The sequence below is a fragment of the Schistocerca cancellata genome, chromosome 3 (genome assembly GCF_023864275.1).
Source record: "Schistocerca cancellata isolate TAMUIC-IGC-003103 chromosome 3, iqSchCanc2.1, whole genome shotgun sequence".
Classification (NCBI taxonomy): domain Eukaryota; kingdom Metazoa; phylum Arthropoda; class Insecta; order Orthoptera; family Acrididae; genus Schistocerca; species Schistocerca cancellata.
Window position 1 is genome coordinate 415,475,816 of NC_064628.1, and position 144,179 is coordinate 415,619,994.

At 43.2% G+C, this 144,179-nt stretch overlaps 2 non-coding genes across 2 annotated transcripts; both read left to right on the forward strand.

Moving 5' to 3' along the window:
* Positions 1 to 78,342: 78,342 nt before the first annotated feature.
* Positions 78,343 to 78,417, forward strand: Trnal-caa (transfer RNA leucine (anticodon CAA)). The gene has a single exon. It is a non-coding gene; the product is annotated as a tRNA-Leu (tRNA).
* A 1,429-nt stretch (positions 78,418 to 79,846) lies between these two features.
* On the forward strand, positions 79,847 to 79,921 carry Trnal-caa (transfer RNA leucine (anticodon CAA)). The gene has a single exon. It is a non-coding gene; the product is annotated as a tRNA-Leu (tRNA).
* The last annotated feature ends 64,258 nt before the right edge of the window (positions 79,922 to 144,179 follow it).

Below are 144,179 nucleotides of genomic sequence, written 5' to 3' on the forward strand. Positions count from 1 at the left end.
TTCTCAGGAGGTTTCCAGGTTCCCATACAACTTTGGACTTGTTGGTAAGTCCGCAACGAATGATGTGCAGCATCTTGTGTAGGTGGCAACCGTGCAAGATTCAGTTTGCTTTTTGTGGCAGACTTGGCGAATAGCTTGTACCGCAAATGGTCTAGTGTGTGGGAACTGCTGACACCTCCACTATACGATGCGATAGTAACCTGTTCTCCTGCTGTTATTATTTCTACACGGGTGGCATGTGGTTTATTGAACGTGCAAAGGGCTGAGGTTAGGTGTTCATTTTTCGTAATAATATTGCAGCACTTAATTTTTCCTTGACCAAAAAAAGCGGATGTTGTATCACATCCGCTAAAGGCGTAAGTGAACAGAATATATTCACTGCCAAACTTGTAAGCTGCGGTGGAAAACCACTTCTGCATTTCTTCTTCCTGGATTTAAGAAAAATAAGTTTTCAATGCTTTGCCCCAAACCGTCCATGAGCACAAGCAGGTCAACATCTTCTCCTACAATGACAACACTTCCAAAATCTTTGGCTCTTGAAATGGCAGATGTTACAATTATAACGTCAGCATCTTCTTGTGCCTGGAGCAATTCAATGCTACACTCCAGAAATTCCTTTTTAAGAAGTGTCATCAAACGCATCTTGTTTCGTTCGTTGTACAAGAACTTGTCCTGAGGAACTTGGTTCACCATCTCTGATTCAACCATAACGTCAACTGAAGAATATTTTTTGGACCTACGAATCCTTTCAGCAGTCTTTGTGCTACATTTGTCTCCCTCACATGGATACCCATCAAATACAATAGCAAATTGAGATCCAAAATGACGCTGCAGGTAAGAAACATAGCTTTAGGCTATTGACTTGAAGCAAAAATTTCGAGTCCAAGTCAGTTTGTGGATAAGGTACCCTTCATCAATGACAAAAAACTTACTCGGTCCACCTGACTTCACATCTTCCACTGGAACGAAGGCCAAAGAGTAAATACGCTTTTGTCCGCTAAAGAACAATTCCTACATTCTTTTTCTTATAACTGATCATTAACGTCAATCAACTGTAGAAAATGTACGGCACCTGCATTCAATCGTATTACAAATTGTAACACAAATAAACTTCACGCAATCCGACGTGAATTTGTTCGTAGTTACTGAATATGATGCTGTTTGTCCTGGCCCTGCAGCAGAGTGAGATGGTAAATTCCAATGAATAACATGATGAGTAATATCTTTATACTACACAAATAGAAACTGAAATAACAGTGTTCAAAAATGAGGTATTTTGCCACTTTGCTCGAAATTTTAAAAAATGGTATTTTTTGACGTGCTTTAGCGCCTTAGATACTGGCAGTAGAAAAAAAGGTAAGAATCAAATTTCTAGAGAATTTTGTGCTCTTTAAAACAGAAAATAGACGTCAAAGCGATAGGAGCAAATGAAACTGGGATATTTTGAAAAGAAACTGAAAAAAGTCCGAAATTTTCGAAGTTTTTTGACTACAGAAAGTTTTCCCAAGAGAAATTTTGTTGGCAAAACTTCGTTTTCTAACCTTTCCAACAACATGAACGAGTTAAAAAAATAAAATCTTCTACCCCACCTTTTGCAAGGTACAGGATTTTTTTCTGATAGTTTCACTGGACTAACGAGAACAGTGTGGCAAAACTGTGCTCATTTGACGTCCATATTCTGCTGCAAATAGGCACAGAATGAAATTTTGTTAGACATTTCTCTACCATTATTATGTAAGGAATCGCGCTGTTGCTTCCGAGAGCGTCATTTTGGTGGAACGTGCTATTTGCGTTCAATAATAACACAGGAAGGAGCAGGGCCATAATTATCAAACGTACACAGCTTGTGTTAAACGATGTCTATTGCCTTGGACAATTTAATAAAATAAAACAGATAAATTTAACAACCTCACTGGATCACAACAAAATTTTTTGTTAAACTCCAGTTAAAATCTGCATAATAAATGCATAAAACATTAACAAAATTTCTGTTGGTATTAGTACTTAATAAAATCAAAACTTTCCAAACTCTGAACCTGCATGACTGTCCTATACAATGACTTCTCTTTTGAAATATAAATTCATACCAAGGTATAACATTAAGACAAGATATAACATAAGGCACACAAGTAATAATAACAGTAACTTCTAAATTCTCAACGCTCGGCAATGAAGACGCTGGGCACATTAACTTCTAACTCAGGAATAATCCATTTGATTCCAGTACAGGGAAGCACTAATTAAAATAAGAAACAATTAGTGTAAAACAGCACCTCAGCGTCTCAACATACCCTGAGAACAAACCCACATGAAATCCTCCTTTATAAAAATTAGATTTCACGACTATTACACAAGGTATAAGTATAATATACAAATGGCTAATAAGAGAATATAGAATTAATAAGGTGGAGAATCCAGCAATCTGATCGGGCAATAGTTACAGAGAGATACCCAGTTTTACAGGATTAAATTCATATTTCGAATGAAAGGTGCATTCGCCAAGGCGGCGAAGGAACGAGCTACAAAGCTTAACGACCTAGCACGGCCAGGAACAAAGAGAACAGCAATACTCAGCTTAATGATGAGATCGAGACGGAAGGCCAGGAACATGGAGCCCGGTCTCACGAATTACAGTTCCATTGGCAACGGCCAAGTCGTCAAGCCCCGGTGCCACGTCTCACCGTACCGGAGGAAACACACTGCGCTCCGCCCAACTGAAACATAAATCAACTACAACAGCACACTTGCAATTGCACATTCACATTACATAATAGAATAAAATATAACATTGAAACAGCAAAGCTCGCTATTTTTTTAACTCAACGCTTAAGAATTCATTTAAACATTACAAGCCGGCCGTGGTGGCCAAGCAGTTAAAGGCGCTACAGTCTGGAACCGCGCGACCGCTACGGTCGCAGGCTCCAATCCTGCCTCGGGCATGGATGTGTGTGATGTCCTTAGGTTAGTTAGGTTTAAGTAGTTCTAAGTTCTAGGGGACTGATGACCTTAGAAGTTAAGTCCCATAATGCTCAGAGCCATTTTTTTGAACATTACAATACACTCGTAGATAAATTGTTCCGTGAAACGTGATAGTAACAGCTGAGTATAATTTGAAGCGGGCAAAAGCCCATCAGTACTGCACTTTCGTGGAATCTGATGTAATTATACGAGACAGCATAGTATTTCGTTGCCCGTAAATTAAGGTGCAAATTTTGGTACTTAATCAGCAAGGTTACAACAACTTTAGATATATAATCACTCAATAATTAGCAGCTCACCGGGCTTCCTTACAAATATCTGCAGATCCTTCATCAAGTGGTAGGAAACTAAGATGGTAAGCCCAAGCCCCGTTATCATACCAAGTGTGACATAACTTTGACATACCAGCCTCGTCACCACATTCATCCTGAAGACAACCTTAGTTAATGACTAACATATAAAGATGAGCACACAACTGCACCTGTTTAAGTCCAACACAAACCACTTACCCAGGCGAACGATTAGTGCCAGGCGACGTTCCAGCTTCTTCTCAACATGTACTGCGTGGCGAGAAAAGCCATACACCACGCCTCGTGCCGGAACCCAAACCTTTCCGCCATCTCTGGCCGCAGCATTCCAGTACATCTACATCTACATACATACTCCGAAATCCACCATACGGTGCGTGGCGGAGGGTACCTCGTACCACAACTAGCATCTTCTCTCCCTGTTCCACTCCCAAACAGAACGAGGGAAAAATGACTGCCTATATGCCTCTGTACGAGCCCTAATCTCTCTTATCTTTGTGGTCTTTCCGCGAAATGTAAGTTGGTGGCAGTAAAATTGTACTTGTCAGCCTCAAATGCTGGATCTCTCAATTTCCTCAGTAGCGATTCACGAAAATAATGCCTCCTTTCCTCTAGAGACTCCCACCCGGGTTCCTGAGGCATTTCCGTAACACTCGCGTGATGATCAAACCTACCAGTAACAAATCTAGCAGCCCGCCTCTGAATTGCTTCTATGTCCTCCCTTAATCCGACCTGATAGGGATCCCAAACGCTCGAGCAGTGCTCAAGAATAGGTCGTATTAGTGTTTTATAAGCGGTCTCCTTTACAGATGAACCACATCTTCCCAAAATTCTACCAATGAACCGAAGACGACTATCCGTCTTCCCCACAACTGCCATTACATGCCTGTCCCACTTCATATCGCTGTGCAGTGTTACGTCCAAATATTTAAACGACGTGACTGTGTGAAGCGCTACACTACTAATGGAGTATTCAAACATTACGGGATTCTTTTTCCAATTCATCTGCATTAATTTACATACCACGCACAGTGAGCATGCGCACCAAGTAAGGGCCAACCTCACGACCTCGTTGTAACCAGAACCGACAGATCACACAGTCAGGATTGCTGCCTCGACGCTGCAGACTTAAATAGCCGAACCCGCGAAGAACAACTGACTCGCGGACGGCCAAAGTGAAATCGACGGCAAAGATGACACTACAAGAAAGAGGTAATGGCGCCAGCCGCCCGGCGTATCTTTTTTTCACGATATACAATGAGGTGAAAAAATTCATGGGGCTCCTCCTAATTTGGTGTCGGATCTCCATTTGTCCGGCGTAGTGCAGCAGCTCCGCGTGGCATGTACTCAGCAGGTCGTTGGAAGTCCCCAGCAGAGATATTGATGAATGATGCCTCTAGAGACCTCCATAATTGCGAAAATGTTGTCGTTGTAGTAATTGTGCATCAACTGTCCTCTCGCTTATGTACCGTACATTTTCGATATCTGGGTGGCCTAATAATTCGCTCAACATGTCTAGATTGCTATTCAAACCAGTCAGGAACCACTGTGGCCTAGTGGAGAGGCGCACAGTCATCCAGAAGAATTCATCGTTGTTTGGGAACATGACTTCCATGAACAGCTGAAAATGTTCAAAAATGGCTCTGAGCACTATGCGACTTAACTTCTGAGGTCATCAGTCGCCTAGAACTTAGAACTAATTAAACCTAACTAACCTAAGGACATCACACACATCCATTCACGAGGCAGGATTCAAACCTGCGACCGTAGCGGTCGCTCGGTTCCAGACTAAAGCGCCTAGAACCGCACGGCCACTCCGGCCGGCCTGAAAATGTTCTCCAAGTAGCCGAACATCGACAGGACTCAGTGCATTCCATGTAAACACAGCCCACCATCAGCTTCACATCTCGGGTCCATGGCTTCGTGGTGTCTGGACCACACTGTAACCCTACCATCAGTTCTTACTAACTGAAATCGGGAGTCATTTGACCAGGCCACGGTTTTGCAGTTGTCTAGGGTAGAACCGACACAATCACGAGCCCAGGAGAGGAGCTGCAGGCGATGTCATACTGTTAGCAAAGGTAGTTGCGTCGGTAGTTTGCTGGTCTATCTGAAAGAGACCACGATCACACAAACGCCCTAAAAGGACTTGAAATGTTGTGGTATTTGATTCTTGTCTGTGAGGCTACTTGCTTTGGTATAACTCTGCTGCCTCTCGATAGTTTCCATCCACTTGGTCGTACACAAACACCATCTCGGCTTTTTCCCGATGAATGCCGAACCACTCTGCTGCTTACAGTACCCTGCGACAGTCACACAGACTGCAACAGACAAGGAACAAGGCACGTGGTCAGAGAAACTGCCATTCGTCAGCGCTATCTAATGTGGCAACGATGCATCTCCGGACACATGTTAATAGGACTTTTCTTCCTCCATTTGCAGTCACGAATCCGTCCCTGCAGTTTGTCGCTATTAACGTTCTCCCTGTTTATGTACTAGCTGAGTACTCAGAAGAAGTCAAAAAAGAAACGACTCTTAATAGGAATGAGAAAGCATGAAGTAAAGTCAGAACAACTTCCCTTGAAAATAAAAGCAAGGGCGTTAGCATTAAGAGTGCAAAGGAAATTCACCTTTTAAATGCAGAGGAGAGGGCGGACAGGTGTAAGGGTTACACTTAAGGCAACTGGAGGGAGAAGGACTTTCCTGGCGACCTGACAGAAGAAACAGGAGTCGGTGGAAAAGATGGGGTATCCAGTGTTGGAATCAGAATGTAGAAGAGCTTTGGAAGACTTAAAATCAAGTAAGGCAGAAGGAATGGATAAAATTCCATCGGAATTTTCATAATCACTGGCGCATGAGGCAAGAAAACGATTATTCACGTCATTGTGTAGAATGTATGAGATTGTTAACTTACCAATAGACTTTCCGAAAAAGATCATCCACACTCAATTCCTAAGACTCGAAGAGCCCACAAGCTCAAGACTCACCGCACAATCAGCTTACGGTAACAGCTTATTATTCAAGCTGTTCTCAAGAATCGTAGACATAATAGTGGAAAAGAAAACTGAGATTCTGTTCGATGACGATGAGTTTGAATTTAGGGAGGTAAGGGTATCATAGAGGCAGTTCCGATGTTGCGATTGAGGATGGAAGCAAGACTGAAGAAAAATCAAAATACGTTCATAGGATTTGTCGATCTGGAAAAAGCGTTCGACAATGTAAAATGGTGCACGATGTTCTACATTATGAGAAAAATAGGGGTAAGCTATATGGTAAGGCGGGTGATATACTTCTGTACAAGAGCCAAAAGGGAGCAGTAAGAATGGAAGACCAAGAACTAGGTGCTCGGATTAAACAAGGCTGTAAGACAGGGATGTAATCTTTCGCTCCACCTAGTCAGTCTGTACATCAAAGGAACAACGAAAGAAATAAGAGAAAGGTTCAAGAAGGGGATTAAAATTCAAGGTGAAGGAATATCCACGACATTGCTATTCCTAGTGTTAGCGAAGAAGAATTTGTTGAATGGAAGGAAAAGGATGATGAGTACAGAATATGGATTGAGAATAAATCGAGGATAAATGTAAATAGTGGGAAGTATCTCGAAATGGAAACAGTGAGAACCTTACCATTAGAATTGGCGATCAGAAGTAGATGAAGTTAAGGAATTCTGCTACCAAAGCAGCGTAATACCCTATGATGGACGGAACAATACGGATGGATATAAGATGCAGTCTAGCATAGACAGAAAGGGGCATTCCTGGAGAAGAGAAGTCTACTAATATCAAACATAGGCCATAATTTGAAGACGAAATTTCCGAGAATGTACGTTTTGAGCAGAGAATTGACTTGGACTGTGGAAAAATCAGAACAGAAGAGAATCTAAGAGTTTGAGATATGGTGCTACAGAAGAATGTTGAAAATTACGTGGACTGATATGATAAGGAATGAGATGGTGGTCTATAGAATCGCCGAGGAAATGAATATATGGAAAAGGGTGACAAGAAGAAGAGAGACAACGACAGGACATCTGTTAAGACATTGCAGAATAATTTCCATGGTAATAGACAGAGTAATAGAGAGTAAAAACTATAGAGGAAGGTAGAGATTTGGATACGTCCCGCTAATAATTGAGGATGTTGGTTGCAAATGCTATTCTGAGATGAAAAAGTTAACACAGGAAAGGAATTCGTGGCGGGCTGCATCAAACCAGTCAGAAGACTGATGACACAGAAGCAAAACTTATTCCTGATGATGGGATAAACTCGAACACAGTCATATGTTAAATAATTTCTTCGTAGTTGGAATGACTTGGTCTGGTAGTTGTAATACTTCGTCTTCAAATTTCTTATCTGTTAGAATTCACATGATCTTCTTCTCAAATGGTTCAAATGGCTCTAAGCACTATGGGACTTAACAGCTGTCATCAGTCCCGTAAACTTAGAACTACTTAATCCTAACTAACCTAAGGACATCACACACATCCATGCCCGAGGCAGGATTTGAACCTACGACCGTAGTAGCCGCGTGGTTCCGGACTGAAGCGCCTAGAACCGCTTGGTCACCACGGCCGGCGGTTTTCTTCTCAGGTTAGGTCGTAAAAATCGGGCGAGTTGTCTTGTCTAGGTTTGTGTCCATTCTTCACTAGTCCTAGTGATCACATCACAATAATTGTTCGAGATACCCTATATTTGTGCCACGGTTTATAGTGTACATTTCCGACATTTTGAAGCGGGATTTGATTTTCCCGAATAAAGTGTATTTTGTTCAATATGTTGCTGTCATTCTCTTCTATCTTGTGCATTATATATGTTTCGCTGGCTTAATTGCGAACATGTCCGGTTAGGGTGCTCGCAGCGATCTTTGCAGGTATGTGTTCTGTAAGGTTTGAAGTGACTTAATGTGTATTCCATACATAGTGTTCCACGCACGGATCCATCTAGAATACTTGGCATTACTGCGGCTTTGTATACACTGTCGTATATCTAAATTATTAATCATGAGGTTCTAGTCCGATATTTATCAGTTTTTATGAAGTTTGTTACGTAAGTATTAAACGTCCCAGTCCATGGTCAGCGTTAATATGAAGTGAGACCTCCACGGGCTCCAATATACAGTTGTAATGTCAATATCAGGAACTTCTTACTGGTATGAAAGCATATAAATTTTACCATCCCACTGCAGATTTACTAAACTAGTTGGAGAATTTGGCTCTCTAAAACCCTCACCTTTCTGTGATCGTATTCGCCACAAACAGAAGCGGGACTTACCGCTGCCACTTAATGTATGTGTGGCATGTGGTATGGTGGCAGCAGTAAACGAGTCGTGGCATTTCGCGGTCTCAACCCAGCTCCAAGAAATCTGTTCCCGGCAGTTAGTGGTGTCACTCTTCCTGCAGCCTCATTCAGGACTTCAAAAGATATCCTCAATATGTGTCACTGTTTGTATTGCGATGCCCTTTATACTGTAAAAATCAGTACCCACTTTTTCTCCAGTGGTTCATGAGTACATATCAGTCCAGCTATTCAGTAATTACTTACCATTTTAGTGACAAAATGTACGTATGGTGGTATTGTCGTACGAAAGGTAGATAGACTGTTGATAAAAAAAAATGCTCATTAAAAGTTAGTTGACAATGTAGAAGACTGTGCCAGGTCTGAAAAAGTACATCTTACCGATACTCAAAGGGGAAGTTTAATGATAACGAGACAGATGCAAAAAGGTAAGAAAATTTGTTACTTCAAATCTTATCGACATAAGTGTGAATACGTACGTTGCCCTATGAGACAAGAAGTCCTTCGTGGAAAAATGTTTGCGGTTGACTACGAAACCATGATTGTGAGCAAACGCGCGCCCACGTCTTAGACCGAACCAAATCGAAGGGCACAAACGTTTGTCTTCAGAGATCCAAAAATATGTAAATCACATATGGAAAGATGGGGCCACTATGGAGAATGTGCAAGGGCTTACCGATGAAATTTCTTTCACGCAGTCGAAAACACTTTCGCAACATGTAGGCGGCCATTATCCTGCGACATAATGATGCCGTGCGTCAACAACTGTGGACGATTGCAGTTGACGTCGAACTTCAGTTTTTACGAAGTGTCCACGTATCGCTGTACGTTAATTGCGGCGCAGCAAATCAGTAAGCAGTGGTCCCTCGCAGTCAGTCATCATGACTTTCGCGGAGATGGCGTACACGTTGTTTCGACTTCGCTGCAGAAGTTTCGCTGTGAAGTCCTCATGCATCCTCCATTCAGTCACGGTGTCTCCCTACGCGATTTTAATGTTTTGAAGTCCAGGAGAGAGGCATTCGCGTCCGTAGATTTGCTTCGGACCAAGAGAGGCACATCTGGGTACAACCTTGATTCCGTAGGCAACCGAAAATATTTTTCCATGAAAGCATTGGCTGTCTTGTCTCACAGGTGGATAAATATATTAATAATTATGTCGACTACTGTTGAAATGACAAGCAATTTACTTATTTGTTTGCCGCGCGGGATTAGCCGAGCGGTCTGAGGCGCTGCAGTCATGGACTGTGCGGCTGGTCCGGGCGGAGGTTCGATTCCTCCCTCGGGCATGGGTGTGTGTGTTTGTCCTTTGGATAATTTAGGTTAAGTAGTGTATAAGCTTAGGGACTGATGACCTTAGCAGTTAAGTCCCATAAGATTTCACACACATTTGAACATTTTTTGAACACTTATTTGTTTGTGCTACCGGAAAATTTTCAACGCACGAAAATAGTGTTGCGATGATGAAATTAGTTGGGCACAAGCGTGTTGCTGCCTCACGCTGGTAATTAGATGCGCAGGATCGCTGGCCGCGTCACCGCCTGTTTGCTCCTCCCTCCTTTCCAGACGCCCCTAGGCTGCAACCGCCGCCTCACGTACGATACTGCGACGGCGCTCTAAACTCGTTACCACGTGTTTGACGTCACTACGTGGCGACGCCATACCCGCAGGAAGAATACCACAGCGATGTATTCACGCTCGTAGCCTTCCTTAAAGCAAATAGGTTTCCACCATTTCCATTTAGTATTGCAGTGGTTCTGCAATTTCACCACTGAAAAACTCCAAAATGTCCCATGCAACTACACGGAACTGACGTAAAAAAGAAAAAAAATCAATAGTTAAATGCACAGAAAAAAACTGCTTGTGACGAGGCCATTACGATCTTCATATGAAAGGTCATGGTAGTTTAGAAGTTGGTCACTGGGTTTTCTAGTCTAATGAAACTAAGTAATGCTCATAGGTTTATACGCACACATCAAATTGGATGAAAAGAAGATGAAAACATTAAAGTACGTACAGGAGGAGGAAAGCAGGATTCTTTTGGGTTCAAAATGGTTCAAATGGCTCTGAGCACTATGGGACTTAAATTCTGAGGTCAGCAGTCCCCTAGAACTACTTAAACCTAACTAATCTAAGGACATCACCCACATCCATGCCCGAGGCAGGATTCGAACCTGCGACCGTAGCGGTCGTGCGGTTCCAGACGGTAGCGCCTAGAACCGCTCGGCCACCCCGGACGGCCGATACTTTTGGGGGGAACTGCATTATAGTGGACAGGCATGAAAAGATAGAATAGTTGCAAAATATTGGTGGGACGAAAGAAACGAAAATTTGAACTGGTTGTATCCAACTCACTGGAAAGGAAAAGAGTTTATCGTTTAAACGTTCACTACAGAATATGCTTAGGCGAAGGTCAAAACCAAACTGCATCGAGTACTACACAGAAGTTCAAGGAAGTCAAGAAAAGGTACAATACGAGGAAGTGAAATTACCCATTGGGTGGAGCATTTAACAGAATAATGATACAAACTATCATTGCATCATTGGTATAGAAAAGACTGGATCTAAATAGCCTTGGATAACTCCATAGCTGTCACTGAAAAAAAAAGTGTACGAATTTAAGTAATAAGGTGGGACATTGTAAGAACATAAAGATGGCATCGGTATATAAAATCAACGAACTGTGAGAAGATACAACTTCTGCATCAATGGGATGGAGACGTAAATAAACTGAAAACTATACTGTCGGAAGATCAATAGGTCTGCTCATTCAATTTTATTTCTACAGAATATGTATATAACATCTTTAAGCTATATTTTAGAACACCTCAGCAGTGAGTCTGACATTTTATTTCCATTAGTAGAGTTCAAACCGTTTTGTAGCTGCATGTTTGACCCTTTTTTTGTGCCAAAGTTAGATATTTAAAGGGTAATGCAAATAATTTTTCCTTCTAGTGCTGTACTGAATATTTCTGTTACTCTCAGACTCAGATAAATTGTTGACAAAAAATTTCATAACTGAATAAATGGACTGTTTGCCTCCGGATAATATTCCCAGCTGCTCAGACAGACGACTGGAAGAATTACGGAGTGAAACTCATGCACATAATTGTAATTACTTTCTCTTTGTACAATGGATAATTTTTGCCTAATTGTGAAGTTACCCCAGATTATTAATCCATAAAATATCAGAGAATGCAAATATGCAAAATATATTAACATGACCTCCACATCACCATACTCAGGAACTATTCAGATGGCAAAAGTAACTGAACCTGAACGTTTAAGGAGGTCTGCTATATGCTTTCTCCATTTTAAGATATCATCAGTATTTGCACTAAGAACTTAAACATTTTCTATCCTGTTTCTTATATCTTGTTGGTGTACTATTTTAATTAGACATAGGATAATTTTGACGTTACAAAACTGTATAATCTGTGTTTTTCTCAGTTTGAACCATGACCATTTATGCGAAACCAATCAATAAGGTTTTCGCCGGCCGTGGTGGCCGAGCGGTTCTAGGCGTTTCAGTCTGGAACCGCGCGACCGTTACGGTCGCAGGTTCGAATCCCGCCTCGGGCATGGGTGTGTGTGATGTCCTTAGGTTAGTTAGGTTTAAGTAGTTCTAAGTTCTAGGAGACTGATGACCTCAGATGTTAAGTCCCATAGTGCTCAGAGCCATTTGAACCAATAAGGTTTTCAAAAACATCATTAATAATTTTTTTGTCGATACTTCTTTGTTCAGCCTTACAACAACGCTTCCATCGTCTACAGACGGGACTCATTCTGCCTCAAGATTCAAATTAAATGGTATATCATTAAGATAAGGCAAGAAGAGTAGAGGTTCCAAGGACGGACCCTAACGGGACTCCAGTCGTAATTTCTCCCCGTACTGATGACGTCGCGTCTCTTACTGTGTTAGACATTCAGCTTAGCGTATTTTTCTGCATTATGTTTACTAAATAAGAACTTACCTAGACATGCGCTGAATTACATACTCTACAAAAACTTAAGTTCTCTAATTGGACATTGTGACTGAGTCAAATTCCTTCGCTAAGTCACAGAAGAATCCAACTCGTGAGACTTTATGATTTAATGATTTTATATGTGCTCGGCAAATGTGAGAACAGTGATCCATTTGAAATCTAAACTGTGATTGGTTAAGTATCCCGTTATTCCTCTTATTACACGTATGGACGACAACCTTGAACTACATGATCCCCTTAAAAATTTTAGAAAACGACGTAAGGGGTGACATTGTATGGTAGTTATTGACCTTACAGAGTAGCTTAACAACGGCATATTTTTATAAATCTATCAGAACACCACAAACTAAATATAGATGAAGGTAGTATCTGTTCCCGAAGGAATAGATACCATTGATGACGTGCAGCTTCTCTAGAATGAAATGATTAAATCGACACCCTAGCTGCCAACAGGCGTTGATAATACATCATTGGAGACATGTTGAAAATGTGTGCACCGATCGGAACTCGAACCTGGGATCTTCTGCTTATATGGTAGACGCTCCATCCATCTGAGCCACCGAGGGCACAAAGGATAATGCGACTGCAGGGACGTATCCCTTGCACGGTCCCCGTGAGACCCACATTCACAACATGTCCACACCATTAAATTTGTAGTGCGCCTAATAGATGTTTGCCCATCAAACTCATTACTCGTGGCAGATTAATCTACCAAGCCTCGTATGAGTTGGGGCATAGCGTGTGCGTTCGCACAAGAAGGCCAATGGCCGGGTAACTATATTTTAACTATATATGAAGGTAGTATATGTTCCCGCAAGAACAGATGCACATTTTCAACATGCCCTCAATGATGTATATCAACGCCTGTTTGCAGCTAGGGTGTCGATTTAATCATTTCATTCTAGAGAAGCTGCTCGGTCATCAATGGTATCTGTCGATTTAATCATCACTGCAGATTAATTATGTATTAGATAAATAACTAATATCGTTACAGATTATAGGTCCAGAACGTTCCAGTGACTTGATGAAGTGAAATTAATTTTTATTTCAGTATATGTCCTCTGTATTGCTACTTCGGTGTTCTGTTTAGCTTCCTGTTTTGCAATATTTGCACCAACTTTCTCACGTGTTTTAAGAAAATAGTTACTAAAAATATCTAGTAAACGTGAACTGTATTTACATTGCTACCGCTCTCTTTAGCAGAAATTATTTCATGTTCTATGAGCTCGTCTCTTATCCATCTCTTAACAATATTCCATAATTATTTGCTTTTACTGTCTGATCTCTCAGTTTCAGACATGATGCGTACATTCCTAGATATTTTCCCAACTTATCTCATATGTTGTAGTGCTGTTTATGATATGAAAATATTTCTGGATCATTACTAGTTTTGGCCGTTTTACACAAGTACATTTGTCGTTGTGAAGAGACTCTGATATTTGTAGTTATCAATGGTTTTTTCACGACTTCTAACTAAAACAATTAATACTTTCAGAAAAGGAGACATACTCGTTAATAAATATATTAAATTGAGAGCTAGCATTGTACTCATTGTAAACGTCACTCCAGTCAACGATTTTAAGATTTCTTTAATATCTGCATTAGTTTTGTCATTGAGTAGTCTCACTGTTTTCTTAGAGTGTGTATGAACTTTGCATGAAGCTAAGTGACATAATGAAAGAAAATGTGCATCGTGATCTGACAGTCTGTTAGCAAATAACAGGCAGGCGTCTTTTTAACTTCCACTTGTTCTATCCATTATCTGTACGGGTACTGCTGCATTACCTGATCAAAAGTATCCGATGATCCCTACTACTAGACGTAACGAGAGGCGGACCCGCTAGTACAAAGGAATCAGGGAGAACAGTGCTGTCATGGGTGAAAGAGTAACACTCGAAAAGATTGATCAGGAGAGGTGAATGAATTCGAAAGAGGTCTAGTCACTGCGTGCTACCTGAGTAACAAATTCAACCCTTCTAAAGTTGCCCAAGTCGAATGCTGGTGATGTGATTGTGAACTAGAAACTTGAAGGAGCAACCTCACCTAAACAAACATCCTGAAAACCTCATGTTCGTACAGAGATGGACCGTCGAGTATGACATAGCGTGGTTGTTAGAAATCGCATGAAATCAGCGGAAGGAATGGCTCGCCAGTTCCAAAGTACTACCAACAGTCTACTGAGCACATGACTTAACAAATGGTTCAAATGGCTCTAAGCACTATGGGACTTAACATCTGAGGTAATTCGAACCTGCGACCGCAGCGCCTAGTACCGCTTGGTCACAGTGACCGGCTTGAGTTAACAATTCACAGATTTTGAGGGTGAACGTGAGCGCCTGCCCACGCTCATACTGGCGAGCAGAGCAGCTGTGGCGTGGCTGGGAGTGAGGGAAACGCGTACGTACGGTGCGGTCGCGACAATACGGGAGAAGCATCTGCTGTGGACTACGAGGGATCAGTTTTCACAGCGGCGCCGTCTAATAGCAGTAGTGGCGTGTCAGCATTGCTTAACATCGCCTATGCCATCGCGCCTCACTCCCCTGTGCGAGGAATCTTCCGTTTTCACGCAAAACGACAGGAACCCAAAATGACAGCTGGTAAAAGGAACTCCAGCTGATTTTCACAAATTATCATCCGCGCAAGATGCTGTTGTTGACAAAAACCTTCAACATTATTCACATATTTTAGTATCCCTTAATGAAGAATTTGAGCAACGTTTTCAAGATTTGACGGCACTGGAAGCTGATCTTTCTCTGTTCTCCTCTCCATATTCAGCGAATATTAAAGACATTCGTCATGAACTACAGCTAGAAATTGTTGACCTGCAGTGTGACAAAGAATACAACGATCAAAGCCACTAACACAAATAAATCTTGCAATTATACAGGCATGTCCCTCAGGGCAGATTTCCTCGCTTCCGCAAACAGATGGCTAAAATAATAATCAATGTTCGGTTTAACATATATGCTTGTGAACAACTGTTCTCTCCAATGAAAAGGATGAAGACGCGCCTGAAAAACTCGCTGTCTAGTCGCAGTTTCAACCACATGCTGTGTCCCTAATGTACAAGAAGAAATGCACAGGACCCGGAAGCTATTGTTAAGGGGAAAAAAAGGGCAAGATAACTGAGAACTTCACAATTCAATTACGTCATTTTTGCATAACAGCCGGTCGGTGTGGCCGAGCGGTTCAGTTTGGAACCGCGCGACCGCTACGGTCGCAGGTTCGAATCCTGCCTCGGAAATGGATGTGTGTGATGTCCTTAGGTTGGTTAGGTTTAAGTAGTTCTAAGTTCTAGGAGACTTGTGACCTCAGATGTTAAGTCCCATAGTGCTCAGAACATTTGAACCTTTTTTTTTTTTTGCATAACAGCTTACAAAGAAAATTAAGAAAAATGTAAAAGTAAACAAATAAAATAGTTTCTGCTTCAGTCACTTGTTTATTTTGCGACTATGCGTTTCGATGGTTCACACCATCATCTTCATGTAGAGAATATTTTATTTACGTGGCTGGTGTTGGTGACGAGTAGAGATGTCTTTTCAGGGCCGCAGACTATGGGCAGCGTAGCTTATTTAGCGTGTTTTTCTAATAACAAAAATGCGCTTTAGACGTCAAAATATACAAATTTATGAACTGAATTGTACTTACATGGATGGTAGAGCTCAAAAAAGTCTGCATACTGTAGTCTGATTTATGTCTTCTGCGCTGCACATTACATGTAAAAGGAATGGGATAGAATGGTCGACCAGCATCTACTGAGACACCCATTTCTGTAGTCAATGCTACGCGACGCTTGAGGTGGTGTAAAGAGCGAAGCCGCTGGACCGTGAATGACTGGAAACGATTGATGTGGGGAGATGAATCAATAATGGTAAGAGTAATTGGGTGTCCTCCTGGTGGAGATCGTGCCAGATCTTATCCAACTGGCGCGTTAGATAGCCGAAATACTGAGGTGGTTCTAGAACCCTGCGAATAATGCTCCAAACGCTCTCAGTTGGGGACAGATCTGTGATCTTGCTGGCCAAGGTTGGATTAAGCAAGCACGAAGACAAGCCGTAGCAGCTCTCGCCGAGTGTGGGCGAGTATTATCCCGCTGAAATGTGAGCCCAGTCATTGCTTGCCATGAATAACAGACCTGTCCTCGATGTGGAATCTCATTGACTGGAGTAGAATTGTCTTCAATGGGAGTTCCGCATCGAACTGAGCCCGTTGGCCAGCGAAGATGTATCTGGGGTTGCCAAGGTTAACAGCATTACTATTCCATGCCATATTGCCTGAAATTCAAAAGCGACGGTCGGGGCTGTAATTTCTTTTCATAGCATGCTCTCTTTAGGTGTCATCCGCGGCACCCTTACAGCGTTAAGTCGACCATATTCCACGTTCCGTGTTATTGCCCTTCATGGCCAGGTATCCTGGTTTCACATTTCAGCAACGTAAAGCCCATGCGCTCACTACGGGAGTTTCTACTGCTAGTCTTCACGCGTGGCGAACCCAACTTTGGTCAGCAAGTATGCCAGATCTCTCCGCAAATGAAAAAGTTTAGAGCTCAAGTCCAGGGCCCTCCAACCACCTTGGGATTCAGACGATCTAAGAGGCCGGTTGGACAGAATTTTGCACTATATCTTCCAGGACGACGTCCAAAAACTCTGTCAATCAGTGATATGCCGAACAACTGCTTGCAAAAGGACCAGAGGTGGACCAACGTGTTGTTAAGTACTGGGTTTGTGAAGATCTTTGTCTTGAATACATCATCCATTTTTCTGAAAGTTTCATTTTGTCTTAGAGCGTATGTCCTTAACTCTTGTAGTCATGTGTAGTCCACGAGAAATAGAGCTCCATCTTCCTGTAGTAACTACGCGAACAATATTAAAATGAGATTTGGCATCCGTCTGAAGTAGAACACTAAGCTTCATCTTTACTTGCTTAGTAGCAGAGATAATTCAAAGCTGGTTATGGCCAGAGACTCTTGACAAAACCCACATTTATGTGTTCAGTTGCTCCTCTTATTTTGTCCAGTTGACCCATAATGTTGTACTTTTTGTTTTGAGCCAGATCGTTTCCATTTCCCCCAATGATCTACACCTGAGCTTCTTCGCTGAACTCTTCAAACTTTTGTCCAAAGTTTCCTGTTAGCTAGGACTATCTCTTGGTTTCACAAAAAAAAGGCGAGACTCCTGACTGCCTGCATAAATGTGGGTTTTGTTACGAGTCTATGGCCATGACCAGCTTTGAGTTAGCTATACTATTAAGCGAGTAAAGATTAAGCTTAGTGGGCTACTTCAGATGGATAACAAATCTCATTTTAATACTGTTCTAGTAGTTGCTATAGGAAGATGGAGATCTAGTTCTCGTGGACTACACATGACTACAAGAGTTAAGGACATACGCACTTAGACAAAAAAGAAACTTTCAGACTCCTGACTTGTAGGAGGTGGGACTCTGCACCTAATTTTTCCTATCTCCTATGTCTGCTACGTAGCGGGAGAATTCTTTTACTGTGATGTTTTTCAGTCGACTTACGTGTAAGATTTCTAGCAATGTTCTGTTGCACTCTACATTCATCAGTATGATGCTTTTCGTTATCTAGTTCTGGCAAATGGTGAAATACAATGCTTAACTTAATTCCGATTTTTCTGATAACATCTTTTTCGTGTTCTGATTTAGCTCACCACCTTCTCCTATCACTCCCTGTGGTTTCCCCTTCAAACGTTGTACTCCTAGGTTTCATCTTTTCTAACTCTGTCTGATGGGCACAAATCTTAACCCCCTGTTTCTCAATTTACCGGTCTTTTTGCCGTAATCTACAATGTCATGGAAGAGCCTCATCGAGCAACCCATTCTCTATCTCCCTGCAATCGTCCCAGTGAAATCATAGCCTACAATTTTTCCGAAATATTCCCTATTTATGGCAACATCGACATCTGTCACACATCACTTATCGATTTTCAGTTGGTTCAGATGCCTCTAAGCACTATGGGACTTAACCTTAACACATCGATGCCCGAGGCAGGATTCGATCCTGCGACCGTAGCAGCGGCGCGCTTCCGGACTGAAGCGCCTAGAACCGCTCGGCCACAGCAGCCGGTTGATCGATTTTATGAAGCTTTGGATTAAGTGTTATAGAAACAAAATGCTGTTATAAAACAGTACATTTCGACTGAATTTTTGTTTTTTTATCAAATGAATGTTTTTGTCAGAAGTTTGTGCATGCTGAGAGAAATTAAAGTACCGTAATCTGCAAGCATACAAAGCCGCGGGACTAAGCACATCGATACGGACAGTAATACGCGGTAGGCACGGATGAGCCCCGTATTAATTTTCGTCATCGCGCTGAATGCGTTTTCAGTCTTCGCAAATGGTCACATAATAGCGAGGTCGCTGGGCATAATGACTGGAGCAGAGCGGTTAACAGGTTCGTGGCGCCGGTTTTGTGGAAGCGCGGTGGTAGGCCTGCCGGGTTTAGTTGGCTGAACCGCCGGCTGAACTTTGCCCGCGCTCAGCAGCCGGCGGTTTCATTAGCCGCAGCCACTCATATGCGAACAACTGGCGCAGCAAATGCACTGTCCGGAAAAGAGGGGGAGAGAGCGGCCCACCGCGTAATCGTAGTTTTACCGCTGAGCGGTGCGATGCGCCACTCGACATGTTACCGGTGTTTCCAGCGGCTAATAACGGTTAACGGCATGCTAACCGTGCATTTATTTCTTCCACAGCCTTCCACATTATTTCGTACTGTCTCACTTGGCTGCAAAACATTGAGAGGGGAGAATCACAAGAAAAAAGTACAACGCCAAACTTCACCACTCCTCACATTACCCATTACTGCGATAGACACTAAAACTATGCTATTTTGAATGTACGCTACTTTGTAGAAGGGACAGAAAGTTCTGTTTGTTTTCTATACTGTATTGATACTGTCTTCACTGAATTTGTATCAATGTACTTTTGCCTGATACTGAGATTGCTCTCTACACAACCCAACGACCACAACACTATTTTAGCTAAACTTTAGCTAAACAGGGCTACGGCCTCTTCAGAATTCATGTGAACGCTGACAGCACGTCTTAACAACTTTGCTCAAGTGATTCTAATCGGTAACTGCATACAGTGCTAACATAACTTCTGTGATACTGCCTCACCCAGCCTCACACTTTCCACATAGGCAACACAAGTATTTTGTGAGGAGTGTCTGAATATAATGTATTAATTTTACATAAGAAATTCTCTTATGTACAGTACATATTTGTTACCATTTCGTACCGGTCATCGGCACGAATCCATCCGGTGGATTAGTGTTGAGGTCCGGTGTGCCGGCTAGCCTGTGTATGGTTTTTAAGGCGGTTTTCCATCTGCCTCTGCGAATGCTGGCTGGTTCCCCTTCTTGCGCCTCAGTTACTATGTCTACCGATGACTGCTGCGCAAACACTGTCTCCACGTACGCGTACACCATAATTTACCATGCAAACATTTGGTTTACATTTGTTCTTGGGGGGCAGGGGGGGGGTCTACTGGTGGCCGAACCGCACAGTAACTCTAGGTTCGGTGTGGAACGGTGGTGGGGTGATTTGACTGCTGTAGCCTTCTGTGGGGTTGTGTACCACTGCGGGCTACAGCGGGAACCAAGCCTTTACGTCGTTTTTAGGTCCTCAGTTCAATACATACATACATTAATAGCCTGATGTCAAAGTTAACAGTAGCATTTCTACTTGTAGTCTAACATAAAGTTCTTTCAAAACTTCGTACAATGAACGTGAATGAAACTGATTCTACATAAACGATATTTTTGTGGTAATAGCCTGCAAGAGAAATTACGGCGACTGCTTACGCTAATGAAGTGGGGTTGGCTACTCTTCAGTACGTTTTCAACGTTTTACACTGCAAGTTTAATTTATTTCTATAGTTTTGTTTCCTACTGCATGTAAATGTTTTGATGTTCAGTCAGTTCACTTGTCCAACATGATTTAGTGACGATCGCGACGTTGGGAGTCATAGCTTGGCCATTGCAAACATGCCTTTGTCGTTGTTTCCCAGCTGCAGTCGAAGATCTGTTTCCGGATTTCTCCTACCTCTGGCTGTAGACTGTCGTCTGTCTCAGAGGTGTATCGCTGGACCGCTCTGCCGACCCTGAGTAGAAGTACGAGCAAGAGTGACGGCCTCTCCAGTTCATATTAAGAAAATTACGCTGAAATTAATTAGACCAAAACCACGCTCCAAGTCATAGTTGGGTTTACAGTAAACGTCTTGAATAAACTTGGCAGAACTTCGGAATTGATTTAGATGTGGTAGGTCGTAAAAAACACAACAATGAACACCCACACTACTATTATGTTTACTCATGCGTAGTTTCCACTTGTTTAAAACTTCCATTTTTCACGCACAATTTAAATGCTATGCCCTCACAAATGCCAAAACAGCAGTAAATTCTCCGTCAGTGACTGAGATAAGCAAATTCCATTATTTGACACATTCCGTCTGTATTACAGTCAACGTAAATCTTCCACTATGCTGACAAATATAAACATTCTAAGTTGGTTCTGACGTTACAATTTTTATCACATCTTCTGTCAACACGTCTTCAATAGTACTGCAAGCAATTAGTACTCTTCTTTACCTATATGCAGTTATCGTACGCCATTAAACAATTCTCGACCTTTTTTTGTTCGTCTCCTCATTTTTGAAGTCTTCTACATCAAATTAACTCATCTTCCTTTGCCATACAACCACCCGCGTCTTTTATTTCTTGATCGGCCTCCACAGTCTTTGAATAAAATTATATTGTAATATTAAAAGAAAAACTACTCCAGCACGTTCTACAACGACTTCATTACCAGTCTCCGATAACACTCTTCGTTACACTGACAAATTCTCCGCAACAGCGTCACTTCACCACATTATAGCTGCATTATTTTCTTCCGTATTCTCACAGTCCAAACAGTGCTTCAAAATGTTTCTCCTTTGCGTAAACCGTTCCTGCAGTAACATACTTCCATCATCACATTCCAACTCTCCTCTCTCAACCGTTTCCCCTTTCCGTAACTCGATTACAAAATACAAGTATTAACTTTGAACGGGAACAGCTCTGACCTGCATACATTCAATCAACACCACATAGAGACATGGCCGAAGAACCGTATCGTTACGTCGTAGCCCATCTTAATACAAAACAGCCAATGCCAAAACTGTGGGGCTCGTAAAATAGCAATTTTTGAGTTGGTTCTAGCATGAGGTTAGTGAACAGGGAAAACTCACGTATTTCTTTAAGTTGAAATGCGACAAAAACAATTAAGAGCATATAACTGCTATGGTTATCGATCACAATATATGTAAAGCCATGGGACTGCACAGCTAGAACGATATACGCCGGGCGGAGTGACCGAGCGGTACTAGTCGCTACAGTCCGGAACCGCACGACCGCTACGCTCGCAGGTTCGAATCCTGCCTCGGGCATGGATGTGTGTGATGTCCTTAGGTTGGTTAGGTTTAAGTAGTTCTAAATTCTAGGGGACTGATGACCTCAGAAGTTAAGTCCCATAGTGCTCAGAGCCATTTGAACCATTTTTAGAACGATATACACAAAAATAATGAACTCTTATTTCACTATTTTCACCCATTTATTCTATAAAGATGTTTACATTTAATTCATCTTTCTGTTCCTATTGCTTGGCACTCTTGTTAATTATTCATTACGGCTGGCTACAATAACCTTGATGCTTTCGTCCAGAGCTGCTGCCTCCAACGTGCTCCTTTTTATTCCGGCACCTCTCAGCATGGTTATGCAGCTGAAGACAGGAAGCTTGACAAGATCAGAAAAATGCTTGTCCTGGCATTTAAATCCAGAAGTAAGTTTTACAAGTGGAGCAGTTATAGTTTTTCGTCGATAGCAGTCACGTAGCAGAAAATGTATTTAGCTTTGAAATAGCTGTGACACATACAAAAAATTAGTAGTTAAGTATTGCAGTCATAATACATTCATGCCAAGCGTTCTGACCAACAATATACCACAATATAAGAAGTGCATTATTAAATTACATTCCAAACGAGGGTACATGTTAAGCTTATTGCTGAGGAATTAGTAACTGTGAAATCTTACCGTGGAACTGAATGGAGCCATTTCTATCTCATTACATCGTCTTTAGGAAACCTGATTAACATGAATTATGTTTTGTGTTGTGTAATTTCCATTACCCTTCGGTACGCAACACTTCCTAAAGCTAATAAAAATGAAAGTGAATACATGTATATTCTGTTCTGTTAAACTCACACGAGTACAACTTAGGAAAATATAACAGAATTTCTGTGTACTTGAATAACAATTTCTTAACGATCACATAGCATAACATTTTTTAAATACCCCGTATGTTGTTGATACTGCCCAAGAAATTTATCTTCGCCGCTTCTCGCTTACGTCGCAAATTCGAGTTCTCTGACTTGTAATGCTTTCCCATCCAATTCGTGTTTATCCAGTACATGGACATTACACAAAAGCACGATAAAGCGAATACATTTACAAATAAGGATTCCTACATTCGAATAAATTCACTCAGATTTTACTTTCGCATTAACAAAAACCGGTAAACAGATATGCATTTACTCTAAATTAGAACCCAAGACAACTACCAAAATAGACTACCGGCAAATTAACACGAAGAAATTAGATAAGACGCAAAAACTCTGCCACAATACCCCTTGGCAAATTCTTCCGTGAGAAGTTTTCGTGTGATACGCGCTGTTGATGGCCTACGTCCGAACTCGTTAAAATCATACGAGTAACTCGTTGCTACTGGCGCCCGAAAACGAGTTTAATTAAGTATTCAGCTACTTACGTAATGGTCACAGGCCTCCAGCCTTACTTTTTCACAAATTAAACGTCCCTCTCTGTCAACGCTGGATCTAGTGACGCTATGCAGTTTTCCTTCAAGGGGACATCGGTTCAAATCCTCAAATGACAATAAAAATCGTGTTCTCCTTGTATTACCTGAATCACTTAGGGCAAACACTGGTATTCCTTCCAGAACGCATTTGTATTGCATGTCCCTCGTCGATGACGGTACGTTAAGCACTAAACTTCCTTATTCTGCTCTGCGTTATCATTAACTGATTGACGCGTTGTTATGTTTAGCAGTACTCAATTGAGGCCGTCAAGTAAAAGAAGTGCATTATTTAAGAAAGGGCTCAAGGAGAGAAAGGAAGCAGCTGTTATGGATGAGCTACGATGTCCAGTGCTTACAGAGAAATTCTCACGTTTTAAAGGTGGATTACAAACAGTTTTGACCAAAATAAAATATTTATTTGCGATGGTTACCGGTTTCAATCATAATGTGATACCATGTGTTACCATGATGATAGGCGGTGGCGGTGAACGGAGCAGGTGATGTTGACACGGGTTCCCAGGTAGATGCCGTGTTTCTTGACTTTCGCAAGGCGTTCGATACAGTTCGCCAAAGTCGTTTAATGAACAAAGTAAGAGCATATGGACTATCAGATCAATTGTGTGATAGGATTGAAGAGTTCCTAGATAACAGAACGCAGCAGGTCATTCTCAATGGAGAGAAGTCTTCCGAAGTAAGAGTGATTTCAGGTGTGCCGCAGGGGAGTGTCGTAGGACCGTTGCTATTCATAATATACATAAATGACCTTGTGGATGACATCGGAAGTTCACTGAGGCTTTTTGCGGATGATGCTGTGGTATATCGAGAGGTTGTAACAACGGAAAATTGCACTGAAATGCAGGAGGATCTGCAGCGAATTGACGCAGGGTGCAGGGAATGGAAATTGAATCCGATTGTAGACAAGTGTAATGTGCTGCGAATACATAGAAAGAAAGATCACTTATCATTTAGCAACGATATAGCAGGTCAGCATCTGGAAGCAGTTAATTCCATAAATTATCTGGGAGGACGCATTAGGAGTGATTTAAAATGGAATGATCACATAAAGTTGTTCATCGGTAAAGCAGATCCCAGACTGAGATTCATTGGAAGAATCCTAAGGAAGTGAAATCCGAAAACAAAGGAAGTAGGCTACAGTACGCTTGTTCGCCCATTGCTTGATTACTGCTCAGCAGTGTGGGATCCGTATCAGATAGTGTTGATAGAAGAGATAGAGAAGATCCAACGGTGAGCAGCGCGCTTCGTTACAGGATCATTTAGTAATCGCGAAAGCGTTACGGAGATGATAGATAAACGCCAGTGGAAGACTCTGCAGGAGAGACGCTCAGTAGCTCGGTACGGGCTTCTGTTGAAGTTTCGAGAACATACCTTCGCCGAGGAGTCAAGCAGTATATTGCTCCCTCCTACGTATATCTCGCGAAGAGACCATGAGGATAAAATCAGAGAGATTAGAGCCCACACAGAGGCATACCGACAATCCTTCTTTCCACGAACAATACGAGACTGGAATAGAAGGTACTCAAGGTACCCTCCGCCACACACCGTTAGGTGGCTTGCGGAGTATGGATGTAGATGTAGATGTACTTAATTGGAATTAAGGAAAACGTGGAAGGGAGGACCCACCAATGTAACTTTATTTTCACACAACCTGTTTATTTAACAATGTATAACCATAAAAGTTTCTTTAACAAAATGAAGAAGTTTGCATAATTCTTTTGACCTTAAGCCCTAAGTTAAATAAGCTTTCGCAAAAGAAATCTGAAGTGCTGTATTGCAAAATAGCACACAATATGACAATGACTACAAGATGGCCGGACCTGCAGCCCGCCCGTTATCGGGTGAAGCAGCGGTGTTTACTACCGCGCTGGACGCAGTCTGTCTTATTAATTGCCCTTCTGCAACACATGAGTACTGTATATGCACCATTGACAACAAGAGTGATTCAGTTGCTCAAAACAGCTGTATGTCGAAATGTTCAGGGTTAAGATGCTCACCTGTGCTTAAAGGTTAAACAGATTAGGAATCAATTTGACAATGATAAGGCTTACTTCAGAACAACCAACCTCTCAGTTTCAATCGGCAAGCAAGGTGCGACTGGATCCCAGGTCGTCCCTTCTGACAATTTTATTTTGACTAAAGCACTTGTGACAGTTGGCTGTTAATATTTTCAAAGTTAAACTGACTGTGAATTATTAAGACTACTCTAAATGAACGTCTTAAAACATTACTTGTGAACAGTTATTACAAGAGAACTGGCTCGGTGGAACCACAAGCTCCAGCTAAAATACACCAGTAATGACCCGGTCTTTCAAACACAGCCACGAACAGCTTAGTACAACAGGTTGTTCAGATTATAACTAATGACTGAGAAATGCAATTACAATCAAATAAATGAACCGGTTAACATCGGGTGAAAATCAGAAAATAATAAGGAGGGGAGATAGACAATGACACAAATCACCACGAGGATCCCAGAATGTTACTCCCCTTTATCAGCAAGCAGTTCCATGGATCCACGGTGGATCGCAGCGGTTACTGAGTGGAGGCGATGAAATCCAGGTAGGTGAGGGCAGCCAGGCCACGATACGGTCGTGCGAAACGAATGTTGCCAACCAACCTACGGGATGTCCACGCTGACCCCGGTGAGGTACTTCGGTATCTTCGCTCTGCGCAGGCCCTCCTTGCGCAGCTCGTGGCTTCGGCCGCTCGGACCTCGTGAACACCTCTTGTCGCGACGCTACCGCCAATCCCCAAACTTCGTGCCTCTCTCTCAGCCCAGTGAACCCCGTATATACAGTATATCGGCAAGCAAAAAGACCTTCTAAGGGACTTGTACACGTCAAGTGAACATTCACGCGCCGGAGATCATCCCCATCTTGTGTGTGCCGTCGTGTTAGTGCTTTAGTGTTTTCACCGCCCACGCTCCATCGTTCACGTGTGTCGTTTCAGTCACCGGTGTCTGTGTACAAGTGCTGAACGTTATTTTTTACTACACCTGTGAACGGATCCATGTTTTTTACTCAAGTGTCTACTGTTTCTGTCCACCATTGTGTTTTGTTTTTCTGTATCTTCGTTGTGTCTATTTGTACTATCTGTGGCCGAAGTGCGGCGTAATATTGCCGCTGCCGGGCACCTTTTGTATAAGGTGTTCAAATAACAATAAAGAAAAAAAAGACCCTCTAAGGGCACAACCCGCCAATACCAAATCTTCCTCACAGATATTGGCAATGGGGCCGCAAGAGGGATAGTCGATACTACACCCGAGCCAGTGGTGCCAGACAGAGCAGTCTACGGACTCAATGGCGCCACGCCACAGCTGTGGTTACGCGAACGTCAACTGCTAAAATATTGGTGCATAGCATATACACTTGTAACCAAAGCTTCTCACGACTTCGAACTGAAGGAGCAGCTTATGTTCCTGGAATCAAAGGCTCTGCTCTGTTCACCGCCACTACCTATCATCATTGTATAAATTGTGTGAAAATGGTGACGCTCCCACCGAAACGGGTGACTATTGAAAATAGACATTTTATTGTGCTCAAGACTGTTTGTAATCAATGTTTAAGTACTTTAGACAGACCGTTGTTTATCTCCATGAGAAGTGTTCTCAAAAATTACTAATTCTGGCATTGCTCAGCATTCTAGCTAATGTTAAAGGGTTTATTGCATAATGTTGACTAAGATCCTCAAAACACACCTATGAGCCAAAACATCATGACCACAGCCAACCGACATAGTGATCGGCATCTGGTGATGATTCAGGCGTGTGAAGCGGCAACATATTTTTTTTTTTTTTTTTTTTTTTTTTTTTTTTTTGTGTCGTCAATCTTCTGACTCGTTTGATGCGGCCCGCCACGAAATACTCTTCAGTGCCAGTCTCTTCTTCTCAGAGTCGTATTTGCAGCCGAGTTCCTGAGCTAGTTGCTAGATGTATTCCAATCTCTGTTTTCCTCTACAATTTTGACTCTTTACAGCTCCCTCTAGTACCATAGAAATTATTCTCTAATGTCATAACAGGTGTCTACCATCCCGTTCCTTCTTCTTTTCAGTGTTTTCCATGTATTCCTTTCCTCATCGATTCTGCAGAAGACTTCCTCATTCCTTTTCTTACCAGCCCACCTTTTTTCAATATTCATCCGTAGCATCATATCTCAAATACTTCGATTCTCTCTTGTTCCGATTATTCCTCAGTCCATGTTCCATTAGTATACAATGCTGTGCTCCAAACGTACATTCTCAGAAATTTCTTCCTCAAATTAAGGCCTATGTCTGAGACTAAAAGACTTCTATTGGCCCTTTTTGCCTGTGATATTCTGCTCTTTATGTCCTTCCTGCTCCGTCCGTCATGGGTTATTTTCTGCGTAGGTAGCAGTATTTCTTAGCTTCGCCTACTTCGTGATCACCAATCCTGATGTTAATTTCCACGGTGTTCTCATTTCTGTTGCTTCTCATTACTTTTGTCTTTCTTCGATTTACTGTAAATTAACATTGTTCTAGGCGCTTCAGTCCGGAACCACGCTGCTGCTACGGTCGCAGGTTCGAATCCTGCATCTGGCATGGATGTGTGTGGTGTTCTTAGGTTAGTTAGGTTTAAGTATTTCTAAGTCTAGGGGAAAGATGACCTCAGACATTACGTCCCATAGTGCTTAGAGCCTTTTGAACTATTTAATTTTTAAATTAATATTCTGTACTCATGAGACTGTTCATTCCATTCTGTAGATACACTCTTCAATCTTCTTTTATTTCCGTCACTGCTTGTTCGATGATTGGATTAAAGGGACGAAACACTACCGTCTTACACCCTTTTTAATACTTCGTCTTTCACAGGTATTGTTCCCTATTGGTTGTTGTAGATATTGTTTACTAGCCGTCTTTCCCAATAGTTTAACCCTATTTTTCTCATAATTTCTCAGAAATTCGAACATCGCACACGATTTGAACTTGTCAAACGTTTTTCCCAGGTCAACGAATTTTGTGAACGTTTCTCGATTTTTCTTCACTCTTGCTTCCATTATCCACTGCAACGTCAGAATTGCCTCTCTCGAGCCTTTCTCTTTTCTAAAGTCAGACTGATAGTCAGCGAGCATATCGTCAATTTTCTTTTCCATTCTTCCGTATATTATTCTTGTCAGCAACTTGGAGTTGTTAAGCTGATAATTCGCGCACTTGTTGGCTCTTTCAGTCTGCGGAATTGTGTGGATGATGTTTTTCCAAAAGTCAAATGGTATATCGCCAGACTCACACATTTCACACACCAATGTGAATAGACGTTTCATTGCACTTTCCTCCAATGATTTTTAGAAATTCTGATGGAGTGTTCCGCCTTATTTGATCTTAAGTCTTCCAAGCTCTTTTAAACTCTCATTCTAATACTGGATCCCTATCACTTCTATATCGAGTCCTGCTTCTTATTCTACCACATTATAAGACGTCTTCGCCCTCATAGAGACTTCGATGTAGTCCACTTACCTGCTGTCTCCTCTGCGTTTAACAGTAGAATTCCCGTTGTACTCTTAATGTTACCAAACTTGCTTTCCTTTTAATTTCACGGTCGGATGATTCGACTCTACTACAGGCTGAGGCAGTCCTTTGTACAATCATTTATTTCTCGATATCTTCACATTTTTCATGCTGCCATTTCGCCTTAGCTTCCTGCCATTTCTTATTAATCTCATTCCTAAGTGACTTGCGGCTGTGTATTGCTGAATTTAGCGATACATTTTTGATTTCTGTACTTTCTTCTTGATCGGTCACCTGAAGTATTTATTGTGTTATCCAAGGTTTCTTCGCAGTTACCTTCTCTGTACCTATGTTCTTCGTTCCAGCTTCAGTGCTGTCGTGACTTAAAGTACGTAGAAGGATCGGAGACGAATGGAGAGTCATTCTAGTGATGACATGGCCAATAAATTGGGAAATCTACTGACAACTGAGAAAGGAGAGGTATTGACAAAGTACAGATCGTTATGGTCTGGCGCTTGGGAGCGAGCATCTGGAAAATGACGAAGCTAGCTACGTCTACCTATATATCTACATACCTACCCCGCAAGCCACCGTGCCGAGGGGAGGGGGGGGGGCAGGGGACGGAGAGAGGGAGAAACGACTGTCAGTATGTCACAGGACGAGCCCTAATTTCTCGTACTTTATGTTCGTAGTCCTTACGCAAAATGTACGTTGGTGACAGTGTATCGTTCTGCGATTAGCTTCAAATACCGGTTCTCTAAATGTATTCAGCACCGTTCCTCGAAGAGAACGTCATCCTCTCTGCAGGGGACCTGGGTTGCCGAAGCATCCCCATAATACTTGCAAGATAAGTGAACCTACCGATAACAAATCTGCCTGCCTCTGAACTTCTTTGATAAACCGACTTGGTGCGGATCCCGAACACTCGAGCAGTACTGAAGAGTGGGTCGCACTAGTGCTCTACATGAGATCTCCTTCACAGATGCTCTACACTTTCGTAAATCTCTCCCAATAAACCGAAGTCCACCATTCAACTTCCACACTGGAGTCCTCTCTCGTTCCATTTCATATCGCTTTGCACCGTCACGGCCAAATATTAACCGACGCGACTGTGTCAAGCAGCACATTACTTACATTTAGAACTAGCTACCATTCATCACACTAACTAGAAACTTTGTCTGAATCAACTTGTATCCTACTACAGTCATTCAATGACGACACAGATTCCTGCTCACCCCGTCAGTCAGAACTTTTATGTGTCTTGGGAATAACAGCGGTCCTATCACACTTCAGTGGGGCTCTCCTAACGATATCCTCGTCGTTGAAGAACACTCGGGGTCGAGGGCAACATATTGTGCCATATTTCTTAAGAAGTGTTGGAACCGCTCAAATATTTGGGAATCTATTCCGTACGATCGCACCTTCGTTAACACTCTGCAATGGGACACGATGTGAAACGCTTTCTGGAAATATAGTAATAAGGAATCTGCTTATTACCCTTCATGCATAGTTCGCAGGATACCATGTGAAAAAAAGGCAATCTGAGTTTCGCGAGAAGGATCCTTTCGCCACTCGCTTGGAACTTAGCGCTAGGCGGGAGATTCGTGATAAACGCATGCTAAGTAAGGGGCCAAAGCCTTAGAGTACTCTTAGTGAAATCAAATTGGGATTCTAAACCGGACATGGGGACTTATGTGTTTTCAGCTCTTCCAGATGCTTCACTGCGCCACAGATACCTATTACTATATTCTCCATACGAGATCCTGTGCGACGGTCAAACGTCGGTATGTTTGTACGATGCTCCTGCGGCAACGCTTTTTTAAAAGCAGAATTTACATGTTCATCTTTCCTTTTGCTAACTTCTGTTGCCATGCCAGATTGGTCAATGAGTGGCTGGATAGGAGCCTTCGACCCGCTTAGCGATTTGACGTAGGACGAGAATTGTTTCGGGTTCTCAATTATCTCCTTTGCTAAGATATGTCGGTGGCAGTTCTTGTATGTGTCGGGCAACGATTTTTTTTTCTCAGATGCATGAATCCCTACTAACCTGTATTTGTCGTCGTAAGTGAGTTTTTTTTTTGAACCGAGACTGCACAGTTCTTTACTTCCTCAGAATTTTCCGAATGTTTTATTACACCACGGTGTGCTGTTAAACCAACCTGCTCGGTTGTTCGCGTGCTGCTTTCGTGAGCATATGTGTAAATTATTTGGAGTATGGTGTAAGCACGAGCGTGCGACTAAGTGTTGTCCAGGTCTCATCAGAGTATGTCTTGGTTGTGCATTTGCCTGCTCTGTAAAACATTCGGCTATCTGTGGCAGAAGTCGCAACTAGGTACAATAGTATGTAACTAATATTTTAAGCCGGCCGGTGTGGCCGTGCGGTTCTAAGCGCGTCAGTTTGGAGCCGCGTGACCGCTACGGTCGCAGGTTCGAATCCTGCCTCGGGCATGGATGTGTGTGATGTCCTTAGGTTAGTTAGGTTTAAGTAGTTCTAAGTTCTAGGGGACTGATGACCTCAGTAGTTAAGTCCCATAGTGCTCAGAGCCATTTTTTAATATTTTAATGAAAATGGAAATTCAAACATGCGATTAGGACTCGCGCTCTGAGGTTCCGTACTAACTTTGTTATGTATATACATAGCTGATCGATATATTTTTATGAGTGAATTTCCGGGTAGTAATATGTGACATAAATGGTCGTACCTTTGTTTTGGGTTGACTTAGAAGCGTAAATTTTCCACACCGCCAAGCCACCGGAGACCTTAGTATTTGATACAAATTTCAACTGTCCAACCCTGAGAAAAAGGGTCTTTACAAAGGGACGGACACACGAACAACAAAATATTCCGATGCAGAACGCAATAAATGCATTTTTTTTTTTTTTTTACATTTTGGTAACCGGTTTCGGTCTATAAATCCCTCCTCAAATGAAAGTTGCAGAAGGCATGAGGTCTGCTAACCGAAACCGATTACCGGAGTTATATGCAAAAACTTTTATTGAAAACTGGACTCTTTTTTATGAATAATGGGAAATATTAATATAAAGCTCAAATACCTAGTATTGGGACCAAAACCTTGAGGTAACCTAGAGAGTGTGGTTCAGTAAGACATTACCTATGTTTTGCAGAACTATTTCAAACGGCTTTCCTCAACCGAGACAGAGTTAATTGGCACAACTAACAAACAAATGAATGCTATTCGTGGAAAAAAATTAATATAAAGGAAATATACAGCCAGGACACATCGAAAATTCATAAATTTTCCTTGGTCTTTGTTCATAAATTTTTGCACTTTTGTCATGAATTTCCTCTCATATTTACAAAATGTGATGTGAAGCCTCACGTCCTCTCACTTTTCTGGTTAATTCAAACATTCTACATGGTTTTATTAGCTTAGGTCGTCAAGTCTATGCTAATTTTGCAATATCAGTAACTAAATGTTACAACCAGAGATTTAGAAACCGTGAATTATCTAAAATTTCGGCAACACAACTTGAAAGCCAAACACGCTGTTACTAATTCGAACTTAATCGGAATATGACAAAAGTTACTGTCCATGCAGAGGAGCGGAATTAGCAGATACTGTGACTTTACTGTACTTCGTATTAACTGTCTTCGCTTTTAGGTTGCAGTTTTGAAAACCCTGTATCACTCTTTCGGATCTTACATCATCCGGTTCGCAACTACACAGAGTTTTCATCTATTCTGTGACCATAATACTGCAACACTGTAGACGGAACGAGCGGTCATAGATATCGCAACGAGCAGAAAGCGAACGTTGGAGCTGTGGTGGAAACACCGGGCAGCCATTAACGACCACCACAGCGGCCGCACCCAACCGCCGCTGCCTTCATCCATCACCGGCAAAGCGCCGCTTCACCGCACTCCACGTTCCGCCTGGCGCCGGCGTCCGCGCACTATCTCACGCCCCACACACACACACACACACACACACACACACAGTAGACACAGACTGGAACGCGGACAGCGCATCGCGAGCACTTTGCGCGTGGCCGGCGGCGGTGTTGCAGTGCTGGCGACTCCTAACAAAGGACAGCGGACTCCAGGTCGAGCGCGCCGCCCAGTGCTACAGCCCCTTTGTGACGGAGTATGAAGCCGACAACGACCCTCCATTCACTCCGGAGACAGCTGTCTCATTAGGCGACAGGAGCGCCACACTCAGGTGCCGCGGTGGAGAGAAAACTGCTGACGTGAGCTGCGCCAGGTAGCAACGCGATTTAGACAGCGGACAAGTTTTTCTGTGCTCCAGTCATTCCTTTTGAAATCAGTAAGATGTGCTCTGTGATTTTTTTCTTTGTTGCTGCCCAAGATATCAGACAGACTTGTAGCAAAGTCTAGAATGGGATGTAAGATTTGTGGAGTAGGTTATAGTGTAAAGGTGACTGAGAGATGTAATCCAGAATGAGATTTTCACTCTGCAGCGGAGTGTGCGCTGATATGAAACTTCCTGGTAGATTAAAACTATGTGGCGGATCGAGACTCGAAATCGGGACCTTTGCCCTTCGCGGGCAAGTGCTCTACCAACTGAGTTACCAAAGCACGACTAACGCCCCGTCCTCACAGCTTTACTTCCGCCAGTACCTCGTCTCCTACTTTCACAGGATAGCTTCTGTAAAGTTTGGAAGGTAGGAGACGAGGTACTGGCGGAAGTAAAGCAGTGAGGACGGGGCGTGAGTCGTGCTTGGGTAACTCAGTTGGTAGAGCACCTGCCCGCGAAAGGCAGAGGTCCCGAATTCGAGTCTCGGTACGGCACACAGAGAGATGTAATGTTTAATGCTTTTATGGTCTTCAGTCTGAATATTTGTTTCAAACTGTACTCCACGCTAGTCTGTCCTGTGTAAATCTCTTCATTAATTACTGTAACCTAAGAGGGTAGGCTGCAAAGCTATGCACACATGCTTGCAGAACACGAAGAAAAACAATTAGGAAGATCGTGCAAAAGGCACACTTTCAAAATAATGTATTTATTTTTCAACATTGTTACTGTTAAGTCTAACATATTTCTCCCATCTGTCACATGTTTTTATCATTACGTCAGTGAAAAATTCTTTTGACTTTTCTCGAATATGGAACGTGAACGGTGACTTCGCCTCGTCATTTGTGGTGTAATAATTACCCTTCAGGTCTTTCTTAAGTAGAGAGAACCAATTAAAAAACGGAAGACGCGAGGTCGGGAGAGGAAGGAGGGTGTAGAATCGGTTGAAACGTCAGGTTTCGCAGCGATTCTTCAGTTCCGTACGATGTGTGTGGACAAGCGTTGTTATGTTGCAAGATTACTGTTAAATAATTAAGCCAACACTTTCCTTGGATATTTCAGTAAGGTTAGCGATGCACTTTATAGTGATTCACCGTCATTCTAAACCAAATCGTTAACAAATTTGCAATATTTATCATCTGTGGTAGAGATCGGGCGCCAGCTGCTTCTTTCATCAGCAGTTACGACTTATTCCGGCTCGAAACAACAAAATCTTATTACTCATTGATTTACAGTAGACCTATCAAAAGCATCGTAGCCATAAACAGCCTTTAAACAATGCTGAATCTGACTAGCAGTGTAGAGGGAGAAGTTACGTTCCACATGATGCCTGTCGCGTTTCTCAAGGTCATTTCGTTCACTTTCTATAAGCATGTGTTGCATTACTTTAAATAGTTAATAATGGATGACTGATTATCTGGAAAGTGATTTTTCACACAAAAAAAGGAGGGGGGGGGGGGCGTTATCAGTTAGCCCTTGTGGAACTCTGCAGTCTACTGTACGTTTCGTGTCCTACAAAATTTTTCTGGATCACCACCCAATTTAATTAAAAATGGAAAATATGTTTTAAGAACTGAATTAATCGCTGAATTGTTAAGCATAACTGAAGTGTTACCCGGCCAACGACGCCATACGCTTATTTCCATTAATAAAAAGATCCAAGTGAATCTATGGAATGAGCATATGGGAACAGTTTAAGTACAAACGTTAAATCAAGTAATTCAGAGTAAATAGGAGCTTAAACCTCAACAAAAAGAATAAGATAATCACACAAAAGTCTACATATATGAGGCCTGCCTTTTGCAAACGCCAGGTGGGATCTATCAGAAACAATCTTACAAAAAGCGAGGGTTTAGTCTGAGACACAGTCATCACAGTTTAACATCGTAACATCGTCTATTAAAATAAATTATATTAAAAATTCAGAAAGTAACTCTGAACTATGATCTGTGGTTGTCCGTTACGTAATTAGTTAATTCACTTATACTACTATTATACTGAGTACTGCGGTAGTTTGCGGTCATATATGAGAAGGAAATCTGACGCGCACATGAGCATAGTTCATAGAAACATCACGATTTAGAAACAAGAACAGAGATAAAAACGAATTTTACCCATTACGGTAAGTCAGAGGCTCTGATGTTCTTCCCTGTTCTTACGATGTAATAATTGTGAATAAAAATACTATGAAACACTTTCTGACAAAGAAATTTATCTGCATCACCTTTCACATCAAATTAAGCTGCGCTGGCATGAAACGCCCACAAATGCCTTGAATATTCAAGAACAAAACAAAATTATTAAGAGTTGTGAAAATTTTAATAACACAAATGTAAACCGTACAAACACAAACAGCAATAAAATATCACGTGAAATTAAGAATAAAACTTACTCAAGATGGTACTGAAATTACACGCTGTGAAATTACCACCACGTGGTATGAAAAAAGCTACAGAATCTTAAAACTGAAACGAAATGAAAAGTAGAAGAAATAAAGTACATACCAACGAGAAAAGTTCACACATACAATTGAATTTTAAACCCATGCTGAAGTAACCACATGTTCTGCTTGCATAAAGTGAGATCCCTAAAGACTTACTACATACGGAAAAATATACTGCTGGCTACACTCTGGAAAATATTAGAATTCCACTACCCAACTTGAAAATGAACTAGCAGATTAAATGTGTACATCAGCTGGAGTAGCTACACACCATCACACAGTAACACACTCACCAGCGCCAAGTCGTTTTTAAGAGTACCGTCTCCACTCATCGAAGGTCCATTCCCGAGTGCCGATAACATGCTCTCCCTGCAACGAACTTCCCCGAAGGTAGCCGGAAGAGACGAGAGGGGTCTTTCCCACCACGAACTTAACTACTATCGAGTGACTACCGAAAGGGTAGAAGCTTCATTAACTACATTGTTGCCACCACAGAAGACACTCAGACGCTGTATTGATACTTTGTGAAAGACAAGTTCAACATACACACTCCCTCATTCATAGAAAGAGAGAAAGGACATTTGGAAGCACAAATGCAGGTAATATACATAGGATTAGATGTTTAATGGAAAAATTGAGACGTTAATGTATTTGTGTACCACTGAATGGGAACAAATACGAAGTACTAAACTAAATTACAAATGACAGTAAAAAATACAAATTAAATAATATGAAAGAAATCGAAGAGAGACATTTCAAATTTTGAGCCTGCCCTAGTATATCTACTCGGACCTGCTTACAACTGCCAAGTTTTGGTCTCCCACTACAGCTCGAAACTCCCCGCTCTAGCCTCCGTTCCCAAATAAACTTGTCCTCGATTTCCAGAGATGTATTATATCAACCTACCCTTTCTTTTACTCAAATTGACTCATCAGGTTCTTTCCTCCCAGATCTGATAAAGTGCTTCTGCGTTAGTTACTGGATGTACCCATCTATTCTTCAAACATTTCCACAGCGTCTATTGATTTCTTGTCTGAACGTCTTACCATCCTCGTTTCTCTTTCGTCAAACTGCGAACCGCGGGCTGGATGCGGTTCCAATCAAGTGTTCTTGCGGCCTGCGGTTCTCCTCAGTGGTTTATAATAAAACACATCTAACCATCAACAGTCCAGTGCAAAATATGCCTTCAACATTAGGAGTTTCCTAAGGGTGTAACTTTCCTTTTCAGCAACAAACAAAAATGTTTACACAGAAAGGAATAATTTGACACGTGCTTGACATTAAATAACGTTGCTAAACTCAGTTCGGAGCAAGAAAGTCAGCCGCTTGCCTTAGGGGCAGACAGATAAATATTGAAGTCACTGCTGCGTTAGAGGATGTTAGAGAGGAACTGTTTTGTAGTTGCCTACGGGTGCTGACAACTCATTGGCGTATTTGCCTCGTAACCATCAGCTACTATGGTATAAATTTCAAACTAAAGTTATATGCATTCGTAAATGCGCATAATAAAGACGATCATCTTGTATCACGGCATATGAAATCAAATTAAGGTTTTGTAATACGAAGCAATGTGTACAAGAAAAATGACATTCAAAATATTTAATAAACATTGATTATCGCATCTCATATCCTATAACACATTTAAATATAAGTATAATTACTGTCGTGAACACTTTGGTTGCCAATCGTGTCAGACTGCCGATCCTGACAAGTGACAGGGAACATTTTTCCCGCATTTAAATGTGAAACGCGTATATTGACGGATTTCATCGATCGTCATTGTGTTGTGAGGGACACGTAATTTCTATTAAGGGATGATTGTAGCATGAAGTCAAGCTGCTGGAGGGCCTAAAGAAACGAAACACACGGCTTCACGTGTTATTGCGGACGACGAAATTTTGCCTGAGTGAAAGTAAGATTTTGTGGACAGGGACGACTCAGATGAAGGTCCCGACTTTTTGCAAGAAGAATTGTGTCGAAATTCATGTGAGTTTTACTTATTTTGATTTCGCGAAATTTTGGTTGAAACGTTGCATTCTTTTCTTATGTTGCATCAGTTTCTGAACCTTAAAACCCTTTTTCTATTTATTATAGGCAAACAAGAAAGGCTGTAAAAGAGACACTACATACGAGTGGAGCAGGTGCGAAATAGTTGTGTGCAAAATGTATCTTACAGAAGATTACACAAAGTGGAAAAAACCTAGCGATTTATGTATTTAATGCAGAATTCTAAGTTTCAGGCTTTCATAAAAGGTTAGAATCACAGTTAAATGTTGACTAGTGTTCTTAATAAAAAATATTTACAACCCATAACAACGGCTGGCAGTCTATGAAACGGCAGAATTTACTTGGTCGACAGTCAAAGTTTGTCTGAAAGTTAGTGCTGTAATATCATAAAGTGCTTCACGGCATCAGTGTCTTGCTTCTCAAACGCTCTTTGAAAGTCTCTGTACGTTTATAATTATGGAGGATGGTGGCGTGACTCGGCTGTTCAGTATAAAATGTCAAATCAAAATTCGTTCAGCCATCTAAATTTCCAGTTTATTTTATTTGTGCTACCAGTTTCAGCGTTACATTGCACCATCTTCAGGCCCCCTGATCGACACGTATCGAGAATCCCACCTCTTGTTAAATCGAAACAGGAATCAGACTACTTCTTAGCACATCGATCCCTTCGATCACCACTTTCAGGTTGTTCAAAAACGGAAAAAAAGCCTGCAAGTGGCGATGGAAGGGATCTCTGTGTTAGAAAGTAGTCCACGGATACCAGTGACTGTATACTGATCCTTATTTCGATTGTACAAAAGATGGGATTCTTCCTACACGTCCTTTAGTGGGCCTGAAGGAGCGTAATGTAACACTGAAACTGGTAGTAAAAATAAAATGAAATGGAAATTTAAGCGGCGGAAGTGTTTTTATTTGACATTTTCTGTTTGGCACTTTGAAAGTGTCAAATGGGAAACGACTTGGGCCTTGAACCACAGACGATTATTGCATGTCCTGGCTCCTTTAAGATGATGTTGGAAACTGTCTGGAAATTTTTATTCCAAGCCTCTACATAATGACAAGTTAATAATGATGCCGCACCCCGAACCGACTTTCTTGTGAAAAGACGATTTGTTGCCACTCTTGGGTCCAGTGTTATCGCTGGCTGCAGCGCTGTCGACGTTCCTTTTTCTGTCTCTGCACCAAGGAATGCAGCAACAATGGCAGCCAACGTCATCGCACTGTCCGTGTGGATACTTGTCTTCCTGCAAACTAGGTAGTCCATTTCCTGACCCAAACCACATGAGAGGCTAGACGGCCGAGTGTTCAATATATTCATCCTCTCTGGCGCTAGTCACATGACTTAGCTTGTGGACATCGAGAACTTATCAATTCCGTATTCGCATGAAAATCGCTGTGTGTCAGACAACGCAATCAGCAGTATCGCGAAACTATAAACCGCTGTATGATAAGCCACGGTCTTGCCTCTGGAAATTTCGACACATGATGGTGGACGATTTCCTTCGTACGCCAGATATAACACAATCTTCTTAAAAACAACAAACACTTCTGCGACACATGAAAGGAAAGCCCAAGGGGTAACCTTTCCGGGTTTATATAGTGGCACTGAAATGCTTACCATTTAGATATCCAAGTTACTCAGTTTGACTTTTGTTGAACGCCATCTTCATGTTGTTGCAAATTTGATAGCCAGAGACAATGGAATGGTGAACTTGCGAAAAACGTGCTATCCATCTGTTACTGAAAATCGTCAGTCGGAACTCGTCTTTCATCTGTAATTATATGATGCTGAGGGGCTGTCAAAATATTGCTTTATTTTATTCTTGCCGCTATAGGATGGGAATGCAACAAGAAGAAATGCAACCCCGTTCTAACTTTTACACTGCATGCCAAGCTGGCGCCACTTGGTCCGGTGCTAAACCTGCATGGTAGAAAAAAATGTCGAGCAACAGTAAGACGTGCGGTAGCGCGCAATTCGTGAAGTCGTGATCGAGTGATATTGATCTTAGTTAAATCTTGAGCCTTTCCTCACTGCCTCATCGTATGATGTCATGTGATGGTGGTGCTAACCCATTCTTCTGACGGAAGTGCTGTCTTCGGCAGCCACCTAGTTACTATTTGACTAGGGAAGGGTAAGTGACGTGCACCTCACGCTTACCATTTTTCCTCTTGTCATTATTATCAAAGAAGTAGAAATTCTTACAGGTTCAGATGGTTCAAATGGCTCTGACCACTATGGGACTTAACTTCTGAGGTCACCAGTCACCTAGAACTTAGAACTACTTAAACCTAATTAACCTAAGGACATTACACACATCCATGCCCGAGGGAGGATTCGAACCTGCGACCGTAGCGGTCGCGCGGTTCCAGACTGTAGCGCCTAGAACCGCTCGGCCACTCCGGCCGGCAAATTCTTACAGGGGCCGTATAATTATTTGCGGGTAAGGCCACATACACTGAGGTGACAAGAGTCATTGGATACCTCCCAATATCGTGTCGAACCTCCTTTGGCCCGGTGTAGTGCATGGTCTCAACAAATCGTGGGAGGTCCCTGAGAAAATTTTGAGCTATGCTGTCTCTACAGCCTTCCATGACTGCAGAAGATTGTGGGTGCAGGATATCGTGCACGAACTGAACTATCGATTATGTCCCGTAAATGGCTGATTTATTACTTGTCGTGCGATCTGGGTGGCCAAATTGTCCAGAAAGGTCTTCAAGCTAATCGCGAACTACTGTGGCCAGGCGACATGCTGCATTGTCATCCCTACAAATTCCATCATTGTTTGTGATCATGAAGTCCATGAATGGCAGCGAATGGTCTCCAAGTACCCGAACATGACCATTTCCAATCAACGAACAGCTTAGCTTGCGTAGTGTCTTCTTGACAACCTGCGTCCATGCCTTCGTGGGTCCGCGCCACGCTCGAAGCATAACACCATCTCTTACTAACTGAAATCGGGACTCATATGGCCATGCCTCTGTTTTGCAGTCGTCCATGATGTAGCCGATATGGTCACAACCCAGGAGATGCGCTGCGGGCGATGCCGCGCTGCTAGCGAAGGCACTCGCGTCGGTCGTCTGCTGTCATAAGCCATTAACGGCAAATTTTGTGACACTGTTATAACGGATATGATCGTCGTAGTCACACATTGAATTCTAGTGTTACTTCACGCAGGTAATGCCAGAAATTTGGTAGTTTTCGCACACTCTTGACACTGTGGACCTCGGAATATGGAATATACTAAGGATTTCCCAAATGGTATAATTCATGCGCCTAGCTCCAACTATCATTTCGCGTTGAAACTCTGGTAATTCCGGTCGCGCTGCAATAATCACATCGGGAAACTTTTCACGTGAATCACCTGAGTACAAATGGCATCTACGCTAATGCACCATCATTTTATACCTAGCGTACGCGATGCTGCCGCCGGTATATGGCCATACCGCTATCGCCTGACATCTGTCACCTCAGTGTGCAAATATCGACCAAACCAGAGCCCTGTAAAAGTGTTTTGGTGTAGTAAATTTTAAATCACTTTCCGATTCTACTGATTTATCTTATTCTCGGTTTTCCAACATTTTCCTGTCCATATCCACCTTGCTCCAACTCCTACGCAACATTCACGAAATCGAGAACACTGGGATTCACAATTCAGTTATGCCTAATGAACTGAATGATGAAAGTGCTAGTGGTAGTAAAGATCACGATGATAATTTTACTCTCTCGCTGGTCATCCAACGCTTGGCAAGGATTCACAGTAGGGCACGGCAAACTTCTGAAGGTGAAGAACACAAAATATTTTCACGCTGAAGTTCTAATTCGCGTGTCTGTTCCTAACGCAGGAGCACGAATTCATTATTGCGTTCCAGTTATATGATGCTCTCTTCAGTTTTTAATCGAATTATTAAGTCTCTGGAGCGGGTGCAGTCTTCGCCTTTACAACAGCTTGAACTGTACTGGGAGCGTTTTCAGTGAACTATCCAAATGTATCTCGATGAATGGCAGCCCATTGTTTAGCAAGAAGTTAACCCGGTGCGGGTAATGATGTTAGAAGCTGAGATCTGGAGCTAAGCTGAGGTTCTAAGTCATTCCAAAGATACTCCTCTGGGTTCAATTCGGGGCTCTATGCAGGCGAGTCTATTTCAGGAATGTCACTGTCCATTAACCATTCCGTAACAGATGCTGCTGTACGACAGGGTACATTATCATGCTGATACGAACAGTCATCGTCTACGTACTGTTCCTCTACTATACACAGTGCACTATCCCGCGAAATTTGTTTATATCTTTTAGCGTTTTCTTAAGCATTCTAGTGACGTCGCTCTTCTCACCACCAAAGCGTTGCTTCGCAGTGACTACAGAAATGTTTATGATGAGCTGCTCGACCATTGTACGCCATTTGTTTTAACTCCTTACTCATAGCCATCGTGTTAGGGGTAGCTTTCATCTCGCCTAGATGAGGAGAACCCTACGTCATAGTGACGTAAATAAACCTAAATCGACTACCTGAGTACGTGTACCGATCTTTGCAGTTATACCACACAGGTAAATGTAAATTGAAACGAAGTGACAGCAGTTGTGTGGTATACTCATCCCAGCTGAATTACTTATTAAGCTGTAAGCTCAACAATTTTGGATGTTACTGTGTGTTTCTTGATGTAATGAATGTCTGAACGAAGGAACCATAACAATAACGAAAGTCAAAATGGCGTCTAGTCATTTAAAAAAAATCTCATTAATTGTGCCTAAATCATGTGGATAGAAAGTTTAAATAGAGAGAAGTTGAAGTGTTTCGTATTTTTATGAAAGCCAATGGATTGTACTTAATTGTTCTGGGCAGAAACGTTAAACTGAGAAATTAATGTGGTTCCAAATATAATTCAGAATGTTGCTGGAGTTCATGCTGGAGATCAGCACAGAAACGTTTGCTCTTCAGAAATAAATAACTGCTGATGATTATAATGTATTGACCTGTTATAACACATTTTTGGTAAACCGCCCCAGTCTGTGCCGCCTGGCCACCAAGAGCTGTTGCAGGACGATTTGATTCACGGATCCAGTTGTATGGTTCCTTCCGTGTATAGCGATTTTACGGCTATGACGTGTGGGGCCTGAAGATGGCACCAATCCAATGCCGAAACTGGTAGCACATACAAGTTCATAAAGTAATATAAATTTCTACGATAGATATGGCTGTTGGTAAATTATTGCATCAAGAAATTCAAGCCACCCGTCGTCCCACGATCCATAATGGATCTACGGAGATGTTATAACACATGTCATTATTTTTCTTCATACGTTGTATACTGTGAAAAAACATGCAAGTCACATGTACCAGCATTTTAAGCAACTGAAACCAGTGAGTGCTATTGCCATTGTCAGCTACTTTTTGTATGACTCTTAGGCAATATGGAAATAGCTATAGTAATCATGCCAGACACCCCAAAAAATTATACCATGTCTATTGAGAGAATAAACACAGTATTCCACCATCGCATATGAAACGTCACTTAGTCCTGCTAAAACTGTGGGCTGTTGAGGTTATTTTGTCAAGTAGCTCACCCATTGAGACAGTCAATATTCAATGTTATTTGGCAACTACTAGGAATCTTCCTTTTTTATAGTTGATACTGCTTACTATTAAAATGTGATTAACAATTATAGACGAAATATCATAGTTTTTTCGGAGTATACAGCGTATAAAGAAAAATAATGACATGTATTACAAACAGGTTACATTTAACATTATAATCATCACCAATAATTTTTTCTGAAGAGCAAAATTTTCTAAGTTGATCTGTAATGAAAATCTTATTAACACCAGACGCGTCTGCAGATGTTGAACGGCTGGTGCTGTATTTTCCCGGTATTTTGTTTTCCTTGTAACTTATTTCAACAGTTCTGCCTGTCTGTCCTAGTTATAGATCATCACATTCGCTACACCGGAGTTGGTAAATGCCAGATATTTTGTACATGTCAGCGTGATCTTCATTTTTCAGCCATTTCTGTATAGAGTTATTAGTTTGGTATGCTATTTTTATTTCTTGCTTCTTATGAATATTCCCAAATCTCCGTGTCAGTTTGTTTCCGTTTGTAAGTGTGTATCGGCTTGTCTGTTGAGTTGCTGTGTAGTGCCCTTATTGTGTAGTGGTGGTGATGTTGGGGTGTTTGTGGAGAGTGTTGTGGATCTGTGTGTTGTTTCATTTTCATGATTTTCTGAATTTCGTTGTCCGGTTTTGTTACTAGGAATTCTTGGTATCTGCTGCTTTTTGCTATCTGAACAATTACGTACAGCTCCTTATTATAATTATGCTTATCGAGTAGTACTGTATTTAATATGTGGGTCGTATGTCTGAGGGCAGATTATTTTTTTGGGCCTGTGGGTGAATAGATGTTTGATGTACTATAGTGTCTGTTATTGTGTTTTCCCTGTAAATACCGAATATCTGTTGGTTATTTTTCTTTATGATAGGTATATCTAGGAAGTTTATTAGGCCTGCTTGTTGTGACCCTAACACGAATTTCGTGTTTTTGTTTAATGGGTCTATCTCTGCATGTAGTAGTTCTATTTTAATTTCTTGTTCCTCTGCCAACAGTGGATGACATCCATGTATCTTCAGCATTACGGTATGTTGTATTATCATAGTACTATTTTCTCGAAAATTCCAGAAACAATTATATTGATCTCATTTGATGCAGAAAACATGTACTCCACAATCACAGTCAAAGAAACAATCAAGATAGAAGAACAACAGATAGACACTTACAGCCGTTTACCACTGGAACACATAACAGAGATAAGCACACTCCTACACCTTATTAGTGACCAAAATTATTTTTAACTGAACAAAGAGTTCTACCTTATTTCGAGCTGAAAAAAGTTTTAACTGCAAGAAGAACGATTGATAATGAGGTCCCAATTTAGGAAAGTTAGCAAATACATTCATGAACAAAATAGAAGAAAGAGTTTTTAAGCAATTAGCCGTTCAACATTTGTAGACACGTTTGGTCTTAATAAGACTTCCATCACAGCTGCGAAAGACGGTATTAAACCTACAGAACTTGATTCTTTTCGCTGATTTCATGCAATTTCATACAACCACCCTCTGCAATGCTCGAAATCCACTGTCCGTCAGTAAATGAGGTCTTCCGATTGTTCCTTCGCGTTTCCACTGCACCAAGAGTCGACTTGGCTGGCTTTACGAGCGTTGGATGTCCTTGAAGGATTTGGTATGCTGGTGGCATGCAATGACTAGTCCGAGCTCAAAGTTACTGAGCACCGTTTACCGACTTCATCGGTTGTTAGCGCTTCTCTACTTACAACGCAATACACTCTGCTTCTGTTTACACTAACGATCCACTTTCAACATTTCATTAGATAGAGATATCTTGATACTTTACAACAGATAGTTTCATTTTTGTTCTTTCAATAGCTCGATATTACTTGACCTGCTATTGGGTACCTCCCACCGATAGCCAGCCTGACTATATATGAAATAATAAGTAATTGTCCCTTGGAACATCGCTTCCGTGCGTGCCTCAGAGCTGTTTCATTGTCACTCTCAGTTGCACCGCCAGACGCCGCGAGAATCTCCGCACTGCCATGTGTGGCGTGCGTGAAAAGTTACGCTTACTACTGCTCCGTTGGTTTCATTGGAAACATCTATTGACGGACCCGTTTTAATGCACGGCACCGCTACGTATGCACTGGGCGGTTATAATTAAACTTTCCCTATTTAACTCGTTATAACACTGAAACTATTTACCGTGCGAGGATCAAACTTGGTAGCATTACTGTCAAGGACACGAGAAAGAGAAATAATGCAGAATTAAGTCAGTTGGAACAATGTGCTGCTACGGTACATCATACCTTAGGTAGCGCCACAACCAGAAATGATAGGGAGAGCGATCAGGAGATTGTGCCACCCAAGCATTTGGAAACTATTGGCTGATGATTCGGTCGTTTCAAAGATGTTTCGGAGAAGCAGGTGAACTTCACTACCGACGTGCGGTGGCTCTATATCTTGCATGAAAACTGTTGACCTCAGTGTGTGTGTGTCTCTCCTGTAGGACGGGTATGACATGCTGGCGAAGCATATCGCAGTAACGCTGGCCAGTCACACCACACGTCTTTGGTCCTTGAGGGCGAACCTGTTCAGAAACCAATGGGCCAGTGATGAACGTAGCCGTGAAGCCACACCGTACGGTGACACGTTCACCACACAGACGAGCTTCATGCACAGTGACTGGAGGTGAAGAACCCCACACTCGGTAATTCTGTGTGTTCATCTCACCCGTCAGAGAGAAATGAGCTTCGTCTGTATATAGGATAGTCCAGGCCCAGTCGTCAACTTCAACCCTTGCAAGAAACCGTAGAGCGAAGTCAACACATCGTTGTGCGTGCTGTGCTGCTAGCTGCTGTACGATATAGATGTTGTAAGAATACTGTGGTATCGATAACTACGATGCCACAACGTAGGTGCACTCTGCTGAGTTGGCACTACAACACCACGACAGCGCCCTCTAACCGGCGCTGCGCAGCTCTACGAGCGCCGCTCCAGACTCAGCCCATTCGATGCCGAGCAGACGACCAACCAACATTGTTTCTATTTCATAGTGGGCGAGCCACTATTTGTAACTTTGTAACTTGATGCACAGCTTTGCACCTACGTGCTCATCTCAGCCAAAGTTAAGTACATAGTAAAACCACTTTTAATTGCAGTACCAAGTGTTGTACCTCATCTGCTCCTCCTAGATTCCTACTTTCGGCCTAGCCTTCAGTCCCATGCGCCGCCTTCCAGGCGGGATACAAAAGATACCATTTGAGGATGGTTCGAAGCACCATCCGCACAGTGGACCACGGAATGTTCAGCTGTTGTGACACAGCATGTGCACTGCCTGACGATTGCGTTGTCTGCCATAGCAACAGCAATTTCATCAACCACCTGTGGTGCAACCGGTAGACGGCATTTTCCCAGAGAAATTCCCAGTTCTCCAGTTGATTCAAACTTCTTAATCATGCTCTACACAACAGGTGGAGAAAGAGGACCCTTCCATAGTCCTTTCAGCCGGCGATATTCTCTAAGTGCAGCTCCAGCATTACTCTTATTTTGACAATACAGATTCACCAATAATGCCCTGCCCCTTTTGTCCAAGCTCATGTTGACACGTCAACAATGCACTGCGACTGGTCAGGTGTGGGCATTTTGAATAACGATGAGTGACCACAGCACCTTGTGAACATAATTGGAACTGGACGGTGGCTTTGTGACGTGTGGAAATCATGTACCTCATACTCTGGACATTAATGCTACCGAATTGATACTATTACAAAGGTTATTTTCCGTGGTATAACGAGTTAACTATGACGAGTTAAATGTTGTTGTTGTGGTCTTCATTCTTGAGACTGATTTGATGCAGCTCTCCATGCTACCCTATCCTGTGCAATCTTCTTCATCTCCCAGTACTTACTGCAACCCACATCCTTCTGAATCTGCTAAGTGTATTCATCTCTTGGTCTCCTTCTACGATTTTTACCCTCCACGCTGCCCTCCAATGCTAAATTTGTGATCCCTTGATGCCTCAGAACATGTACTACTAACCGGTCCCTTCTTTTTGTCAAGTTGTGCCACATATTCCTCTTCCCCCCAATTCTATTCAATACCTCCTCATTAGTTATGTGATCTACCCATCTAATCTTAAGCATTCTTCTGTAGCACCACATTTCGAAAGCTTCTATTCTCGTATTGTCCAAACTATTTATTGTCCATGTTTCACTTCCATACATGCCTACACTCCATACACATACTTTCAGAAACGACTTCCTGACACTTAAATCTACACTCGATGTTAACAAATTTCTCTTCTTCAGAAACGCTTTCCTTGCCTTTGCCAGTCTACATTTTATATCTTCTCTACTTCGCTCATCATCTGTTATTTTGCTCCCCAAATTGTAAAACTCCTTTACTACTTTAAGTGTGTCATTTCCTAATCTAATTCCCTCAGCATCATCCGACTGAATTCGATTACATTCCATTATCCTCGTTTTGCTTTTGTTGTTTTTCATCTTATACCCTCCTTTCAAGACACTGTCGATTCCATTCAACTGCTCTTCCAAGTCCTTTGCTGTCTCTGATAGAATTACAATGTCATCGGCGAAACTCAAAGTTTTTTATTTCTTTTCCATGGATCTTAATACCTACTCCGAATTTTTCTTTTGTTTCCTTTACTGCTTGCTCAATATACAGATTAAATAACATCAGGGAGAAGCTACAACCATGTCTCACTCCCTTACCAACCACTGCTTCCCTTTCATGCCCCTCGACTCTTATAACTGCCATCTGGTTTCTGTACAAATCGTAAATAGCCTTTCGCTCCCTGTATTTTACCCCTGTCACCTTTAGAATTTGAAAGAGAGTATTCCAGTCAATATAGTCAAAAGCTTTCTCTAAGTCTACAAATGCTAGAAACGAAGATTTGCCTTTCCTTAATCTTTCTTCTAAGATAAATCGTAAGGTTTGTATTGCCTCACGTGTTCCAATATTTCTACGGAATCCAAACTGATCTTCCCCGAGGTCGGATTCTACCAGTTTTTCCATTCGTCTGTAAAGAATTCGCGTTAGTATTTTGCAGCTGTGACTTCTTAAACTGATTGTTCGGTAATTTTCACATCTGTCAACACCTGCTTTCTTTGGGATTGGAATTATTATATTCTTCTTGAAGTCTTAGGGTATTTCGCCTGTCTCATACACCTTGCTCACCAGATGGTAGAATTTTGTCAGGACTGGCTCTCCCAAGGCCATCAGTAGTTCTAATGGAATGTCGTCTACTCCCGGGGCCTTGTTTCGACTCAGGTCTTTCAGTTCTCTGTGAAACTCTTCACGCAGTATCATATCTCCCATTTCATCTTCATCTACATCCTCTTCCATTTCCATAATTTTGTCCTCAAGCACATCGCCCTTGTATAGACCCTCTATATGCTCGTTCCAGCTTTCTGCTTTCCCTTCTTTGCTTAGAACTGGGTTTCCATCTGAGCTCTTGATATTCATACAAGTGGTCCTCTTTTCTCTAAAGGTCTCTTTAATTTTCCTGTAGGCAGTATCTTTCTTACCCCTAGTGAGATAAGCCTCTACATCTTTACATTTGTCCTCTAGCCATCCCTGCTTAGCCATTTTGCACTTCTGTCGATCTTATTTTTGAGACGACCGTATTCCTTTTTGCCTGCTTCATTTACTGCATTTTTCTATTTTCTCCTTTCGTCAATTAGGTTCAATATATCTTCTGTTACCCAAGGAGTTCTACTAGCCCTCGTCTTTTTACCTACTTGATCCTCTGCTGCCTTCACTACTTCATCCCTCAGAGCTACCCATTCTTCTTCTACTGTACTTCTTTCCCCCATTCCTGTCAATTGTTCCCTTTTGCTCTCCCTGAAAATCTGTGCAACATCTGGTGCTTTCAGTTTATCCAGGTCAAATGTCCTTAAATACCCACCTCTCTGCAGTTTCTTCAGTTTTAATCTACAGTTCATAACCAATAGATTGTGGTCAGAGTCCACTTCTGCCCCTGGAAATGTCTTACAATTTAAAACCTGGTTCCTAAATCTCTATCTTACCATTACGTAATCTATCTTGATCCCTTCTAGGATTCTTCCATGTATACAACCTTCTTTCATGGTTCTTGAACCAAGTGTTAGCTATGATTAAGTTATGTTCTGTGCTAAACTCTACCAGGCGGCTTCCTCTTTCATTTCTTAGCCCCAATCCATATTCACCTACTATGTTTCCTTCTCTCCCTTTTCCTACTCTCGAATTCCAGTCACCCATGATTATTAAATTTTCGTGTCCCTTCACTACCTGAATAATTTCTTTTATCTCATCATACACTTCTTCAATTTCTTCATCATCTGCAGAGCTAGTTGGCATATAAACTTGTACTACCGTAGTAGGCGTGGGCTTGGTGTCTATCTTGGCCACAATAATGCGTTCACTATGCTGTTTGTAGTAGCTTACCCGCACTCCTATTTTCTTATTCATTATTAAACCTACTCCTGCATTACCCCTATTTGATTTTATGTTTATAGCCCTGTATACACCTGGCCAAAAGTCTTATTCCTCCTGCTACCGAACTTCACTAATTCCCACTATATCTAACTTCAACCTACCCATTTCCCTTTTTAAATTTTCTAATCTACCTGCCCGGTTAAGGGATCTGACATTCCACGCTCCGATCCGTAGAACGCCAGTTTTCTTTTTCCTGATAACGACGTCCTCTTGAGTAGTCCCCGCCCAGAGATCCGAATGGGGGACTATTTTACCTCCGGAATATTTTACCCAAGAGGACGCCATCATCATTTATCCATACAGTAAAGCTGCATGCCCTAGGGAAAAATTACGGCCGTAGTTTCCCCTTGCTTTCAGCCGTTCGCAGTACCAGGACAGCAAGGCCGTTTTGGTTAATGCTGCAAGGCCAGGTCAGTCAACCATCCAGACTGTTGCCCCTGCAACTACTGAAAAGGCTGCTGCCCCTCTTTAGGAACCTCACGTTTGTCTGGCCTCTCAACAGATACCCCTCCGTTCTGGTTGCACCTACGGTACGGCCATCTGTACCGCTGAGGCACTCAAGCCCCCACACCAACGGCAAGGTCCATGGTTCATGAGGAAGGATGCTTTAAATAGGGTAAGTTTAATTATAATCACCCGGTACTATAACGGGCTATCAAAAAGTTTCCTTTTGAACGTCGTACAGTCCAGACTCGGTACGCCAATCAGGCAAAAGCGCCGTGAGCATAGAGGCCATCATCCCATAGACCCAACAGGTTGAAAATACCCATTTGTTATAACACCATGTCCTGCCGAGCGAAGTTGCCCATAAGTGCCTGCTGTACTTTCTCGTCCGACTGGAATCGTCGACAGTTCTAAGCTTTTTTAAGGGATCACAGGCGTGATATTCGCATGGGGAGGGATTAGGACTATAAAGCGGGTGCACGAGTGTCTCTCCCATGAATTTGAGTAACTTCTGCGTTTGGACACTTGCGATTTTTGGACGTGCATTATCGTGAAACTGCAGTACCCCTGATCGTGGGGCTTTAGATACACATGCTGCCCTTCCCTATACACATTCTTGACTCTACGATATGTGTGTGTCTGAATACTGTCAACAAAAAAATAACGGCACGTTGGACTGTTTGGACGCATTTGATAATAATGTCACTATAGTTTAAGATTTTAAACATGGCTGAAACGGCAACTGTTAAAAATCTTCACTGCAAATGATAACAGCCAAACAGTTGCAGGATAAAGATTTATTGAAATCCTTGACCACGGTTTCGGTATCTCTAAATATACCTTCATCAGAAGAAAAACTACACTAAAGTCACACCCAGCAATTTCAATAAATCTTTATCCGGCAACTGTTTGGCAGTTATCATTTACAGTGAAAATGTCACCATAGTTCACGTTTCCATATTTGCCGCACATACGTCGGAAAGACACGAACACTCCATTAATCGCTTGCCTACATGTCGGTGCTTATATACCTGCATCGGAGTCGTACTAGGTTGCATACACGCCGCAGCAACGCTATCGAAGGGAAACTTTTTGATCGTCCCTTGTATGTCTAAAGAAGATTCACCTTGCCCTCTTTGATTTCCACTACGTACTTAAAATAAGCATTACTCTTGTGTCACTAATCAGTGACCTGTGGTGATACAAATTATTTAAAAATTCCTCGGATCCGATGACTGGATAGGAAAACGGTCTCCAACTGCCTAACAGCAACTCTCTCTCCTCCGTAAATTGAACAAAGTAACAGTCTTAACTCAAGAACGAGAAGGACGCACATAAAAAAAAACACACTTCAATTTTACACCGGAACAAGAGGACATTATTGTCTCCTGGTGGATTCGGTGAAGTCCATCCCTTCCGTTAAGCGCACAAGTTAGCTAATGACTCCACGCTCGGCTAGGCGACGTGTTATTAAAGAGTACTTGAAGGCCCTGTGGGCTGTAGCACTGGCCTACAAATACAGCTAATAACCAAGCCAACATTGTCCCTCCGGCGCACGGGAACTCACTTGCGAACTCTTTCAAAGCTTTCTACACTGGCAGACCAACCTAATCGAAAGCTGAGGACCAATGTTTGCTGACTCCCGAAGTACACCACCACGTCCGCCACAGAGGACACAAAACTTGCCTCCTGCACCACACTAAGACTGCCGACAGACGTTATCCACTTCGAAATCCCCAAAACTTCCCCACATAGTTCTAACAACATTCATGTAAACAGCCATCCTCAAGGACAGAACTGAAACGTGCCTCATAAATTTTGTATTATGGGCTATGAGACACACACAGCATTGTCAGACTTAACAAGTGCAGCTATCTGGGTGTCTATAGACTTGGCTGACGTCTTCAACGTTAGGTGAAGAAACTTTAGGCACAAAATCAGGCTTGAACCAAAACATAATGCCCATCTATATTGGTAAGTGGCTAACTCTGTCGATGGTTCATGGTCACAGTTCCAGTGTGCCTATCTAACGGCTTCCACGAACAACAAAAATTTCATTTTCAGTATTTACAACAATTATTGACTGAATTGAAAAATTTTAAATGCTGTCATAATCTATTGATTAATAGGTTTCACGCAATAAGACAAGTATCAAAGCCAGGAATTGTGTGCTCGTTTCGAGGCTGTGTAGCTCACGCGCGTAAAGTACCCACACTAAATTCATCCAGTTGAAACAGGTCTATTGGGAGTTCATTATTTGCATTTCTGGAATTCGTATCTGCTACGGACGACTCAGTCGCTAAGCAACAATTCTGACTGGCTTACTATTCGCACGCAGCCTTTGGCCATAGTAGCTGTGTCGCTCGGAGATGTATTTGTTTTTCTCATCACTGTTGGGCAGCGAGGAACGTGCGAGTTCTATGGTTAGGGTAGTAGTGTGACAGACTCCGAGCAGAGGATTCGTGGCAATATAGACGTAAAGTTAAGTGCATCTGTGTTTAAGTAAAATGATTTGTACATGAATACTGTGAAGCAGACGAGAAGGATTTGATTAGTGATTCAGAAACAAAATAGTACTAAGGGGAATGAAAATAATATTTTACTGGCAATGCAGCCGCCTAGTTACTGAATGAGACACTAGTATCAGGGAACTTTAGAATTATCATTACAGACTGAGTTATTTTTACTGTAAGCCATTTTTCGTGTTTATTAAAATTCAAAATGCAAATAAAAATCTTCCAATAGACCAGTTCCACAGTGTTTGAGAATGAGAGCACTTATCGACTTCCAATGAACTTTAAACATTCATACATCAAAAAAAGTTTTGCGTCACCTCGGTTCCGAGAGTTCCGGAATATGTACAGAAAAATCAAGATATACATCATTTCCGTCCTTTTTATTGCTCATAAAAATCAAAATTGCATCTTGTACCACCATACAGCGAGACCTTCAGAAGTTGTGATCCAGATTGCTGTACACACCGGTACCTCTAATACCCAGTAGCACGTCCTCTTGCATTGATGCATTCCTGTATTCGTCGTGGAATACAGCTCACAAGTTCATCAAGGCAATGTTGGTCAAGGCTGTTACACTCCTCAACGGCGATTAAGCGTAGATCCCTCAGAGTGGTTGGTGGGTCACGTCGTCCATACACAGCCCTTTTCAATCTATCCCATGCATGTTCGATAGGGCTCAAGTCTGGAGAACATGCTGGCCACTCAAGTCGAGCGATGTCTTTTCTTGAAGGAAGTCATTCACAAGATGTGCGCGATGGGGGCGCGAATTGTCGTCCATGAAGGCGAATGCCTCGCCAATTTGCGGCCGATATTGTTACACTATCGGTCGGAGGATGGCATTCACGTGTCTTACAGCCGTTATGGCGCCTTCTATGACCACCAGCGGCGTACGTCGGCCCCGCATAATGCCACCACAAAACAGCAGGGTACCTCCACCTTGCTGCACTCCCTTGGCAGTGTGTCTAAGGCGTTCAGCCCGATCGGGTTGCCTCCAAACACGTCTCCGACGATTGTCTGGTTAAAGGCATATGCGTCACTCATCGATGAAGAGAACGTGATGCCAGCCCTCAGCGGTCCATTCGGCATGTTGTTGCACCCATCAGTACCGCGTTGCGTGGTGTCGTGGTTGCAAAGATGGACTTCGCCATGGACGTCGGGAGTGAAGTAGCGCATCATGCAGCCTATTGCGCACAGTTTGAATCGTAACACTACGCCTCGTGGCTGCACGAAAAGCATTATTCAACATGGTGTCGTTGCTGTCAGGGTTCTTCCGAGCTATGATCGGTAGGTAGCGGTCATTCACTGCAGTAGTAACCCTTGGGCGGCATGAGCGAGGCATGTCATCGACAGTTCCCGTGTCCCTGTATCTGCTCCACGTCGGAACAACATCGCTTTGGTTCACTGCGAGACGACTGGACATTGCCCTTTTGAGAGCACTTACTGGCAGAAAGTAACAATGCGGTCGCGACCGAACGCCATTATTGACCATTCTAGGCGTGTTTGAACTACAGACGACACGAGCCGTGTACCTCCTTCCTGGTGGAATCACTGGAACTGATCGGCTGTCGGACCCCCTCCGTCTTATAGGCGCTGCTGATGCATGGTTGTTTATATCTTTAGGCGGGTTAGGGGCATCTCTGAACAGTCAAAAGGACTATGTCTGTGATAAAATATCCACCATCAACGTCTCTTTTCAGGAGTTCTGGGAACCGGGATGATGCAAATCTTTTTTTGATGTGTGTAATTTCAAACTTTTCCAAGCGTTTTCTCGCTTACATTCTTCAAGTCCTCTTTTTGCCACATTAACTGAGTTGCGAAGTAATCTTGTGTTTGTACCTGTTTTATAAATTGAAATTCGAATCTTGAAGGAATCGGCTGTTTACTGGTATAACAGCAACCGCCAAAGGACTCGAACACGGGCCATGATACACTGCATTGTACGATCAAAATCCAATCTTTCCAGTGGCCATTTAGAGCTCCATCGAAGAGTTACTTATTGCCTGAGATCACCAGTTATTCTCCAGAAGGTGTTGGAAAAGGCTGGCTGTACTGTGGAAATAACACATCCCCGAAAACAGCATAGTCAGCCAAGACCACTACCGCTTAACCCCATTCATTCCAGGCAAGACAAAAGCTTCCTAGTGTCAGAAAAGGAAAGCTACCCTGGCCTACACAACAGCTACAGGACGAGATTCGTAATCTGTTTTCATACGTTTTGTTCCAATTACTGTTGCGTATAATAGTCTTCATTGTACTGGTACGTTTGTCAATGGTTTCTTCGCATTCTGTCAAAAGATTTTCCTTTTTGAAACAACGTGATGCAGATTTGTCCTCTAGTTTCGCGAAGTTTTCGATCGATATTACTTACATATCACCCGATGGATTTTAAAACAGGGGGAGAAATATTCACTTCACGGTATGAAATACAGCTGCGTAGGGACAGGGAGATGGTTGTGTGCCAGTGCGGCACCGTAACTAGGTTCTTGCTTGCTAGACGAATAATTGTTTGACATCAGTTTGAGCGTGATTTTAAATAACGTGGATCGATCACTTCCACAACATATTTAAGATTACAGTAAAGAGAAAGCTTAAAACATAAAACAATAGAATACGTGGTACTGAGAAAAGTGAAGATTAAATGAAGTAAAATACAAAAACACAGACAACAATGTTCATTTAAAAGAGCTGATATGATTCTGTCTGGGATTGCAATCTTCATATCGCATGCGATGCCCAGTACGTTACAGCTTGCACGGCCTTGTCATTTGCTGTTAGTAAGTCCTGTATCGTGCAAGGTTCGTCCAATTTCCTGCAGACTACTAGGTGTTGTGGGTCCTGCAGTTCTCCACATTCGCAGAGCTCGTCTGTGCTTATATAGCCCCATTTCTTCAGGTTTACTTTGCATCATCATACACCCGATCTTAATTTATTCAAGAAAAATCGTGTATGGAAGCTCGAAGCCGGCTGTAGCTTCTTCCCTGGTCTTCCTGGTTCCGAGTTTCGCCACAGTTCTCGTCGTGCTTTAGGCGGTAGAGGGGTTGGATCAGTTGTTTGAGGAAAACTTTTCCTTCATTTTAGTCTTTTAGGTTGGGGATGAGTTGTACTCGTGGTCTAGAGGTAGCGTATTTGATTCATAATCAAAACGTCTTCGGTCCCGGGTTCGATCCCCGCCACTGCCTGATTTTTGATAAATAATCGGCATTGGCGGCCGAAGACTTCCGGCATAATAAGTCAGCCTCATTCTGCCAAAGGCCTTGTCAAAGAGGGCGGAGGAGCGGATAGAGGTTCAGGGCACTCTCTTGTCCTACGGGTGGGAAATTGCCCCTAAAGGCGGAAGAATCAGCAATGATCAACGACATGAGGATGCAGAAGGCAATGGAAACCACTGCATTAAAGTCACGTAACGTGTATCCACAGGACATGTGGCCTGTAATTGAAGAAGTGTCATGATGATCTCTCCATTGGCAAAAGATTCCGGAATAGTCCCTCATTCGGATCTCCGGGAGGGGACTGCCAAGGGGGAGGTTACCATGAGGAAAAGATTGAATAATTAACGAAAGGATAACGTTCTACGAGTCGGGGCGTGGAATGTCAGAAGCTTGGACGTGGTAGGGAAACTAGAAAACCTGAAAAGGGAAATGCAAAGGCTCAATCTAGATATAGTAGGGGTCAGTGAAGTGAAGTGGAAGGAAGACAAGGATTTCTGGTCAGATGAGTATCGGGTAATATCAGCAGCAGCAGCAGAAAATGGTATAACAGGTGTAGGATTCGTTATGAATAGGAAGGTAGGGCAGAGGGTATGTTACTGTGAACAGTTCAGTGACCAGGTTGTTCTAATCAGAATCGACAGCAGACCAACACCGACAACGATAGTTCAAGTATACATGCCGACGTCGCAAGCTGAAGATGAACAGATAGAGAAAGTGTATGAGGATATTGAAAGGGTAATGCAGTATGTAAAGGGGGACGAAAATATAATCGTCATGTGCGACTGGAATGCAGTTGTAGGGGAAGGAGTAGATGAAAAGGTTACAGGAGAATATGGGCTTGGGACAAGGAATGAAAGAGGAGAAAGACTAATTGAGTTCAGTAACAAGTTTCAGTTAGTAATAGCGAATACCCTGTTCAAGAATCACAAGAGGAGGAGGTATACTTCGAAAAGGCCGGGAGATACGGGAAAATTTCAATTAGATTACATCATGGTCAGACAGAGATTCCGAAATCAGATACTGGGTTGTAAGGCGTACCCAGGAGCAGATATAGACTCAGATCACAATATAGTAGTGATGAAGAGTAGGCTGAAGTTCAAGACATTAGTCAGGAAGAATCAATACGCAAAGAAGTGGGTTACGGAAGTATTAAGGAATGACGTGATACGTTTGGAGTTTTTTAACGCTATAGATACAGCAATAAGGAATAGCGCAGTAGGCAGTACAGTTGAAAAGGAATGGACATCTCTAAAGAGGGCCATCACAGAAGTTGGGAAGGAAACATAGGTACAAAGAAGGTAGCTGCGAAGAAACCATGGGTAACAGAAGAAATACTTCAGTTGATTGATGAAAGGAGGAAGTACAAACATGTTCCGGGAAAATTAGGAATACAGAAGTACAAGTCGCTGAGGAATGAAATAAATAGCAAATGCAGGGAAGCTAAGACGAAATGGCTGCAGGAAAAATGTGGAGACATCGAAAAAGATATGATTGTCGGAAGGACAGACTCAACATACAGGAAAGTCAAAACAACCTTTGGTGACAACAAAAGCAACGGTGGTAACATTAAGAGTGCAACGGGAATTCCACTGTTAAATGCAGAGGAGAGAGCAGATAGGTGGAAAGAATACAATGAAAGTCCCTACGAGGGTGAAGATTTGTCTGATGTGATAGAAGAAGAAACAGGAGTCGATTTAGAAGAGATAGAGGATCCAGTATTAGAATCGGAATTTAAAAGAGCTTTGGAAGACTTACGGTCAAATGAGGCAAAAGGTATAGATAACATTCCATCAGAATTTCTAAAATCATTGGGGGAAGTGGCAACAAAACGACTATTCACGTTGGTGTGTAGAATATATGAGTCTGGCGATATACCATCTGACTTTCGGAAAAGCGTCATCCACACAATTCCGAAGACGGCAAGAGCTGACAAGTGCGAGAATTATCGCACAATCAGCTTAACAGCTCATGCATCGAAGCTGCTTACAAGAATAATATACAGAAGAATGGAAAATAAAATTGAGAATGCGCTAGGTGACGATCAGTTTGGCTTTAGGAAAAGTAAAGGGACGAGAGAGGCAATTCTGACGTTACGGCTAATAATGGAAGCAAGGCTAAAGATAAATTAAGACACTTTCATAGGATTTGTCGACCTGGAAAAAGCGTTTGACAATATAAAATGGTGCAAGCTGATCGAGATTCTGAAAAAAGTAGGGGTAAGCTATAGGGAGAGACGGGTCATATACAATACGTACAACAACCAAGAGGGAATAATAAGAGTGGACGATTAAGAACGAAGTGCTCGTATTAAGAAGGGTGTAAGACAAGGCTGTAGCCTTTCGCCCCTACCCTTCAATCTGTACATCGAGGAAGCAATGATGGAAATAAAAGAAAGGTTCCGGTATGGAATTAAAATACAAGGTGAAAGGATAACAATGATACGAATCGCTGATGACATTGCTATCCTGAGTGAAAGTGAAGAAGAATTAAATGATCTGCTGAGCGGAATGAAGAGTCTAATGAGTACACAGTATGGTTTGAGAGTAAATCGGAAAAAGACGAGGCTAATGAGAAGTAGTAGAAATGAGAACAGCGAGAAACTTAACATCAGAATTGATGGTCACGAAGTCAATGAAGTTAAGGAATTCTGCTACCTAGGCAGTAAAATAACCAATGACGGACGGAGCAAGGAGGACATCTAAAGCAGACTTGCTATGGCAAAAAAGGCATTTCTGGCCAAGAGAAGTCTACTAATATCAAATACCGGCCTTAGTTTGAGGAAGAAATTTCTGAGGATGTACGTCTGGAGTACAGCATTGTATGGTAGTGAAACATGGACTGTGGGAAAACCGCAACAGAAGACAATCGAAGCATTTGAGATGTGGTGCTACAGACGAATGTTGAAAATTAGGTGGACTGATAAGGTAAGGAATGAGGAGGTTCTACGCAGAATCGGAGAGGAAAAGAATATGTGGAAAACACTGATAAGGAGAAGGGACAGGATGATAGGACATCTGCTAAGACATGAGGGAATGACTTCCATGGTACTAGAGGGAGCTGTAGAGGGCAAAAACTGTAGAGGAAGACAGAGATTGGAATACGTCAAGCAAATAATTGAGGACGTAGGTTGCAAGTGCTACTCTGAGATGAACAGGTTAGCACAGGAAAGGAATTAGTGGCGGGCTGCATCAAACCAGTCAGTAGACTGATGACAAAAAAAAAAGGTTGGGGAAAGTGTCTAAACATTCATGGCCTGGGATCTGTTTCTTGTTTTTGATTCTCGATTTCTGCAGCTGTTATCCTTCTGATGCCTGGAGAGACTGTGGCCATAGTTTGCTACAGCTGGTTTGTGGGAGCTGGGTGGAAGGACCCTGTTTGATGCGTCCTGTCTGATTAACAACTATATTTACTTGTTTTGTATGGGTAGATTTTTGCCCTACAGAAACCGAGTACTCCGCAGCGGAGAACCATAATGCTAGAGCTGATGTACGGAGAGATGTGGCCATGCCCCCCATCTACACTACTGGCCATAAAAATTGCTACACCAAGAAGAAATGCAGATGATAAACGTGTATTCATTGGACAAATACATTATACTAGAACTGACATGTGATTACATTTTCACGCAATTTGGGTGCTTAGATCCTGAGAAGTCAGTACCAAGAACAACCACCTCTAGCCGTAATAACTGCCTTGATACGCCTGGGCATTGAGTCAAACAGAGCTTGGATGGCGTGTACCGGTACAGCTGCCCATGCACCTTCAACACGATACCACAGTTCATCAAGAGGAGTGACTGACGTATTGTGACGAGCCAGTTGCTCGGCCACCATTGACCAAACGTTTTCAATTTATGAGAGATCTGGGGAATGTGTTGGCCAGGGCAGCAGTCGAACATTTTCTGTACCCAGAAAGGCCCGTACAGGACCTGCAACATGTAGTCGTGCATTATCCTGCTGAAATGTAGGGTTTCGTAGGGATCGAATGAAGGGTAGAGCCACGGGTCGTTACACATCTGAAATGTAACGTCCACTGCTCAAAGTGCCGTCAATGTGAACAAGACGTGACCGAGACGTGTAACCAATAGCACCCCATACGATCACGCCGGGTGATACGCCAGTATAGTGATGACGAAAACACGCTTCCAATGTGCGTTCACCGCCATGTCACCAAACACGGATGCGACCATCATGATGCTGAATTAATCCGAAAAAATGACGTTTTGCCATTCGTGCACCCAGGTTCGTCGTTGAGTACACCATCGCAGGCGCTCCAGTCTGTGATGCAGCGTCAAGGGTAACCGCAGCCGTGACCTCCGAACTGATAGTCCATGCTGCTGGGAACGTCGTCGAACTCATTGTGCAGATGGTTGTCTTGCAAACGTCCCCATCTGTTGACTCAGGGATCGAGACGTGGCTGCACGATCCGTTACAGCCATGCGGATAAGATGCGTGTCATCTCGATTGCTAGTGATACGAGGCCGTTGGGATCCAGCATGGCGTTCCATATTACCCTCCTGAACCCACCGATTCCATATTCTGCTAACAGTCATTGGATCTCGACCAACGCGAGCAGCAATGTCGCGATACGATAAACCGCAATCGCGATAGGCTACAATCCGACCTTTATCAAAGTCCGAAACGTGATGGTACGCATTTCATCTCCTTACATGAGGCATAGCAGCAACGTTTCACCAGACAACGCCGGTTAACTGCAGTTTGTGTATGAGAAATCGGTTGGAAACTTTCCTCACGTCAGCACGTTGTAAGTACCGCCAACCTTGTGTAAACGCTCTTAAAAGCTAATAATTTGCATATCACAGCATCTTCTTCCTGTCTGTTAAATTTCGCCTCTGTAGCACGTCATCTTCATGGTGTAGCAATTTTAATGGCCAGTAGTGTAGTATTTGTAAGCTTGCGGATGATATCCTGGTACTCACTTTCATCTTTGTGCCCAAACATTGATCCTTGAAGGTGAGAGCAAGCAACGTAAGTATCGAATTAGTATATCCTTTCTAAATATAGGTACTAACCAATGGAAGTAAAAAAAAATATTAGCTATATTTTTCTGACTGTGCTGGTTATATTCCATGCGCAGTGGTCGAGTACTTTTTTGGAGTTACTGTATCACTCTGCAAGCCTTCGCGACTTACAAAACACCTCACGAAGGAACCAAAGCATTCTAGCCAGATGCTGCTGCTACACCCGAATGGTGGTATCTCCTGAGAATAGTAGCGGAGATGCGGTGGAGCGTGAATTCCATTGGAGAGAGAGAGAGAGAGAAAGAGAGAGAGAGAGAGAGAGAGAGAGAGAGCGGAGCCCAACTCCTGTGGTGCTGGGAGGGTCGACGTGAGTGTGGCGTGTCTGCAGCCGAGCGGCCGGGCCGATACGCCCAAGGAGCATGGAAAGGAGGGTGGCGGGGGAGGGTGGGAGGTGGTGTGGGTGAGGAAACCATACAGGCGCCGCGGGGTCCGTGAAGGACGGCGCGGCTGATAAACGCCTCTTACCGGGAGCGCGGCGGCGGCGGCCGCCATCCCCAGCGGCCCACCACCCGCACGGCACCAGAAGGCTCGGCACGTCGCACCGACCAGGGCCTCCCTGCACCTGCCACGTCCCACGCAGCCGCCCGAAGTTCGATTCACACCGCACTTCAGTGGAACGGCAGGAAACGCTGTCATATAACTCTACTGAATTCTTCACTCGTTTCATAAATAAAAGATCGATTCCGACCACTCGATTCCAAATAGACTGTTTCGGATAAAAGCTGCTTTATAAGTTGTGGGGTCCTATGCCAGAGTGTACCAACAATACATTGCAAATTTCGAGATGTTCATCTCTATAGTTCACGCAAAGGAAAAAAAATATTCACTTGTGGTAGTCACGTTAGTAAATGACATTAGCAGACTCCTAACATAAATGAAAAGTTGTTTATTATTTTTTTCAAATACAATACACATTAAAGTCCTGAAAAAATTATTTTAGTTACCAGGATAGGCAACAAAAACTCAACAAATTAACTCTCATCTCTGCTGCTACCTTTACAACCGTCTTGTTTCATTGTATCTACGCAAAATTTTATGTGCTATAGAGAGAGAATGCTTTCTACAATTTAAATAGAATTTTCGGGAATCTAATTCATCTTCTGACAACATATTTTCACTTGAATTTTCAGCTATCTTTGTAGCACTTGCTAGGTTTTCGTAAAGATCACGGGGTGTAGGGGGAATGACTCAAAGCTTCTCTTCTTTAGATTCTTGAATGATAGTCTTCGAGATTCTTGAGATTCAGGACGATATTGTGAAGTTGAGGTAGCCGAACTCCAACTCGATTAGAGAAGCTCGCTTCATAGCATTGCTCACCATTAATGTGAGTGTACTTAAACTGTACTGTAATGGTCTTTTCTTTGGTTATTCTGATGCATCTTATTTTCATCCAAGCTACTGATAGTCCATAAACATTTCTCGTATATTTTAAAACACATTAAACTGCCTTAGTTGAGGAAACTGTCGCTATTGTTTTCCATCACATAGAGCTTTTGTTTCTTGACTCTGCATGTTTCGATTTTCTTTCTTGTGCTTCATTATTTCACTGCACTCTTCAAGAGATACGTAAACCTACAGCACACGTGTTCTCCATTTGTATCTTTTCGAAACCTATACAGCATATATACAAGTCAAAGTTTGACAAGAGATGTATATTCAAAACGATGATCTTTCGTATACTTCAAATGCTAAAGTGAACCAACCTGAGCTCTACAATATCCAACGCATACAATAATCGACCAAAAAACATGTTTCTATTTATGCTTGTTTGTATACCACGACATAGTCGACATTTTACTCTCTAGATGCCTTTACAGTACAGCCCCATGTAGTTGGTTCACTTTCGCAACATACGGCCATAAAATCACATGATCGTACACCACAAAAGTCCATATTACACATTTTCAGTCATGTTTATGTATTTTCAGTACAAAACGTACATTCAATACTTGACTGAACTGAGAATGGCACGTATTCGTCGCTGGAACTACACTAAACGTCAACATCACTGTTATTTCACTGTTTCGGACATTCATCTACAAGATGGTCCGTCATATTGTCACTGCACTTAGTTCACTTTCGCACTACAGATAACAGTACACGAGAAGCGACAATTTGAAATACATCCCTTACCGTCAAACCATAGTCTTCATTCATTGTGAATCAAAATGGTATTTTATATCATTTGCTATAGTAAATTCAAAATGTCCAAATTCGTAGTTGGTTCACTATGGCATACAAAGTCACAAAAGTTAATTCTGACATAATATGACACACACTTTCGACCACTATCTAAAACTGCTGAAAATTATCTGTGCCTTACCATACCAACCTTCTTACATGAATTTATGTATTAGCTACCTCTGTGTGATTCAAGTTTTCCTATCAGGAATTATCCCCAGCTTTCCTTAGATGTGTTGTAAGTCACAACCAGCTCTTATTTGCAATGATATCATAAGTTTTTGGGTTCAATAGATCCCACAAACTAACACTGCAAAGCTCAATTTCACAATACCATTCATCGTAATTTTCACACTTTGCTAGAAAAGCCTTTTGAAGCTACTGATATACAGTACCCGAAGTACATGTGAAAATACTCGGTTTTTATAAGTTTTAGGTAAAAGAAGGAGCTTTAATTACTATCAATTAATTAAGAAATCGATAAAGATACATCGATACTCTTGTAATACTACGACTTGACAAAATTCTATTTCACTTTCATAATCCTACGATAAAAAAGAAATCCTATAATATAGAGCGTGGCAGCTTTCTGATCGATTTCTATTACGAAATTTTTATAGTGACTTTCGTTTTGTGTTTTTTTGCCTGTTCACTTCTCTCTCAAACTGCTTCAGCCAATCGACACTAACGTTAGAAACGTGAAAGTAGTTCTGTCTGTTACGTCTTCACGACTAAACCACTCAAACTACTTTGACGAAGTGATTAAAATTCTTCTGGGTATTATGCCACGTCAATGCTAAAAACTAACAACAATAATAAACTAAAACCGACGTTTCGGCCTAATTGCAGCGGCCTTCCTCAGGGCACGACTCAGAAGAATTTTAATCACTATGACACCGGCCGCGGAAGCCTACGTTCTTATACTTTGACGAAATTTGGTATGGAGATACCTTGAACGACAAAGGCCAGGTAATGGAAAAAGTTAAAACTGACCGCTAAGAGGGTGAAGTAAGGATGCAGAATACTCTTGGGTGGAGGTATGCGACTGAAAGCGTTTATAGTTTATACTGTGACAGGGCGAATCCAGTTTTGCTCTTCGGTATGGTTTCTGAATTTCAAAAGGAATTGCTACTCTGTACATCCAAATCTTAGCATCTGATGGGTCCGTAGTGCGTATTAGGACAAAGAATGCCGTATTAGATACATCCACGCTTTCGCTGCAGTTGACACTCAATTAACTCGCTGTATGTACACCACGAAGAGCTCATTTCGCAATTTTTGCCCTTTTAAAGTGATCGTGTATGTCAGCAGTTGTTTACTTTACGTGTCAGACCTTTCAACGAATGTTTATTGCAAACAGATAAGCGGCACCCGAGAAAAATGTCGTATATATATATATATATATATATATATATATATATATATATATATATATATATATATATATATATATATATATATATATATATATATAAGTGCTGCTCTTAATGTGATCAAAAACGAAAATTACCTGTAGCACAAAACAAGAGAGTTCATCAGAAGGACGCTCCAGGAGGCAATATTAAAATATATTTCGTAATGACTCAAACCTGAAGTACGCTTCTGTTAACACCATACAGTTGCATTTAATTAAAGCACTTATGCCTAGGTTTCAGGAAGGATCACCCGTTTCGTTCGATACTGAGATGCTATTCCTATAGAGTTGGAGAGCCTCTACAGTTAGCTTTGAGTTTAGGGGGAATATCTAGTGGGCAGAGGCGTGAATGGGAATTTGGTTTAGGAGATAGGCATGCTATGGTAGTCCGTGTAGTTGCGAAAAGCAGCCTTGCCAGGGTGGCCTAGTGTTTAGCACATCTGCCTTGTGACCAAGAGACCTGGGTTTGAATACCGGTCTTGATACGGATTTTCCTTCGTCACTTCAGTCTACATATAAACATTGTAGTGGTTTCAGTCTCGAGAAGATCTCTAAAACAACGTAGTTTCATTTTTTAAATATTACGTCGGAAATCGCTTAAGAAATATATTACAAATATTATTTATTTTGTTATATTCCTTGTGAACGTCAGTCTGATTTAGCGCATAGTTCTAAGAGAGCTCGGAGTGCGAAAGTTCCTCGAAGCTAACAAAGCTCGGAGCAATCTTAGATCCGCCTGAGCTTAGATGCAAAAAGTCATGGGGCCTTAGGAGCTAGAGAGACACTGGATCAGTCATAAACCCGTCGCTGAGCGTTCCGCGTCTCTTGTAGCCTACCAGCCACTTGAAGAGTCAAACGACGGTGTCACTTAAATGCTGTACGACAAACAAAGAAACATTGTGCCTTTGCTTATAGGGCATGAGAGACATTTAGTGAAGCTGCATTTCATCACGATCAATTAATTGACTATCTTAATCATCGATTAGTCATCTTGGGGAGAGTAGATGAAAAGTGTAGGCACTGTAGTGCGTTGAAATGGAAGGAAGAAATAGTTAGTATGTGTTGCTCTCGTGGTAAAATCTCACTTTCATCATGCACCTCTATACGGTCAGCAAATAAATTTATACATACACACACTCGTAACTACACCACTATATTCACCGATGTTTATTAATTACCTGCTTACGTATCACACTCATCATAACAAAACTTCTGATATGCGAGAGCAACCATGAGTAACGGTTAGCAAAATATAAAAACAATTTCCCTGGCTAAAAGAACCACAAATTTTTGAGGGACTCTAATGTATTGCTCGTGGAGTGAACTGTCTGTACAAATGGCCATCAGTATTGCTTGACTGAATCTTGTCTGCTGAAATCTGCCCTTCCACCCAATGATAGTTGGGCCTTCACCTTTTTCGCTGGTGGCGAATCCATGTGTTTCCACTGCTTGCTTTGCTCCTTTTTTGTGGGGTTTATAGTGAGACATCTACACCCGTCCATGATGGGTAGGTGCCTAAAGAGATTATAGATTGCTCTAATAAAGTTGCAGCATTTCTGGGGCTGGGTTGATTCGGCGCCGATATGTATAGTTTTCAAAAAAATTGTGGAAATGGCGAAGGCTCGCACGTAACTGTATTCCACCTTTTCGATTATCGCTTCGATTATGATGCTCCGATCATGGAGAACCAGGGCCTCAGCGTTTCTTGCAATTCTCACTTCTTCACATAGAGACGGTCTATTATGACCATTATTCGTCCTTAATACTTATTTGACCGCACAGAAAGCATCAGAGTCTCCCAACCACTGTTTCATTTGGCAATGCTTTGTTGTCGTTCACCTTCACTGACTCTGCATGGATTATGTTATTTTAAATTGATGGCAACTGTAGTCAATTTTCCACGTTTTGAATGAAATAATCAACCCCGGCAGTAAATTACTTTTATTCGTTGTCACGTCCGGTTTTGCGTCAAATCAACACGCATCCTCAGATGACATATACAAAAATTAATAATGAAGAAGTATCAAAGTATTCTGTGTGTTCTTTTCAAGTATTGCTGTTCGGTACTATTTTTCAGTATTATTTATTCTTCAGACAATAGTTAAGAATTCATTGTAAAAATCTTCTTCTTTATTAATTTTTGTACAGATTACCGGAGAATGCGGCTTCATTTGACGAGAAACCGATCGTGGTTTTGAATAAAAGTATCTTACAGTCACTGCGGATTATATCATTCAAAATCTGAATTGAGTGTTGTACTGTTGTTCCTCTTCAAGTGCAGAAAACCAATTAACGCACGATAATCTGCGATCGCATTGGGATATAACAGTTGGTTTTGATCACTATAGCGCTGTGCTATTGTACCACAGTACTTGTATTTCAATGTGTACCAGGGCAACAGAGATTTACGCGCGAATAAATAAAAAAAACTGGTTTACCTTACTTTATTTTTTCGAGGTTATAGTTAACACTTTGTGGCCTCTCATAGTACACAAAAACAGATGAAACAATATGTAGAATGGAAAGCACAGAGCGTTTATTATTTATCCATTGTTTCCTGGTTATATTACTATATAGTGAATAACGTACAAAAACAAGAGTATATTTCACTGTCAACAGAAATTACTTTTTCACTGCTGAAGAAATGTCTGTAATGTAATTTATTTTATCTACTCGTGTTTTTATTTATGTGTTATGCGGATTTTTAAATTATCAGCGTATTGTGAAACAGAAATTATTTTCCTTTATTTTGTACAGAGCGTCCCAGGAGGAGTAGTCAATATTTACGGATATGTCAGAAAGGTCATTCGAAGCAAAAGATTCCAGTAAACAAGGGCTCTAAAATGCATACCATAAGAGGTATGCGCACTTCTTCATCTTCGATATCGTAAAACACATATCGTGCAGTGAAAACTCTTTGCTTGCGATATTTTGGGAGGAGGTAGTATGGGTCAAAACATCAAATCAATAACAAACTGTCTAATAAACATGGGAGCTGAAATGTATAGCTTAAGAGCTAAAAGCACTTGTTCAGTGGTAGAGATGTATTTCAGGGTAGCGAAGGTGATCAGGCTCTCATAACTCGTAAGGTATGCATTTTAAAGCCTATGAATACTGCACATTTTCTTCTTGTTTTAGTCCATATTACCAAGTCTCAAAAACAGAAAGCAAACAGCTTGCACTAGAAGAGATTTGTTTCACATCTTCGAAGATGAAAAGGTGGTTGTACCTTTTATTACATACTGTTTACATCCCATGTTTACTAGACTTTTTTGCTTCGAATGGTCGTACTTGTCGAACCGTTGATTACTGACCATTTCTCCTGAGACACCCAGTATTTGGCCTGGATGTTGGAGAACACACATAAGAATAACATCTAAGTCGTCACGGGATCTTTGTAGCGTGTCACGAGAGCAATGCAAAAAATAAAATAAACGTTAGGGAGACACAACAGCGCTACATCCACGGTTATAAGATTGAGCGTGGTGACAGTAGGTTTTTCTTCATTGTTAGTACACGGCGGCTCTCCCGTCACACCAGTGTCAATATCAAAAGTTTCTTCCCGGCAGTCCTTGGCGTCTGTCGGCGGTGCTAATGTAATCCTTTGAAATGTGTTATGGAATGCGTAGCTGTACCACCTCCATTCCGTGATGTGCAGAGTTAATGGATCTTAAGTCGTAAGAGATCGTTAAAAACTACTTTAAATCGGAGGTGCGTAACCGTTGGGGTATCAATTTGAAGTAATTATGTTTCGTAGAGAATTTTACGGAATGCTGTGCCTTAATCTTGCGGAGCTGAAGACATAGCTGTAAAGTGGACACGAGATTTTAACTGAACCAAAGAAATTCGAAGTCCTCCTACATGTTGATTATAAATATAAACTACATACACCATGTGATCAAAAGTATCCGGAAACCTGGCTGAAAATGACTTAAAAGTTCATGGCGCCCTCCATCGGTAATGGAGGCCTTAATGACAGCTTCCACTCTCGCAGGAATACGGTCAGTCAGGTGCCGGAAGGTTTTTTGGTGAATGGAAACCCATTCTTCACGGAGTGCTGCACTGAGGAGAGGTATCGATGTCGGTCGCTGAGGCATGGAACGAAGTCGGCGTTCCAAAACATCCCAAAGGTGTTCAATTGGATTCAGGTCAGGACAGCATGCAGGGCAGTCCATTAGAGGGATGTTATTGTCGTGTAACTACTCCGCCACAAGCCTTGCATTATGAACAGGTACACGATCGAGTACAAAGATGCAATCGCCATCCCCTAATTGCTCTTCAACAGTGGAAAGCAAGAAGGTGCATAAAACATCAGTTTAGGACAGTAATGTGATAGGGCCACGCAAAACAACAAGGGGTGCAAGCCCCCTCCATGGAAAACTCGACCACACCATAACATCACCGCCTCCGAATTTTACTGTTGGCCCTACACACGCTGGTAGATGACGTTCATCGGACATTCGCCATACCCACACCCTGCCATGGGATCGTCACATTGTGTACCGTGATACGTCACTCCACACAACGATTTTCCACTGTACAATCATCCAATGTTTACGCTCCTTGTACCAAGCGAGGGGTCGTTTGATATTTACCGGCGTGATGTGTGGCTAATGAGCAGCCGATCGATCATGAAATCCAAGTTTTCCGACTCCCCGCCTAACTGTCATAGTACTTGCAGTGTATCCTGATGCAGTTTGGAATTCCTGTGTGATGGTCTGGATAGATGTCTGCTTATTACACATTACGGCCCTCTTCAACTGTCGGCCATCTCCGTCAGTCAACAGACGAGGTTGGCCTGTTCGCTTTTGTGCTGTACTTGTCTCTTCACGTTCCCACTTCACTATCACATCGGAAGCAGTGGACCTAGGGTTGTTTAGGAGTGTGGAAATGTCGCGTACAGATGTATGACACAAGTGACACCAAATCACCTGACAACGTTCAAAATCCGTGAGTTCCGCAGAGCGCCCCATTCTGCTCTCTCACGATGTCTATTGACTATTGAGGTCGCTGATATGGAGTATGTGGCAATAGGTGGCAGCAAAATGCAACTAATATGAAAAACGTATATTTTTGGGGGTGTCCGGATACTTTTAATCACATTGTGTAGACGTAGCGAATACAAAGGAAAGAGCAATAAAATAGAAACGGGTTTGCAGTGGAATAACTGGAAAGACAAAACCCAAAGACGGGAAGCTGTGTCACTAACAGGTTGAAAAGGCACTACTGCGGAAGACAGTGGCAGCAGGAACAGAGCACCGGTCAACGATTCCCAGCACGACCGATATAGCATCGCGACTGTGGGTATCACGAACAGTGGGCTGTTGTAGATAAAAACTGATTCTTCTGCCTGTTCTTGACAGAGCAACTTGATAAAAATGAAAAGCACTGTACTGCTGCTGTTCTACAGGATAAGTGTATTCAGATTAACCGGGTTTCGGCTTACAAGGCCATCATCAGGCGTTACTGACTATTGTCACCAGAGAATGTTTGCAAAGATCTACACAGAGGCACAACGCACACGAAATGCCATCTTTGACCATGCGGTGGTAATGCAGTTCAAAAGGGTAAAAAGCCACCTTTCTATCCTGAATACTTTGAATTTATAGTTTATCATATTCTCGCGTTTGCAAAGACTCCTCACGAACAGGCCGTGAAGGCCCAACGGTACCGGCCGGGCGCCGTATCATCGTAGGCCAAGAGGCGTCACTGGATGCAGTTATGGAGGGGCATGTGGTCAGCACACCGCTCTCCCTGCCGTATGTCAATTTCCGAGACCGGAGCCGCTACTTCTCAATCGAGGAACTTCTCAGTTTGCCTCACAAGGGTGGAGTACACACCGCTTGCCAACAGCGCTCGGCAGACCGGATGGTCATCCATCCAAAGTGCTCGCCCAGCCCGACACCGCTGAACTTCGTCACCCTTGCAAAACATCGCAAGTTATTCTGGAAATAGCGTATCAAACCCGATGCGGTCCTAGTATCTTAACCTGAACATGACTTTGGGCTCATCTGTTCGTATAGCATAACACGCGTGTTTTATTTTACGAGGCCAGCGGATGGGAGCCCGCGCGGCAGATGAGAGTATGACGTTGGTGTCGGTGTTGTTGGGTGTGCACCAGCGAAGCACGGGAGATCATTCGTGGAGGGTTGTACAACACAGGTAGGGTAATTCTTTAGTAAAGTACTCAGTTATGTTGCTGATGACAAAACTTTGATCTGCGAGAAAAAGTTTTTAATGTATATTTTGCTTGCCGATAGGGACGGGTGTTCGGAGGAGCAACAGGCTGATCTGGATGAGATTCAAGGGCTCTAATGACGTTTAGAGGGCCAACAAGACGCTTTTTCCGTCTGGCTATTTTATGTAATCAGGTCTCATTCAGTAACTTCTGCGTTTGTTTTTTGTGGAACTAAGTTGTAATATCATCCTTACTATAATCTAAAAGACAACAGCGTTTGTTTAATTTTACTAGTCATATCACATGAGCGTTTAGAGTTAAGTGCCAATCCTGCGTGTGGTTATATACCAATGTGCAATGGTCCAGTCTGTACCCTCATTGCTTGCACAGTGGCACGCACTTTCGTCTCTTGTGAAGTGCTGAATGATATCATCGTTACTGTTTGCTTCTTCCTATTTTCAGTGGAAACCACTCCTTATGGTCACAAGGAGACTACATGGCAATCAGATTGTTGAATTTTTTAGGGTTCCGCACCTCAATCGCTAAATACGGAACACTAATAACATCGCCTTGATGTCCGTCTGGCTGTCTGTCTCTCTGACCGAGGCTAAGAACCACTTCTCCCTGGAACGAATAACCTCACCAAGTTGACATTTATATCACATAATACCGTTTACCATCTCTTGGTGGTGGAAAAAGAAAATTAGCTTGTAAGTCAATGCAATCAAAAGATTTCTGTCACGTATTTTGATACTGGTAAACTCTCTCTTGAAAACCCATACTGTCTGTTTGTCAGTTTGTTTAGGGGGCAAAACACATTAGGAGGTTCAAAAAAATCTGATTATTGTTTGTTTGCATAAATCGTTAGCTTAACTATCCAAGAATACGCTGTCAAAATTTGAAAGGGAAATTCCCATTCGTTGAGATTTTATGCGCTTAGAACCAAGTGCTCATCGGATACAGGCTCGGGTGCAGATAGGGTGGAGTACTGCCTCAGGTATGAATTACTGGGGAAATGTCTAGGTGGCCACACTCAAAATGCGAATGGAAGTTTTAATTCATTTGGCGATTACCTCCTAAACACTTGCACTTCGGACTAAATGTAGTTCGATTGGCATCGTATTTAGCAGCGGGCTTATTCAATGAAGGAAATTCATCCCTATTGACGGTCATGAACGAAGCGGCAATTGTAGCAGGCAAGCTTCAATTATGCCGAACAAATGGATAACCAGCGCGTGAGCGAGCAGAATCTAAATGACGTTTTTCACATTAGCGTGTAGTCTACCTCAAAACATATAAATCATTGTGAAAACTGATACTATGATTCTTTATACTATTACGAATTACGTGAATCAACTTGTGAGATGATATCATGATTTTAAGGGTATATTTCTTTGTATTATTAGAAAAAAGTCGTAATAATCGAAGTAAACTGTTCCAACGCCTTCAAAACTTTTAATTTTCATTATTTTCACTTGCACATTATTTTCACTTGCATTATTTTCACTTGCACATTTTTAGGAAATAAGTTATTAACGTAAAATCAAAATCTTTTTCGTTTCAGATGAAAATCGTAATAGCTACACTGCACGCAATTGGAGAACTATACTCACAACCTTCAGCGGACATCACTGCGTAACTTTGTTATTTTTGGCTGAAATTATTCAAAAAAATTCACAAAAACTGTTCGAAATATGAATGAAATGTAGTCGAATTTTGATTAAATTCTTATTAATTCTTCCCATCCAAAACAAAAAAATCCCAAAAAATCTGTGTCAGACAGCCTCCTAATGTGGTTTCGCCCCTTTCTCTCAGGAACGGGTAGACGTACCAGGATGAAATTTATATCATGTACTAAGGTATACAGTCCGCTGGACATTTAAAAATTTAAACTTCTACGTCAGTGCAATCAAAAGATACGCCCATTTTTTGACACATCTTGATACTCGCAAACTAACTCATCAAAACCTTTAAGGTACTTCCCCTTGACCTAGAACCATGAAACTGGGCAAGAAGCAAGGTTTACAGTACCAGCAAAGGAAAAAATACGGAAATTGTTAACTTGTAATAATATCACATAAAAGATATATTTTTTGCATTAAAACTTACGCTGCGTTCATCATCCGTCTAAAGCTTAATAATAATACTGCATGTAAAACGTACCATGTAAGTTGTAGTCTTATTTTAGTTAATAAATAAAACTATTTTATTAAATCTTCGCTCTCTACATATATAAAGTGAAGTTGCTCGCCTCTTTTGTATTTCTGTGCTAGCCTCAGGAACTACTGTTGAGGTTTTGATATTGCCCTGGAATTCTCCGGGACCGATATCTTCCTAGTATCGATACATGTAACAGGAAAAAATCTTCAAGATTCTAGAATCACGGGATGCTTAAACTGTCCTTACGTAATTAAGTTTATTCGGAACTTTCAGCGCAAGATTATTATTTGCATTTGGCCAATTTTTTATATTTATGGTGTGTGACGTTCTAAACTTAAATATCACTCACACAAAGCAGTTACTTGAAATTTTCAACAATTCTCAAGAATACCGACTCGGAAGTTTTCCGACTACCAACAAAACACTAACACAATGGCGTTTTCTTAGAAAGGCCCTGTGGCTCTGAATATTCGACTTCGGTTCCTTGCCTGGCAGTGGAAAATTCTTAAACATTGGTGCATGTTCCACGAGCATTCTGCGGAGCTTAGGATACATAAGGATAAAAAAATTGTATTTTTTTAAATTTAAACAATCGTTACTGACAATCTTTCACTAAAGGTGAGCAGTTAAAGGATTTCTGTTTACAATGTAGTGGATTTTTGTGTGTAGTACTTAATTGGAAATAAGATATGCATATAAAAATAAGATATGCATATAAAAATAAGATATGCATATAAAAATAAGAATTAGTTATTTGTTTCCAGAATGAGATTTTCACTCTGCAGCGGAGTGTGCGCTGATATGAAACTTCCTGGCAGATTAAAACTGTGTGCCCGACCGAGACTCGAACTCGGGACCTTTGCCTTTCGCGGGCAAGTGCTCTACCAACTGAGCTACCGAAGCACGACTCACGCCCGGTACTCACAGCTTTACTTCTGCCAGTACCTCGTCTCCTACCTTCCAAACTTTACAGAAGCTCTCCTGCGAACCTTGCAGAACTAGCACTCCTGAAAGAAAGGATATTGCGGAGACATGGCTTAGCCACAGCCTGGGGGATGTTTCCAGAATGAGATTTTCACTCTGCAGCGGAGTGTGCGCTGATATGAAACTTCCTGGCAGATTAAAACTGTGTGCCCGACCGAGACTCGAACTCGGGGCCTTTGCCTTTCGCGGGCAAGTGCTCTACCAACTGAGCTACCGAAGCACGACTCACGCCCGGTACTCACAGCTTTACTTCTGCCAGTACCTCGTCTCCTACCTTCCAAACTTTACAGAAGCTCTCCTGCGAACCTTGCAGAACTAGCACTCCTGAAAGAAAGGATATTGCGGAGACATGGCTTAGCCACAGCCTGGGGGATGTTTCCAGAATGAGATTTTCACTCTGCAGCGGAGTGTGCGCTGATATGAAACTTCCTGGCAGATTAAAACTGTGTGCCCGACCGAGACTCGAACTCGGGGCCTTTGCCTTTCGCGGGCAAGTGCTCTACCAACTGAGCTACCGAAGCACGACTCACGCCCGGTACTCACAGCTTTACTTCTGCCAGTACCTCGTCTCCTACCTTCCAAACTTTACAGAAGCTCTCCTGCGAACCTTGCAGAACTGGCACTCCTGAAAGAAAGGATATTGCGGAGACATGGCTTAGCCACAGCCTGGGGGATGTTTCCAGAATGAGATTTTCACTCTGCAGCGGAGTGTGCGCTGATATGAAACTTCCTGGCAGATTAAAACTGTGTGCCCGAAACATCCCCCAGGCTGTTGCTAAGCCATGTCTCCGCAATATCCTTTCTTTCAGGAGTGCTAGTTCTGCAAGGTTCGCAGGAGAGCTTCTGTAAAGTTTGGAAGGTAGGAGACGAGGTACTGGCAGAAGTAAAGCTGTGAGTACCGGGCGCGAGTCGTGCTTCGGTAGCTCAGTTGGTAGAGCACTTGCCCGCGAAAGGCAAAGGTCCCGAGTTCGAGTCTCGGTCGGGCACACAGTTTTAATCTGCCAGGAAGTTTCATATCAGCGCACACTCCGCTGCAGAGTGCAAATCTCATTCTGGAAACATCCCCCAGGCTGTGGCTAAGCCATGTCTCCGCAATATCCTTTCTTTCAGGAGTGCTAGTTCTGCAAGGTTCGCAGGAGAGCTTCTGTAAAGTTTGGAAGGTAGGAGACGAGGTACTGGCAGAAGAAAAGCTGTGAGTACCGGGCGTGAGTCGTGCTTCGGTAGCTCAGTTGGTAGAGCACTTGCCCGCGAAAGGCAAAGTTCCCGAGTTCGAGTCTCGGTCGGGCACACAGTTTTAATCTGCCAGGAAGTTTCATATCAGCGCACACTCCGCTGCAGAGTGAAAATCTCATTCTGGAAACATCCCCCAGGCTGTGGCTAAGCCATGTCTCCGCAATATCCTTTCTTTCAGGAGTGCTAGTTCTGCAAGGTTCGCAGGAGAGCTTCTGTAAAGTTTGGAAGGTAGGAGACGAGGTACTGGCGGAAGTAAAGCTGTGAGTACCGGGCGTGAGTCGTGCTTCGGTAGCTCAGTTGGTAGAGCACTTGCCCGCGAAAGGCAAAGGTCCCGAGTTCGAGTCTCGGTCGGGCACACAGTTTTAATCTGCCAGGAAGTTTCATATCAGCGCACACTCCGCTGCAGAGTGAAAATCTCATTCTGGAAACATCCCCCAGGCTGTGGCTAAGCCATGTCTCCGCAATATCCTTTCTTTCAGGAGTGCTAGTTCTGCAAGGTTCGCAGGAGAGCTTCTGTAAAGTTTGGAAGGTAGGAGACGAGGTACTGGCAGAAGTAAAGCTGTGAGTACCGGGCGTGAGTCGTGCTTCGGTAGCTCAGTTGGTAGAGCACTTGCCCGCGAAAGGCAAAGGTCCCGAGTTCGAGTCTCGGTCGGGCACACAGTTTTAATCTGCCAGGAAGTTTCATATCAGCGCACACTCCGCTGCAGAGTGAAAATCTCATTCTGGAAACATCCCCCAGGCTGTGGCTAAGCCATGTCTCAGCAATATCCTTTCTTTCAGGAGTGCTAGTTCTGCAAGGTTCGCAGGAGAGCTTCTGTAAAGTTTGGAAGGTAGGAGACGAGGTACTGGCAGAAGTAAAGCTGTGAGTACCGGGCGTGAGTCGTGCTTCGGTAGCTCAGTTGGTAGAGCACTTGCCCGCGAAAGGCAAAGGTCGCGACTTCGAGTCTCGGTCGGGCACACAGTTTTAATCTGCCAGGAAGTTTCATATCAGCGCACACTCCGCTGCAGAGTGAAAATCTCATTCTGGAAACATCCCCCAGGCTGTGGCTAAGCCATGTCTCCGCAATATCCTTTCTTTCAGGAGTGCTAGTTCTGCAAGGTTCGCAGGAGAGCTTCTGTAAAGTTTGGTAGGTAGGAGACGAGGTACTGGCAGAAGTAAAGCTGTGAGTACCGGGCGTGAGTCGTGCTTCGGTAGCTCAGTTGGTAGAGCACTTGCCCGCGAAAGGCAAAGGCCCCGAGTTCGAGTCTCGGTCGGGCACACAGTTTTAATCTGCCAGGAAGTTTCATATCAGCGCACACTCCGCTGCAGAGTGAAAATCTCATTCTGGAAACATCCCCCAGGCTGTGGCTAAGCCATGTCTCCGCAATATCCTTTCTTTCAGGAGTGCTAGTTCTGCAAGGTTCGCAGGAGAGCTTCTGTAAAGTTTGGAAGGTAGGAGACGAGGTACTGGCAGAAGTAAAGCTGTGAGTACCGGGCGTGAGTCGTGCTTCGGTAGCTCAGTTGGTAGAGCACTTGCCCGCGAAAGGCAAAGGTCCCGAGTTCGAGTCTCGGTCGGGCACACAGTTTTAATCTGCCAGGAAGTTTCATATCAGCGCACACTCCGCTGCAGAGTGAAAATCTCATTCTGGAAACATCCCCCAGGCTGTGGCTAAGCCATGTCTCCGCAACATCCTTTCTTTCAGGAGTGCTAGTTCTGCAAGGTTCGCAGGAGAGCTTCTGTAAAGTTTGGAAGGTAGGAGACGAGGTACTGGCAGAAGTAAAGCTGTGAGTACCGGGCGTGAGTCGTGCTTCGGTAGCTCAGTTGGTAGAGCACTTGCCCGCGAAAGGCAAAGGTCCCGAGTTCGAGTCTCGGTCGGGCACACAGTTTTAATCTGCCAGGAAGTTTCATATCAGCGCACACTCCGCTGCAGAGTGAAAATCTCATTCTGGAAACATCCCCCAGGCTGTGGCTAAGCCATGTCTCCGCAATATCCTTTCTTTCAGGAGTGCTAGTTCTGCAAGGTTCGCAGGAGAGCTTCTGTAAAGTTTGGAAGGTAGGAGACGAGGTACTGGCAGAAGTAAAGCTGTGAGTACCGGGCGTGAGTCGTGCTTCGGTAGCTCAGTTGGTAGAGCACTTGCCCGCGAAAGGCAAAGGTCCCGAGTTCGAGTCTCGGTCGGGCACACAGTTTTAATCTGCCAGGAAGTTTCATATCAGCGCACACTCCGCTGCAGAGTGAAAATCTCATTCTGGAAACATCCCCCAGGCTGTGGCTAAGCCATGTCTCCGCAATATCCTTTCTTTCAGGAGTGCTAGTTCTGCAAGGTTCGCAGGAGAGCTTCTGTAAAGTTTGGAAGGTAGGAGACGAGGTACTGGCAGAAGTAAAGCTGTGAGTACCGGGCGTGAGTCGTGCTTCGGTAGCTCAGTTGGTAGAGCACTTGCCCGCGAAAGGCAAAGGTCCCGAGTTCGAGTCTCGGTCGGGCACACAGTTTTAATCTGCCAGGAAGTTTCATATCAGCGCACACTCCGCTGCAGAGTGAAAATCTCATTCTGGAAACATCCCCCAGGCTGTGGCTAAGCCATGTCTCCGCAATATCCTTTCTTTCAGGAGTGCTAGTTCTGCAAGGTTCGCAGGAGAGCTTCTGTAAAGTTTGGAAGGTAGGAGACGAGGTACTGGCAGAAGTAAAGCTGTGAGTACCGGGCGTGAGTCGTGCTTCGGTAGCTCAGTTGGTAGAGCACTTGCCCGCGAAAGGCAAAGGTCCCGAGTTCGAGTCTCGGTCGGGCACACAGTTTTAATCTGCCAGGAAGTTTCATATCAGTGCACACTCCGCTGCAGAGTGAAAATCTCATTCTGGAAACATCCCCCAGGCTGTGGCTAAGCCATGTCTCCGCAATATCCTTTCTTTCAGGAGTGCTAGTTCTGCAAGGTTCGCAGGAGAGCTTCTGTAAAGTTTGGAAGGTAGGAGACGAGGTACTGGCAGAAGTAAAGCTGTGAGTACCGGGCGTGAGTCGTGCTTCGGTAGCTCAGTTGGTAGAGCACTTGCCCGCGAAAGGCAAAGGTCCCGAGTTCGAGTCTCGGTCGGGCACACAGTTTTAATCTGCCAGGAAGTTTCATATCAGCGCACACTCCGCTGCAGAGTGAAAATCTCATTCTGGAAACATCCCCCAGGCTGTGGCTAAGCCATGTCTCCGCAATATCCTTTCTTTCAGGAGTGCTAGTTCTGCAAGGTTCGCAGGAGAGCTTCTGTAAAGTTTGGAAGGTAGGAGACGAGGTACTGGCAGAAGTAAAGCTGTGAGTACCGGGCGTGAGTCGTGCTTCGGTAGCTCAGTTGGTAGAGCACTTGCCCGCAAAAGGCAAAGGTCCCGAGTTCGAGTCTCGGTCGGGCACACAGTTTTAATCTGCCAGGAAGTTTCATATCAGCGCACACTCCGCTGCAGAGTGAAAATCTCATTCTGGAAACATCCCCCAGGCTGTGGCTAAGCCATGTCTCCGCAATATCCTTTCTTTCAGGAGTGCTAGTTCTGCAAGGTTCGCAGGAGAGCTTCTGTAAAGTTTGGAAGGTAGGAGACGAGGTACTGGCAGAAGTAAAGCTGTGAGTACCGGGCGTGAGTCGTGCTTCGGTAGCTCAGTTGGTAGAGCACTTGCCCGCGAAAGGCAAAGGTCCCGAGTTCGAGTCTCGGTCGGGCACACAGTTTTAATCTGCCAGGAAGTTTCATATCAGCGCACACTCCGCTGCAGAGTGAAAATCTCATTCTGGAAACATCCCCCAGGCTGTGGCTAAGCCATGTCTCCGCAATATCCTTTCTTTCAGGAGTGCTAGTTCTGCAAGGTTCGCAGGAGAGCTTCTGTAAAGTTTGGAAGGTAGGAGACGAGGTACTGGCAGAAGTAAAGCTGTGAGTACCGGGCGTGAGTCGTGCTTCGGTAGCTCAGTTGGTAGAGCACTTGCCCGCGAAAGGCAAGGGCCCGAGTTCGAGTCTCGGTCGGGCACACAGTTTTAATCTGCCAGGAAGTTTCATATCAGCGCACACTCCGCTGCAGAGTGAAAATCTCATTCTGGAAACATCCCCCAGGCTGTGGCTAAGCCATGTCTCCGCAATATCCTTTCTTTCAGGAGTGCTAGTTCTGCAAGGTTCGCAGGAGAGCTTCTGTAAAGTTTGGAAGGTAGGAGACGAGGTACTGGCAGAAGTAAAGCTGTGAGTACCGGGCGTGAGTCGTGCTTCGGTAGCTCAGTTGGTAGAGCACTTGCCCGCGAAAGGCAAAGGTCCCGAGTTCGAGTCTCGGTCGGGCACACAGTTTTAATCTGCCAGGAAGTTTCATATCAGCGCACACTCCGCTGCAGAGTGAAAATCTCATTCTGGAAACATCCCCCAGGCTGTGGCTAAGCCATGTCTCCGCAATATCCTTTCTTTCAGGAGTGCTAGTTCTGCAAGGTTCGCAGGAGAGCTTCTGTAAAGTTTGGAAGGTAGGAGACGAGGTACTGGCAGAAGTAAAGCTGTGAGTACCGGGCGTGAGTCGTGCTTCGGTAGCTCAGTTGGTAGAGCACTTGCCCGCGAAAGGCAAAGGTCCCGAGTTCGAGTCTCGGTCGGGCACACAGTTTTAATCTGCCAGGAAGTTTCATATCAGCGCACACTCCGCTGCAGAGTGAAAATCTCATTCTGGAAACATCCCCCAGGCTGTGGCTAAGCCATGTCTCCGCAATATCCTTTCTTTCAGGAGTGCTAGTTCTGCAAGGTTCGCAGGAGAGCTTCTGTAAAGTTTGGAAGGTAGGAGACGAGGTACTGGCAGAAGTAAAGCTGTGAGTACCGGGCGTGAGTCGTGCTTCGGTAGCTCAGTTGGTAGAGCACTTGCCCGCAAAAGGCAAAGGTCCCGAGTTCGAGTCTCGGTCGGGCACACAGTTTTAATCTGCCAGGAAGTTTCATATCAGCGCACACTCCGCTGCAGAGTGAAAATCTCATTCTGGAAACATCCCCCAGGCTGTGGCTAAGCCATGTCTCCGCAATATCCTTTCTTTCAGGAGTGCTAGTTCTGCAAGGTTCGCAGGAGAGCTTCTGTAAAGTTTGGAAGGTAGGAGACGAGGTACTGGCAGAAGTAAAGCTGTGAGTACCGGGCGTGAGTCGTGCTTCGGTAGCTCAGTTGGTAGAGCACTTGCCCGCGAAAGGCAAAGGTCCCGAGTTCGAGTCTCGGTCGGGCACACAGTTTTAATCTGCCAGGAAGTTTCATATCAGCGCACACTCCGCTGCAGAGTGAAAATCTCATTCTGGAAACATCCCCCAGGCTGTGGCTAAGCCATGTCTCCGCAATATCCTTTCTTTCAGGAGTGCTAGTTCTGCAAGGTTCGCAGGAGAGCTTCTGTAAAGTTTGGAAGGTAGGAGACGAGGTACTGGCAGAAGTAAAGCTGTGAGTACCGGGCGTGAGTCGTGCTTCGGTAGCTCAGTTGGTAGAGCACTTGCCCGCGAAAGGCAAGGGCCCGAGTTCGAGTCTCGGTCGGGCACACAGTTTTAATCTGCCAGGAAGTTTCATATCAGCGCACACTCCGCTGCAGAGTGAAAATCTCATTCTGGAAACATCCCCCAGGCTGTGGCTAAGCCATGTCTCCGCAATATCCTTTCTTTCAGGAGTGCTAGTTCTGCAAGGTTCGCAGGAGAGCTTCTGTAAAGTTTGGAAGGTAGGAGACGAGGTACTGGCAGAAGTAAAGCTGTGAGTACCGGGCGTGAGTCGTGCTTCGGTAGCTCAGTTGGTAGAGCACTTGCCCGCGAAAGGCAAAGGTCCCGAGTTCGAGTCTCGGTCGGGCACACAGTTTTAATCTGCCAGGAAGTTTCATATCAGCGCACACTCCGCTGCAGAGTGAAAATCTCATTCTGGAAACATCCCCCAGGCTGTGGCTAAGCCATGTCTCCGCAATATCCTTTCTTTCAGGAGTGCTAGTTCTGCAAGGTTCGCAGGAGAGCTTCTGTAAAGTTTGGAAGGTAGGAGACGAGGTACTGGCAGAAGTAAAGCTGTGAGTACCGGGCGTGAGTCGTGCTTCGGTAGCTCAGTTGGTAGAGCACTTGCCCGCGAAAGGCAAAGGTCCCGAGTTCGAGTCTCGGTCGGGCACACAGTTTTAATCTGCCAGGTAGTTTCATATTCAGCGCACACTCCGCTGCAGAGTGAAAATCTCATTCTGGAAACATCCCCCAGGCTGTGGCTAAGCCATGTCTCCGCAATATCCTTTCTTTCAGGAGTGCTAGTTCTGCAAGGTTCGCAGGAGAGCTTCTGTAAAGTTTGGAAGGTAGGAGACGAGGTACTGGCAGAAGTAAAGCTGTGAGTACCGGGCGTGAGTCGTGCTTCGGTAGCTCAGTTGGTAGAGCACTTGCCCGCGAAAGGCAAAGGTCCCGAGTTCGAGTCTCGGTCGGGCACACAGTTTTAATCTGCCAGGAAGTTTCATATCAGCGCACACTCCGCTGCAGAGTGAAAATCTCATTCTGGAAACATCCCCCAGGCTGTGGCTAAGCCATGTCTCCGCAATATCCTTTCTTTCAGGAGTGCTAGTTCTGCAAGGTTCGCAGGAGAGCTTCTGTAAAGTTTGGAAGGTAGGAGACGAGGTACTGGCAGAAGTAAAGCTGTGAGTACCGGGCGTGAGTCGTGCTTCGGTAGCTCAGTTGGTAGAGCACTTGCCCGCGAAAGGCAAAGGTCCCGAGTTCGAGTCTCGGTCGGGCACACAGTTTTAATCTGCCAGGAAGTTTCATATCAGCGCACACTCCGCTGCAGAGTGAAAATCTCATTCTGGAAACATCCCCCAGGCTGTGGCTAAGCCATGTCTCCGCAATATCCTTTCTTTCAGGAGTGCTAGTTCTGCAAGGTTCGCAGGAGAGCTTCTGTAAAGTTTGGAAGGTAGGAGACGAGGTACTGGCAGAAGTAAAGCTGTGAGTACCGGGCGTGAGTCGTGCTTCGGTAGCTCAGTTGGTAGAGCACTTGCCCGCGAAAGGCAAAGGTCCCGAGTTCGAGTCTCGGTCGGGCACACAGTTTTAATCTGCCAGGAAGTTTCATATCAGCGCACACTCCGCTGCAGAGTGAAAATCTCATTCTGGAAACATCCCCCAGGCTGTGGCTAAGCCATGTCTCCGCAATATCCTTTCTTTCAGGAGTGCTAGTTCTGCAAGGTTCGCAGGAGAGCTTCTGTAAAGTTTGGAAGGTAGGAGACGAGGTACTGGCAGAAGTAAAGCTGTGAGTACCGGGCGTGAGTCGTGCTTCGGTAGCTCAGTTGGTAGAGCACTTGCCCGCGAAAGGCAAAGGTCCCGAGTTCGAGTCTCGGTCGGGCACACAGTTTTAATCTGCCAGGAAGTTTCATATCAGCGCACACTCCGCTGCAGAGTGAAAATCTCATTCTGGAAACATCCCCCAGGCTGTGGCTAAGCCATGTCTCCGCAATATCCTTTCTTTCAGGAGTGCTAGATCTGCAAGGTTCGCAGGAGAGCTTCTGTAAAGTTTGGAAGGTAGGAGACGAGGTACTGGCAGAAGTAAAGCTGTGAGTACCGGGCGTGAGTCGTGCTTCGGTAGCTCAGTTGGTAGAGCACTTGCCCGCGAAAGGCAAAGGTCCCGAGTTCGAGTCTCGGTCGGGCACACAGTTTTAATCTGCCAGGAAGTTTCATATCAGCGCACACTCCGCTGCAGAGTGAAAATCTCATTCTGGAAACATCCCCCAGGCTGTGGCTAAGCCATGTCTCCGCAATATCCTTTCTTTCAGGAGTGCTAGTTCTGCAAGGTTCGCAGGAGAGCTTCTGTAAAGTTTGGAAGGTAGGAGACGAGGTACTGGCAGAAGTAAAGCTGTGAGTACCGGGCGTGAGTCGTGCTTCGGTAGCTCAGTTGGTAGAGCACTTGCCCGCGAAAGGCAAAGGTCCCGAGTTCGAGTCTCGGTCGGGCACACAGTTTTAATCTGCCAGGAAGTTTCATATCAGCGCACACTCCGCTGCAGAGTGAAAATCTCATTCTGGAAACATCCCCCAGGCTGTGGCTAAGCCATGTCTCCGCAATATCCTTTCTTTCAGGAGTGCTAGTTCTGCAAGGTTCGCAGGAGAGCTTCTGTAAAGTTTGGAAGGTAGGAGACGAGGTACTGGCAGAAGTAAAGCTGTGAGTACCGGGCGTGAGTCGTGCTTCGGTAGCTCAGTTGGTAGAGCACTTGCCCGCGAAAGGCAAGGTCCCGAGTTCGAGTCTCGGTCGGGCACACAGTTTTAATCTGCCAGGAAGTTTCATATCAGCGCACACTCCGCTGCAGAGTGAAAATCTCATTCTGGAAACATCCCCCAGGCTGTGGCTAAGCCATGTCTCCGCAATATCCTTTCTTTCAGGAGTGCTAGTTCTGCAAGGTTCGCAGGAGAGCTTCTGTAAAGTTTGGAAGGTAGGAGACGAGGTACTGGCAGAAGTAAAGCTGTGAGTACCGGGCGTGAGTCGTGCTTCGGTAGCTCAGTTGGTAGAGCACTTGCCCGCGAAAGGCAAGGGCCCGAGTTCGAGTCTCGGTCGGGCACACAGTTTTAATCTGCCAGGAAGTTTCATATCAGCGCACACTCCGCTGCAGAGTGAAAATCTCATTCTGGAAACATCCCCCAGGCTGTGGCTAAGCCATGTCTCCGCAATATCCTTTCTTTCAGGAGTGCTAGTTCTGCAAGGTTCGCAGGAGAGCTTCTGTAAAGTTTGGAAGGTAGGAGACGAGGTACTGGCAGAAGTAAAGCTGTGAGTACCGGGCGTGAGTCGTGCTTCGGTAGCTCAGTTGGTAGAGCACTTGCCCGCGAAAGGCAAAGGTCCCGAGTTCGAGTCTCGGTCGGGCACACAGTTTTAATCTGCCAGGAAGTTTCATAGTTATGTGTTAATTACTATGCATTTGATGAATTTTGTGCTTAAATGACTTCTATATTAAAACTGAACGGAGAAAAACAAATAAAATAATATACATTAAATGTATTCGAAGTTTCGAATATGGAACACCATCAGCTGTACAATGGAAGGACGACAATTAAAATTTGTGACGGACTGAGACTAGAGCATGGATTTCCCACTTATTGCGAGCAGTCCCCTTACCCTTTGGCTATCCGAGCAAGACTCACGGCCAGACGCGAACTTCCATATGTCGTCAACTACGTGTCTACATCCAGTACTCGTACATCCATTTTGTAGATTCCCCTACAGGGGAGCCATTTCGCTTGAAAGTCGCTTGCCTGGTGTCGGAGGATAAATGTGTGTGTCTGAAATCTTATGGGACTTAACTGCTAAGGTCATCAGTCCCTAAGCTTACACTCTACTTAACCTAAATTATCCTAAGGACAAACACACACAGCCATGCCCGAGAGAGGACTCCAACCTCCGCTGGGACCAGCTGCACAGTCCACGACTGCAGCGTCCTAGACCGCTCGGCTAATCAGGCGCGGCGGAGGAGAAATACTATACTGCAGTGCCTGTGTAATTCAGAAATACGGCACAGAGTTCCTTGATACATGTCTTAAGGTACTTAGAATTGTAGTTCTGAGTAACACAAGGTCTACGATATCGTAAATACAATAATGACCGAAAAGAGACTCTAAACCAGTGATTCATCTATTATTGGTCTCGAGCACTACTGATTTCTTTCCTTCTCCGCACAGACGAGCATTCTACCACAGAGACACAATGGGAGTCATAAAATATATCATCCACACTTTAGGATATTACACTCGTTTGAAAAAATTCGATATCGATTTTCTCGACAATTTTTCAGAGTTGGATCTAACTGCTTTGGGAAATTGATATTTCTGAATATTAAACTTCAAGTACCTTAAATATAGAAGCATTACTAACATCTGATTGCCGTGTTTTCTTTTTGTCAGTGAGAAATAGCCACTTAATAGCAGAAAGCAGTAGATCAGCCACATTAATCACAGAATAGTTCAAGGGCTTATTTCAATAGTGGTACAAGTCCGTTACCTCCACTCTTCTGGCTATAATGCTTCTGAAATTAATGATACAAACAAACAGAAAGAAAGGTTCATCTCTAGCAAGAAGCCATATGCTTGAATATTTCTGATATCTCAGCTGCAGATTTTTCAGCGCTCATTTAACTATAGGACTCAGTTTCTCTAAATGAACAAAAATGGACGTGTACCACTATTAAAATAAGCCATTTGTCCTTATAGATCGGAAAGAGAAAGTGTTAGTTAACAGCAGGAGTGCCCATACTAGGGTCCCTTTTCTTGTCAAACGTGGTTATGCCGACGGATGGGGTCTACTACTACGAACAATGATGTCGCTAGAGAAGTGAGTGGCAGTGAAAAATTCGGACTAAAATGTGTATCCCAACCTCAGGATGAATTCCAATTTGGTGTCGCATTTATTTGTGCAGTATAAGGAAAGGTTCGAAGAAATAAAAACTTTGAGTTTGCCGATGACATTGTAATTCTGTCAGAGACTGCAAAGGACTTGGAAGAGCAGTTGAACGGAATGGATAGTGTCTTGAAAGGACGGTATAAGATGAACATCAACAAAAGCAAAACGAGGATAATGGAATGTAGTCGAATTAAATCGGGTGATGCTGAGAGAATTAGATTAGGAAATGAGACACTTAAAGTAGTAAAGGAGTTTTGCTATTTGAGGAGCAAAATAACTGATGATGGTCGAAGTAGAGAGGATATATAATGTAGACTGGCAATGGCAAGGAAAGCGTTTCTGAAGAAGAGAAATTTGTTAACATCAATTATAGGTTTAAGTGTCAGGAAGTCGTTTCTGAAAGTATTTGTATGGAGTGTAGCCATGTATGGAAGTGAAACATGGACGATAAATAGTTAGGACAAAAGGAGAATAGAAGCTTTTGAAATGTGGAGCTACAGAAGAATGCTGAAGATTAGATGGGTAGCACACATAACTAATGAGGAGATATTGAATAGGATTGGGGAGAAGAGGATTTGTGGCACAACTTGACTAGAAGAAGGTATCGGTTGGTAGGACATGTTCTGAGGCATCAAGAGATCACCAATTTAGTATTGGAGGGCAGCGTGGAGGGTAAAAATTGTAGAGGGAGAGCAAGAGATGAATACACTAAGCCGATTCAGAAGTATGTAGGTTGCAGTAGTTACTGGGAGATGAAGAAGCTTGCACAGGATAGAGTAGCATGGAGAGCTGCATCAAACCAGTCTCAGGACTGAAGACCACAACAACAACAACAACAACGAAAGGTTCATAAAATGCAGATCCATCTGAAGGTTTTGTAGGCCACCTGACTGGAGAGCTGTAGCAGCAGATCGATTTGGCAAAAACTTTAAGAATTTAGCGGGTAATCTTCCAGATTCTAGTATTGTGACAGAGAAGTCAACTTACCAGATATCTTCGTCTACATCTACATGATTCCTCTGGAATTCACTCTTAAGTGCGTGGTAGAGTGTCCTTCGAACCACTATCAGACTACGTGTCTACCGTTCCACACACTAACAGCGCCTAAGAAAAGGCGCGAGCTCCGATTTCTCTCATTTACTGGATGCCCGTTTCACTGCTTGTAGCTCTGCGACAGTAAAATGCTTTCGCACTCACAGAAGAAAGTTTGTGATTGAAGTTTCGTGAAAATATTTCGCTGTAACGAAAAACGCCTTTCTTTTAACGATTGCCACCCCGGTTCGCTTATAAAATGGCTCTGAGCACTATGGGACTTAACAGCTGTGGTCATCAGTCCCCTAGAACTTAGAACTACTTAAACCTAACTAACCTAAGGACATCACACACATCCATGCCCGAGGCAGGATTCGAACCTGCGACCGTAGCGGTCGCACGGTTCCGGACTGCGCGCCTAGAACCGCGAGACCACCGCGGCCGGCTTCGCTTATAATATCCGTAACACGGCCACCCCTATTTCGCAATAATACGAAACGAGCAGCTCTTCTTTGGATTTTTTTCAGTGCCCTCTGTCAATCCTATCTGGTATGGATCCCATGTTGCACAGCAGTACTCTAGCAGAGGACGGACAAGCAAAGTGGAGGCATTCTCTTTAGTGGACCTGTTGCATCTTCTAAGTGTTCTGCCAATAAAACGTGGTGTCTGGTTTTCCTATTAGTCATATTATGTGATCATTTCAATTTAAATTTCTTCGTAACTGTAATTCCTAAGGATTCGGATTGACGGACGTTAAATTTGTGTGATTTACCGTACGAGTATAACCGTAATTTGATGATATGGATGAGCTCACATTCCTCCTTACTGAAAGACAATTGACACTTTTCGTATCATGCAGATATTGTGTCTAACTCATTTGGCAGTTTGTGTTGATCTTGTGATGACGTTACTGGACGGTAAATGACAGCATCCTCAGCAAACAATCTAAGAGGCCTGCACAGATTGTCTCCTAAAACGTTTAAATAGATTAAGGACAACCGAGGGCCCATAACACCACCTCGGGCGGACGCCTGGTGTCACTTCTATTCTACTCGATTATTTTCCGTTGATTACTGCGTACTGCGACGTCTTTGTCAGGAAATCATGAATTCAAAGAGAAGCGATATCCCACAGGGAAGCAGTTTGATAAGAAGTCGCTTGTGAGAAATGCTGCCAAAAGCATTGTGTAGATCAAAGAATTTGGAGTCAGTTTGATCCCCTGTCGATAACACTCGTTACATGGTGAGAATAAAGACCTAACTGTGTGAAATGGAATATTTGATTCCAGTACATTGAAATCACATATTTCAAAAGGAACGACATTCATAAAGCAACTTGGGTCTCTCCGGATGGACACACCAAAAACCAAATAGATCATGTTCTTGTAGATCGGAGATGGCACACTAGTATGGGAAATGTTAGGACTTTCAGGGGAGCAGACTGCGATTCGGATCATTTTCTTGCAGTTGCCAAAGTTTACCAACGGGTATCTACAGTAACATCAAGGTGTCACAATGCAGAACTTGTTAGGTTCGACACTGACAAGCTAAATGATGAAAACTTTAGAAGAAGGTACATGACAGAAATTTCAAATAGGTTTTGATGCTCTCAGGACACACGAAGATCAAGACGATGTTGTAAATAAACAGTGGATCACTGTGAGGAATAATATCAAAGAGGCAGCGAAGGTCACAGTAGGTACAATTAAGAAGAACAGGATCAGACTACATAACTGCAGAATTAGTTAAAAATAGGGGACAGATATTGGTGGAAGTAGTTCACAAAGTGATAACTAAAGTATGGAACTCAGAGATGATACCTGAAGAGTGGCAGGAGTCGATTGTGATCCAAATTTTTAAGAAGGGCGATAAATAGATTGTAGTAATTATAGAGGGATATCGCTATTACCAGTATGTTCCAAAATTTTCTCGAATACTCTGCTAAGCAGGCTTACACCATATGCAGATGAAATTATGGAGGATTACCAAGCTGGCTTTCGGAGGAACAGTTCAACTATAGACCAAATATTCACCCTGCGTCAAATTTTGGAATAGAAATGGAAATACCATAAACCTTTTCATAATCTTTTCATAGATTTTACAAAAGCATATGATTCAGTATTGCAATAAAATTGTACAGAAGTATGTTAGACTTATAGAAGCAAGTTTGAAAAACACAAAAGGTAGAGTACGCGTGGGGAAATTGGAGTCAGAAGAATTTGTAATAAAGAACGCACTTAAGCAGGGAGATTCCCTGTCCCCGCTACTTTTTAATTTAGTCCTAGATTATATTGTACCAATGGCAGCAGATAATTCGGAGGGTGTGGAGTTAAATGGAAACATTAAGGTATTAGGGTATGCAGATGATCTAAACATTATTAGCGATAGGAAGAATCTGTAACAGAAACTGCGAACGCGTTAATCTAGGCTAGTGAAGACGTAGATCTAAGGATATGTGAAGATAAAACTAAATACCTGGTTACTACTAGAATGCCAACAGCAGTAGATCAGGAAATGTTAAGAGTTGGAGACATGCAGTTTGAAAAAAGTGAACACATTTAAGTATCTAGGCGTGGACATCACTTCGAGAAATGAGATTGAATCCGAACTGAAGAAGAGATTACTGGCAGGAAATGTGTGCTACTCCTCACTGAACAGATTACTTTCAGCACGGATATTGTCTAGGAATTTAAAGATTAGAATATACAAAACTATTGTTCTACCAGTTATGCTGTATGGGTGTGAGACTTGGTCTCTCACTGTGCAAAATAAAAAGCCGCTTCGAATATTTGAAAACCAAATTTTGAGGAAAATTTTCGGAGCAAAAAGGGATGACATTAGTGGAGAGTGGCGAAGACTGCATAACGAAGAGGTTCACGAGCTCTATTCAAGTCCTGACATAATCAGTATTATTAAATCACGTAGACTGCGATGGGCGGGTGACGTAGCTCGAATGGATGAGGGCAGAGCAGCGCGCAGAGTACTGGTATGGCACTTAGAGGGAAAACGTCCTGTGGGGAGACCGAGGCGTACATGGGAGGACAATGTGAAGGCTGATTTGAGGAGCCTAGGTATTGAAGGTGAATGGAAGGAAATAGCCCAAGACAGGGATAGATGGCGAAAATACGTTGCTGCGGTAATGGACTCTCGAGTCCGGTATGACCAGTGAGTGAGTGAGTGAGTATAATTGTATTGTTGAAACAGAAGCCTCAGTTTCTCATCATCTTATGGGTTCGAGTGTTCTCGCTAATTGGCTAATCGCCTCCACGTGTTCCACAGAGAGACTATGTACAACGTTCACACTCATTTCCAGTTTCTTGTGCTCACAGCAACATTCACAAGACTGACAAGAATTGTGCATCTCAGAATTATATTAGCAGGTACCTAACATGTTCATGGAACAAATTAAATTCTATTGTACAGAATGATTCACGAAGATATGCAAATATTTTAATATGCTATGCTACAAGTAAAACTGAAGAAAAAAGTTCATATAAACTTAGTCTGAGGTGTGGGGTTGATCTGTTATTCTGTTATTCTGCGCAACGGATTAATCTGAGATGTACCCTTTACCCTGTGGCTCCTGCAAGATGCAATTTTCACCCCCACACTACTACAGAAGTCAGACAGACGCTCCTAACGTTCTAAAGAGAAATGCCTGAAAAACTTTGAGCAATAAATATCTTCTGGAGTTGTCCGCTGTAAGGAAATGACACAAAAATTCACAAAATTTCTTACGTAACTAGAGGAATCCTTGGGTACTGGAGTAGTGCTAGTTAGTGTAGGAAAAACATGAAACTAACGAAAGTTATTGTTTATTTTGCAAAAGTTCTGAGAAATCACAATCACACTTTTAGTTATGAATTGAACAAGTTATATCCTGGTTCTTTTCGGAATGTGAAGTTACCTTTCAAGGATAGAATTCGCTAATGAAATTTCTACACAAAGTTTAAGATGGTTTAAGATGGTTGTTAACTTGGCAGAATAGCTGAGAGGCGCGCCTACTCAACTTGAATAATTATCCTTTATAATGTTGCTAGGTATGATCGAGGCTGTCGCGTGTGAAATGCAGTGAAGTGTACTGTTGTGGAGGAAATATGGGGCTCGCAGTAGCTGGAGCGCACAATACCGTTAAGCTGCAATTACTGCTGTCTGCGCCACTCGCTGCTGACAAATAAGATAACTCTCGTTCTATCTAGATTGACCTTCGCCAATCAAACTCTCCCTACGCCTTGATGAAGTCAAGGATTCCTATTCGCCCCTAGTCTAACTATTAGCGTGGTACACGGGTCAGATAATCAGTCCACCGCGATGCCACTCAAAATTCGCTCGCAGGCATTTAACTGTAACTCTGTCCATTCATACCGCACAATAAGGGTGTCGGCCAACACAGTGAACAACGCTTAATCGAAAGGACTCGATATAGAGTCGCCCTTCGATTCGCTCTCGACAGAGGTGCTCGCCCAGTGAAGTACTGAGGAGAGACTTGTTCCTCGTTCTTTCGAGAACACGTACGAGCGCGCACGCTCTCGTTACGTGTTATCGCTCCAAGAGCGGGAACAGCGCCTCTCCACGCTCCACAAGGCGTCAGAAATGTCGTCTGCCAATCAGCATTGCTCTTCTAAAACGGGAGAATGACGTTTTGTTTAAGGTGACCAATCAAGAAACTTGTAGCTTTGGCGTTTGGCGTTTGCTGTCTCCCTGTTAAAACCTCTGAAACTGCGTGCTATGTGTAAAGAATGCATAGGCTGACCGCTCCCACACAGTGTAGCGGAATTTGCTTTTAAGCCGACCATGGGGTAGTTCCCCCTTTTCACTCGGGCCCACGCTGTCCGCTACATGGGCGGTCACCGGCCGACATGGGCTGGGTCGTCCTCTGAAGGGCCTGGCGTCCCACTGTGCGGCCTCTCTGCCAAAGTAAAAGCCTCTGTGACCGTCATGTCTGGAATGTTTGTGTGCACACCAGCCTCGAGTATTTCAACCACAGTGCACTCACTTGTCAATTGCATATCGTTTACATGAATTCATACAACATTGGCTTTATCTTATCGAGTTTGGGCTCGAATGAAGCGTCTTGATGTGCGGAACATGATTGTGAGGGCGGAACATGTAAGAAATGGAGGTCAGGAGACCGTGACGTCTTACAGCAGGTCCACAAATGTTTAGTTACGGAGTTACGTCTAAAAAAAGATCTTGCCAGAAATTTAACAACTTCGCTTACATAAAGCTATCGCAAAACTGTATAAAGTAAAGCATGATTTCCAATTATTATGTTGTTATTTATCTGGTGAACCTAATAAAACATGTCCCACACGTGTATCTGCAGTAGTTTCCCAGAACATCCAGAGAAGCCAAGACATAATTCCATAAATTTTTCAATTTATTAGCTACTTGGCCCACTTTTTTTAAATTCTAAATAATTGCAAAGTTTTCACCAAAAGTTCTAGCAAATTTTATTCTGAAAAAAATGATGGTAATAATGTTCATTGAAACTGTATGAATGTGTCAGATAATCTGCTTTTTTTTAATACCATAGCATACATAGATTCCTGTTAAACCGGAAATGTTCTTGATGTGCTGGAGAAGTACAACAGAACATGTCTGGGACATGTTATATAAAAATCACCAGATAAATAACAACAAAATAAATGGGAATGGTGCTTTACTTTAACCTTGTACAGTTTTGCGATGGCTTCATATTAGCGGAGTTGCTAAATGTCAGACCAAATCTTTTGTTAGCCATATCTCTGTAACTAAACATTTGCGGTCCTATGTTTATATGAACATTTCTCTTTAGTTTTACTTGTAGAATAACATATTAAAATATTGCATACCTTCTTTTTTTTCTCTCTTTATTGTCGTTTTGAAACCTGTATACAGGCAGGCCTGCAGCAGCATACTACGCCGCTCTTTGGCTGCAGAGAAACACAGAGATACAATGAAGAAAAAAGATGGTGGACATATAAATGGAGACAAACACTTTTTAAAATACAAGGTGCAGTTCACGGGCGTAGAGTCCAAGATAAAATTGTTCAGACACTTGGACACAGACAGAAACGAAAATTGTCACACGTGAACGTAGGTGCACAAAACGATTAACACTGAACAAATTAAGCACAAAACGACGGCACACACAGAACACGAGGCATTGATCTCTGGCGCGCAGATGTTCACTAACTTTGTACGAGTCCGGGGACCTGCCAAGAGAGGAGGAGGGGGGGTGGGAGAGCGAGAGGGGAGAGCAGATGCCATGGGCAGGGGAGACAGGGGGAAGGGAGGAAGGGGGAGGGGAAGCCTTGGGGAAGAGGGGTGGAGGGAGGGGACGGGGGAAATGGAAAAGGAAGGGAGGGAGGGTGCCTAAAGGAAAGGACACAGGAAGTGGGGGGGAGGATCAAAGTTGATTGGGGTGGTAGATGGAGCGAAGGAGGACATCATCAGGGAGGGGGAGCTGGCGGAAGCCACCTTGGGAGAGGGTAAGGAGGGTGGATAGATGGAGACTGGGTGGGACGTGGGAATACGGGCGCGTCAGTGGGCGGGGGTGGGAGATGATGGGTGTGACAAGCAGATGAGGAAGATCGAGTTTGCGGGAGGTGTACAGGATCCGTATCCTTTCAAGGAAAAGGAGGAGGTGGGGGAATGGGATGAGATCATACAGGATCCGCGTGGGGGAGGAGAGACAGATGCGATAAGTGAGTCGGAGAGCATGGCGTTCAAGGATTTGGAGGGATTTATAAATGGTAGGGGGGGTGGAGATCCAGGCCGGATGGGCGTAACAAAGGATAGGGCGGATGAGGGATTTATAGGTGTGGAGGATGGTGGAGGGGTCCAGACCCCACGTACGGCCGGAAAGTAGCTTGAGGAGACAGAGTCCGGAGTGTGCCTTGGCTTGGATTGTCCGGAGATGGGGAGTCCAGGAGATTGCATACCTTTTTTTTTTTTTTCCTTTATTGTGTTTCAATTCCCCATCGGGGCAGGCTGGCAGCAGCATAGGCGCTGCTCTTCAGACGAAAGACAGTACAAAACAATAGAAGACATTAAAAAAACAGCAAAGGAGAGAATAAGGTGAACATAGATATAAAAAAGGGGGAACAGCATGGAAGACAAAACAAAACAAAACGGGGTGACTGTAAAATGGAGATAACAAAAAACTGTTTAAAAGTAGCACATATAAAAAGCCACACACGGCGACGGTTAAAAGAACACAAGGCACAGTATGACTGGAGCATAGAAGTAGCGACGGATGGCATAGCACATAACGTAACACTGACGGCGAACCTCAAGGCAGGACACAATTAAAATCACATCTCTTGACGCACACGAGTAACAGCACTAAACACAACACTGATGTGGCACACTGATGATGAGCAATACAGAGGATCTGCCAGGCGCTAGGAGATGAGGGAGACCTGAAGAAGGGAGGGAGTGGAAGATATGGGGGAGGTGAGCAGGGGGCGCACGGGAGAGGGCCAGGTAGGGTGGGAAGGAGAGAGGCAGGTATGGGGTGCAGGGTCTCAGGGGAGGGGGGACGGAGGGAAATCCGCTCTGGGAGCATACCTTCGTGAATCATCCTGTATATACTTTTTATTCAAGAGATCCACAGTGAGGAGTTACTGATGAGTGCAGAATATGTCATACAACAAGAGCACAAAATATGTATTTACGAAAATAAATAGGAATGCTAACGTTCCTCCACAAATTCCAGCTGCAATCTATCAACTGAATTGTCGGTATAAACGAAAAAACTACAAAGAACGAAACTCGTCTAGCTTGAAGGGGGAAACCAGATGGCGCTATGGTTGGCCCGCTAGATGGCGCTGCCATAGGTCAAACGAAAATCAACTGTTTTTTTTTAATAGGAACCTTCATTTTTATTACATATTCCTGTAACACGTAAAGAAATATGAATGTTTTAGTTGGACCACTTTTTTTTCGCTTTGTGATAGATGGTGCTGTAATAGTCACAAATGTATAAGTACACGGTATCACGTAACATTCCGCCAGTGGGACGGTATTTGCTTCGTGATACGTTACCCAATGTTAAAATGGACCTTTTACCACTTGCGGAACTCACCGCCCCGCCCTGCCTCCACAGGCTGTCCTTCTCCTTCGAGAGTCCCGCCGCCTCTACCGCTCTTTTCTCCACACTCGTTACCGGGATACACTTACCCGCCACCAGCAATTACAACGACACATCCGCAACCTGCTTACGGCGAAGAAACGCTGTGCCTGGCGCCAGGCATGTACACAACTCAAGACCACGCTCCCCATAAACTCTTCCAGGTATTGGTCTGCTTTCCACCGCCTTACTGGGAACCGCCCCACCCCCCAGTACCCTCTCCTCCTTAATGACCATCCCTTTCCTGACAACCTCAGTAAGGCCAACCACTTTGCCCCCCCACCTCTCTGATGTTTTTTCCATCCCAGATGATCCACACTTTGATTATTCCCTCTTCCCTGATGTCATGGACCATACGAATACCTCTGTTCCTCCCCTTGCTCCTAGCTTCCAGTACTTGGGCCACACACCACCATCTGAACTTAACACTCCCATCACTACACAGGACATCAGCCTAACACTCCGCATTAAATGCAACACTGCTCCCGGCCACTACTGCGTTACCTACCGCCACCTCAAACACTGCCCCCCTCCTTTCAGTCCTTGCCACCCTCTACAATGTCATCCTTGCCACTGGCTTCTATCCCGACCTATGGAAAACCTCCCGTATCCTGATGTTCTCCAAACCCAACAAGCCTCCATCTGATGCCTCTTCCTATCGTCCTATCTGTCTCACATCAGTGTTCAGCAAGCTCTTGGAATCCATCCTTTCCCGGCGCATCCATCACCACCTCTGCCAAAACCACCACCTCCCAAACACCCTATGTGGCTTTCGACCTTCCTTCTCTGCTGATGACCAACACCACCGCCTCACTCATCTCCTCTCCCTCCAGCTTAACTCCCGTCGCTCCGCCATTTTCGTCACCCTTGACCTCGAAAAGGCATACGACCGTGTCTGACATCCCGGTCTCCTGTTTAAACTCCAAACCTACGCCCTTCCTATCAACTACATCCGTCTGATGGCCTCCTTCCTCTCCCACCACCCCTCCTATGTTACCATCCATAATGCCAATTCCCACACCTTCTACCCCTCTGCAGGTGTGCCCCAGGGCTCTGTCCTCTCCCCTCTTCTCTACCTCCTGTACACGGCAGATATGCCCCAACCCCCACCCCATCCAGTACACCTCTTGCAATATGCTCATGACACCGCATTCCTCGCCCTCGCTCTTACCCTCCAATGGTCCCAACGCCTTCTCCAGAATCGCCTTGACCTTTTTGCTGCATGGTGTAACCAGTGGCTCCTGAAACTCTACCCTTCCAAGACCCAGGCAATCATTGTAGGTCGTACCACTCGCTCCTTCTGGCTCCTGGATTTCTCCCTTACTGACTGCGCCCGTCCTGTCCGCCTCACCCCCACCCTCACCTACCTTGGCCTCACCATTGACCGTCACCTCACCTGGATCCCTCATCTCCACTCCATCCAATCCAAAGCCCACAACCGCCTCCGACTACTCAAACTCCACTCTAGCCGGACATGGGGGTTGCACCCCTCTACCATCCTCCACACCTAGAAATCCTTAATCCGCCCCATCCTCTGTTATGCCAGTCCTGCCTGGATATCTGCCCCCCCCCCAAATTCTAAAAGTCCCTCCAGATCCTTGAGTGTCATGCACTCCGCCTCGCCTTCCGTATATGCCTCTCGTCCCCCACGTGGATCCTCTATGATCTCATTCCTTTCCCCCATCTGCTCCAATACCTTGAACATATCCGCATCCTCTACAACTCCCGCCGTCTTGAACCCTCTCACCCCCTGGTTGCTCCTCTCCTCTCCCATCCCCACCCCCTGCCACGTCTTCACCGTTGTGTGTCCCCTACCCTCCATCTCTACACCCTACATCCCCTTTCCCAAGGTGGCTTCCATCAACTCCCCTCCCGGATGATGCCCTCTCTCCCTCCATTTATCCCTCCTATCAACTCTGATCCTCACTCCCCCTCCATTCCTCTGTCCTATCCCTGGGCTCCCTCTTCCCCTCTTCCGTCCTGTTTTCTCCCCACTAAACCTCATCCTACCTCCCTTCTCCCCCCCTCCCCCGAGTCCTTTTGTATTACCCTCCTCTGCCTACCCCACTCCCTATCGCGTCTGCCCAGCGCCCCCCACCCCTCTTATGGGTCCTTATCCTCCATCAGATCCTTTCCTGGCTCCCCCCCTTTTTTATTTTTCCATCATCTGTCCAGTTTCCCCCCACCTTCTCTCGGCTGTGGTATGTCACATTTGCCAACTTTTTAGTGCAGTGTTCCAGTGACTGTTCAGTGTTGTTTGTCTTTCTCGTGTTGCGAACAGAAACCATGCTGTCGCTGGGTGTGAACTTTATGTCTTTTGCGAACAGAAACCAGACTGTCGCCGTGTTTTTTTTTAATTGTCTGTCTATTGTTTTACCTGTCTGCTTTGTATGTATTTTCTTAGCGTCATCATCCCTCTGTTCTTTGTTTTAAGTTCCACGATTTCTTTTCGCCATGTTACTCTTTAAGTCTCCGACTTTATCGCCTGTTTTTATTATTTATTCTCTTCATCTTTCTAACAATGTCTGTAGGCTGAAGAGCGGCATACTAAACTGCTGCCAGCCCGCCCCCTTCGGGGGAATTGAAATTCAATAAAGGAAAAAGAAAGACTTGCGGAAAAGGTCGATATCGTGTTAATGTGTGGCTATTCTGATCAAAATGCCCAACTGGAGTGTGCTATGTATGCTGCTCGGTATCCTGGACGACATCATCCAAGTGTCCGACCGTTCGCGGGATAGTTACGTTATTTAAGGGAACAGGAAGTGTTCAGCCACATGTGAAACGTCAACCACAACCTGCAACACATGATGCCTAATAGGTGTTTTAGCAGCTGTCGCGGCTAATCCGCACATCAGTAGCAGACAAATTGCGCGAGAATCGGGAATCTCAAAAACGTCAGTGTTGAGAATGCTACATCAACATCGATTGCACCCGTACCATATTTCTATGCACCAGGAATTGCATGACGACGACTTCGAACGTCGTGTACAGTTTTGTCACTGGGCACAAGAGAAGTTACGGGACGATGACAGATTTTTCCATGCGTTTTATTTAGCAACGAAGCGTCATTAACCAACAGCGGTAACGTAAACCGGTATAATATGCACTATTGGGAAACGGAAAATCCACGATGGCTGCGACAAGTGGAACATCAGCGACCTTGACGGGTTAATGTATGGTGCGGCATTATGAGAGGAAGGATAATTGGCCTCTTTTTTATCGATGGCAATCTCAATAGTGCAATGTATGCTGATTTCCTACGGAATGTTCTACCGATGTTACCATAAGATGTTTCACTGCGTGACAGAATGTCGATGTACTTCCAACATGATGGATGTCTGGTACATAACTCGCATGCGGTTGAAGCGGTAATGAATAGCGTATTTCATGACAGGTGGATTGGACGTCGAAGCACGATACGGCGGCCCTCACGTTCACCGGATCTGACGTCCCCGGATTTCTTTCTGTGGGGAAAGTTTAAGGATATTTGCTATCGTGATCCACCGAGAACGCCTGACAACATGCGTCAGCGCATTGTCAATGCATGGACGAACATTACAAAAGGCGAACTACTCGTTGTTGAGAGGAATGTCGTTACACGTATTGCCAAATGCACTGAGTTTGACGGACATCATTTTGAGCATTTATTGCATTAATGTGGTATTTAGAGGTAATCACACTGTAATAGCATGAGTTCTCAGAAATGACAAGTTTACAAAGGTACATGTATCGCATTGGAACAACCGAAATAAAATGTTCAAACCTACCTACGTTCTGTATTTTAATTTAAAAAACCTACCTGCTACCAACTCTTCGTCTAAAATTGTGAGCCATATGTTTGTGACTATTACTGCGCCATCTACCATAAAGCGAAAAAAGTGGTCCAACGAAAACATTCATTTTTCTTTTGATTTTGGATTCCCATTTTAAAAAACGCAGTTGATATCCGTTTGACCTATGGCAGCGCCATCTTCCGGGCCAACAATAGCGCCATCTAGTTTCCCCCTTCAAGCTAGACTAGTTTCGTTCTTTGTAGTTTTTTCGTTTGATGCTTATTTCGTGAGATATTTGGCCCGGTCACGATACAAAAATGGCTCTGTGCACTACGGGACTTAACTTCTCAGGTCATCAGTCCCTTAGAACTTAGAACTATTTAAACCTAACTAACCTAAGGGCATGACACACATCCATGCGAAAAGCAGGATTCGAACCTGCGACCGTAGCAGTCACGATCAACGGACCGCCCTATACCAAGGGTGAGTCACCTAACGTTATCGCTGGATATATTTCGTAAACCACATCAAATACTGACGAACCGATTCCACAGACCGAAAGTGAGGAGAGGGGCTAGTGTAATTGTTTAATACAAACCATACAAAAATGCACAGAAGTACGTTTTTTAACACAAGCCTACGTTATTTTAAATGGAACCCCGTTAGTTTTGTTAGCACATCTGAACATATAAACAAATACGTAATCAGTGCCGTTTGTTGCATTGTAAAATGTTGATTACATCCTGAGATAGTGTAACCTAATGTTGACGCTTGAGTACCACTCCTCCGCTGTTCGATCGTGTGCATCGGAGAGCACCGAATTACGTAGGGATCCAAAGCGAACGGTGATGGACCTTAGGTACAGAAGAGACTGGAAGAGCACATTACGTCCACATGCTAACACCTCTTTAATGGTCTTTTTCACTGACGCACATGTACATTACCATGAGGGTTGAGGTACACGTACACACGTGGTTTCCGTTTTCAATTACGGAGTGGAATAGAGTGTGTCCCCACATGTCAGGCCAATAGATGTTCAATGTGGTGGCCATCATTTGCTGCACACAAATGCAATCTCTGGCGTAATGAATGTCGTACACGCCGCAGTACATCTAGTGTAATGTCGTCGCAGACTGCCACAATAGGTTGTTTCATATCCTCTGGGGTTGTGGGCACATCACGGTACACATTCTCCTTTAACGTACCCCACAGAAAGAAGTCCCTGCAGATGCTGCTCGCCGACCGTGGCCCGTGCTTGTTACAACACGCAACTGAACGTCGGAGGTTTCAAGAGTCAACTTTAGGTTACAATATCTCCGGATGTAATTAACATTTTACAATGCTACAAACGGCACTTATTACTTATTTGTTTATATGTTCAGATGTCCTAACAAAACTAACGTGGTTTCATTTAAAAAAAAACGTAGGTTTGTGTTAAAAAACATACTTCCGTGCATTTTTTTATGGTTTGTATTAAACAATTACAATAGCCCCTCTCCTCACGTTCGGTCTGTGGAATCGGTTCGTCAGTATTTGATGCGGTTTACGAAATATATCCAGCGGTAACGTTAGGTAACTCACCCTGTATATATGCAATATATGACGGGTATCACCAAGGAATCAATACTCGGAGGTGCGTCAGAATCCAAGTTACACATGTCGACCCATGCTAAGACTGTTGCGCGACGAAGAGTGGCGCATCGTCAGAAGAGGGTACACATTGTGGACATCCTGTTGGCACGGTTTTGTTGGGGTTCGGACCGAAGGTGTGTCACACGGTGAGAACGAAATGGCACTGCAACTGGAAAAATACTCCACAGCTGAAGTATGCGTGACAGTATTGCTTCGTTTGGGCAACATATCTACGCTGCCCACTAATATAGGGCGAAATTCTGCCGATATAAGTACCAGTATCAGAGTCCCTTCCTGATATAATGAAATGGTGTCAGCGATTAGATCAAGACCGCAGAGACGAGGGTGACGCTCATCGGAATGTCCGTATCTTGCACCATGCGATTTCCATTTTTTCTGCAAGCTGAAGGAACATCTGGGGTGAGGGCGTTCACTCTGTGGTTCTCGAAAGGCTCTGTCACCAAGAAATGAAAATCTGCTGTCGAGGAATAAACTATTGGTAGAGCTTTCTTTACATAAACTTGTTTCATATGTTGAAAAATACTCCCGCCTGGCTAGCCGCGCGGTCTAACGCGCCGCTTGCCGATCTGGAAGGCGTGCCGGTTCCGTGCACGAATCCGCCCGGCGGATTAGTGTGGAGGTCCGGTGTGCCGGCCAGCCTGTGGATGGTTTTTAAGGTGGTTTTCCATATGCCACTTCAATTTCCGGCTGGTTCCCCTTAAGCCGCCTCAGTTACAATATGTAGGCGACTGCTGCGCAAACGCTGTCTCCACGTACGCGTACACCATAACTACATTTCAAGTTATGCTCGTCTGGTATGAGACGTTCCCATGGACGTGGGGGGGGGGGGGGGGGTGCCGAGCTGCACAATAACCCTGGGTTCGATGTAGGGTGGCAGTGGGGTGAGTGGACTGCTGTGGCGTGTTGTGGGGTTGTGAACCACTGCGAGCTATGGCGGGGCGAAGCTTCTCCATCGTTTCTAGGTTCCCGGTTTAATACACAATGTACAGTGTGCAAAAATAATGTCAAGCATCAGGATTTCTTTGAAGTGTAATGCAGCATTTAGTTAAAATGTACTTACCTTCTTCAATAAAGTGTAACTTATTTTCTAACTTCCCGTTATATTAGGAGGCAATAGTTCCAGGCCGGCCAGGGTGACCAAGCGGTTCTAGGCGCTACAGTCTGGAACCGCGCGACCGCTACGGTCGCAGGTTCGAATCCTGCCTCGGGCATGGATATGTGTGATGTCCTTAGGTTAGTTAGGTCTAAGTGGTTCTAAGTTCTAGGGGACTGCTGACGTCATAAGTTAAGTCCTATAGTGCTCAAAGCCATTTGAACCAATAGCTCCGGCAACGTGCCTCGGCAAGGTGTTCCTGAAGTTACAACACAAATAATTCCTTTCATAGTCGGAAAATCTAAATATATATTCATGAGGTAGTCCAAGAAAGGAGTCGGCAGTGCACTGTGGCACGAAAGAAATTGAAGAGAACTGAACTTCTTCATATTTTACACATGTCTGACAACTTCCAAATTGAATATTCATGTAGAGGATCAAATTGGATTAATATTTGGAACTAAAATTAGAACGTCCAACGTTAATCCGCAAAATTTTGCGAATTCAGAATTTAAAGACTGATAAACAGAATCTGAAATTCACCTGCAATTATTAAATATTTCCTTTTAGGTACTTTATTAATTCTTTTGCATACATTGGTAGGTGTCAAACATTCCTCTCTTTCTCTCCTGTGGAGCTTATAACCGATTAAATAGATGAAGTTAACTGAGTTAAGTTACAGCATATTTTAGAAAATAATGGTATACCTAAGTATGCAATACGTTTAACTGAACGTATGTGCATATGCAACAAACGCCAAATACAAAAGGGAAGTCTGTTTGCGAGAACCATGTGTGAAGCTATGAGAGAAGGGTGTCCTTCATCGCTCATATTATTTAATATACACATAGAAGATGTCGTAAAGACAAGATAGAATAACGTAGAGCATCGTTATAAACGTAATAAAGAAGTTATAAATACACTACTGCTTGGAAATGATCTTACCGGCATCGGAAGATAATTGACAGATAGCTGTTTGGTGGTTGTAAAAGGTAGCAAATGATTACAACATGAAAATAAATATAAAACTAAAATAACGTCATTACAGCGAAAGGAGCATTGATGAGATAAAAGATAATAATCGATTATAATTTGCTACTACAAACAAATGCTTTTAAATAACTGAGGTTTGGGGTATCAAACATTACATCAAATTATAAAGGATACAAATTGCAAAAATTTTAAGAATTGGTAGGTACTGTATATCTCACTCTCCTGAAGAAAGTTAACAAAGAGACAGCACAAAAAATTTTATAATGTGATGGCAATGCCAATCTTAATGTGTAGCTCACAGTCTTGAACTCTACCCACCAGTCAAAGGGGACGATTAAATCAGCAGAGATGCGGCTTCTAAGATCATTAACTGGTTCTCTACTCATATATCGGATACAGATTACTGCAATCAGAAATGAACTGGGTAGTTCAAAGCATGCTCCAGAGTAGCTTTTATCTTTTTGAGTCATCAGTCTTCTGACTGGTTTTTATCCGATCCGCGAAGAATTCCGCTCGAGTGGCAAACATCTTATCTTAGAGTAGCATTTGCAGCCTACGCTTCAATTGTTTGCTGGTTGTATTCTAATCTCTGCCTTCCTCTACAGTTTTCACCCTCCACAACTCTCTCTAATATCATGGAAGTTGTGTCCTTGTGACTTAACACTTGTCCTATCAGCCTGCCCTTTCTTCTCGTCAGTGTTAACCAGATATTCTTATCCTCGCAGATTCTGCAGAAAACCTTCTCATTTCTTACCTTGTCAGTCCACTTAATTTTCAACATTCGTCTGTAGCACCACATCTCAGATGCTTCGACTCTCTTCCATTCCTGTTTTCTCACAGTCGATGTTTCAGTGCATTCGATGCTGTGCTCCAAACGTACATTCCCAGAAATTTCTTTCTCACATTAAGCGCCATGTTTGATACTAGCAGACTTCTCTTGGCCAGAAATGTTTTTTGACTGTACTAGTCTGCTTTCTGTATCCCCCTTGCTCCGCCCATCATGAACTATTTTGCTACCGAGGTCGCGGTATCCCTTAGCTTCATCTATTTCTTGATGACCAAATCTGATGTTAAGTTTAACGATATTCTCATTTCTGCTACCTCTCATTATTTTCGTCTTTCTTCGATTTACTCTCAATCAGTACACTGGACTCATTAGACTGTTCATTCCATTCAACAGACCCTGTAATTCTTCTTCACTTTCACTAAGGATAGTAATGCCATCAGCAAATCTTAACATTGATATCTTTTCACCTTGAATCTAGTCCTACTCTTCAGGCTTTTTTTTTATTTTTGTCATCGCTTCTTCGATGTAAAGATTGAACAAAAGGGGCGAAAGACCACATCCCTGTCTTACATCGTTTTTAATCCGAACACTTCGTACTTGGTCTCCCAAAATAGAGTAGTACACAAAGAAATGGCTTGAACACATTCAAACGACACCCAATGAACGAATACCCAAATCAGTATAGAAATACACGACTCAAGGGAAAAGAAATGTTGGGGGTTTTAAGAAGACACGGAAACATCAGTTGCATTTATGGTAATTGGAACGTATACGGAAGCGTAACCAAGAATGAGTAGGCCTATTATGATTATAATGGTCAAGTGACATTGATCTGTAAATACGATCGCTCCACAGGTGCGAAAAATGATAACATTTGTTGGCAAAGGAGGAAATTAATCTGTTCAAGTCAGACCATTGTGAAAAAATCTGATTGAATGCTTAATACACGGAAATGTTTTCGTTCGTTATTGGATCACAAATACAAATACATCCTCAGAACCATTTTACCTGGGTTTATCATTTATTTATTACTTATTGTTTATTTAGCCTTTCCATATTATTGCTTTAAGGTTCTCTCTCAGATCTGACTATGTACAACACAAATAATAAATATTCCGCAGCAGCCACAATAATAATAATTTGCAGTATTAAAAAATTATAATTAGGCTAATAATGTTAATAGTAACAATAATAATGATGATAAAATAATGGAGGAATTAAGAATGAAATTAATTTGTTGTTACATAACAAACTTGATAGTAATAATTTGCATTATTATACGCTCATAATTTCCAATAACAGCAATAATAGTAATAAAAATAAATAACAATAACAATATGATAATGCAGAGTGGTACTGATCAGATTAGCACTTTTGAAGCCTTATTTGGTATTAAAACAAGAGCAAGGTTCAATGAAATGGGAGAGGACTGAAATGAAAGTGACTATGGCTACTAGGAAGGAAGAGAATTTCGATAGAGAACTCTGTAGACAAGGGGAGGGAAACGTGGTTGGGGAGGGAGGTTGATGAGAGTTAGCTGCAAGAAGAGATAGTTGTTTTGATAGAAGGTGGGCCATTGGCTTCTAAAATTTTGGGGTAGGTTGTTTCCAAAGTCGTGTTTCTTATACAGAAAATGATTTGGAGAGCATAACAGTGTTGTGTAGTAGTGCAGAGAGAATTTTGTTTTGTTCCGAATCACTAATTTTGCTGTGTTGTGGAGACAGTAGCGTGAGGGTATGAGATAACTTAGAAGGAGCACAAAGACTGAAAAGATGAAGCAGCAAACACGGAGTGTGATTACTATTACGCTTATCAGTACGAAGCCACGATAGTTGTTCGTCGGCAGGACTGATACGGTCGAAGTAGCGTACATCACAAATGCATCACACACAAGCCATCATTACCAGTTCGTACGACGCGAGCTCTTATACGAAAGTCTTTGAAGAATAGGATCACCATAATCAAGGATCGAGTGTATTAGCGACTCAATAATTAAGAGAACTGAGGGAGAGGTTGGGGTGAAATCTACTACTTCATCTCATTCCTCAACGAAGTCAGTTGTAAATAAAAGTGTACGCACAACGCATCGACTACCCCTCGTGATATAAGGGGCCGCAGGATGAGAACAGGCAGCTTAACTGCGTTCTGCGGCTTGGGGCCGATGCTCTGGTTGGCTTAAGTAGTTCCATCCTCCGTGCCGGCTGTCCTAATCCCTAAGGTTCAGCGCGGCTCGGCGGCCGAAGCGATGGTATTATTATTCCAGTGGTCGACATCTGTTGTCTGCGGAGCTTTTCTCGTAAAGATGGCGTTAGCGTAATATCTGGAGACTGACGTCAGAGAAGATATGTAATATTAACTATTTTTATTTGGAAACAACTGTATCTATTCAGTACATGAACAGAGAGTACTATACTTAGTAAATAACCATGCTTAGTACTCAGTACATTTATACGAAGAAATTTCAATTTTGAGTAATACAGAAAGTTAAATTAAAAATACACACGTCAAAAAAGGTTTTGCATCACCCCAGTTCCCAGAACTTCTGAAGATAGACGTTGACTGCGGATATTGTATCACAGACACAGTTTCTTTGACTGTTCAGAGATGTTACTAAACCCGCTCAAAGATGTAAACCACCATGCATGCGCAGCGCCTATTAGACAGAGGGGGTCCAACAGCCGATCAGTTCCAGTCATTCCACCCGAAAGGAGGTATACGGCTAGTGTTGTCTGTAGTTCAACCATGCCTAGACGGTCAACACCGCGGTTAGATCGCGTCCGTATTGTTACTTTGTGTGAGGCTCTCAGCAAGGAGTGAACGAAAGCGATGTTGTTCGGACATGGAGGAGGTACAGAGAAACAGGAACAGTTGATGACGTGTCTCGCTCAGGGCCACCCAAGGGCTACTACTGCAGTGGACGATCGCTACCTATATATTATGGTTCGGAGGTATCCTGAAAGCAACACCACCATGCTGAATAATGCTTTTCGTGCAGCCACAGGACATCATGTTACGACTAAAACTGTGTGCAATAGACTCCATGATGCTCTACTTCACTCCCGACGTCCTTGGCGAGGTCCATCTTTGCAATCACGACACCATGCAGCGCGGTACAGATGGGCCAAACAACACGCCTAATGGACCGCTCAGGATTAGCATCTCGTTCTCTTCACCGATGGGTGTCGCATATGCCTTCAATCAGACAATCGTCGGAGACGTGTTTGGAGGCAGCCTGGTTAGGATGAACGCCTTAGAAACATTGTCCAGCGAGTGCAGCAAGGTGGAAGTTTCCCCGTTTTGTGGTAGCATTATGTGGGGCTGACGTACGCCGCTGGTGGTCATGGAATGCGCCGTAACGGCTGTATGACACGTGAATGCCATTCTCCGACCGATAGCGCAACAATATGGTCAAGATATGGATGACATCTCGCGCCCCCATCGTGCACATCTTGTGAATGACTTCCTTCAGGGTAACATCGCTCGACTAGAGTGGCCAGCATGTTCTCCAGAAGTGATCCCTATCGAACATGTATGAGATAGATTGAAAAGGGCTGTTTATGGATGATGTGACCCACCTATTACTCTGAGGGATCTACGCCGAATCGCCGGTGAGGAGTGGGACAAACAGTGCCTTGATGAACTTATGGATAGTATGTTACGACGAATACAGGCATGCATGCATGCATCAATGCAAACGAATGTGCTACTGGGTATTAGAGGTACCAATGTGTACAGCAATCTAGACAACCACATCTGAAGGTCTCGCTGTATGGTGGTACAATATGCAATGAGTGTTTTTCATGAGCAATAAAAAGGGTGTAAATGATGTATATGTTGATCTCTCTTCCAATTTTCTGTACACTTTCGGATACTGTCAGAACCGAGGTGATGCAAAACTTTTCTTGATGTATGCTTATAATTTATGTACTGAACTGATATAAACGGATTTTGTTGTGTCCATCTTTCTGATTGAAGGTGTGTGAGCCTTTGGCCGTTCAGTTATGTAATGGAATGGAACACCTAAAGTTTCTGTGACTGAAAACGTCTTTTTAAGGCTTAACTGTCGCTGAGGGGCGAGCTTCGAACATATACGTTATCACATCAGTGGCCAACATCTATGAACTGTGTTCCATAGAATACTGTAACAGCGATGTTGTGTCTGCAAACATCAACTAACAACTAAGCCAGTTAGTAGTTGATGGTTACAGACACAATATCGCTGTTACAATATTCTATGGAAGAAACTTCATAGATGTTGAGCAATAATGGAGTTCATCCCCTCAACGTCAGTTAAGGCCGCACCATTGTGTTTGGCTTCACCGAAACTGGTTGCTGTATAACAAATACCATCGAAGGAACGGCTGTAAGTGTTTCATTTTATCACGATCTCAACAGTAGTTTCAGAACCTATAAGCAGGATGTAATTTTGATCACAGACATAATTTTCCGATGCCGAAAAACGTGTTACACGTTAATATGGTGAATGCTGTGCCATTTTTCGTGCAGTATGTAAAGAAGTGTTTTTGGCTCGTTTATAAATGCGAACAATTGTAACAACGACAGACAGAACACAAAGGCAGTACATGTAACAGGTAACGTATCGTACATACACTGAAGCGCCAAAGAATCTGGTATAGGCATGCGTATTCAAATGCAGAGATATGAAAACAGATAGAATACGGCGCTTCGGTCGGCAGCGCCTATGTGAGACAATAAGCGTCTGGCGCAGATGTCAGACCGGTTACTGCTGCTACAATGGCAAGTTATCAAGATTTAAGTGTGTTTGAAATGGATATTATAGTTTGCGCACAAGAGGTGGGACACGAATCTCCGAAGTAGCGAAGAAGTGAATATTTTCCCGTACGACCAAGTGTGTACCAGAACTATCAGGAATCCAGTATAACATCAAATCTCCGACATCGCTGTGGCCGGGAAAAGATCCTATTACAACGGGAACGACGACGGCCGAAAAGAATCGTTCAACGTGACAGAAATGCAACCCTTCCGCAAAATGCTGCAGATTTCAGTGCTTTGCCATCAACAAGTGTCAGCAAGCGAACCATTCAACGAAACCTCATCGATATGGACTTTCGGAGTCGAAGGCCCATTCGTGTACCATTGATGACTGCACGACACAACGCCTTACGCCTCGCCTGAGCCCGTCAGCACCGAGCGAGGTGGCGCAGTGGTTAGCACACTGGATTCGCATTCGGGAGGACGACGGTTCAATCCCGTCTCCGGCCATCCTGATTTAGGTTTTCCGTGATTTCCCTAAATCGCTTCAGGCAAATGCCGGGATGGTTCCTTTGAAAGGGCACGGCCGATTTCCTTCCCCATCCTTCCCTCACCCGAGCTTGCGCTCCGTCTCTAATGACCTCGTTGTCGACGGGACGTTAAACACTAATCTCCTCCTCCTCCTCCTGAGCCCGTCAACACAGGCATTGGAGTCCTGACGACTGGAAACATGTTGCTTGGTCGGACATGTCTCGTTTCAAATTGTATCGAGGCAATGGACGTGTACGGGTATGAAGACAACCTCATAAAATCACGGACCATGCATGTCAGTAGGGGACTGCTCATGATGGTGGAGGCTCTGTTACGGTGTGGGGCGTATGCATGTGGAGTAATATGGGACCCGTATATGTCTAGATACGATTCTGACAGGTGGCACACACCTATACATCCCGTCTGATCACCTGCATCCACTTATGTTCGTTGTGCGTTCCGACGGACTTCAGCAATTCCAGCAGGGCAATGCGACGCGTCATACGTCCAGAACAGATACAGAGTGGCTCCAGGAACACTCTTCTGAGTTTAAACACTTCCGCTGGCCACCAAGCTCCTCAGACATGAACATTATTGAGCATATCTGGGATACCTTGCAACGTTCTGTTCAGAAGAGATTTGCAGCCCCTCGTACTCCTACGGGTTTCATAGTGATCAAAATGAGGATATGATTGACAGTGAGAGTAAGTATGTTTGAAATTATCGTAACTTAAATTTAGGTCCTACTGCTGCTGTTATGAGTGGTTTCAAAATGAAACCACTGGAGCAGTGATTACTTTTGATATAAATTTATTAAACTTTTTGATGGTTATTAGGACTATAAATTGTTTTTTGCATTATGCGTTCATGGGGCGTTTGCAGATGTGAGACTGTGCACAGGAAAAATGCGAAATTTTCAAATATGTCTCATGAAGTGGTGGGTAGTTAAAAATGTATGTCCCAGCGGGAGTAAAATGAAACGTCAACTTCAAAACAATTGCCAATTTATCATATCATCTATATCAAGGAGTGGGCCATTTGGTCCGTTCCGTCTCCCTCAAAATGTGTCAAGCCATCTCTTCAGTCGTGTACCCAAAGATCTTTTGTCTCTTGCTTTATAATGTTTTATGGCTTTAGTGAATCTAGAATATGTTCTTTCCGTCTTATCTGATATTGTTTTATAATGTCGACTATGTTTTGCATATTCAGTTCAGATCACATGTCATCTCTCAGTTTATCCATCGAAATATATCCAACCATATATCTAAGGAAGTTATTTTAACATGCTTCTATTCTCTTATGATCTCTATTCTTAAGAATTCAGTTTTCATATTCATAGAATAGTGCTGATACATCCATAGCCTTATAGAACTTTAGCAGAGGATTTCTGCGGACTTCCTTTCCGAATGTTCTGTCGAACGTTCTACAGATATAGTTAAATAGGTCCAACTTAGTTTGTTTTTCATTGTTTGTATGTAATTCAGCACCCTAAATATTTAAATGTATTAACTTGCGTGCCAATTTTAATCTTAAATCGCGTGAGCTGGTTCCTAAAAATTCCACTAATCTTGTCTTTGTGACAGAGACGTTGAGACTGTGTCCTCTGGCTATTTTTCTTAAGGAGAGATTCTTCTAAGTCATATTCATTCGACTAACAAATACTCGGTCTTCAGCAAAAGTGTACTAACATTCATATTGTTAATTACAAAATAGTTTATTTTCTGAAGCAAGATATTTGTTACATCGTCGACGAATAAATTATAAAGAGTGGGTGAGAGGGGGTATCATTGTCTAACTCCTTGGTTTATTTCAACCATATTATGTCTGCTGCTTGCTGTATTTATTTGTGTTTTGTTATTCACGTATAAACCTCGTACAGCTCTTATGAGATGAAATTTCTATGTTTCTTACAATTTCCAACAGTTTCTTTCGATAGAATTTATCAAATGCCTTTCTGCAGTGAATGCAGACATGAACAGTTGCAAAATTTCTTTTCGGATTCGTTGAACTTTATGATAAAAGAGGTTAACTTTGTCAATAATTGTAAAATTATATTATAAAGTGAAATTACATCTTTAAAATAACTGTTTACTTTTTGCTGATTTCTTCTTGTATTGGTTGCTTACTACGATGTTAAAGGTCAATTTCGTGAATTTTTTTATGGTGTGGCTGGAAGGGCTAATCAGATTGATAATTACCACACGGCATTTGTAGCATCCTAATTGCTATCGTTATTTTTAAGTCTGCTAACTGGAGATTAGATACACTACTTGCCATTAAAATTGCTACACCACGAAGATGACGTGCTACAGACGCGAAATTTAACCGACAGGAAGAAGATGCTGTGATATGCGAATGATTAGCTTTTCAGAGCATTCACACAAGGTTGGAGCCGGTGGCGTCACATACAACGTGCTGACATGAAGAAAGTTTCCAACCGATTTCTCATACACAAACAGCAGTTGACCGGCGTTGCCAGGTGAAACGTTGTTGTGATGTCTCGGGTAAGGAGGAGGAATGCGTACCATCACGTTTCCGACTTTGATAAAGGCCGTATTGTAGCCTATCGCGGTTGCAGTTTATCGTAGCGCAACACTGCTACTCGCGTTGGTCGAGATCCAATGACTGTTAGCAGAATATGGAATCGGTGAGTTCAGGAGGGTAATACGGAACGCCGTACTGGATCCCAACGGCCTCGTATCACTAGCAGTCGAGATGACAGGCATATTATCCGCATGGCTGTAAAGGATCGTGCAGCCAAGTCTCGATCCCTGAGTCAACAGATGGGGACGTTTGCAAGACAACAACCATCTGCTCGAACAGTTCGACGACGTTTGCAGCAGCATGGAGTATGAGCTCGGAGACCATGGCTGCGGTTACCCTTGACGCTACATCACAGACAGGAGTGACTGTGATGGTGTACTCAACGAAGAACCTGGGTGCACGAATGGCAAAACGTCATTTTTTCGGATGAATCCAGGTTCTGTTTACAGTATCATGATGGTCGCATCCGTGTTTGGCGACATCGCGGTGAACGCACATTGGAAACGTGTATTCGTCATCGCCATACTGGCGTATCACCCGGCGTGATGGTATGGCGTGCCATTGGTTGCACGTCTCGGTCACCTCCTGTTTGCATTGACAGCACTTTGAACAGTGGACGTTACATTTCAGATGTGTTACGACCCGTCGCTCTACCCTTCGCTCGATCCCTGCGAAACCCTACGTTTCAGCAGGATGCTGCATGACCGCATGTTGCAGGTCCTGTACGGGCCTTTCTGGATACAGAAAATGTTCGACTGCTGCCTCACCAGCACATTCTCCAGATCTCTCACCAATTGTAAACATCTGGTCAATGGTGGCCGAGCAACTGGCTACTCACAATACGCTTGTCACTACTCTTGATGAACTGTAGTATCGTGTTGAAGCTGCATGAGCGGCTGCACCTGTACACGCCATCCAACCTCTGTTTGACTCAATGCCCAGGCGTATTAAGGCCGTTATTACGGCCAGAGGTGGCTGTTATGGGTACTGAATTCTCGGTATCTATGCACCCAGATTGCGTGGAAATGTAATCACATGTCAGTTCTAGTATAATATATTTGTCCTCTTAATACCCGTTTATCATCCGAATTTCCTCCTAGTGTCGCAATTTTAATGGCCGGTAGTGTATGTATTACGCCAAGCGTAGTTGGATAAAAGCCCGAAATGCGTATTGGCACAAGTAGAAGTACACAAAAAAGTATCTGGTTGCTGTATTCCTGAAAATAATTCCCTGTATGTGCCCTCCATGTGACCAGGAGATTATTTCTGACCACCATGCGTGCCGGACGATACATTTTTCTCGAGAGCCCTCGCCAGTATTAGGGGACCCCGGACAGTATGTTGCGCTCTGCCCCGGGCTAAAAGCGGCCGCTCGGCCCAGCAGGCGCCGCTGTGGAGCAGAGCGGGGTTAGTTTCTCGCCTCAACGCCGCGCCGCGCCGTCCCCATCTCGGCCGCTGCCCGAGGAGACAATAGGCCGGCGGAGTCGCAGCCAGTAATGGCGGCGGCGAGTCGTTCCGCCAAACTGCCGAACTGCTCCCCAACTTACAGACACTTCTTGTGCCTCTGCAGGCGGGGCGGCGGCACGCTCCGAAACACAGTTCCCATCCGGGGGGAACAGCCATTGACTGTATTGTACTCCGCTGTTGTGATCGCGGCATGCTGATCATTCTAAAGGGCCTGTCTACAATCCACGTCACAGGAGGAGCTAACTAGATCATTCAGCTGCAGAGCGCTAAGCTTACTGTACAAGAATACAGGGTGTTCAGCGAAATCCCTGATTTTAAAACTATCTCCAAAACTAAGATCGATAGACAACAAAAGATATAATAAATGAAAAACACCAGTTTGCATTTGTTCTACGTTATTACTTTTATTGTTAACCGGTTTTGGGCTTACAAGGCCATCTTCAGACATTTACTGAGCATTGTCACCAAAGAAGTTAAATGTTTACGTACAACATTGGAAGAAAAGTAACACATCTAGACTAAATTTGAAACATACAGTAAGTAACATCTTTGCAATGAAAAAGTAAAAACTGAACAGTACATAAATAACAATGGAGTAGACAGGAAAACTTGTAGCACAAAATAGGAATAGCATACCTACATAATAGTTTCTATTAATAAACAAAGTTAATAAAATAACATAAAACTAGTACTAGACAAGGCTGCATCCGGAAGTATGAAACATGGAGAGTGATACACAACCAATTAAAAGAAGAGACAGTTATCAATGTAAATACAGAATACATAAGGAACTTAAGCAATATCAGTAAGATAAACAGAAATAAATAAATGCCGGCCGGTGTGGCCGTGCGGTTCTGGCGCTTCAGTCTGAAACCGCGTGACTGCTACGGTCGCAGGTTCGAATCCTGCCTCGGGCATGGATGTGTGTGATGTCCTTAGGTTAGTTAGGTTTAAGTAGTTCTAAATTCTAGGGGACTGATGACCACAGATGTTAAGTCCCATGGTGCTCAGAGCCATTTGAACCATTTGAACCAAATAAACAAATGCAGGAAAATGGAGGTGCTTGAGGGAACCTACAGTTTGAGAGTGTAGTGGTACTGCATTGTAACATTAACATTGTAGTCAAAGCAGTGGCTGTGTAACAGTTTTCATTAAATAATATTGTAGAACAAAAGCAAACTGGTGCTTTTCATTTATTATAATGTTGTTCTACTAAGAACCGACGGAAGATTCTGTTAATATAACAAAAGATATGCTTATTCTGAAAGCTGTAAGAATTTTATGCCGAAGTTATACAGGAGTTCCAAATACCTGAAAAGCTGGTAAAATATGGAGCTATACACACTGCAGTTCATACGGTGTAAGTGTGCACATTTAACCTCGTTGTCTGCAAGCAGTGTTTGCAATCCGTCACACTCTTCTCGAAATATATGGAGGTGGCGGAAACTGTAAAAGCAATTTGCCATTACATGATGTACTGTCTCAAAGAAAATGGATTCAGATGCTATACAGATCGCCGACTAAAGCTCGTACATCGTTGTGGGATGGTTCCGGTAGATAGTTTCTTTCCGTGTGCCACACGAAAGGTAGCCGCATTAGGCAGATCGGGCTAATGTGGAAATCAGTCCATACCTGAACCAGTAAATTAGCGAATAATACAGCATTATTCCGAAATATTCATCAAGAAAACGAAAAACTAGTTCTGTACGATTCTATATCAACCACTCTACGTGACCGAGCGAGGTGGCGCAGTGGTTAGACACTGGACTCGCATTCGGGAGGACGACGGTTCAATCCCGCGTCCGGCCATCCTGATTTAGGTTTTCCGTGATTTCCCTAAATCACTCCAGGCAAATGCCGGGATGGTTCCTCTGAAAGGGCACGGCCGACTTCCTTCCCCATCCTTCCCTAATTCGATGAGACCGATGACCACGCTGTCTGGTCTCCTTCCCCAAACAACCAACCAACCAACCACTCTACGCTGGTGATCCTCCAATGCTAGCTGTGCGGCGACAAACTGTTCCAAAGCTGTAACGTAAGGTTCATTAGAGAAATGGCAAGTAAAAATTGCCAATAGTACCTCCGATGCACACCATTGCCCAAACAGTAATTTTAGAAAAATACAGTGGCTTTGCTACAACATAAATGTGGCTTTTCGAAGCAGAATCGCCACTTTTGTTTATTCGCTACTCAGTTCAAGTGGGAGGTGCTTCATCTGTGAACTAGATGCAGCCAACGTCAAATCCTTCATTATCAATCGTTGCGAGAATTCGGTTCGCAACGTCAGCTCTGCGTCTCACAGTTCGTACATTTGCGACACGGTGGACTTGAATTTTGAATGGAAACGTGTTTAGACTCTGCCTAAGTCAGACTGATGTAGCAGTGAGCACTGCAACCTGAAATTACATTGGCGTCCAATGATGTCACAAAAAAGCAAAAATCACCGGAAAACCTAGTTCAAAAGCCACTTGCACGAGGCCAAACAGTGACCGACAACACCGTGGTAATTTCCATGGTGACAAATCGAGAGTTATTTGTAACTGATACCGAAGACACTTGTGCAACCTGAGGGAAAAACAGAGAGGAACTCGTGCAAACTTGCTGCTGAAAAGTCGTTGGTACATGAGATGGACTGGCTGTGTCCTGCAGAAGATACGGCACAACTTATAACGAAGAGTGCCAAGTTGCCTACGACCCAGGCGCAAATAGTTACGTTTAGAGGGAGGCTCAGGACGAGAGGCATGAATGTTAAAGATTAGAATTTGTTTCATACTAGCATTATTTTTATTAGAATGGGGTTTTTACCGCTCTGTTATACAGGGGGTCCATAATTAAATTTCCAGTTTCAAAACGCTATTGAAAGAGAATGACTGTTCAGTATCACTCGGAATTTGGACAGCGTTGAGTACTGTAGAAGAAAATCATACTAGGGCTTTTCATTTATTATGTTTTTCTACCAAGAACAGACGGAAGATTTAGTTAACATGAACAGCATATTATTGATGCAAGGGGAAACGTCATGGAGCAAAATGGATTCAACGATAATATTACCAATAGATAGCATTCTAAGAGTCTTAATGCAAATGCGGTCGGCTGTAAATGACAGATGGATCGCAATACTAGTGCGATGGTTTGAGGTGGACATTAAGCTATCTGTACTGCATATTGTGCACGACTACACAAGTTCGGCTGTCAACAGTTATGACGCTGTTAGGTAAACGTATCCACCAAGACAAGGTCGTACCACATCCCACGGGAAAAAATCGGTTTTCAATTGACATGAGGCAAAAATTTCATAAAAATCAAAATATCAACAGTTTTTAACCATCGTGGGGCCAAAACCCACATGAAAAGCAAAATGTCATAGCTTTATAACCGTCATGAACTGTTGCAAGACATGTTTAGTATGCTGTCCACCACTTTCTGCCACGAGTTTAAATCTGGAAACAACTTTTTCCACAACAGATGGCAGAGTCTCGCAGATTACCTTCAGAATACATCGCACACTGTGTGCCTCATTTCAGCTACGTTCGTAACTGGAGTGCTGTACACATCTACAGCCAGAAATCATACGGATTAACATCAGGTGATGGTCAGGTTGTATGGAGAGCAAGGCTCATAATTCTTGCAGATTCGAAATTCTTCGGCAGTAGCGGCTTCACTGGCTGTGCAACGTGCGTAGGAGCGCCATCAGCATAAAAATTGTCCTAGCCATACATCCAAGCTATTGAGGGCTTTGAATAACGATTTGTGTGCGCAAGACTCTCATAGACTTTGCCAACGACGTTACAGGTAATGGGACCTGTAAGACTCATCTCCTCGAAACAATACGGCTCTACAACAAATGATGCATCAACCCGCACCACACAGCTACTTTCGCAGAATGGAGTGCTACCGGTTGATGTGCGCGCGGATTATCCTTTGCCCACGTTCTGCAATTCTGTGTAATGGCATGTCCTTGGAGATGCAAATGGGCTTCGTTTGTCCGCAGAATGTTCCATGGCCATTCGTCCACATCCTTAGGAGCAAGAAATTTCAGAGTGAACGTTTGTCTTGCCGGCAGATCAGCAAGAAGCAGCTCTTGATAATGGGTGATTTTGTATGGGTAACAGTGCAAGATACTTCGTAGGATTTTATGCACCGTGCTCGCAGGAATGTCCATCATTCCGCAATTCCCTGTACTGTATGTTGGCACACCACTGCTCAACTCCTCTTGCAGTGCAGTGGCCACAACTTCTACAGACGTTGGATAAACCACTTTCCATCCTCTGCCACACTGCACATCAAAAGAACTTATCTTTTGGAATTTTATAATCATTTTTTCCAGATCCTCAGCAGACAACGAAGCAACGCCATATTTGATACCCTTCAGTGTTCGGAACTTCTGCAGGACTACTGGCGCTCAGTCACCGATGTTGTAAAAGATCTTTACCAGCAGCGCGATCCTTCATACTAAAGCAGTTCTTTTGGGCGTCTCGGACGCAAACCGAAGAACAGTCGTGTGCTACGCGTCTGTTGGTAGCCTATGTATACGCTGACGCTCACAGAGCCATCTATTGGTCAAATTTGTATTATTTTTTTTTCCATGACATTTACCCCTGCGTCCCGCCCCCAGTAACTGAGTGGCCAGCGCGGCAGAATGTCAATCCTAAGGGACCGGGTTCGATTCCCAGCTGGGTTGGAGATTTTCTGGGTGTTGTGTTGTCCTAATCAACATTTCATTCTCATCGACGCTCAAGTCGCAGAAAAGGCGTCAAATCGAAAGACTTGCACCCGGCGGACGGTCTACCCGACGGGAGGCCCTAGTCACACGACATTTACATTTACTCCTGCGTCAATAATGTGCTGTTCAAGTTTGACGTCATTCTAAGCAGTGGTTCTCTTTCTACAGCGTTTAGAAAGCGTGAATCTAATTATAGACGCCCTGTACATATATGCGTGCATGAGAAACAGTTTTTATATGTCATAACAAATTAAAAATGTCAGCTGCAACCCTTGTCTAAGTATGTACGTCACGCCGTTCCCTGGTTTGTGCGGATCATTGTACAGACTTGTGGCTATTTCTGCAAACTGTAATAATAAAAAATTTTTAATCTGAATTAATTCGGGGAGCATCACGATGTGATTATGGGTCCACAGCTCGTGGTCGTACGGTAGCATTCTCGCTTCCCGCGCCCGGGTTCCCGGGTTCGATTCCCGGCGGGGTCAGGGATTTTCTCTGCCTCGTGATGACTGGGTGGTGTGTGATGTCCTTAGGTTAGTTAGGTTTAAGTAGTTCTAAGTTCTAGGGGACTGATGACCATAGCTGTTAAGTCCCATAGTGCTCAGAGCCATTTGAACCATTTGTGAATATGGAAAATACATCGAAAGAATGGCAGCTACTTGAGAAACATGTCAGTTGCTTGGCAAATTCTCACTTCAAATGTTTAATAAAATATTTAAAATTCGAATAAGGAAAGCTCTCGCTAGGGCCACCAAAAGCTAATTATATTTCGTTGAAAAATATCAAGTGACTTGGTTAATCTGTCGAGGGTCTTGAGTGCTTCGCTCACTGAGAAATTTTCCGAGAAAACCTCGTTTAAAGTTTGGAGCAAAAAGAACACTTTGTTTCAAAACTTACGGTTAATCTTCGAATCCAGGGCCAAAGAGCCGTCCTTCCTCTCCCACAAACGTGCTCTTGTTATGAATTTGATGGTGTATTTTCCAGTCCGGGCTCTTTTCACAGGCTGAGACAGTCCTTGTTCCACGAAGGCTGCTTGTTTCCTGTCGGGTAACTCCGCGAAGTTTTTGATGATCGTTCGTATAACGATTCCTAGCACGTTCAAGGCCTTCAAAAGAGATGAATAGGCTTCGCTGAATATACCAGCAGTTATACATGCTGCTGTTCCAACAGTTTTTTCCCCGCAATCAATGTTTCGATATCAGTTTCCAAGTAGACGTGTTGTAGCTCTCGTCGTTATTATCCGTATTGGCATCGGTGAATCCTTTAAGGAAACCTTCATTGTACAGAAATACGTATACTTCAAGAATCTTTTCTTGGAAAAATTCCCATCATTACGCTGAAACTTGTAAAATACTTTTACAAGTAAAAAATCTTATTGCAGGCATAATCTGTACACTTAGGGATGGATACTATGTAAGAGATCTTTCTTTTCATCGATTGCGATCACATCCTCCCTTTAAACCCAGGGATAGACTAAAGTAGTTTCGAATTGAAGACCCATCTGCTAAGCATGTGTACAGAGTGTTTTACGGTTCCTATTATTGGCTTATATGGGTTGTCGAGATGACACAGTAGATAAATTTCTGATAAGGGATCCATGTTCGCAAATGTACTATTTTGGTGTAGACAAAGTCGAAGATCGGATCTTTTCAAATCTCATGCTGCACAATGCGTACACGGTGGAGACGATGAGTTTCGACCTGTGTGCTCTGCGGCAGAGTCCGTGCAGAACACCATCGCCGGTAGCTGCACAGACTTCACGGAAAGCGTGGGGAGAGCGGTAGTGGTGGGGGTTACTGGCAGGCATAGTAGGGGAAATGCGGAGTGCCGGAGGGAAAGTGCCTGTCTAAACTGAAGCATAGTCTCATATTTTTTGTAAATATTAAGTGGGGCCCATCGACTCCCACACTTGCATGTGTCTATACAAAAAGATCTTTCACCTCCGCTTTTATCAGTGTATAGAAAGAATTCCGCCGAGAACGCACCGATTTGTTTGCATCTGGCTTGTAAACCATTTGTAACTTTCAGAGAGTATCTTGGGTGGCGAATTTTATGCAAAACCTATACATATCTCTGATTGCCATGTTAAAATTTGCTTCTTATTCCAAAACACAGTGGAGTTTACACAGTCTCACCTCACTAACATGCTGTGCAGACGCAATTGCGATACAATTCCGAAGCAGTGGTTTATTAAGTGAGGAACTGAGAAAAAGTAAGGTCAATAGCTTATAGAAAGGCTCATCCTCAGTACAAAAAATGTTTAATGTCTTCACTTATGTTGTTCCAAATCCTGTAGCATTTCTCGTTTTACCAGGTATCTATGGCCCTTAAAAATACATTCTTTCGTAGAGAAAGTTACTAGGACAACATATTAGGTAATCAGCTTTTGCAAAATAATGATATGGCAAAATTATCTCCTCTTTCCCTCACTTCGATATCTGACATCTATTATGGAATATCAGGAATGCTGTGGATATTTCACTTTGGCTTTATCGCTGGTGCGGCGCATTCGCAAATGAGTGTGCAACGTCAGATGAATTTTCTCGAGATTGCTGAAAGATAGATATCTCTACCCAAGTCTGAAGAAAAATGCAACATGTTAGCTAAATTTCGTACGCAGCAACATATTATGTAATATGTGCCAAAAGAAAAACCAAAGTGACCTCGGTTTTTCACTGCAAACTTTTCCGAATTTCGCGGTGTCTTACTTCCACGCGAATATCACAATAACAATGACCAATACAGAAATGATGTGCACATCATAATAAACCTGACGTATAAAGCTATAAGTAAAGTAAAACTGAAATTTTTACCGAATATTTTCTGTAAAATCGTTTGAGAGAGATTACCAAAAATTTACCTACTGAGCCCTCTGAGAATTTAATACGAATTGCGTAATACCCTGTATACATACACCAGGATTTCGTATTTTTTGTCTGGGATGTATAGCTAGAATAAAATAAAAAAAATACCTATCCTCCATAACCCAGTTATGACCAATAATTTCGCGAGGTTTCCCTATGTTACAAGGCAAGTTTTGGAAGTATTTGATCCCTCTCGAATTTCCACGATGTATATCCTCTTTTTCCATTAGCAACATACCTGATATTTGTCTGTAAATTCTCTCACTCTTCAATGGGTAGTCGTAGAACAACCCACTCCATTCTGTGGGGAAGGATATGGAAATGGAAATGAGCGTTTGGCGTCATTGGCCGGAAGGCCCCTTACGGGGCAGGTCCAGCCGCCTTTGTGTAGGTCTTATTACATTCGACGCCTCATCGGGCGACCTGCGCTCTGGATGGGGATGAAATGATGATGAAGATAACACAACGTAGACCCTGAGCGGAGAAAATCCCCGACCCAGCAGGGAATCGAACCCGGGCCCCTTAGGACGGCAGTCCGTCACGCTGACCATTCAACTATCGAGGCGGACGGTAAACGGTATGAAAAGTACTAAAAAGCTGCAATCTGTAAAGTATCTTTCCTTTCTGGCAGATAGAGGTAAGAGAAATATTAAATCTTGCTGAAATAATGCAATGCATGAATAAAGTTTTGCCTCGGAAAGATACGCCACAAGTGCGGTGTCACGATCTGGTGAACAATATGACACACATCAACATGTACACAAAATTTCCTATTGCACTGAATTACTGTGATTAAATAGTTATAGCATCGACGCCTATCATGATGTTTTAATGTTCAAAAAATGGTTCAGGTGGCTCTGAGCACTATGGGACTTAACATCTGAGGTTATCAGCCCCTAGAACTTAGAACTACTTAAACCTAACGAACCAAGGACATCATAGACATCTATGCCCGAGGGAAGATTCAAACCTGCGACAGTAATAATCAAGCAGTTATGGACTGAAGCGCCTAGAACCGCTCGGCTACCGCGGAAGGCTCTTTTGATGTATTAGGCTCTGATGGCTATTGAATATGATTATTGTTTGAAGGTTCGTTGACAGTGAAAATGCTGTACTGACTTCGATATGGAAATCGATAACGAACATTACTTCGTTCTTCTTTCAAATATATCTACAGGTGCGATGAGCAATCGGTCATCCTTTCTTCAAACAATGTGTGCAAAGTATCCTGATTCATATCCTGGAGCACAAGGAACCATCATAATAAAATCAATATGGTAATGGAAAAGGATTCTTCAATGAATGCAGACACCTTCAATCGAGGTTAGAACGATTATTATTCAGTATATGAGATATTACACACAGAGATGAAGACACATACCTCTTAATGTCTCGGAATCAGAAACGACAGTAACTCACCAGAAGAGGAACTTCTCGCTTCCTAAAGCGCCGTACGTTTTATAAAAAAATTAATGTAATACATAATAGGTTGCTTATCACGCCTTATGCATACTGTCTGTGAGTTCTAATCGACATCGATTATTCTATCTTTAATATAACATACACACTTCGTGACGTAAAAGTTCTTACAAGATGATCGTTTCATAGCAAAAGTAATAAAAAATATACATCTTTTATAGAACACGTTCATTCTTGATTGTTAAGTGTCCTCTTCCAAACACTGTTCTGCGCGAATTGGGTATCTTGACTAAAATTTACTGACACCTCTTCTAATTTCCGCAGCCTCTTTTGACGAAGGAAACCCAGAAACTTGTAATATGGGCTACAACCCATGGTCCGCAGCTCGTGGGCGTGCAGTAGCGTTGTCGCTTCTCACGCCCGGGTTCCCGGGTTCGATTCCCGGCGGGGACAGGGATTTTCTCTGCCTCGTGATGACTGGGTGTTGTGTGATGTCCTTAGGTTAGATAGGTTTAAGTATTTCTAAGTTCTAGAGGACTGCTGGCCATAGATGTTAAGTCCCACAGTGCTCAGAGCCATTTGAACCATTTTACAACCCATGTCTACACAAGAAATATTTTGTGCATCGTTGCCGATCACACCTACTAAGTTGTGAATGAGGCCGTGATTGGGGAATAATCACAAAATGTTGAGCAGTCACGGATTCCATTTTTCACTTCAAGCTGATGCGACTCAGTCATCAAACACAGTGAAAGTTAGAATGTTTATCAACAATATAATACAGATCCAGTATTTTCTCTGAGAAGTGCTTGATAGTTGAAACCGATGTCTTGTAAGAAACTGAATGAGATTGTGTCCCGTACTATATGTCATGGTGGAAATAAAGACATCTTCCCGATGAATACAACATTAGTTATTGGCGAAAGCTCGGATTTTCACGGTGAGTCAACACGAGAGTATCAAGAAAAATTTCCATAAAAAATCGGCCTTGAAAAAATACGTTGTTACTCCAAAAATTTGCATGAGTCACAGAATTCAGAAAAGTTGTCAGATAGTGAGATTATATATGTCCAAAAGAGAGAAGAGCTTAGAACCGTTACAAGCATCAGTTACTCAAGAAGTAACCTCTTGATACTGCTTTTCAGTCTGGGGTCTGTACTATACTGGATTTATAGAAGAAATAGAGAAGATCGCAGAAGAGTTGCACTTTTTGTTAAATGTCCATTTTGTAAGCACGAAAGTGTTACGTGGATACTCAGTCAACTCCAGGGCAGACGCTGCAGGAGAGGTGTTCTGCACCACAGTGAGCTTGACTGTTGAGGCTCCGTCGGCCTACGTTGCTAGAAGAGTCAACCAATATTTTGCTTCCTCCAAACTATAACTCGCGGGAAGATCGTGAAGGTAAAATTAGAGAGATTCAGGACCAGACGGAGGCACCAGTCAATCGTTCTCCCGCGAAACCGTCGTGACTGAAACATAGAAGGTGGGAAGTGGCGGTGGTACACAAAGTACCCTGTGCCAAGTACCAGAAGATGACCTCCGCAGTGTGAACTTTTCGATTTGTACAATGATCGGTTTATGGTGGAGCACCCATTATGGCAGTTAGTAAGTCTCTGAGAAGTTATTTAGTATAGGTGACATTACACGACCCTGTGACCATACTGTACTACATAAAGTACTTGTCCAGTCTCTCAATAATTAACGCGACAGTAACTCTGTGCTCTAATTCCGCTGTCGGTTACTACGTGCGTCGGTGTCCACTACAGACTACGCTCAATGGCAAATTAGGACGATTTTAATTAAGTCGCTGTGATGACTACCGGAATTAATTTCGATCAACGATACGACCACCCAAGATTAATAGGTTTGGAATTAATTTGCTAATTTGCTCGATTCCTACAGAAACAATGTACCGCGAATCAATTCACAGTCTACATGTACATTATTAGTTTATGTGGATGGTTACAAACTGGTCATTTAGAGATTGTGAAATATCACAGTATCTTTAATTTAACAAAAATAAGAGCACCCTTCTTCCATGACATTAACGGCCCTCACAGTGACCTTACACATATTGCGACAGAAAATATAAGTGTAGCTGCCGCACGCACAAAATGTACCAAATCGAGATGCGGCAGTTCTATTCCACTAGTGAATTACACATGCAAAGAACTGCTGGCGACACCCTTTACGCACCCAAATTTCTGTAACGACATCGTTACTGTCATTAAATAAGAAATTTGTTGGAAGAAATAATACCTTGACAGTTGCTCGTTTACCGGACGCTTACATTTCACTGACCGATGTGGCTCAGTGGTTAGCACACTGGATTAGCATTCGTGAGGACGACGGCTGAAACCCGCGTCCGGCCCTTCTGATTTAAATTTTCCGTGATTTCATGAAATCGCTCAAGGAAAATGCCGGGAAGTTTCCTTTGAAAGGACACGACTGCTTCCCTTCCATATCCTTACCTAATACGAGTTTATGCTCCGTTTCTAATGACTTTGATGTTGATGTCAATGCGACGTTAAACACTAATCACCTCCTCTTCCGCTTTGCAATATAAAGGGTGTCCCAAAAACACAGGGAAGCTTCAGGTGCAGGTTCCTTTTTTTTTTTTTTTTTTTTTTTTTTTTTTTTTTTTTTTTGATGACTTACGGCAGGTCTTGTTATGGGGTAAGCCTCGTCGGAGAGGTCCACCGCATGAGCGTCTAGGGAAGTGATTCCAGTGGTGGTTTCCCGTTGCCTTCCACTGATGATGATGTAATGACAACACAACACCCAGTCCCTGAGCGGAGAAAATCTCCGACCCAGCCGGAAATCAAACACGGGCCCCTTGGCGTGACAGACCGCCGCGCTGACCACTGAGCTATCGGGGCGGACATACCAAAACAAAGAACGTCCAGTAAACATGGGCTCTAAAATGCATACCTTACGAGCTGTAACCACTCGTTCATCTTCGATACTATGGAAAAATCTCTTTTACTGCATGGACTTAGCTTTGCATAGCTTGGGAGGAGGTAGTATGGATCAAGCCAGAAAAAAAGTCCGGTAAACATGGGGTCTAAAACGCATATTTTAAAAGCTATGAGCACTTGTTCAACTTGGCTAGTGTGAAACACACCTCTCCTACTGATCAAGCGCTCATAGCTCTTAAGGTAAGCATTTTACAGCCATTGGTTAGTAGACATTTTTCTCTTCTTTTGGTATAACTAATGTGTCTCTATAGATTGTCGGTGCTTTTTTGAGACACCTAGGATATTTTATGTAGCAGATCGCTATATTTATCTTTGACATACTTTACGCGAGTTGTCTATAAACACTTTGGATTAGTCGATACTTGCACTGTAGTAACCTCTTTGCTTGGTCGCTAACGCAGTTTTACGTCTTTGGTGAGTTAGTGGGCTTTGGGGCAATGAGAAAAGTTCATGAATGGCGACCTATGTGGTCTCCCTTGTTTCAAAGAGAATTCTTCATTAGAGACTTACATTAGAATCTGTGTGCTGTTCCTTGTTGTATGGAAGCTTACGAATTGGAACCGTACTGGGAGCAGACAGCTTTTGTCTACAGCCGTTTGTCCAGATTTCTCAAACATTTGCGATAATTATGTCAGAATGATGTAGATTTTACAGAGAACCCGTTGTATTAATACGATGTTCTGTTTCAAATGAAAGCAGCTTTCTCGAATAGCAATGAGGAATGCTGCTGGGGTTGCATTCGAGAAGCTAAAACCGTGTCTCAGTATTTAAAATGAAAGCAGCGTCCTAGAAAATCTTTTACTAACCACATTCTGAAGTTCTAAATAGACACTAACTAAGAATTGTATGTTAATATAATACTCAAAAAATTCACTCTTGGGACGAGGTATCTGTTTCGCTTTAAATGTGTAGTACGAAGGCATGCATAGAAGCATAAGCAGCTATTTCGGGCATATAGGGCCAAATAACGCTTTCCGATTTTTGTCGACTAGAAAATATCGAATATTATTTGAAAAAAATTGTGTTTTTCATGTTAAACACCACCATATCGTTTTTGATAGCAGTTTCGTGGTGGTATGATTCTCTCTGCTTGTGTAACTTGTCAGATAAGACTGCAATTTCAGATATTTGCCAAAAACATGAGTAACAAGTATAATTCAAGTTAAAAAGAGGCCAAGAAACTGTACACAAGGATAAAAATATGTACTAAGCATATATACAAAAAAACGGTTTAAAAGATAGAGCGGTTGAAGGTAATAGTTACAGTAAACAGAAAACGCAACTATTAAAAAAAATATAAATTGTATCACAATATTTTTGAAGCTCTTCACCCACTCTGGAAAGTTACTGGTATCGGAAACGGAACATCCGCTTTCTATTTACATCGTGCCCCCCCCTCCCCCCCCCACCAGCGATGGTCTATTTCTGTCTCACTCAGTATATTTAGGCTTTATTTTTGGGTCTATTTTGCAAAGTGTGACACGTAAATGAAATAAACGATCACGATTCCAAGAGTGACAAGAGTAATATGGGCAGTGGAAACACAAACACAGTTAACGAGTAGCTGATTCACTGGCAGCCAGGACGCGAAATATGGAAAGGGGTACCCAACATCCACCGCTCTGAACCAGGCAGACATTTTCATGAACAAGTTGTGTCCGCTTATCTTCGGAGCCTCCTTGTCTGCATAGCTCTACGGTCATATTGTCCTTTAACGGAATGAGCGAAAGGGAGGTGGTCACACGCGTACCCTAGAAGACGAAGAAGAATCAGTGGTATATAAATGAGACGCACTGATCCATCGCCATGCCGTCTGGAGGCAGCAAAATAGTACTGGACGTGACGGGGTGGCCGATGATACGGAACGTAGTGAGAAACTAGATACATTTTGATTCTACTGCACTGTGTATATTTGTGCGCATTTCAGTCTACGATAGACAGACAGTGATAATTTGTAATAATAGCAGAAATACTGAAGTATTAATGTTAGTGTTAGTAATAGTAACCTAAGATACAGTAGTAGTAAGATTTACTCGACATATATAAAAAAAATGTAGGTGGTAGTCGTAGTATTAGCGACTTTTTGTAACTGTAAGTGTTAATTGTTTGTTATTGTGACAGTTGTATATGGTGTTGTAACAGCAGTTATAGCTGTAGGTGTCACGGAAAATGAGAAGGTAATCTGAAATAACGAAAACCTCTGGCAGTATTTCTATCACAATAAAGAAAGGACCAGAGTGTGGGTGCACAGAGATGCCGTAGGAAAACGATGAGTAACCATATAAGTGTATTTCTGTTTGTCCATTGTTGTAATCAAGAAAAAATAAGTATATATAGAAATAAATAAAAAATAAATGTCTGCATATCTATGATCACCAAACGGCTCCCTGAAAGCCTCTGTGCGACTTCGAATTTCTTCAATTTTTCATACTGATCATTTTGTGAGATATAAACTACTGGCCATTAAAATTGCTACAACAAGAAGAAATGCAAATCATAAACGGGTATTCATTGGACAAATATATTATACTAGAACTGACATGTGATTACATATTCACGCAATTTGGGTACATAGATCCTTAGAAATCGGTACCCTGGGCATTGAGTCAAACAGAGCTTGGATGGCGTGTGCAGTTACAGCTGCCCATGCAGCTTCAACACGATACCACAATTCATCAAGAGTAGTTGAAATGGTTCAAATGGCTATGAGCACTATGGGACTTAACATCTGAGGTCATCAGTCCCCTAGAAATTAGAACTACTTAAACGTAACTAACCTAAGGACATCACACACATCCATGCCCGAGGCAGGATTCGAACCTACGACCGTAGCGGTCACGCGGTTCCAGGCTGAAATGCCTAGAACCGCTCGGCCACAATGGCCGGCCCATCAAAAGTAGTGACTGGCGTACTGTGACGAGGCAGTTGCTCGGCCTCCATTGACCAGACGTTTTCAATTGGTGAGAGATGTGGAGAATGTGCTGGTTAGGGCAGCAGTTGAACATTTTCTGTATCCAGAGAGGCCCGTACAGTACCTGCAACATTCGGTTGCGCATTATCCTGCTGAAATGTAGGGTTTCGCAGGGATCGAATGAAAGGTAGAGCCACTGTTCGTAACACATCTGAAATGTAACGTCCATTGTTCAAAGTGCCGTCAATGCGAACAAGAGGTGACCGAGACGTGTAAACAATGGCACTCCATACCATCACGCCGGGTGATACGCCAGTATGGTGATGACGAATACACGCTTCCAATGTGCGTTCACCGCGATGTCGCCAAACACGGATGCGACCATCATGATGCTGTAAACAGAACCTGTATTCATGCGAAAAAATGACGTTTTGCCATTCGTGCACCCAGGCTCTTCGTTGAGTACACCATCACAGTCACTCCTGTCTGTGATGTAGCGTCAAGGGTAACCGCAGCCATAGTCTCCGAGCTCATAGTCCATGCTGCTGCAAACGTCGTCGAACTGTTCGAGCAGATGGTTGTTGTCTTGCAAACGTCCCCATCTGTTGACTCAGGGATCGAGACTTCGCTGCACGATCCGTTACAGCCATGCGGATAAGATGCCTGTCATCTCGACTGCGAGTGATACGAGGCCGTTGGGATCCAGTACGGCGCTCCGTATTACCCTCCTGAACTCACCGATTCCATATTCTGCTAACAGTCATTGGATCTCGACCAACGCGAGTAGCAATGTAGCGCTACGATAAACCGCAACCGCGATAGGCTACAACACGGCCTTTATCAAAGTCGGAAACGTGATGGTACGCATTCCTCCTCCTTATCCGAGACATCACAACAACGTTTCACCAGGCAACGCCGGTCAACTGCTGTTTGTGTATGAGAAATCGGTTGGAAACTTTCTTCATGTCAGCACGTTGTATGTGACGCCAGCGGCTCCAGCCTTGTGTGAATGCTCTGAAAAGCTAATCATTTGCATATCACAGCATCTTCTTCCTGTCGATCAAATTTCGCGTCTGTAGCACGTCATCTTCATGGTGTAGCAATTTTAATGGCCAGTAGCGTATTTTTGTGTTTAATTCTATTTGTTGCTTGCTTAAGGCAGGTTTCAGGCTGCTCAGACACATTCTTCACACATTGCTGTAGGCCCTCACAATCCGAATGCCCACTTTTAATTTCCTTAGAAATTGGAGATTGGTTACTGCCTGGGGTAAAATCACTTTCAACGTGCGCCTCCGTTGTTGATTGTTTGTTGGGTTAGGGGAACAAGTCCCTTAAAGGATTCTGCTCGAGGTTGTTAGCTCCGAGGAACCGTTTCAGCCGTACCACTGGTGGACAGACGCTGACCACTTAGCCTCTTGTTTCAAGACAGACGCCAAGTGGATTTTTTTGTTTGGTTGTCCCTTAGGCTAGCTGAACAGTACCGAGAACTATGCCCTCCATCTTCACTACCGTTGAGGTTTTCACTGCAGTCCTAGCAAGGAGCCCTTGCAAGGTACTATCATCGGGGCCAGATGAACCTTGGTTTTTTAACGACGTTGTTATTCCTCCCCCTCCTCCTTCCTCACTACTTGTATTTAATTTAGTAATATTCGTAACAGGTAAACATCAGATAGCTTATAAGTTTATTTAAAGTTATCATTAAGGCATACTCCTGCGGAAAGGCTGTTAGCTAGCATTAATTATTATGATTGGTAAATTTATTTTGAAGTCTTTCAAATGATTGAAAATCTGCCTTCATTCTTTTCTGAAGTTTTACATAATAAAGTTTTGCTTCTTGTATTTTAAGCTCACAAAAAAGTATGGTTACAGAAGCGTCGTCTATGTTGCTCTCATGGCTCTGTCTGCCGCAGCACTCGAACTTCACGATCGCCTGTAGGAAAACTTATTCTGCCGGAGAGAAACAGCGGAACCTAGTGCTACAATAGGTCGTTAAAATATTGCTAAAATGATCTAATTATTAACGTAGGTTCAATGCAGATCATCAGAGAAAATTAAGCATCAATGTACGGGTAGTGGCCTGTTCTTACGTGTTGTCTTCGCAGTTGTACAGTGACGCACAAACATTCCGTGCAGTGTGAATTTCAAGCTGCATTGATATAGTTGCTCTTTGGTTTCCGTTTCTGTTAGTTACTAAATGCCTTTCATTGTGCATACATTCATATCTGTACCACTGCAAGCTGTTATCGAGTATATGTGGGAATGAATAACTAGTTTGTTGCTCACATATTTGGTGACCCCGAACGACTAGACACGTCCACGCTGGCTTCTTCGTTTCGCGCAGTTTCGGTTGTAACTTCCGCGCCAGCCGCGCCGCGATCGTTCCCACACGAGAATGAACGCCCACCAGTCACAACTGAACCAGCATCCAGCAGTGCAGTTAACAGGGTGACGATAAAAACCCAACAGTTCTGGCAACATAATCCTCTATTACGGTTTCCCCAGCTAGAAAGCATGTTCTTCCTTGCACAAATGTCGGCGGACGAGACTAAATATAGCTGTCAGCCTTGCCGCAGTGGTAACAGCGGTTCCCATCAGACCACCACTGTCGGACTGTGCTGGCACCTGGCTAGATGACCATCCGGCCTGCCAAGCGCTGTTGGCAAGAGGGGTGCACTCAGCCCTTGCGAGGCAAACTGAGGAGTTACTTGATTGAGAAGTAGCGGCTCTGGTGTAGGAAACTGACATACGGCCGTGAGTGCGGTGTGCTGACCACATGACCTTTCATATTGGCATCCAGTGACGCCTATGGGCTGAGGATGACACGGTGGCTCGTCGGTACCGTTGGGCCTTCATGGCCTGTTCGGGAGGAGTTTAGTTTAGTTTGGATTTAGAATTATAGCCACGCCACCGGAAACCGAACGGTATGTATCAATTAAATCCATGCTTGTCGCAATCAGAAGCAAACCGACTAGAGAAGCTTTTGCGCATTGACGAACGTGGAGACTGCGCTCCGCCGTAACTGCTAAGACGTTTACGCACATTGGCAAGTAACACTGTAAGTGATGATGTGCTACGGTATATATGGTTGACCCGATTACAGACAGACACCGAAAAAACTTCCGCTGTGTGTGCGGGCGATTTAAACGTACTTGCACAAACGGATAGTTGAAAAGTATCCTGCACCTTGTGTCTCAACACTGACGCCACGGCAAGAAAATGTGCCAACCGTGACGCTAGCTTCCCTACAGTTGAAACTGGCAGATGTGAACACACACGTGGCTGTATTACAAACAACGCACAACCGTCAACGGCCGCTCTACCGGCAGTCATGAGATCGTAATCGATCGCCGGCTGCACAGAACGTATGTTGGTACCACAGGAAGTTTGGTAATGACGCGCGAAAATGTGCACAGCCTTGCAGGTGCAAGCCCAAGTCTCAGACACCGTAGCAGCGACAACGATTTCAATTGCAAACACGTGTCGACTTTTTGTGGCGAACTGCAACACAAAACTGCAATACCTGGTCGATACTGGGTTAGAAGTGTCAGTATACCCAGCAAACCACTTACCACTCCTGGCTGTAACAATTGCTGTTTATTCGCCACTAATGACTCCTAGATCAGAACGTACTTTCGGGTAACATCGTTCCTTAACCTGGGCCTACACTGCATGTTTGAATGCCAATTTACCGTGACATATACGTGACGCCCTAATATCGGAGCACATTTTTTGCCATTCTGCGACTTGCTGCCATATCTGCGACATCAGCATGTAATAGATTTAAATACTAATCTGCATATACCAATGAAAGTCTTCTGTGTCATCCCACTAGCGGCACGCACAGTCACAGACATTACACCGTACATATGGTTACTGAAACCGTTCACCACATTTTCATGACATCAGGACCGCAAACCCTCGCTCGGCCTAGACGTTTGACTTTTGAAATGCTAAACGTGGTTGCGTGATTTATTGTAACAATCGCAAGTATTTACGTTACAGCTCGTGACATCGACTGAAGCAAATGCAGAGTTATAGTGTGACGTAGCAGGAGGAAAAATACGCCCGTTTGTGTCACAGACATTCAGTGCATGAGCAGTAGCATCAATGCACAATATGGCACAGCCGGGAGTAAGAGGCACTGTCAGGTTAGTCTAACAGAACTTTGTGTGGCCAGAACTGCAGAACAGGTGTAAAGCGATCCTTGATGGGTGACGTACCAGAGGAATAAAACACGTGGCATGTCAGAGCGCGGTTAGGCTTTGAACATGTAAATGCTGATATGTAGGCCCACTCACATCTTCGTAAGCCAATAGTTATTGTATCACGGTGCTAGACAGGTTCAAGAAGTGGCCTGAGGCATTTCCAATGAAAGACATCACGGCAGGAACTGTAGCGCTAACATTTTTTCATGGCTAGATAGCCCGATTCGGAGCCCCGATGAAAATCAGTGGCTGAAATTTGAAGCTTGCGTCTTCAGAGCAATAAACACGTTATTAGGTACAAAGCGCATACGCAAGACGGCATGCCACCCCGCCTCAAACGGTACAGTTGAGCTTCATTATCGACAATTAAAGGCAGCACTGGGATGCCACGCAACACCGCAGTGGACAGTGACATTGCCTGTCGTGCTTTTTGGTGTACGAACGTCATTTAAGAGTGATTTAAAGGGACCAGTAGCGTAGCTGGTATACGGACAAAGGTTACGCCTTCATGGAGAGATTTTGCACAGCATGGCAGATTACACAATCACCGCTTCAGTCTTCGCCACCCAGTTAAGAGAACATATACCCCAGCAGTGACCGACAATGTCAAGCAACTAGTTGTACAGACTCCTTCGTTTTTGCGGGGCTAAGGAAATGCACTCATGTGTTCTTACCCAACGATGCAGTAAGTAAACCATTAAAACTACAGTACGGGGGACAGTATTCGGTAGTCAGTAGAGGCAGCACAAATGATCAATATGGTACCCGCACCATAGTCGCACTGGATCGGGTGAAGCCAGCGGTTCTGGATGCAATAGACATTTACAACCACCACGGAACACAAACCAGTGAAGACAGAAGAATCAGCAACAAGAAGTGCTCCTATGAACCACGAGTACCGCGGTGAATCAGGCACTACAACACTGAGACCGACGTCGAGAATTACTACCTCGTTCCCTGTTACACCCACTGACTCAGGTGGTGCACCACCCGCTTTCATGAAAGAAGTAATCACGATGGTGGTTTGGCTTGTTAAACTGAATATGCGGTATCGTTAACACTAAAGCGGGAAGTCATGTAGCGAGCTGTTTTGATGTTTTGTCTTCGCATGTATACAGTGACGCATAAACGTTAAAAAAATGGTTCAAATGGCTCTGAGCACTATGGGACTTAACATCTATGGTCATCAGTCCCCTAGAACTTAGAACTACTTAAACCTAACTAACCTAAGGACATCACACAACACCCAGCCATCACGAGGCAGAGAAAATCCCTGACCCCGCCGGGAATCGAACCCGGAAACCCGGGCGTGGGAAGCGAGAACGCTACCGCACGACCACGAGATGCGGGCGTAAACGTTCAGTACGGTGGTAGTTTCAAGCTGTATTGACATAGTTCATCTTTGGTTTACGTTTCTGTTAGTTATAACATGCTTTACATTGTGCATGCATTCATGTTCGTAAGTTGTTATCGAGTATATGTAGGAATAAATATCCGGTATTCTCCATTACCTACAAACGCTGCGAATAGGAGTCACTTCAGCAACAAAGTCACACAAAGTCTTCGACGATATCTCATATCCACATAATAGGTGGAAAAGGAAATAAGGTCCATTTGTACCTTTAAATCACTTGAAATGTATCCAGCAAATCACACTCCTGTTTCCTTGAAGAATTTCTTCCAATACCTTTCGGAATTCAATGGCATCCATCGCTAACAGTGTGAGTAATATTAATTCACATTTAATAGGAAAAAATAAATACCTCTTTGATTTCTGTGACAATGCAAGTAATATTCAGTTTACTTCCTCCATCATAAGAATAAACAGGATGTAAACACAAATACGATGATTCGTCAGCTGCACGTACACTGGTGTTGGAAGAATGTCCAGCTCACGCATTAGATATCTTGTTACTATTTTACTATAAATGGCCGGCCGCGGTGATCTAACGGTTCTAGGCGCTCAGTCCGAAATCGGGCGACTGCCACGGTCGCAGGTTCGAATCCTGCCTCGGGCATGGATGTGTGTGATGTCCTTAGGTTAGTTAGGTTTAAGTAGTTCTATGTTCTAGGGGACTGATGACCACAGATGTTAAGTCCCATAGTGCTCAGAGCCATTTGAACCATTTGAACTATAAATGAAACTGTAAGATATTCTAATGTATTGTCATGCATCAACGTTTTTCTTAATCGCACTTTAGCTGCGTAGTTTTAATTTCAAAAATCGTATACAGTTGCAGTCTCTGTAAAAGACAGTTACGCTCTGATTGTTGCGCTGTTAATACGGACCGTGAAAATGGTTGACACAGATTCCTATTTCGTAGCGAAACACGCTCGCGGAATACCGTTAAAAATGGCGAGAAACAAGTTTTCCTTAATGTACTTAACAACATTACAATGAAAATCGGCTTCGGAGTTTTTCGAGAAGTAGAATTTACTAAATTTAAGGCATTCACTTACATAAGATACGAGGCGGAATCTGCAGCGTTGGAATGTGGTAATCCAGTATTCTATGGATCGCTGTCTCGAATATCGCTGTAGCATTACTTTTATTCGTTCACTTCGAATGCCTGCAAATTTAAATACGAAATTAATCAAACATATGATTATTAACACATAATTAACCATCACTTGTTATATAAAATGCACGTTTTGTTGTTTCTAACTACACGTTGGAAACAAAATTACGTTCTCATTGCATGTATATATTCAATAACTTTTAAAAGATTGTTAATAAACGTTTTTTATGTTAATAAAACAAAAAAATGGTTCAAATGGCTCTGAGCACTATGGGACTCAACTGCTGTGGTCATAAGTCCCCTAGAACTTAGAACTACTTAAACCTAACTAACCTAAGGACATCACACACATCCATGCCCGAGGCTGGATTCGAACCTGCGACCGTAGCGGTCGTGCGGTTCCAGACGTTAATGAAACATTACATGTCTAAAGTTTTGGGAGAAAGATGAGAATAATACTGTAACCTACTCTTTACTTAGACTATGTCCATTGTTTCATACCACAGACGTGGTCTCACACGAGGAAAAAGTTGTAAACATTGTAGAAACCTGGAAAACATTAATTTTCACTGCTTCGAGACCACCGTACAAATGGATTTTTACAGTTGTCACCGTACCATTACAGTCTGAACCAAACAGAATTGATCTGTAGCTAAGATAAGGGATTTGTAGGGAGAAATAGCACAACATTTAAGCTGTCAGACATACTGGAACTAATGCACGACGTTTTGTCACACGTCATTGCTGAACGCTGACGAAATGCAGACGAGCCAATTATAAAAGGAGAGGAGAAAATGTGGTTTTCTGTAGCTTCGTGGATTCTGTTGTTGATAGCCCCGTTATCGTCTTAGCAGATGACAGTTCCAGTAATGAAAAGTAGTCCTCGGATTCGGATACGGAAGGAGTTCAGAGATTTCCAGACGGCTGTAAGTGCTACCTTCAGTGGCTTCAGCATTTAACTACATGGTGCAATCACTGCAATAGGCTTTTACGTGACACATAGCTCACACAGATATATTGTTGTTGTTGTTGTGGTCTTCAGTCCTGAGACTGGTTTGATGCAGCTCTCCATGCTACTCTATCCTGTGCAAGCTTCTTCATCTCCCAGTACCTACTGCAACCTACATCCTTCTGAATCTGCTTAGTGTATTCATCTCTTGGTCTCCCCCTACGATTTTTACCCTCCACGCTGTCCTCCAATTCTAAATTGGTGATCCCTTGATGCCTCAGAACATGTCCTACCAACCGATCCCTTCTTCTGGTCAAGTTGTGCCACAAACCTCGCTTCTCCCCAATCCTATTCAATACTTCCTCATTAGTTATGTGATCTACCCATCTAATCTTCAGCATTCTTCTGTAGCACCACATTTCGAAAGCTTCTATTCTCTTCTTGTCTAAATTATTTATCGTCCATGTTTCACTTCCATACATGGCTACACTCCATACAAATACTTTCAGAAATGACTTCCTGACACTTAAATCTACACTCGATGTTAACAAATTTCTCTTCTTCAGAAACGCTTTCCTTGCCATTACCAGTCTACATTTTATATCCTCTCTACTTCGACCATCATCAGTTATTTTGCTCCGCAAATAGCAAAACTCCTTTACTACTTTAAGTGCCTCATTTCCTAATCTAATACCCTCAACATCGCCCGACTTAATTCGACTACATTCCATTATTCTCGTTTTGTTTTTGTTGATGTTCATCTTATATCCTCCCTTCAAGACACCATCCATTCCGTTCAACTGCTCTTCCAAGTCCTTTGCTGTCTCTGAAAGAATTACAATATCATCGGCAAACCTCAAAGTTTTTATTTCTTCTCCATGGATTTTAATACCTACCCCGAATTTTTCTTTTGTTTACTTTACTGCTTGCTCAATATACAGATTGAATAACATCGGGGAGAGGCTACAACCCTGTCTCACTCCCTTCCCAACCACTGCTTCCCTTTCATGTCCCTCGACTCTTATAACTGCCATCTGGATTCTGTACAAATTGTAAATAGCCTTTCGCTCCCTGTATTTTACCCCTGCAACTTTTAGAATTTGAAAGAGAGTATTCCAGTCAACATTGTCAAAAGCTTTCTCTAAGTCTACAAATGCTAGAAACGTAGGTTTGCCTTTCCATAATCTTTATTCTAAGATGAGTCGTAAGGTCAGTATTGCCTCACGTGTTCCAGTATTTCTACGGAATCCAAACTGATCTTCCCCGAGGTCGGTTTCTACTAGTTTTTCCATTCGTCTGTAAAGAATTCGTGTTAGTATTTTGCAGCTGTGGCTTATTAAACTGATTGTTCGGTAATTTTCACATCTGTCAGCACCTGCTTTCTTTGGGATTGGAGTTATTATATTCTCCTTGAAGTCTGAGGGTATTTCGCCTGTTTCATACATCTTGCTCACCAGATGGTAGAGTTTTGTCAGGACTGGCTCTCCCAAGGCCGTCAGTAGTTCCAATGGAATGTTGTCTACTCCGGGGGCCTTGTTTCGAGTCAGGGCTTTCAGTGCTCTGTCAAACTCTTCACGCAGTATCGTATCTCCCATTTCATCTTCATCTACATCCTCTTCCATTTCCATAATATTGTCCTCAAGTGCATCGCCCTTGTATAGACCTTCTATATACTCCTTCCACCTTTCTGCTTTCCCTTCTTTGCTTAGAACTGGGTTTACATCTGAGCTCTTGATGTTCATACAAGTGGTTCTCTTATCTCCAAAAGTCTCTTTAATTTTCCTGTAGGCAGTATCTATCAGACCCCTAGTGAGATACGCCTCTACATCCTTACATTTGTCCTCTAGCCATCCCTGCTTAGCCATTTTGCACTTCCTGTCGATCTCATTTTTGAGACGTTTGTATTCCTTTTTGCCTGCTTCATTTACTGCATTTTTATATTTTCTCCTTTCATCAATTAAATTAAATATTTCTTCTGTTATCCAAGGATTTCTACTAGCCCTCGTCTTTTTACCTACTTGATCCTCTGCTGCCTTCACTACTTCATCCCTCAAAGCTACCCATTCTTCTTCTACTGTATTTCTTTCCCCCATTCCTGTCAGTTGTTCCCTTATGCTCTCCCTGAAACTCTGTACAACCTCTGGTTCTTTCAGTTTATCCAGGTCCCATCTCCTTAACTTCCCACCTTTTTGCAGTTTCTTCAGTTTTAATCTACAGGTCATAACCAATAGATTGTGGTCAGAGTCCACATCTGCCCCTGGAAATGTCTTACAATTTAAAACCTGGTTCCTAAATCTCTGTCTTACCATTATATAATCTATCTGATACCTTTTAGTGTCTCCAGGGTTCTTCCATGTATACAACCTTCTATCATGATTCTTAAACCAAGTGTTAGCTATGATTAAGTTGTGCTCTGTGCAAAATTCTACCAGGCGGCTTCCTCTTTCATTTCTTAGCCCCAATCCATATTCACCTACTACGTTTCCTTCTCTCCCTTTTCCTACACTCGAATTCCAGTCACCAATGACTATTAAATTTTCGTCTCCCTTCACTGTCTGAATAATTTATTTTATTTCATCATACATTTCTTCAATTTCTTCGTCATCTGCAGAGCTAGTTGGCTTATAAACTTGTACTACTGTAGTAGGTGTGGGCTTCGTATCTATCTTGGCCACAATAATGCGTTCACTATGCTGTTTGTAGTAGCTTACCCGCAATCCTATTTTCCTATTCATTATTAAACCTACTCCTGCATTACCCCTATTTGACTTTGTGTTTATAACCCTGTAGTCACCTGACAAGAAGTCTTGTTCCTCCTGCCACCGAACTTCACTAATTCCAGCTATATCTAACTTTAACCTATCCATTTCCCTTTTTAAATTTTCTAACCTACCTGCCCGATTAAGGGATCTGACATTCCACGCTCCGATCCGTAGAACGCCAGTTTTGTTTCTGCTGATAACGACATCCTCTTGAGTAGTCCCCGCCCGGAGATCCGAATGGGGGACTATTTTACCTCCGGAATATTTTACCCAAGAGGACGCCATCATCATTTAATCACACAGTAAAGCTGCATGCCCTCGGAAAAATTACGGTCGTAGTTTCCCCTTGCTTTCAGCCGTTCGCAGTACCAGCACAGCAAGGCCGTTTTGGTTATTGTTACAAGGCCAGATCAGTCAATCATCCAGACTGTTGCCCTTGCAACTACTGAAAAGGCTGCTGCCCCTCTTCAGGAACCACACGTTTGTCTGGCCTCTCAACAGATACCCCTCCGTTGTGGTTGTACCTACGGTACGGCTATCTGTATCGCTGAGGCACGCAAGCCTCCCCACCAACGGCAAGGTCCATGGTTCATGGGGGGGACAGATATACGAGGGCCGTTCAGAAAGTAACCTCCGGTTGATTTAAAAAAATACACCAAGTTAAATAAAAATATTTTAATATATACATCTTACAACTACACCTTTGCACTATTTTTCTACATAGTCTCCATAGCGATTGAGGCACTTATCGTATCTCTTCACAAGCTTTGAAATTCCTTCTGCATAAAAATCACCCGCTTGTGCCTGGAGCTAGCCTGTGACCGCATCTTTGAGCTCTTCGTCGTCATCAAACCGCTGTGACCCGAGCCATTTCTTCAAAGGCATGAAGAGGTGATAATCACTTGGCGCCAGGTCTGGGCTGTAAGGTGGATGGTTGATAACGTCCCACTTGAAGGACTCAAGAAGGGCCGTTGTTCTGCGAGCAGAGTGAGGACGGGCGTTATCGTGCAAAAAAACGATACCGGAAGTCAGCATACCACGGCGTTTGTTCTGTATAGCCCGTCGTAACTTTTTTATTGTTTCACTGTACACGTCTTGATTAATGGTCGTACCACGTTCCATGAATTCAACCAACAACACCCCTTTGGCATCCCAAAACACCGTTGCCATCAGTTTTCTGGCAGAAAAATCTTGCGAGGCTTTTCTTGGTTTGGTAGGCGAATTTGAATGTGCCCACATCTTTGATTGTTGTTTTGTCTCAGGGTTCACGTACTTAATCCAGGTTTCGTCACCGGTCACGATTCTGTTTAACAATGGTTCTCCTTCGTCCTCATAACGAGACAGAAAGTCTAATGCAGAGGCCATTCTTTGAGTTTGTGGTGGTCGGTAAGAATTTTGGGCACCCATCGTGCACAGAACTTACGGTAACCCAATCTTGCTGTCACTATCTCGTACAAGAGAGTCTTAGAAATCTGTGGAAAACCAGTAGACAACTCCGACATTGAGAAACGTCGATTTTCACGAACTTTTGCATCAACTGTCTGAACGAGTTCGTCAGTCACCAATGATGGTCTACCACTCCTCTCTTCATCATGAACGTTTTCTCGTCCACTTTTAAAAAACGTACCCATTCACGAACAACTCCTTCACTCATAACTCTTGGTCCGTACACGGCACAAAGCTCACGATGAATAGCTGCTGCAGAATATCCTTTGGCTGTAAAAAACCTTATGACAGCACGCACTTCACATTTGGCGGGGTTTTCTATTGCAGCACACATTTCAAACTGCCACAAAAACTAAACTAGCGCAGGTACGACGTTCACTCGACCACGGCTTGATGCCGACTGACCTGTTGAGTGCGTGAACGCACAGATGGCGTCGCTACTCCCCCCACAACCCGCACTGTGACCGATCGGAGGTTACTTTCTGAACCGCCCTCGTATTATCATGTGTTTAAGTTAGAAATTTTCATCGCTCTTGTCATTAATTGCAATAATATATTAACTAAGAACGAGAGCATGTTGTTTCCCGACTGGTCACCTAAGAAGCATTGCCAGAATTTTTTCATATATTACTTCATTCTGTTTAAAAACTAAATAACATTTGAAGCTATACTGTTTCTCTGCTCGTCTCTTTTTACGTCCTAACTGCAGCTGTTCACATAACTGCAAGTTAGTTGGACCACTTGCCCGGCTTACGCTTCTAAAGCCAGAGAACATGGTTGTTTCATATTTTCAAGAACCATATTTAAGAGATTTTCAAATGTCTGAGTGAAATGCGCCGCTAAAACTGCAATATCTGTATCATCGCTGAGTAATTTTTGCCTAATGCACATCATAAAACTTGTCCTTATTATCGTACTTGATTGCACTCGAGACAGCTTGTTTCTGGTCCACGTGAAACGAAATCCAGTGAGGTTCCATCGACGGTGGAAGAATACATAGTATAATGTTTACATCTGGTTTATTCTTGCGAGGAACACAGTATAGCTGTTACTGCTTCTGTGGAAACAGAAAACTTACTTTTGCTTTCGGGGAGTTAATAAAACCTGTGTGTGTGTGTGTGTCAAAGCGAATTCCTGCCTTCATAACACTGCACTTATCGGACTGTCTGCCATGCTAGCCTTCTCGCGTTAAATTTTTGTGCTTGTATTCTAAAAATGTTACATTTGAAAATCTCTTAAATATGGTTCATGAAAATATGAAACAACCATGTTCTCTGGCTTTAGAAGCGTAGGCACATTTTTGTCTCGATTTACAAAGTTAGCTTCTGCGTATCAGCATAACAGAATGAAAGGGAGAATTTTCCGCCTGCCGAGTGAAGGAATGTTTGGAATTTTTAATTACACGCCGTGTGCAGCCCTTAAATGCTCTGCCGGTTTCAATTTATACTTGATAGTCTTCGACTCCTCGATTACATTGACGCGAACGTTCGTTTATTGATACACTCTGACGTTCTGTGCATTTATGCGAATCCACTGTCACAGCGTCTTTACCTTCACACTTGTATTTTTTTCTCTCTCTCTTCACTGTTTATTATTGTTGACTGTTGGTCAATAAACAGATAGACGAATTTTGTATGTCTCATAAAGTTTGTCACTTGATCCAGCTAAGATGTTTCTGCAGACATCGTTCTTTATTTGTTTAAGCACTCTTTTCTTCGGCTTCCCACCAGCACTTTTAACGTATGATAGAATTAGATAAGTCTCGATGGCCTACCGATTCCGAGATTCAAGTTTATTGTTTAACAGCATTTCCAGTTAATATGTCGTAGTGCTTCCTAGTTCCAGATAAGCACGTACAAGATTAATTGTTTTTCAGATCACTAGTGTCTTGCGATGAAACACTGAAAACGTCTTGTTAATCTGATGGTCACTTACGTCACAAAATAATCTAGGAAATAAACCTTAAGTCAGAGTGTCATCCAATCAGTGAATCTGTGCAGCGTTATTAGCAGAACTACTCACATTCAGGCAGTGGACAACCTGCGGAAGAAAGAGAGTAATTGAGCAACCGTGTTAGTTTTTTGTCCTCGTAAGTCGTAGATTTTGTCCACAATAACAAAAAGTGGTATGAATAGGAATTTCATTGTAAACCACCAGACGCTGTGGGCAAACCGTTTACGCTGCAATATTCCTCGGGCCGTTTGCCTGTGGTTCGCATTTCCTACATAGCTATCAGTAAGATATTTGTTTCTTGAGATTTGCTAGTATGGAATACAAACTGAAGGTGAAGAAGAAGACCAAAAGCATAACCAGCCACAGCTTCTTTTGTTTGACTTTTTTAATGTGTCACTTGGCCTCTCGAAGTCTGTCCTCGTTTTACAGCTGATTAGTAAGTTCATTTTGCGTAAATGATAATATTCCATAAATTAACTATTTCTGTGCTCACGGTCGTGCTGAATTGTGTAACTCATGATATCAGCGCCATTTGACTGTTCTTTTATTTGCTTTTGGACGCTATGACATTCAGGCTCTACAACTATTTCCAAATTACTCTGTATTATCCTACAGTAATCAATCAGATTACGTGCCTAAACACATACGAGGAACTGAGTATGCAACTTCTGGCCATACCGCAAGCATGAAACCTTTCAATGCCACTTGGCCATTTTCACTATCACACTGCTACTCTCCTTCTAAGCCAACTCCTGCACCATGGCCAGCTGTGCTGAGTTTCTGAGTTAGGGGATCCATGGCGGAACAGCCTGATGGACGTGGTCCTATATATTCTCGAATGGGTTGAAATCCAGGGAGTTTGGTGGCCTGTAGAAAACAGTAAATTTATACCGGTGATCTTTGAACTACGCACGTCCACTGCTGTGTGAACGCCGCTTTGTGGGACAAGTTGCGTTGTTCTGCTTGTAGATGCCATCGTGCTGTGGAAAAACAAACTGCATGTGACGGCGGACACAGTCCCCAAGGATACATTCATAAGTGTGTTGAGCCATTGTGCATTCCAGAATGACCGGATCACCCAGGGAATGCCACGAAAATATTCACCAGATATAATGCTAGGTGACGATCAGTTTGCCTTTAGAAAAAGTAAAGGGACGAGAGAGGCAATTCTGACGTTACGGCTAATAATGGAAGCAAGGCTAAAGAAAAATCAAGACAATTTCATAGGATTTGTCTACCTGGAAAAAGCGTTCGACAATATAAAATGGTGCAAGCTGTTCGAGATTCTGAAAAAAGTACGGGTAACCTATAGGGAGAGACGGGTCATATACAATATGTACAACAACCAAGAGGGAATAATAAGAGTGGACGATCAAGAACGAAGTGCTCGTATTAAGAAGGGTGTAAGACAAGGCTGTAGCCTTTCGCCCCTACTCTTCAATCTGTACATCGAGGAAGCAATGATGGAAATAAAAGAAAGGTTCAGGAGTGGAATTAAAATACAAGGTGAAAGGATATCAATGATACGATTCGCTGATGACATTGCTATCCTGAGTGAAAGCGAAGAAGAATTAAATGATCTGCTGAACGGAATGAACAAACTAATGAGTACGCAGTATGGTTTGAGAGTAAATCGGAGAAAGACGAAGGTAATGAGAAGTAGTAGAAATGAGAACAGCGAGAAACTTAACATAAGGATTGATGGTCACGAAGTCAATGAAGTTAGGGAATTCTGCTACCTAGGCAGTAAAATAACCAATGACGGACGGAGCAAGGAGGACATCAAAAGCAGACTCGCTATGGCAAAAAAGGCATTTCTGGCCAAGAGAAGTCTACTAATATCAAATACCGGCCTTAATTTGAGGAAGAAATTTCTGAGGATGTACGTCTGGAGTACAGCATTGTATGGTAGTGAAACATGGACTGTGGGAAAACCGGAACAGAAGAGAATCGAAGCATTTGAGATGTGGTGCTATAGACGAATGTTGAAAATTAGGTGGACTGATAAGGTAAGGAATGAGGAGGTTCTACGCAGAATCGGAGAGGAAAGGAATATGTGGAAAACACTGATAAGGAGAAGGGACAGGATGATAGGACATCTGCTAAGACATGAGGGAATGACTTCCATGGTACTAGAGGGAGCTGTAGAGGGCAAAAACTGTAGAGAAAGACAGAGATTGGAATACGTCAAGAAAATAATTGAGGACGTAGGTTGCATGTGCTACCATGAGATGAAGAGGTTAGCACAGGAAAGGAATTCGTGGCGGGCCGCATCAAACCAGTCAGTAGACTGATGACCAAAAAAAAAAAAAAAAAAAAAAAAAATAATGCTACCTTTTTTGGCTTAGGCCCTTCCAATGATTGCTGCTGGGCGCCTGCTTTCAGATGTTTCAGTTTAATAGTGCTTTAAACTTGATTCATCTGAAATGGCTCTGAGCACTATGGGACATAACATCTATGGTCATCAGTCCCCTAGAACTTAGAACTACTTAAATCTAACTAACCTAAGGACATCACAAAACACCCAGTCATCACGAGGCAGAGAAAATCCCTGACCCCGCCGGGAATCGAACCCGGGAACCCGGGTGCGGGAAGCGTGATTCATCTGAAAAGATACTAGTGGATAGCCAGTCACCACACTGCCGTGCCATTTCCAACCTTCGTCGCCGACGAACAACAGTCAGCATAGATGCATGAACCAGGCGCCTGCTATGGAGGGCCCTTACGCAGCAAGGTTCTCCGAACGGTACTTGAGAAGCCCCTAGGCTTATCTGGGCGATCAGTTGCTCAAAAGATGAAAGACCATTCGCCTGTAGATATACTCACAGCTGGTGCTCATCTCTGACATCCAAGGCCCATGGCGCACTGCTGTTGCCTCAGTTCAGGTTGAAACAGCAACGTTTTGCCAGGTACGGCATGTTTTAACCACGGCGGCATGCAAACAGTTCACAAACATGGTTGCTTCTGAAATGCTTCCACCATTGGCGTGAAAACCAATGATCAAGTGCTTGTGGACGTCAGCTAAATCGCTCGATTATCACATTACAAAAACGAGTGCACTGTTTCCTGTGTCCCCCATACACGTTTTGTATGCCTCCATTGGTGCTGAGCCACCTATTGTCTGCAAGTGGTGATTACACATTGATGTCGAACATAGTCGGTGGTCTCGTTGATGGGACTGGACCGTGTGTATACAACTAAACTCCGCCCGAACAGGCCATGAAGCCCCAAAAGTTCCGACCGGCCGCTGTGTCATCCTCAGCCCACAGGCGTCACTGGATGCGGATATGGATGGTCAGCAGACCACTCTCCAGACCGTATGTCAGTTTAAGAGACCGGAGCCGCTACTTCTCAACCAAGTAGCTCCTC